We start from the raw sequence: 144,179 nt of genomic DNA, 5'->3' as shown, positions 1-144,179 counted from the left end.
TGGAAGAAGAGCAGGGGAGTTATTCTCAGTGTCCTGGCCAATATTTATCCCTCAATCAAATCACTAAAACAGATTATCTGGTCATTATCATGTTGCTGTTTGTGGGAGCTTGCTGTGCGCAAATTGGCTGCCACGTTTCCTACATTACAACAGTGACTACACTTCAAAAGCACTTCATTGATTCTGAAGCATATTGGGACGTCCTGAGGTTGTGAACGGCGCTATATAAATACAAGTCTTTATTTCTTTCAACCCAAAGTGCCCCCACCCACGTCCCCCATTCACGCAGAGAAAATTCTGGCCTCCATGAAGCCCCTCACTACAGTGATGTCCCTTATGGTTGAGTGGCTTGCCGTTGCACTTCAACCTCAGTAGCTCTGTCCTGCAGTTGGTATTACTCAAGAATAAAGGGAAGGGAAGGATTTCCAGTAAAGCAATTTCGCCTTTCCAGTCTCCCACGAGGTTTTTGAAAGCCTGGGTTTGTATTACAGAATAGTAAAGATGAGGGAGGACATTCTGCTCCTCCTAGCTCATCCCTCCAGAACGACAGCCCCATACTGGCTCCCTCACATCCTCTGACTGACTCTTCGTGTCCCAGGTTGTCACCTCCACCGCCTGCCAGGAGTTCTGGCGTCACCAGTTCATATGTAGAAAATGGCAACTCGTGCGAGGTAATGCGGGGCAGCTGTAGGCGTGGAACCGTAACCCAGCACAGGTAGTGTGGAACTGCAACCTAGCAATGGGCAGCATAGAAGTGTATCCTAGCAACGGGCAGTGCCTTTATTTGGGGGCTGGGGAGAGGGGGTGGGGAGAAAGAGAGAATATTGGTGCAGAAATTAAACAGGACCTCATTATATCAGGAAATTATGCCGAGGGAAATCCTGAGGTCCACACCACTTAAAAAAAAATTAGAAGATCTGAAAAGGGGAGGGACTTACGTGACTTGCCATTTCCAGTGAGAGCAGCCTTCGCACCACATCGCTGGTTCTGCAGAAAAATCACATCACAATCCAGATATACGGGAGATCAGTCCGACACCTTGACATTCTCTCCTGCCTTTGTCTCCCTGCACAACACACCAACGATAGTCAGCACCTGCTCCACAGCTCAAACAATCAATAACATGCACTGGGGATTACCGAGCAGTTCAAGAGACTCAACACACTCCCCATGGGTAACCGCCCTCTCTCTACCCCAACACCCTCCCCATGGGTAACCGCCCTCTCTCTACCCCAACACCCTCCCCATGGGTAACCGCCCTCTCTCTACCCCAACACCCTCCCCATGGGTAACCGCCCTCTCTCTACCCCAACGCCCTCCCCATGTGTAACCGCCCTCTCTCTACCCCAACACCCTCCCCATAGGTAACCACCCTCTCTCTACCCCAACACCCTCCCCATGGGTAACCGCCCTCTCTCTACCCCAACACCCTCTCCATGGGTAACCGCCCTCTCTCTACCCCAACACCCTCCCCATGGGTAACCGCCGTCTCTCTACCCCAACACCCTCCCCATGGGTAACCGCCCTCTCTCTACCCCAACACCCTCCCCATAGGTAACCACCCTCTCTCTACCCCAACACCCTCCCCATGGGTAACCGCCCTCTCTCTACCCCAACATTCTCCCCATGGGTAACCGCCCTCTCTCTACCCCAACACCCTCCCCATGGGTAACCGCCGTCTCTCTACCCCAACACCCTCCCCATGGGTAACCGCCCTCTCTCTACCCCAACACCCTCCCCATGGGTAACCGCCCTCTCTCTACCCCAACACCCTCCCCATGGGTAACTGCCCTCTCTCTACCCCAACACCCTCCCCATGGGTAACCGCCCTCTCTCTACCCCAACACCCTCCCCATGGGTAACCGCCCTCTCTCTACCGAAACACCCTCCCCATGGGTAACCACCCTCTCTCTACCCCAACACCCTCCCCATGGGTAACCGCCCTCTCTCTACCCCAACACCCTCCCCATGGGTAACCGCCCTCTCTCTACCCCAACACCCTCCCCATAGGTAACCACCCTCTCTCTACCCCAACATTCTCCCCATGGGTGACCGCCCTCTCTCTACCCCAACACCCTCCCCATGGGTAACCGCCCTCTCTCTACCCCAACACCCTCCCCATGGGTAACCGCCGTCTCTCTACCCCAACACCCTCCCCATGGGTAACTGCCCTCTCTCTACCCCAACACCCTCCCCATGGGTAACCGCCCTCTCTCTACCCCAACACCCTCCCCATGGGTAACCGCCCTCTCTCTACCCCAACACCCTCCCCATGGGTAACCACCCTCTCTCTACCCCAACACCCTCCCCATGGGTGACCGCCCTCTCTCTACCCCAACACCCTCCCCATGGGTAACCGCCCTCTCTCTACCCCAACACCCTCCCCATGGGTAACCGCCCTCTCTCTACCCCAACACCCTCCCCATGGGTAACCACCCTCTCTCTACCCCAACACCCTCCCCATGGGTAACCACCCTCTCTCTACCCCAACACCCTCCCCATGGGTAACCGCCCTCTCTCTACCCCAACACCCTCCCCATGGGTAACTGCCCTCTCTCTACCCCAACACCCTCCCCATGGGTAACCGCCCTCTCTCTACCCCAACACCCTCCCCATGGGTAACCACCCTCTCTCTACCCCAACACCCTCCCCATGGGTAACCGCCCTCTCTCTACCCCAACACCCTCCCCATGGGTAACCGCCCTCTCTCTACCCCAACACCCTCCCCATGGGTAACTGCCCTCTCTCTACCCCAACACCCTCCCCATGGGTAACCGCCCTCTCTCTACCCCAACACACTCCCCATGGGTAACCGCCCTCTCTCTACCCCAACACCCTCCCCATGGGTAACCGCCCTCTCTCTACCCCAACACCCTCCCCATGGGTGACCGCCCTCTCTCTACCCCAACACCCTCCCCATGGGTAACCACCCTCTCTCTACCCCAACACCCTCCCCATGGGTAACTGCCCTCTCTCTACCCCAACACCCTCCCCATGGGTAACCGCCCTCTCTCTACCCCAACACACTCCCCATGGGTAACCGCCCTCTCTCTACCCCAACACCCTCCCCATGGGTAACCGCCCTCTCCCTACCGAAACACCCTCCCCATGGGTAACCACCCTCTCTCTACCCCAACACCCTCCCCATGGGTAACCGCCCTCTCTCTACCCCAACACCCTCCCCATGGGTAACCACCCTCTCTCTACCCCAACACCCTCCCCATGGGTAACCGCCCTCTCTCTACCCCAACACCCTCCCATGGGTAACCACCCTCTCTCTACCCCAACACCCTCTCCATGGGTAACTGCCCTCTCTCTACCCCAACACCCTCCCCATGGGTAACCGCCCTCTCTCTACCTCAACACCCTCCCCATGGGTAACCGCCCTCTCTCTACCCCAACACCCTCCCCATGGGCAACCGCCCTCTCTCTACCCCAACACCCTCCCCATGGGTAACCGCCCTCTCTCTACCCCAACACCCTCCCCATGTGTAACCGCCCTCTCCCTACCGAAACACCCTCCCCATGGGTAACCGCCCTCTCTCTACCCCAACACCCTCCCCATGTGTAACCGCCCTCTCCCTACCGAAACACCCTCCCCATGGGTAACCGCCCTCTCACTACCCCAACACCCTCCCCATGGGTAACCGCCGTCTCTCTACACCAACACCCTCCCCATGGGTAACCGCCCTCTCTCTACCCCAACACCCTCCCCATGAGTAACCACCTTCTCTCTCAGCCCCAACACCCCTCCCCATGGGTAACCGCCCTCTCTCGACCGCAACAGACTCAACGGCAGCAGCAGCGAGAGCGACACTGGGTGGAGACTGAGCGCGGAGACCGAGGAGTTAAAGAGCGGGGAGAGAGAGTGGCCCAGACTCACCAGCGGCAGCAGCGAGAACAGCCCTGGGTGGAGACTGAGCGCGGAGACCGAGGAATTAAGGTGCGGGAAGAGTGAGAGAGCGGCCCAGACTTACCGGCAGCAGCAGCGAGAGAGGTCATGGGTGGAGACTGAGCGCGGAGGCCGAGGAGTTAAGGAGCGGGGAGTGAGAGCGTGGCCCAGACTCACCGGCGGCAGCAGAGAGAAGTAAAAAGTAATCGAAGTGTGACATCACCAGAAAACAGGTAAGTGATTGGTTGGTGAGTATTTCTCACTTTCTCGCTTTTTTCCAAACTTAATTTTTGTGGTTTATACTTTCTAGGGTCTCTGTTGTATAGCGGGGAGTGTTCGTAAACAAGGGCCCTTGAGTATGTTATTTAATTGTAGCGTAATTAGTGGTATTGATTTGATTTAATTTAATTTAAATTAATTAAACGGTAAATCATGGCAGCACAGCTCGGCCCCGTGGCATGCTCCTCCTGCACTATGTGGCAAATCAGGGACACTTCCTGTGTCCCTGACGACCATGTGTGGGGGAAGTGTATCCAGCTGCAGCTACTGACAGACCGTATTGCGGCGCTGGAGCTGTGAATGGATACATAATGGAGGATGCTGAGGACATCGTGGATAGCACGTTTAGGGAGTTGGTCACGCTGCAGGTAAAGGCTGCGCAGGCAGGAAAGGAATGGGTGACCACTAGGCAGAGTACGCGGCGCAAGCAGGGGGCCCCTGTGGCCAGCCCCCTTTCAAACAGATATACCACTTTGGATATTGTTGAGGGAGATGGCTTATCGGGGGAAGGCAGCAGCAGCCAATGTCCTGGTACCATGGGTGAGCCTGCTGCACAGGATGGGAGGAAAAAGAGCGGGAGAGCTATAGTGATAGGGGATTCTATTGTAAGGGGAATAGGTAGGGGTTTCTGCGGCCGCAAACGAGACTCCAGGATGGTATGTTGCCTCCCTGATGCAAGGGTCAAGGATGTCTTGGGGTGGCTGCAGGGCATTCTGGTGGGGGAGGGTTAACAGCCAGTTGTCGTGGTGCATATAGGTACCAACGATATAGGTAAAAACCGGGATGAGGTCATAAAAGCTGAATATAGGGAGTTAGGAGGTAAATTAAAAATAGGACCTTAAAGGTAGTAATCTCAGGATTGCCATCAGTGCCACGTGCTAGTCAGAGTAGAAATAGACGGATATTTCAGATGAATACGTGGCTAGAGGAATGATGCAAATTCCTGGGACATTGGAACAGGTTCAGGGGAAGGTGGGACCAGTACAAACTGGACAGTTTGCACCTGGGCGGGACCGGAACTGATGCCCTTGGGGGCGTGTTTGCTAGTGCTGTTGGGGAGGGTTTAAACTACAATGGCAGGGGGTTGGGAACCTGTGCAGGGAGACAGAGGAAAGGGAAGCAAGGATAGAAACAAAAGACTGGAAGGAGAAGAGCAAAAGTGGAAGGCAGAGAAATCAGGGTGCAAATCAAACATGGCCACAGAAAATAATAATTCTAAAAGGACTAAGAGTGTTAAAAAATCAAGCCTGAAGGCTTTGGCCTAGAAATTGGGTTTTGGTCTTGCCAGTGCTGTAGCGCCAGAAAGTTTGCGCCAGCGGTAATGCGGCAGCGCGCGACGAAAATTCGGGTGCGCCGGGCCCAGACGGCGGCGGGCGCTAAAACCCTCCTTTAGTGCCTCAAAACGGGCGTGAACTTGGGTTTCCCGGCGCTAATCCCCCGCTGCGGCACCCGATGCGGTGCGGCAGGCGGGGGAACTGCAGGCCTCCTCCTCCTGTTAAGGAGGAGCTGCCTGCAGCCGACAACTGTCCGGCGGATTGACCCGACATCTGAGCCCGGCACCTCGGGGAATGCAGGAGTCCGGGAAGGGAGGTGCGGGCAGGCGGCCGCCGCTCCACCTTTATGCGCCGGCGCACACTGGGGGAAGACTCTGTTGCCAGAGTCTTAGTTGCGCCTGCCACGGGCGAGGCGGGCGCAGCTGAATTTCGGCTTGGGGCCGGGTTACCACGGCAACCGGGACGCTGCGCACACCGATGACGTCATCGGTGCCGGCGCAGCGCTACCGGTGCAACGCCGATTTAGGGCCCCAGGGAATTTCTCAACTGGCCATAACTCCGGCGCTAGGCCCTCTAGCGCCTCAAATGCGGCGCTAAGCCTACCGAATTTCTAGGCCTTTGTGTCTTAATGCAAGGAGCATTCGTAATAAGGTGGATGAATTAGCTGCGCAAATAGACGTAAACTGATGTGATATAATTGGGATTACGGAGACATGGCTCCAGGGTGACCAAGACTAGGAATTCAACATCCAGGGGTATTCAATATTCAGGAAGGACAGGAAAAAAGGAAAAGGAGGTGGGGTAGCATTGCTGGTTAAAGAGATTAACAAAATAGTAAGGAAGGATATTAGCTCTGATGATGTGGAATCTGTATGGGCAGAGCACGTTACTGGGAGTTGTATACAAACCCCCAAACAGTAATGCGGAGGTTGGGGATGGCATTAAACAGGAAATTATAGATGCGTGCAATAAGGGCACAGCAGTTATCATGGGTGACTTTAATCTACATACAGATTGGGCTAACCAAATTAGTAACAATACTATGGAGGAGGCATTCCTAGCGTGTATATGGGATGGTTTCCTGGACCAATATGTCGAGGAACCAACTAGAGATCAGGCCATCTTAGATTGGGTATTATGTAATGAGAAAGGATTAATTAGCAATCTTGTTGTGCGAGGCCCATTGGGGAGGAGCGATCATAACCGTGGCTAACAAGGGAACTTAGGGATAGCATAAGATCCAAGGAGACGACATATAATTTGAACAGACAAAGCAGCAAACCGGAGGATTGGGAGCAGTTTAGGATTCAGCAAAGGAGGACAAAGGGATTTATTAAGAGGGAGAAAATAGATTGAGAGTAAGCTTACAGGGAACATAAAAATTGACTGTAAAAGCTTCTATAGATATGTGAAGAGAAAAAGATTGGTGAAGTCAAGCATAGGTCCCTTGCAGTCAGAATCAGGGGAATTTATAATGGGGAACAAAGAAATGGCAGACCAATTAAATACATACTTTGGTTCTGTCTTCACAAAGGAGGACACAAATAACCTCCCAGAGATGTCGGGGAACATCGGGTCTAATGAGAGGGAGGAATTGAATGAAATCAGTATTTGCAGGGAAATGTGTTAGGGAAATTGACGGGATTGAAGGCTGATAAATCACCAGGGCCTGATAAACTACATCCTAGGGTACTTACGGAGGTGGCCCTCGAAATAGTAGATGCATTGCTGGTCATCTTCCAAAATTCTATAAACTCTGGAACAGTTCCAATGGATTGGAGGATAGCTAATGTAACCCCACTATTCAAAAAAGGTGGTAGAGAAAAAGCGGGGAATTATACACCGGTAAGCCTGACATCGGTAGTGGGGAAAATGCTAGAGTCCATTATAAAAGATGTAATAGCAGAGCACTTGGAAAACAGTGACAGGATCGGACAAAGTCAACATGGATTTACAAAAAGTAAATCATGCTTGACTAATCTACTGGAATTTTTTGAGGATGTAATTGGTAGAATAGATAAGGGAGAACCAGTGGATGTGGTGTATTTGGACTTTCAGAAGGCTTTTGATAAGGTCCCGCAAAGTTAAAGCACATGGGATTGGGGGTAAGGTACTGCCTTGGATAGAGAACTGGTTGGCAGACAAGAAGCAAAGAGTTGGAATAAACGGGTCTTTTTATGAGTGGCAGGCCGTGACTAGTAGGGTACCGCAGCGATCGGTGCTAGGACCCCAGCTATTCACAATATATATAAATGATCTAGACGAGGGAACTAGATGTAATATCTCCAAGTCTGCAGATGACACAAAGCAGAGTGGGCGTGTGTGCTGTGAGGAAGGTGCAGAGAAACTCCAGTAAGATTTGCACAGATTGGGTGATTGGGCAGATGCATGGCAAATGCAGTATAATGTGGATAAATGCGAGGTTATCCACTTTGGTGGCAAAAACAGGAAGACAGATTATTATCTGAATGGCAATAGATAGGGAAAAGGGGAAGTGCAACGAGGCCTGGGTGTCCTTGTGCACCAGTCGCTGAAGTTAAGCATGCAGGTGCAGCAGGCGGTTAAGAAGGCAAATGGTATGTTGGCCTTCATAGCGAGGGGATTCGAGTACAGGAGCAAGGATGTCTTGCTGCAGTTGTACAGGCCTTGGTGAGACCACACCTTGAGTATTGTGTGCGGTTTTGGTCGCCTTATCTGAGGAAGGATGTTCTTGCCATGGAGAGAGTGCAGCGAAGAGTCACCAGACTGATACCTGGAATGGCAGGAATGACGTATGAGGAGAGATTGGGTCGATTGGGCTTATATTCACTAGAGTTTAGAAGAATGAGAGGGGATCTCCACACAGAAACCACAGAAACCCCACAGTGCAGATAGAGGCCATTTCGGCCCATCGATCCTGCACCGACACATATCCCACCCAATCCCCGTAACCCCTACACCAACACATATCCCACCCTATCCCCATAACCCCACGTATTTAATCCCCCTAACACTAAGGGTCAATTTATCATAGCCAATCATCCTAACCCGCACATCTTTGGACTTATTTGGACTCATTGGCCTAGAAATTGAGTTTGCGCTGCGCCAGGGCTTTAGCGCCGGAAGTTAGCGCCGGCGCTAAGTCCCTTTGCGCGCGCCAAAAATTCAGTAGCGCCGCGCCCAAACGGCTGCCGGCGCTACTGAAGGGTTTTAGCGCCTGAAAACTGGCGCAACGCGCCGCATTGCGGCGCTATTCCGGCGCTGCGGCGCCCGCTGCGGTGTGGCAGGCTCGGGAAGTGCAGGCCTCCTCCTTCCGTTAAGGAGGAGCTGCCTGCACCCGGCCGCGGCCCGCGCAAATCTCTTCAAAAATGAGCCCGGCACCTCGGACAAGTGCCGGGCTTGCATCTGTTCCGGCGGGGGGGGGGGGAGAAGTCCGGGGAGGGAGCTGCGGGCAGGCGGCCGGCGGGAAAGCGGCCGGCCGCCGCGCCTCCTTAAAGCGCCGGCGCAGACTCTGGCAACACTCGTTTGCCGGAGTCTTAGTTGCGGCTGCCACTGGCGAGGCGGCCGCAACTGAATTTCGGCTTGGGGCCAGGTTACCACGGCAACCGGGACGCTGCGCACACCGATGACGTCATCGGTGCCGGCGCAGCGCTACCAGTCTACCGCTGTGGAAGGGCCCCAGGCAATTTAGGAACCGGCGCCAATTGCAGCGCTAGGCCCTCTAGCGCCGCAAAATCGGTGCTAAGGGCACTGAATTTCTAGGCCATAAAATTCTAGCAAGACGAGACAGACTAGATGCAGGAAGGATGTTCCCGATGGCAGGGGAGTCCAGAACCAGGGGTCACAGTCTAAGGATAAGGGGTAAGCCATTTAGGACGGAGATGAGGAGGAATTGCTTCACCCAGAGAGTGTTGAACCTGTGGAATTCTTTACCACACAAGGCAGTTGAGGCCAATCCATTAAATATATTCAAGAAGGAGTTAGCTGTAAAGTCCGTGCCTCAATAATACACGGACTTCGGGAGAACAATTAAACAAGTATTTTACTGAACAGAGGGTAACGTCAGACTGAAGTACAGAAGCCTGCTAGGGCCTTTTATACAGGGGTGGTCACTGCCAGTACTGCAGTATAAAATCAGTTCTTCTCTTAAAGGTACATACACAACAATTCCTCCCCTTTTAGATAAACAGTACATAACATTCATTTAACAACTAAATAATAACTAATTACAATTACAATTTTCTCGGTACTATATACATCAACTGAAATAATCATTTATAAGTTCAGTCTTTGAGGAGGCTTCCTAATCCTGACTGGATAGTGCCTTTCTCGAGTATCCTGTTCTTGCAGTGGAGTCGATTCTGGCTCATTGTCATTGGTTGGTTCGTCAGCTTCCAATACCACTGCTTCTGAGGTAGGCGCAATCTGTACATCGGGCTCATTACCAGATGCACATGCTCGTGGTATAGGTTTGGCTTGTTCCTGTGACTCTAGAATCTGGTCAGCATAGCGTCTCACGATGCTCTCGCCAACGTCCACTGTGTACATTAGTGGTCCCTGCTGTGTGCATATCGTTCCTGGCTGCCATTTTTCTGTTCGGTAGTCGCGGGCCAAGACTGGTTGTCCTATCTTGAAGCTCCTGGTTGGCTTCTCGTTGATGTGCTGGAATTGCTTATCCTCAACATCTCGTCTTATGTTTGGTTTGAGCAAATCCAGGCGACATCTTAGCCTTCGGTTGAAGAACATTATGGCTGGAGCTTGGTTGGTGACTGCATGTGTCGCATTCCGGTAAGCAAACAAGAAATTATCTACCTTGTGTTGTAGTGGTATGTCGTCGTTATACATCGCCTTTATTTCCTTTTTAAAGGTCTGAACAAACCTTTCAGCCAATCCATTTGTGGCTGGATGATATGGGGCAGATGTGTAATGTTTCACGCCATTATTCCTCAGAAACCTCTGGAAATCCTCAGACACAAACTGTGGCCCATTGTCGGAGCAAATCTGTTCTGGCAAGCCATTCCTGGCGAAGATGGTCAGTAGGACTGCAATAGTTTTCTCCGTGGTGGTGGAGGACATTTTGATGACCACTGGCCATTTCGAATGGGCATCCACGTCGATTAGAAACATTGGCCTAGAAATTCGGTAGGCTTAGCGCCGCTTTTGAGGCGCTAGAGGGCCTAGCGCCGGAGTTATGGCCAGTTTGGAAATTGAGTGGGTCCCTAAATCGGCGTTAGGCCGTTAGCGCTGCGCCGGCACCGATGACGTCATCGGTGTGCGCAGCGTCCCGGTTGCCATGGTAACCCGCCCGAACTCCGAAATTGACTTGCGGCCGCCTCGCCCGTGGCAGCCGCAAGCAACGTTCTGGCAGAGGTGCCTTACTGGACTTTGCGCCGGCGCATTAAAGGCCCCGCGGCGGCCGGCCGCTTTCCCGCCGGCCGCCTGGCCGCAGCTCCCTCCCCGGACTTCTCCCCCCCCCCCCCCGGGACAGATGCAAGCCCGGCACTTGTCCGAGGTGCCGGGCTCATTTTTACAATGATTTTCGCGGGCCGCGGCCGGGTGCAGGCAGCTCCTCCTTAAGGGAAGGAGGAGGCCTGCACTTCCCGAACCTGCCGCACCGCAGCGGGCGCCGCAGCGCCGGAATAGCGCTGCAATTCAGCGCGTAGCGCCAGTTTTCAGGCGCAAACAGCTTTCAGCAGCGCCGGCAGCCGTTTGGGAGCAGAACTAGTGAATTTTTGGCCCGCCCAGCGCGACTTCCGGAGCTAAAGCCGTCGCTGCGCCAAAACCCAATTTCTAGGCCATTGAGTCCATAAATGGACCAGCAAAATCAATGTGTACCCGTTGCCATGGAGATGAGGGCCACTCCCATGGGGGTAGAGGGGCCTGTGGTGGTGCATTTTGGACTTTCTGGCATCCTGAGCAGCTCTTGGTCAGGTCCTCGATTTGTTTATCGATTCCCGGCCACCACACATAAGCCCTGGCTAGGCTTTTCATTTTTACACCTCCCAGATGACCTTCATGAAGCTCATTGAGCACTCTGTCTCTCAACTTGGGTGGAATTACCACTCGGGATCCACACATCAAGGTCCCCCGGCACACTGACAGCTGTTCTCTCCTTGGCGAGAATGCTGGCAACAGTGAGTCGCCATGTGCTGGCCATCCCTTCACCGTCAAATCATAGACCCGAGAGAGTGTCGGGTCATTTCGGGTTTCCTTCTCTATACTTGAGTTTGTAACAGGCAGACATTCGACTATGGTTGCATGCAATATCTCAACAGAGTCCACTGCAGGTGCTTCCTCTACCGTAGGCAACGGTAGGCACGACAGCCCATCAGCATTTCCATGCTGCTTCGTACCCTTGTATTCTATGTCGTACTGATGTGCCCCTAGAAAAAGTGATCATCTTTGCAGCCGTTGCGCCATCATCACCGGAACGCCCTTCTTTGGGTTAAAAATGGAGACCAGGGGCTGATGATCAGTCAGTAGGGTGAATTTCTGCCCGTGCAGATAGTGATTGAACTTCTTCACCCCCCACACCAGGCTGAGGGCCTCCCTGTCAATCTGGGCGTAATTACGCTCGGCTGAGGTTAACGAGCGCGACGCAAAGGCTATTGGCCTCTCTGAACCGTCAAGGAATTTGTGTGACAGCACCGCTCCAATGCCGTAGGGAGACACATCACATGCCAACCGAATCGGTAGTGTTGGGTTGTAGTGGGCCAATACTTCTTTTGAAGTGATTAGGCATTTACATTTCTGAAAGGCACGCTTACACTCATCACTCCATTTCCATGTTACTCCAGTTTGCAGCAGGGCGTTCAGTGGGTGCAGAATTGTAGATAAATTCGGCAAGAACTTATGGTAGTAGTTCACCAGCCCGAGAAACGACCTCAGTTGCGACACATTTTCCGGTGCTGGAGCCTTGACTACAGCCTCAATCTTGTCTGGCGACTTATGCAACCCTTCCTCATCAATCATGTGGCCACAATACGAGATTTGTCTCCTGAAAAACTCGCATTTGGGGCGGTTGGCTCGTAGCCCATATTCCTGCAATCTAGTGAGCACCTGCTCCAGGTTGGCAAGGTGTTCACTGTCGTTTTTGCCCGTCACCAGGATGTCATCCAAATAACACTGGGTCCCTGGGATCCCTTGCAGGACTTGTTCCATTGCCCTCTGCCAAATAGCCAGGGCTGATGCTACCCCGAATACCAGTCGATTGTACTGGTAAAGGCCTTTGTGAGTGTTTATCGTGAGGTATTTCCTAGATGCTTCTTCCACCTCCATTTGTAGATACGCTTGGGCCAGATCAATCTTCGTAAAGCGTTTCCATCCAGATAGTGAGGCGAAAATATCTTCTATCCGTGGAAGTGGATATTGTACTGTGTGCAGGACTGGGTTCACAGTTACCTTGAAGTCCCCACAGATGCGAACCTTCTTCGGCTCCCCAGGCGTGCTGCTCAATGATTTCTTCATTACAGGAACGATGGGTGTGGCCCACTCGCTCCAATCCACCTTGGACAGCACACCCGAATGCTCCAGACTCTCCAGTTCTGCTTCGACGGCTGGGCGGATCGCGTACGGCACCGGTCTGGCCTTAAAAAATTTTGGGTTTGCGTTATCTTCGATTTTTTATCATTGCCTTTACTCCTTTTAGAGTCCCAAGTCCTTGTTGGAACACCTCTTTCATGTCAGTTAGAATTTGTGACAGGCGTCCAGGTGCGACGTCATCATCCTTTTTGTCAGTCACAGTTAGCGCCTGAATTGAATGCCAATCCAATTGTATTTTTCGGATCCATACACGTCCCAATAATGGTGGTCCTCCATCTTGTAGTATATATAGATACAGTTTCTGTGTTTCCTTGCTGTTATATTTAACTGGCACCCTTATTTTTCCTCTGGGGTAGACTTTTTGCCCCGTGTATGTCTTCAATACAATGGACGTGTCCTTTAAGGGTATGTGTGAGAATAGCCGCTCATAGTCTCGTCGATTCATGACAGTTAGGGCTGATCCTGTATCCAATTCCATCTTTACTTGGGACCCTGCTATCATGAGGGTGACCCAAATGGTTCGGTGATCCTCCTTTACGATCATGTTGTATAACTTTAGACAACTTAATCTCCTGCTCCCGGAGTCATTATCACTCTCCTGATCTTCCGAACTACTGTCTGTCATTTTTTTTACTTTCTTGTACTTTTCCTTAGTAGTTCTTGTAGTGTTGGTTTTCTTTCCCGACCTGCAGACTCTTGCTATATGTCCCATTTTCCCGCATTGCCTGCATACTTTGTCCTTAAACCAGCAGTCCTTCTGATCATGGGTTGTTCTGCCGCAGCAATAGCACTTTTCTGCTCCATACGCCATTTCGTTAGCGCTGTATTCTTGTGGTTTCTGTTGCATTTCCGCAGCTCCCCGTGCTGCTGCTTCATAGGATACTGCCACGCTGAAAGCCTGTTCTAGCGTCAGGTCCTTTTCCAAAAGTAGTCGTTTCTGGGTTCCTTCACTCTGGAGCCTGCAGACAAACTTGTCCCATAAAGTATCTGCTCCGAACTGGCAGTGCTTCGATAACTTGCGTAGTTCCGTAAGATAGTCAGCATTGCTCTCATCTTTGTGCTGGTTTCTTTTATGGAACTTGAATCTTTCTGCTATCAGCAGCACTGTAGGGTTTAGGTGTTCCTGTAAGATATTAGCAATCTCCTCAAAACTTTTCTCCATTGGCTTAGCTGGGGTAATTAAATTCCGCAATAGGCCGTACGTTCTCGCGCCCATCAAATGTAATAATACCGACGCCTTCTTTCCATCGGCCACCTCATTTGCCTTGCAGTACACTTCAATTCTTTCCACATACGTGGTCCAGTCTTCTACCTCGTTGTCGAAAGCAATGATACTGCCACTTTTCGGCATCTCAATGGAATAAAATGGCGCCTCCCGCGCTTTTCCTTCTTCCCCAATGGAATAAAATGGCGCCTCCCACGCTTTTCCTTCTTCCCCTTGCTGCCACGCTGCTCCTAGTGTTCTACAGGGTAATGGCGGCGACCCGCGGCTTCGGTGTGTCTCATTTTTCCTTCCCCTCGTTTATTTTCTCTCCGCTGCCTGGTTCTTGAGCACCGACCGCGCCCTGTGCGCTCCACCCTCTCTCTCTCTCTCTCTCTTTCCTCCCAGCGATGCTGCGCGGCCCCTTTTGCAGAGCCGCTCGATCGAGCGCGAGCCCGCCGCAGTCCGGAAGGACCAGCGCACTACCTGCTACCAGCACGATTTGCTGGAACACCTTGACTGGGGAGCCAAGCTCAGCTCACCACAGCCTCTCCCGCAATTCTCCGAACACCAATGGATCCTTGGGCGGTTGCCCGCGGTCGACGCCTGTTGCTCTGACTTCGACCTCCAAGAAACTTCTTCCCAGGGAAAGGTCCCCGTGAGGTGATGCAGTACGGCAGGTGAGTTCGAACTTGCTCGTCGCCACTGTAAAGTCCGCGCCTCAATAATACATGGACTTCGGGAGAACAATTAAACAGGTATTTTACTGAACAGAGGGTAACGTCAGACTGAAGTACAGAAGGCTGCAAGGGCCTTTTATACAGGGGTGGTCATTGCCGGTACTGCAGTACAAAATCAGTTCTTCTCTTAAAGGTACATACACAACATTAGCCATTCAAACTAAAATGGCTGGGTGTTTGGAATCTGAGCAGGGAGACAGAGGAAAGGGAAACAAGGATAAAAGCAAAAGATAGGAAGGAGAAAAACAAAAGTGGCAGTCAGAGAAATCAACGGTTAAAATCAAACATGGCCACAGTAAATAATAATTCCAATAGGTCTAAGAGCATTATTATTGGGTGTGGGGTTATTATGGGGTGTGGGGTTATTATGGGGTGTGGGGTTATTATGGGGTGTGGGGTTATTATGGGGTGTCTGGTTATTATGGGGTGTCTGGTTATTATGGGGTGTGGGGTTATTTTGGGGTGCAGGGTTATTATGGGGTGCGGGGTTATTATGGGGTGTCTGGTTATTATGGGGTGTGGGGTTATTATGGGGTGTGGGATTATTATGGGGTGTGGGGTTAGTATGGGGTGTGGGGTTATTATGGGGTGTGGGGTTATTATGGGGTGTATGGTTATTATGGGGTGTGGGGATATTATGGGGTGTGGGGTTAACATGGGGTGTGGGGATATTATGGGGTGTGGGGTTATTATGGGGTGTGGGGTTATTATGGGGTGTGGGGTTAATATGGGGTGTGGGTTATTATGGGGTGCGGGGTTATTATGGGGTGCGGGGTTATTATGGGGTGCGGGGTTATTATGGGGTGTGGGGTTATTACGGGGGTGGGGTTGTTACGGGTTGTGGGGTTGTTATGGGGTGTGGGGTTAATATGGGGTGTGGGATTATTATGGGGTGTGGGGTTATTATGGGTTGTGGGTTTATTATGGGGTGTGGGGTTATTAAGGGGTGCGGGGTTATTATGGGGTGCGGGGTTATTATGTCATGTCTGGTTATTATGGGGTGTGGGGTTATTATGTGGTGTGGGGTTATCATGGGGTGTCTGGTTATTATGGGGTGCGGGGTTATTATGGGGTGTGGGCTTATTATGGGGTGTGGGGTTATTATGGGGTGCGGGGTTATTATGGGGTGTGGGGTTATTATGGGGTGCGGGGTTATTATGGGGTGTGGGGTTATTATGGGGTATCTCGTTATGATGGGGTGCGGGGTTATTATGGGGTGTGTGGTTATTATGGGGTGTGGGGTCATTATGGGGTGTGGGGTCATTATGGGGTGTGGGGTTATTATGGGGTGCGGGGTTATTATGGGGTGCGGGGTTATTATGCGGTGCGGGGTTATTATGGGGTGCGGGGTTATTATGGGGTGCGGGGTTATTATGGGGTGCGGGGTTATTATGGGGTGCGGGATTATTATGGGATGCGGGGTTATTATGGGGTGCGGGGTTATTATGGGGTGCCGGGTTATTATGGGGTGCGGGGTTATTATGGGGTGTGGGGTTATTATGGGGTGTGGGGTTATTATGCGGTGTGTGGTTATTATGGGGTGCGGGGTTATTATGGGGTGTGGGGTTATTATGCGGTGTCTGGTTATTATGGGGTGTGGGGTTATTATGGGGTGTGGGGTTATTATGGGGTGCGGGGTTATTATGGGGTGTGGGGTTATTATGGGGTGTGGGGTTATTATGGGGTGCGGGGTTATTATGGGGTGTGTGGTTATTATGGGGTGTGGGGTTATTATGGTGTGTGGGGTTATTATGGGGAGTGGGGTTATTATGGGGTGCGGGGTTATTATGGGGTGTGGGGTTATTATGGGGAGTGGGGTTATTATGGGGTGCGGGGTTATTATGGGGTGTCTGGTTATTATGGGGTGTGAGGTTATTATGGGGTGTGGGGTTATTATGGGGAGTGGGGTTATTATGGGGTGCGGGGTTATTATGGGGTTTCTGGTTATCATGGGTGCGGGGTTATTATGGGGTGCGGGGTTATTATGGGGTGTCTGGTTATTATGGGGTGTGGGGTTATTATGGGGTGCCTGTTTATTTTGGGGTGTGGGGTTATTGTGGGGTGTGGGGTGATTATCGGGTGTGGTGTTATTATGGGGTGCGGGGTTATTATGGGGTTTCTGGTTATCATGGGTGCGGGGTTATTATGGGGTGCGGGGTTATTATGGGGTGTCTGGTTATTATGGGGTGTGGGGTTATTATGGGGTGCCTGTTTATTTTGGGGTGTGGGGTTATTGTGGGGTGTGGGGTGATTATCGGGTGTGGTGTTATTATGGGGTGCAGGGTTATTATGGGGTGCGGGATTATTATGGGGTGCGGGGTTATTATGGGGTGCGGGGTTATTATGAGGTGCGGGGTTATTATGGGGTGCGGGGTAATTATGGGGTGTGGGGTTATTATGGGGTGCGGGGTTATTAAGGGGTGTGGGGTTATTATGGGGTGTGGAGTTATTATGGGGTGCGGGGTTATTATGGGGTGTGGGGTTATTATGGGGTGAGGGGTTATTATGGGGAGCGGGGTTATTATGGGGAGCGGGGTTATTATGGGGTGCGGGGTTATTATGGGGTGCGGGGTTATTATGGGGTGCGGGGTTATTATGGGGTGCGGGGTTATTATGGGGTGCGGGTTATTATGGGGTGCGGTGTTATTATGGGGTGCGGGGTTATTATGGGGTGCGGGGTTATTATGGGGTGTGGGGTTATTATGTGTTGTCTGGTTATTATGGGGTGTGGAGTTATTATGGGGTGCGGGGTTATTATGGGGTGCGGGGTTATTATGGGGTGTGGGGTTATTATGGGGTGCGGAGTTATTATGGGGTGTGGGGTTATTATGGGGTGTCTGGTTATTATGGGATGTGGGGTTATTATGGGGTGTCTGGTTATTATGGGGTGTGGGGTTATTATGGGGTGTCTGGTTATTATGGGGTGCGGGGTTATTATGGGGTGTCCGGTTATTATGGGGTGTGAGGTTATTATGGGGTGTGGGGTTATTATGGGGTGTCTGGTTATTATGGGGTGTGAGGTTATTACGGGGTCTGGGGTTATTATGGGGTGTGGGGTTATTATGGGGTGCGGGGTTATTATGGGGTGCGGGGTTATTATGGGGTGCGGGGTTATTAAGAGGTGTGGGGTTATTATGGGGTGTGAGGTTATTATGGGGTGTGAGGTTTTTATGGGGTGCGGGGTTATTATGGGGTGCGGGGTTATTATGGGGTGCGGGGTTATTATGAGGTGCGGGGTTATTATGGGGTGCGGGGTTATTATGGGGTGCGGGGTTATTAAGGGGTGCGGGGTTATTATGGGGTGCGGGGTTATTATGGGGTGCGGGGTTATTATGGGGTGCGGGGTTATTATGAGGTGCGGGGTTATTATGGGGTGCGGGGTTATTAAGGGGTGCGGGGTTATTTTGGGTTTTGGGGTTATTATGGGGTGTGGGGTTATTATGGGGTGTGGGGTTATTATGGGGTATGGGTTTATTTTGGGGTGCGGGCTTATTATGGGGTGTGGAGTTATTATGGGGTGCGGGGTTATTATGGGGTGTGGGGTTATTATGGGGTGTGGGGTTATTATGGGGTGTGGGGTTATTATGGGGTGTGGGGTTATTATGGGGTGTCTGGTTATTCTGGGGTGTGGGGTTATTATGGGGTGTCTGGTTATTATGGAGTGCGGGGTTATTATGGGGTGTCTGGTTATTATGGGGTGTGAGGTTATTATGGGGTGTGGGGTTATTATGGGGTGTGGGCTTAATATGGGGTGGGAGGTTATTATGGGGTGTGGGGTTATTATGGGGTGTGTGGTTATTATGGGGTGTGGGGTTATTATTGGGTGTGGGGTTATTATGGGGTGTGGGGTTACTATGGGGTGTGGGGTTACTATGGGGTGTGGGGTTATTATGGGGTGTGGGGTTATTATGGGGTGTGGGGTTATTATGGGGTGTGGGGTTATTATGGGGTGTGGGGTTATTATGGGGTGTGGGGTTATTATGGGGTGCAGGGTTATTATGGGGTGTCTGGTTATTATGGGGTGTCTGATTATTATGGGGTGCGGGGTTATTATGGGGTGTCTGGTTATTATGGGATGTGGGGTTATTATGGGGTGTCTGGTTATTATGGGGTGTGGGGTTATTATGGGGTGTCTGGTTATTATGGGGTGCGGGGATATTATGGGGTGTCTGGTTATTATGGGGTGTGAGGTTATTATGGGGTGTGGGGTTATTATGGGGTGTCTGGTTATTATGGGGTGTGAGGTTGTTACGGGGTGTGGGGTTATTATGGGGTGCGGGGTTATTATGGGGTGCGGGGTTATTATGGGGTGCGGGGTTATTATGGGGTGCGGGGTTATTATGGGGTGCGGGGTTATTATGGGGTGCGGGGTTATTATGGGGTGCGGGGTTATTATGGGGTGCGGGGTGATTAAGAGGTGCGGGGTTATTATGGGGTGCGGGGTTATTATGGGGTGTGGGGTTATTATGGGGTGCGGGGTTATTAAGGGGTGCGGGGTTATTATGTGGTGTGGGGTTATTATGGGGTGTGGGGTTATTATGGGGTGTGGGGTTATTATGGGGTGTGGGTTTATTTTGGGGTGCGGGTTTATTATGGGGTGTGGAGTTATTATGGGGTGTGGGGTTATTATGCGGTGTGGGGTTATTATGGGGTGTGGGGTTATTATGGGGTGCGGAGTTATTATGGGGTGCGGGGTTATTATGCGGTGCGGGGTTATTATGGGGTGCGGGGTTATTATGGGGTGTGAGGTTATTATGGGGTGTGAGGTTATTATGGGGTGTGGGGTTATTATGGGGTGTGGGGTTATTATGTGTTGTCTGGTTATTATGGAGTGTGGAGTTATTATGGGGTGCGGGGTTATTATGGGGTGTGGGGTTATTATGGGGTGCGGGGTTATTATGGGGTGTGGGGTTATTATGGGATGTCTGGTTATTATGGGGTGTGGGGTTATTATTGGGTGTCTGGTTATTATGGGGTGCGGGGTTATTGTGGGGTGTCTGGTTATTATGGGGTGTGAGGTTATTATGGGGTGTGGGGTTATTATGGGGTGTGGGATTAATATGGGGTGTGAGGTTATTATGGGGTGTGGGGTTATTATGGGGTGTGTGGTTATTATGGGGTGTGGGGTTATTATTGGGTGTGGGGTTATTATGGGGTGTGGGGTTACTATGGGGTGTGGGGTTACTGTGGGGTGTGGAGTTATTGTGGGGTGTGCGGTTATTATGGGGTGTGGGGTTATTATGGGGTGTGGGGTTATTATGGGGTGTGGGGTTATTATGGGGTGCGGGGTTATTATGGGGTGTCTGGTTATTATGGGGTGTCTGATTATTATGGGGTGTCTGATTATTATGGGGTGCGTGGTTATTATGGGGTGTCTGGTTATTATGGGGTGTGAGGTTATTATGGGGTGTGAGGGTGTTATGGGGTGTGGGGTTATTATGGGATGTGGGGTTATTATGGGGTGTGGGGTTATTATGGGGTGTGAGGTTATTATGGGGTGTGAGGTTATTATGGGGTGTGGGGTTATTATGGGATGTGGGGTTATTATGGGGTGTGGGGTTATTATGAGGTGTGAGGTTATTATGGGGTTATTATGGGGTGTCTGGTTATTATGGGGTGTGGGGTTATTATGGGGTGTGGGGTTATTATGGGGTGTGGGATTATTATGGGTTGTGAGGTTATTTTGGGGTGTGGGTTTATTATGGGGTGTGAGGTTCTTATGGGGTGTGGGGTTATTATGGGGTGTGGGGTTATTATGGGGTGTGGGGTTATTATGGGGTGTGAGGTTATTATGGGGTGTGGGGTTATTATGGGGTGTGAGGTTATTATGGGGTGTCTGGTTATTATGGGGTGTGGGGTTATTATGTTGTGTGAGGTTATGGGGTGTGGGGTTATTATGGGGTGCGGGGTTATTATGTGGTGCGGGGTTATTATGGGGTGTCTGGTTATCATGGGGTGTGGAGTTATTATGGGGTGTGAGATTATTATGGGGTGTGGGGTTATTATGGGGTGTGAGGTTATTATGGGGTGTGAGGATATTATGGGGTGTCTGGTTATTATGGGGTGCAGGGCTATTATGGGGTGTGAGGTTCTATGGGGTGCGGGGTTATTTTGGGGTGCGGGGTTATTATGGGGTGTCTGGTTATTATGGGGTGTGGGGTTATTATGGGGTGTCTGATTATTATGGGGTGCGGGGTTATTATGGGGTGTGTGGTTATTATGGGGTGTGAGGTTATTATGGGGTGTGGGGTTATTATGGGGAGCGGGGTTATTATGGGGTGCGGGGTTATTATGGGGTGTCTGGTTATTATGGGTGCGGGGTTATTATGGGGTGCGGGGTTATTATGGGGTGTGGGGTTATTATGGGATGTGAGGTTATTATGGGGTGTCTGGTTATGAAAGGGTGTGGGGTTATTATGGGATGTCTGGTTATTATGGGGTGCGGGATTATTATGAGGTGCGGGGTTATTATCGGTTGCGGGGTTATTATGGGGTCCGGGGTTATTATGGGGTGTCTGGTTATTATGGGGTGCGGGGTTATTCTGGGGTGCGGGGTTATTATGCGGTGCGGGGTTATTATGGGGTGCGGGATTATTATGGGGTGCGGGGTTATTATGGGGTGCGGGGTAATTATGGGGTGCGGGCTCATTATGGGGTGCGGGGTTATTATGGGGTGCGGGGTTATTATGGGGTGCGGGGTTATTATGGGGTACGGGGCTATTATGGGGTGCGGGGTCATTATGGGGTGCGGGGTTATTTTGGGGTGCGGGGTTATTATGGGGTGCGGGGTTATTATGGGGTGCGGGGTTATTATGGGTTGCGGGGTTATTATGGGGTGCGGGGTTATTATGGGGTGTGTGGTTATTATGGAGTGTGGGGTTATTATAGGGTGCGGGGTTATTATGGGGTGTCTGGTTATTATTGGGTGTCTGGTTATTATGGGGTGTAGGGTTATTATGGAGTGTGGGGTCATTATGGGGTGTGGGGATATTTTGGGGTGTGGGGTTATAATGGGGTGCGGGGTTATTATGGGGTGTGGGGTTATTATGGGGTGTGGGGTTATTATGGGGTGCGGGGTTATTATGGGGTGCGGGCTTATTATGGGGTGCAGGGTTATTATGGGGTGCGGGGTTATTATGGGGTGTGGGGTTATTATGGGGTGTGAGGTTATTATGGGGTGTGCGGTTATTATGGGGTGTCTTGTTATTATGGGGTGTCTGGTTATTATGGGGTGTGGGGTTATTATGGGGTGTCTGGTTATTTTGGGGTGTGGGGTTATAATGGGGTGCGGGGTTATTATGGGGTGTGGGGTTATTATGGGGTGTGGGGTTATTATGGGGTGTGGGGTTATTATGGGGTGCGGGGTTATTATGTGGTGCGGGGTTATTATGGGGTGTCTGGTTATTATGGGGTGTGGGGTTATTATGGGGTGTGAGATTATTATGGGGTGTGGGGTTGTTATGGGGTGTGGGGTTATTAAGGGGTGTGAGGTTATTATGGGGTGCGGGGTTATTATGGGGTGCGGGGTTATTATGGGGTGCGGGGTTATTATGGGGTGCGGGGCTATTATGGGGTGCGGGGTTATTATGGGGTGCGGGGTTATTTTGGGGTGCGGGGTTATTATGGGGTGCGGGGTTATTATGGGGTGCGGGGTTATTATGGGTTGCGGGGTTATTATGGGGTGCGGGGTTATTATGGGGTGTGTGGTTATTATGGAGTGTGGGGTTATTATAGGGTGCGGGGTTATTATGGGGTGTCTGGTTATTATTGGGTGTCTGGTTATTATGGGGTGTGTGGTTATTATGGAGTGTGGGGTCATTATGGGGTGTGGGGATATTTTGGGGTGTGGGGTTATAATGGGGTGCGGGGTTATTATGGGGTGTGGGGTTATTATGGGGTGCGGGGTTATTATGGGGTGCGGGGTTATTATGGGGTGCGGGGTTATTATGGGGTGCGGGGTTATTATGGGGTGCGGGGTTATTATGGGGTGTGGGGTTATTATGGGGTGTGAGGTTATTATGGGGTGTGCGGTTATTATGGGGTGTCTTGTTATTATGGGGTGTCTGGTTATTATGGGGTGTGGGGTTATTATGGGGTGTCTGGTTATTATGGGGTGTGGGGTTATTATGGGGTGTCTGGTTATTATGAAGTGTGGAGTTATTATGGGGTGTCTGGTTATTATGGGGTTTGGGTTTATTATGGGGTGCGGGGTTATTATGGGGTGCGGGGTTATTATGGGGTGTGGCGTTATTATGCGGTGTGGGGTTATTATGGGGTGTGGGGTTATTATGGGGTGTGGGGTTATTATGGGGTGCGGGGTTATTATGGGGTGCGGGGTTATTATAGGGTGTGGGGTTATTATGGGGTGTGGGGTTATTAAAGGGTGTGGGGTTATTATTGGGTGTCTGGTTATTATGGGGTGTGGGGTTATTATGGGATGTCTGGTTATTATGGGGTGCAGGGTTATTATGGGGAGCGGGGTTATTATGGGGTGTGGGGTTATTATGGGGTGCGGGGTTATTATGTGGTGCGGGGTTATTATGGGGTGTCTGGTTATTATGGGGTGTGGGGTTATTATGGGGTGTGAGATTATTATGGGGTGTGGAGTTGTTATGGGGTGTGGGGTTATTAAGGGGTGTGAGGTTATTATGGGGTGCGGGGTTATTATGGGGTGCGGGGTTATTATGGGGTGCGGGGTTATTATGGGTTGCGGGGTTATTATGGGGTGCGGGGTTATTATGGGGTGTGTGGTTATGATGGAGTGTGGGGTTATTATAGGGTGCGGGGTTATTATGGGGTGTCTGGTTATTATTGGGTGTCTGGTTATTATGGGGTGTGTGGTTATTATTGAGTGTGGGGTCATTATGGCGTGTGGGGATATTTTGGGGTGTGGGGTTATAATGGGGTGCGGGGTTATTATGGGGTGTGAGGTTATTAAGGGGTGTGGGGTTATTATGGGGTGTGGGGTTATTATGGGGTGCGGGGTTATTATGGGGTGTGAGGTTATTATGGGGTGTGGGGTTATTATGGGGTGTCTTGTTATTATGGGGTGTCTGGTTATTATGGGGTGTGGGGTTATTATGGGGTGTCTGGTTATTATGGGGTGTGGGGTTATTATGGGGTGTCTGGTTATTATGAAGTGTGGAGTTATTATGGGGTGTCTGGTTATTATGGGGTTTGGGTTTATTATGGGGTGCGGGGTTATTATGGGGTGCGGGGTTATTATGGGGTGTGGCGTTATTATGCGGCGTGGGGTTATTATGCGGTGTGGGGTTATTATGGGGTGTGGGGTTATTATGGGGTGTGGGGTTATTATAGGGTGTGGGGTTATTATTGGGTGTCTGGTTATTCTGGGGTGTGGGGTTATTATGGGATGTCTGGTTATTATGGGGTGCAGGGTTATTATGGGGTGCGGGGTTATTATGGGGTGTGGGGTTATTATGGGGTGTCTGGTTATTATGGGGTGTGGGGTTATTATGGGGTGTGTTATTATTATGGGCTGTGGGGTTGTTATGGGGTGTGGGGTTATTAAGGGGTGTGAGGTTATTATGGGGTGTGGGTATATTATGGGGTGTCTGGTTATTATGGGGTGCGGGGCTATTATGGGATGTGAGGTTATTATGTGGGGCGGGGTTATTATGGGGTGCGGGGTTATTATGGGGTGTCTGGTTATTATGGGGTGTGGGGTTATTATGGGGTGTCTGATTATAATGGGGTGCGGGGTTATTATGGGGTGTGAGGTTATCCTGGGGTGTGGGGTTATTATGGGGTGCGGGGTTATTATGGGGTGTGAGGTTATTATGGGCTGTGGGGTTATTATGGGGAGCGGGGTTATTATGGGGTGTGGGGTTATTATGGGGTGTCTGGTTATTATGGGGTTCGGGGTTATTATGGGGAGTGGGGTTATTATGGGATGTGAGGTTATTATGGGGTGTCTGGTTATTAAGGGGTGTGGGGTTATTATGGGATGCGGGGTTATTATGGGGTGGGGGTTATTATGGTGTGCGGAGTTATTATGGGGTGTCTGGTTATTATGGGTTGTGGGGTTTTTATGGGGTGCGGGGTTTTTATGGGGTGCAGGGTTATTATGGGGCGCGGGTTTATTATGGGGTGTGGCGTTATTATGGGGTGTGGGGTTATTATGGGGTGCGGGGTTATTATGGGGTGTCTGGTTATTATGGGGTGCGGGGTTATTATGGGGTGCGGGGTTATTATGGGGTGTCTGGTTATTATGGGGTGCGGGGTTATTATGGGGTGCGTGGTTATTATGGGGTGCGGGGTTATTATGGGGTGCGGGGTTATTATGGGGTGCGGGTTTATTATGGGGTGTGGGGTTATTATGGGGTGCGGGGTTATTATGGAGTGCGGGTTTATTATAGGGTGTGGGGTTATTATGGGGTGTCTGGTTATTATGGGGTGTGAGGTTATTATGGGGTGTGGGGTTATTATGGGGTGCGGGGTTATTATAGGGTGCGAGGTTATTATGGGGTATGGGGTTATTAAGGGGTGTGGGGTTATTATTTGGAGCGGGGTTATTATGGGGTGCGGGGTTATTATGGGGTGCGGGGTTATTATGGGGTGTGGGGTTATTATGGGATGTGAGGTTATTATGGGGTGTCTGGTTATTATAGGGTGTGGGGTTATTGTGGGATGTCTGGTTATTATGGGGTGCGGGATTATTATGGGGTGCGGGGTTATTATGGGTTGCGGGGTTATTGTGGGGTGCGGGGTTATTATGGGATGCGGGGTTATTATGGGTGTGGGGTTATTATGCGGTGTGGGGTTATTATGGTGTGTGCGGTTATTATGGGGTGTCTGATTATTATGGGGTATGGGGTTATTATGGGGTGCGGGGTTTTTATGGGGTGCGGGGTTATTATGGGGCGCGGATTTATTATGGGGTGTGGCGTTATTATGGGGTGTGGGGTTATTATGGGGTGCGGGGTTATTATGGGGTGTCTGTTTATTATGGGGTGCGGGGTTATTATGGGGTGCGGGGTTATTATGGGGTGTCTGGTTATTATGGGGTGCGGGGTTATTCTGGGGTGCGGGGTTATTATGGGGTGCGGGGTTATTATGGGGTGCGGGGTTATTATGGGGTGCGGGGTTATTATGGGGTGCGGGGTTATTATGGGGTGCGGGCTCATTATGGGGTGCGGGGGCATTATGGGGTGCGGGGGCATTATGGGGTGCGGGGGTATTATGGGGTGCGGGGTTATTATGGGGTGCGGGGTTATTTTGGGGTGCGGGTTTATTATGGGGTGCGGGGCTATTATGGGGTGCGGGGTTATTTTGGGGTGCGGGGTTATTACGGGGTGCGGGGTTATTATGGGGTGCGGGGTTATTATGTTGTGCGGGGTTATTATGGGGTGCGGGGTTATTATGGGTTGCGGGGTTATTATGGGGTGCGGGGTTATTATGGGGTGTGTGGTTATTATGGAGTGTGGGGTTATTATAGGGTGCGGGGCTATTATGGGGTGTCTGGTTATTATTGGGTGTCTGGTTATTATGGGGTGTGTGGTTATTATGGAGTGTGGGGTCATTATGGGGTGTGGGGATATTTTGGGGTGTGGGGTTATAATGGGGTGCGGGGTTATTATGTGGTGTGGGGTTATTATGGGGTGTGGGGTTATTATGGGGTGTGGGGTTATTATGGGGTGTGGGGTTATTATGGGGTGCGGGGTGATTATGGGGTGTGGGGTTATTATGGGGTGTGAGGTTATTATGGGGTGTGGGGTTATTATGGGGTGTCTTGTTATTATGGGGTGTCTGGTTATTATGGGGTGTGGGGTTATTATGCGGTGTCTGGTTATTATGGGGTGTGGGGTTATTATGGGGTGTCTGGTTATTATGAAGTGTGGAGTTATTATGGGGTGTCTGGTTATTATGGGGTTTGGGTTTATTATGGGGTGCGGGGTTATTATGGGGTGCGGGGTTATTATGGGGTGTGGCGTTATTATGCGGTGTGGGGTTATTATGCGGTGTGGGGTTATTATGGGGTGTGGGGTTATTATGGGGTGCGGGGTTATTATGGGGTGCGGGGTTATTATAGGGTGTGGGGTTATTATGGGGTGTGGGGTTATGATAGGGTGTGGGGTTATTATTGGGTGTCTGGTTATTATGGGGTGTGGGGTTATTATGGGATGTCTGGTTATTATGGGGTGCAGGGTTATTATGGGGTGCGGGGTTATTATGGGGTGTGGGGTTATTATGGGGTGCTGGGTTATTATGTGGTGCGGGGTTATTATGGGGTGTCTGGTTATTATGGGGTGTGGGGTTATTATGGGGTGTGAGATTATTATGGGGTGTGGGGTTGTTATGGGGTGTGGGCTATTAAGGGGTGTGAGGTTTATTATGGGATGCGGGGTTATTATGGGGTGGGGGTTATTATGGTGTGCGGGGTTATTATGGGGTGTCTGGATATTATGGGTTGTGGGGTTTTTATGGGGTGCGGGGTTATTATGGGGTGCGGGGTTATTATGGGTTGCGGGGTTATTATGGGGTGCGGGGTTATTATGGGGTGTCTGGTTATTATGGGGTGCGGGGTTATTATGGGGAGCGGGGTTAATATGGGGTGTCTGGTTATTATGGGGTGCGGGGTTATTATGGGGTGCGTGGTTATTATGGGGTGCGGGGTTATTATGGGGTGCGGGGTTATTATGGGGTGCGGGTTTATTATGGGGTGTGGGGTTATTATGGGGTGCGGGGTTATTATGGGGTGCGGGTTTTTTATAGGGTGTGGGGTTATTATGGGGTGTCTGGTTATTATGGGGTGTGGGGTTATTATGGGATGTCTGGTTATTATGGAGTGCAGGATTATTATGGGGTGCGGGATTATTATGGGGTGTGGGGTTATTATGGGGTGCGGGGTTATTATGGGGTGTCTGTTTATTATGGGGTGTGGGGTTATTATGGGGTGCGGGCCTATTCTGGGGTGCGGGGTTATTATGGGGTGCGGGGTTGTTATGGGGTACGGGGTTATTATGGGATGTCTGGTTATTATGGGGTGCAGGATTATTATGGGGTGCGGGATTATTATGGGGTGCGGGGTTATTATGGGGTGTGGGGTTATTATGGGCTGTCTGGTTATTATGGGGTGTGGGGTTATTATGGGGTGCGGGGTTTTTATGGGGTGCGGGGTTATTATGGGGCATGGATTTATTATGGGGTGTGAGGTTATTATGGGGTGTGGGGTTATTATGGGGTGTCTGTTTATGATGGGGTGCGGGGTTATTATGGGGTGCGGGGTTATTCTGGGGTGCGGGGTTATTCTGGGGTGCGGGGTTATTATGCGGTGCGGGGTTATTATGGGGTGCGGGGTTATTATGGGGTGCGGGGTTATTATGGGGTGCGGGGTTATTATGGGGTGCGGGGTTATTATGGGTGCGGGGTTATTATGGGGTGCGGGGTTATTATGGGCTGCGGGGTTATTATGGGGTGCCGGGTTATTATGGGGTGCGGGGGTATTATGGTGTGCGGGGTTATTATGGGGTGCGGGGTTATTATGGGGTGCGGGGTTATTATGGGGTGCGGGTTTATTATGGGGTGCGGGGTTATTATGGGGTGCGGGGTTATTATGGGGTGTCTGGTTATTATGGGGTGTTGGGTTATTATGGGGTGTCTGGTTATCATGGGGTGTCTGGTTATTATGGGGTGTGGGGTTATTATGGGGTGTGGGGCTATTATGGGGTGTGGGGTTATTATGGGGTGTGGGGTTATTATGGGGTGTGGGCTTATTATGGGGTGTGGGGTTATTATAGGGTGTGGGGTTATTATGGGGTGTGGGGTTATTATGGGGTGTGGGGCTATTATGGGGTGTGGGGTTATTATGGGGTGTTGGGTTATCATGGGGTGTGATGTTATTATGGGGTGTGGGGTTATTATGGGGTGTCTGGTTATTATGGGGTGTGGGGTTAGTATGTCGTGTGGGGTTATTATGGCGTGTGGGGTTATTATGGGGTGTGGGGTTATTTTGGGGTGTGGGCTTATTATGGGTTGCGGGGTTATTATGGGGTGCCGCGTTATTATGGGGTGCGGGGGTATTATGGGGTGCGGGGTTATTATGGGGTGCGGGGTTATTATGGGGTGCGGGGTTATTATGGGGTGCAGGGCTATTATGGGGTGCGGGGTTATTATGGGGTGCGCGGTTATTATGGGGTGCGGGGTTATTATGGGGTGTCTGGTTATTATGGGGTGTGGGGTTATTATGGGGTGTCTGGTTATCATGGGGTGTCTGGTTATTATGGGGTGCCGGGTTATTATGGGGTGCGGGGGTATTATGGGGTGTGGGGTTATTATGGGGTGCGGGGTTATTTTGGGGTGCGGGGTTATTACGGGGTGCAGGGTTATTATGGGGTGCGGGGTTATTATGGGGTGCGGGGTTATTATGGGGTGCGGGGTTATTATTGGGGGTGGGGTTATTACGGGGTGTGGGGTTATTATGGGGTGTGGGGTTATTATGGGGTGTGGGGTTATTATGGGGTGTCTGGTTATTATGGGGTGTCTGGTTATTATGGGGTGTGTGTTTATTATGGGGTGTGGGGTTATTATGGGGTTGGCGGTTATTATGGCGTGTGCGGTTATTATGGGGTGTGGGGTTTTTATGGGGTGTGGGGTTTTTATGGGGTGTGGGGTTATTATGGGGTGTGAGGTGATTATGGGGTGTGGGGTTATTATGGGGTGTCTGGTTATTATGGGGTGTCTGGTTATTATGGGGTGTGGGGCTATTATGGGTTGTCTGGTTATTATGGGGTGCGGGGTTATTATGGGGTGCGGGGGTATTATGGGGTGCGGGGTTATTATGGGGTGCGGGGTTATTATGGGGTGCGGGGTTATTATGGGGTGCGGGGTTATTATGGGGTGTGGGGTTATTATGGGGTGTCTGGTTATCATGGGGTGTCTGGTTATTATGGGGTGTGGGGTTATTATGGGGTGTGGGGCTATTATGGGGTGTGGGGTTATTATGGGGTGTGGGGTTATTATGGGGTGTGGGGTTATTATGGGGTGTGGGGTTATTTTGGGGTGTGGGGTTATTATGGGGTGTGGGGCTATTATGGGGTGTGGGGTTATTATGGGGTGTTGGGTTATTATGGGGTGTGGGGTTATTATGGGGTGTGGGGTTATTATGGGGTGTCTGGTTATTATTGGGTATCGGGTTATTATGGGGTGTGGGGTTATTATGGGGTGTGGGGTTATTATGGGGTGTCTGGTTATTATGGGGTGTGGGGTTATTATGTCGTGTGGGGTTATTATGGCGTGTGGGGTTATTATGGGGTGTGGGGTTATTATGGGGTGTGGGCTTATTATGGGGTGTGTGGTTATTATGGGGTGCGGGGTTACTATGGGGTGCGGGGTTATTAGGGGCGTGCGGGGTTATTATGGGGTGCGGGGTTATTATGGGGTGTGGGGTTATTATGGGGTGTGGGGTTATTATGGGGTGTGGGGTTATTATGGGTTGTATGGTTGTTATGGGGTGTGGCGCTATTATGGGGTGTGGGGTTATTATGGGGTGTCTGGTTATTATGGGGTGTCTGGTTATTATGGGGTGTGGGGTTATCATGGAGTGTGGCGTTATTATGGGGTGTCTGGTTATTATGGGGTGTGGGGTTATTATGGGGTGTAGGGTTATTGTGGGGTGTCTGTTTATTATCGGGTGTGGGGTTATTACGGGGTGTGGGGTTATTATGGGGTGTGGGTTTATTATGGGGTGTGGGGTTATAATGGGGTGTCTGGTTAATATGGTGTGTGAGGTTATTATGGGGTGTGGGGTTATTTTGGTGTGCGGGGTCATTATGGGGTGTGGGGTTATTATGGGGTGTGGGGTTATTATCGGGTGTCTGGTTATTATGTGGTGTGGCGTTATTATGGGTTGTGGGGTTATTATGGGGTGTCTGGTTATTATGGGGTGTGGCGTTATTATGGGGTGTGGGGTTATTATGGGGTGTGGGGTTATTGTGGGGTGAGGGGTTATTATGGGGTGAGGGGTTATTATGGGGTGTGGGGTTATTATGGGGTGAGGGGTTATTATTGGGTGTTGGGTTATTATGGGGTGTCTGGTTGTTATTGGGGGTGGGGTTGTTACGGGGTGTGGGGTTATTATGGGGTGTGGTGTTATTATGGGGTGTGGGGTTATTATGCGGTGTCTGGTTATTATTGGGGGTGGGGTTATTATGGGGTGTGGGGTTATTATGGGGTGTGGGGTTATTATGGGGTGTCTGGTTATTATGGGGTGTTTGGTTATTATGGGGTGTGGGGTTATTATGGGGTGTGGGGTTATTATGGGGTTGGCGGTTATTATGGGGTGTGCGGTTATTATGGGGTGTGGGGGTTTTATGGGGTGTGGGGTTTTTATGGGGTGTGGGCTTTTTATGGGGTGTGGGGTTATTATGGGGTGTGGGGTTATTATGGGGTGTGGGGTTATTATGGGGTGTCTGGTTATTATGGGTTTTCTGGTTATTATGGCGTGTGGGGTTATTATGGGGTGTGGGGTTATTATGGAGTGTGGGGTTATTATGGGGTGTCTGGTTATTATGGGGTCTGGGGTTATTATGGGGTGCGTGGTTATTATGGGGTGCGGGGTTATTATGGGGTGTGGGGTTATTATGGGGTGTCTGGTTATTATGGGGTGTGGGGTTATTATGGGGTGTCTGGTTATTATGGGGTGTGGGGTTATTATGGGGTGTCTGGTTATTATGGGGTGTCTGGTTATTATGGGGTGTGGGGCTATTATGGGTTGTCTGGTTATTATCGGGTGTGGAGTTATTATGGGGTGTCTGGGTATTATAGGGTGCGGGGTTATTATGGGGAGTGGGTTTATTATAGGGTGTGGGGTTATTATGGTGTGTGGGGGTATTATGGGGTGTGGGGTTATTATGGGCTGTGGGGTGATTATGGGGTGTCTGGTTATTATGGGGTGTCTGGTTATTATGGAGTGTGGGGTTATTTTGGGGTGTGGGGTTATTATGGGGTGTCCAGTTATTATGGGGTGTTGGTTTATTATGGGGTGTCTGCTTATTATGGGGTGTGGGGTTATTATGGGGTGTGCGTTTATTATGGGGTAAGGGGTTATTATGGTGTGCGGGGTTATTATGGGGTGTGGGGTTATTATGGGGTGTCTGGTTATTATGGGGTGTGGGGTTATTATGGGGTGTCTGGTTATTATGGGGTGCGGGGTTATTATGGGGTGTCTGGTTATTATGGGGTGTGAGGTTATTATGGGGTGTGGGGTTATTATGGGGTGCGAGGTTGTTATGGGGTGCGGGGTTATTATGGGGTGCGAGGTTATTATGGGGTGTGGGGTTATTATGGGGTGTGGGGTTATTATGGGGTGTGGGGTTATTATGTGGTGTGGGGTTATTATGGGGTGCAGGGTTATTATGGGGTTATTATGGGGTGTCTGGTTATTATGGGGTGCGGGGTTATTATGGGGTGCGTGGTTATTATGGGGTGCGGGGTTATTATGGGGTGCGGGGTTATTATGGGGTGCGGGTTTATTATGGGGTGTGGGGTTATTATGGGGTGCGGGGTTATTATGGGGTGCGGGTTTTTTATAGGGTGTGGGGTTATTATGGGGTGTCTGGTTATTATGGGGTATGGGGTTATTATGGGATGTCTGGTTATTATGGAGTGCAGGATTATTATGGGGTGCGGGATTATTATGGGGTGTGGGGTTATTATGGGGTGCGGGGTTATTATGGGGTGTCTGTTTCTTTTGGGGTGCGGGGTTATTATGGGGTGCGGGGCTATTCTGGGGTGCGGAGTTATTATGGGGTGTGGGGTTATTATGGGGTGTGAGGTTATTATGGGGTGTGGGGTTATTATGGGGTGCGAGGTTGTTATGGGGTGTGGGGTTATTATGGGGTGTGGGGTTATTATGGGGTGTAGGGTTATTGTGGGGTGTCTGTTTATTATCGGGTGTGGGGTTATTACGGGGTGTGGGGTTATTATGGGGTGTGGGTTTATTATGGGGTGTGGGGTTATAATGGGGTGTCTGGTTAATATGGTGTGTGAGGTTATTATGGGGTGTGGGGTTATTTTGGTGTGCGGGGTCATTATGGGGTGTGGGGTTATTATGGGGTGTGGGGTTATTATCGGGTGTCTGGTTATTATGTGGTGTGGCGTTATTATGGGTTGTGGGGTTATTATGGGGTGTCTGGTTATTATGGGGTGTGGCGTTATTATGGGGTGTGGGGTTATTATGGGGTGTGGGGTTATTGTGGGGTGAGGGGTTATTATGGGGTGAGGGGTTATTATGGGGTGTGGGGTTATTATGGGGTGAGGGGTTATTATTGGGTGTTGGGTTATTATGGGGTGTCTGGTTGTTATTGGGGGTGGGGTTGTTACGGGGTGTGGGGTTATTATGGGGTGTGGTGTTATTATGGGGTGTGGGGTTATTATGCGGTGTCTGGTTATTATTGGGGGTGGGGTTATTATGGGGTGTGGGGTTATTATGGGGTGTGGGGTTATTATGGGGTGTCTGGTTATTATGGGGTGTTTGGTTATTATGGGGTGTGGGGTTATTATGGGGTGTGGGGTTATTATGGGGTTGGCGGTTATTATGGGGTGTGCGGTTATTATGGGGTGTGGGGGTTTTATGGGGTGTGGGGTTTTTATGGGGTGTGGGCTTTTTATGGGGTGTGGGGTTATTATGGGGTGTGGGGTTATTATGGGGTGTGGGGTTATTATGGGGTGTCTGGTTATTATGGGTTTTCTGGTTATTATGGCGTGTGGGGTTATTATGGGGTGTGGGGTTATTATGGAGTGTGGGGTTATTATGGGGTGTCTGGTTATTATGGGGTCTGGGGTTATTATGGGGTGCGTGGTTATTATGGGGTGCGGGGTTATTATGGGGTGTGGGGTTATTATGGGGTGTCTGGTTATTATGGGGTGTGGGGTTATTATGGGGTGTCTGGTTATTATGGGGTGTGGGGTTATTATGGGGTGTCTGGTTATTATGGGGTGTCTGGTTATTATGGGGTGTGGGGCTATTATGGGTTGTCTGGTTATTATCGGGTGTGGAGTTATTATGGGGTGTCTGGGTATTATAGGGTGCGGGGTTATTATGGGGAGTGGGTTTATTATAGGGTGTGGGGTTATTATGGGGTGTGGGGGTATTATGGGGTGTGGGGTTATTATGGGCTGTGGGGTGATTATGGGGTGTCTGGTTATTATGGGGTGTCTGGTTATTATGGAGTGTGGGGTTATTTTGGGGTGTGGGGTTATTATGGGGTGTCCAGTTATTATGGGGTGTTGGTTTATTATGGGGTGTCTGCTTATTATGGGGTGTGGGGTTATTATGGGGTGTGCGTTTATTATGGGGTAAGGGGTTATTATGGTGTGCGGGGTTATTATGGGGTGTGGGGTTATTATGGGGTGTCTGGTTATTATGGGGTGTGGGGTTATTATGGGGTGTCTGGTTATTATGGGGTGCGGGGTTATTATGGGGTGTCTGGTTATTATGGGGTGTGAGGTTATTATGGGGTGTGGGGTTATTATGGGGTGCGAGGTTGTTATGGGGTGCGGGGTTATTATGGGGTGCGAGGTTATTATGGGGTGTGGGGTTATTATGGGGTGTGGGGTTATTATGGGGTGTGGGGTTATTATGTGGTGTGGGGTTATTATGGGGTGCAGGGTTATTATGGGGTTATTATGGGGTGTCTGGTTATTATGGGGTGCGGGGTTATTATGGGGTGCGTGGTTATTATGGGGTGCGGGGTTATTATGGGGTGCGGGGTTATTATGGGGTGCGGGTTTATTATGGGGTGTGGGGTTATTATGGGGTGCGGGGTTATTATGGGGTGCGGGTTTTTTATAGGGTGTGGGGTTATTATGGGGTGTCTGGTTATTATGGGGTATGGGGTTATTATGGGATGTCTGGTTATTATGGAGTGCAGGATTATTATGGGGTGCGGGATTATTATGGGGTGTGGGGTTATTATGGGGTGCGGGGTTATTATGGGGTGTCTGTTTCTTTTGGGGTGCGGGGTTATTATGGGGTGCGGGGCTATTCTCGGGTGCGGAGTTATTATGGGGTGCGGGTTATTATGGGATGCCTGGTTATTATGGGGTGCAGGATTATTATGGGGTGCGGGATTATTATGGGGTGCGGGGTTATTATGGGGTGTGGGGTTATTATGGGGTGTCTGGTTATTATGGGGTGTGGGGTTATTATGGGGTGCGGGGTTTTTATGGGGTGCTGGGTTATTATGGGGCACGGATTTATTATGGGGTGTGAGGTTATTATGGGGTGTGGGGTTATTATGGGGTGTCTGTTTATGATGGGGTGCGGGGTTATTATGGGGTGCGGGGTTATTCTGGGGTGCGGGGTTATTCTGGGGTGCGGGGTTATTATGGGGTGCGGGGTTATTATGGGGTGCGGGGTTATTATGGGGTGCGGGGTTATTATGGGGTGCGGGGTTATTATGGGGTGCGGGGTTATTATGGGGTGCGGGGTCATTATGGGGTGTCTGTTTATGATGGGGTGCGGGGTTATTCTGGGGTGCGGGGTTATTCTGGGGTGCGGGGTTATTATGCGGTGCGGGGTTATTATGGGGTGCGGGGTTATTATGGGGTGCGGGGTTATTATGGGGTGCGGGGTTATTATGGGGTGCGGGGTTATTATGGGGTGCGGGGTTATTATGGGTGCGGGGTTATTATGGGGTGCGGGGTTATTATGGGGTGCGGGGTTATTATGGGGTGCCGGGTTATTATGGGGTGCGGGGGTATTATGGGGTGCGGGGTTATTATGGGGTGCGGGGTTATTATGGGGTGCGGGGTTATTATGGGGTGCGGGGTTATTATGGGGTGCGGGGTTATTATGGGGTGCGGGGTTATTTTGGGGTGTCTGGTTATTATGGGGTGTTGGGTTATTATGGGGTGTCTGGTTATCATGGGGTGTCTGGTTATTATGGGGTGTGGGGTTATTATGGGGTGTGGGGCTATTATGGGGTGTGGGGTTATTATGGGGTGTGGGCTTATTATGGGGTGTGGGCTTATTATAGGGTGTGGGGTTATTATGGGGTGTGGGGTTATTATGGGGTGTGGGGCTATTATGGGATGTGGGACTATTATGGGGTGTTGGGTTATCATGGGGTGTGATGTTATTATGGGGTGTGGGGTTATTATGGGGTGTCTGGTTATTATTGGGTATGGGGTTATTATGGGGTGTGGGGTTATTATGGGGTGTGGGGTTATTATGGGGTGTCTGGTTATTATGGGGTGTGGGGTTAGTATGTCGTGTGGGTTTATTATGGCATGTGGGGTTATTATGGGGTGTGGGGTTATTATGGGGTGTGGGCTTATTATGGGTTGCGGGGTTATTATGGGGTGCCGGGTTATTATGGGGTGCGGGGGTATTATGGGGTGCGGGGTTATTATGGGGTGCGGGGTTATTATGGGGTGCGGGGTTATTATGGGGTGCAGGGCTATTATGGGGTGCGGGGTTATTATGGGGTGCGCGGTTATTATGGGGTGCGGGGTTATTATGGGGTGTCTGGTTGTTATGGGGTGTGGGGTTATTATGGGGTGTCTGGTTATCATGGGGTGTCTGGTTATTATGGGGTGCCGGGTTATTATGGGGTGCGGGGGTATTATGGGGTGTGGGGTTATTATGGGGTGCGGGGTTATTATGGGGTGCGGGGTTATTATGGGGTGCGGGGTTATTATGGGGTGCGGGGTTATTATGGGGTGCGGGGTCATTATTGGGGGTGGGGTTATTACGGGGTGTGGGGTTATTATGGGGTGTGGGGTTATTATGGGGTGTGGGGTTATTATGGGGTGTCTGGTTATTATGGGGTGTCTGGTTATTATGGGGTGTGGGGTTATTATGGGGTGTGGGGTTATTATGGGGTTGGCGGTTATTATGGGGTGTGCGGTTATTATGGGGTGTGGGGTTTTTATGGGGTGTGGGGTTTTTATGGAGTGTGGGGTTATTATGGGGTGTGGGGTGATTATGGGGTGTGGGGTTATTATGGGGTGTCTGGTTATTATGGGGTGTCTGGTTATTATGGGGTGTGGGGCTATTATGGGTTGTCTGGTTATTATGGGGTGCGGGGTTATTATGGGGTGCGGGGGTATTATGGGGTGCGGAGTTATTATGGGGTGCGGGGTTATTATGGGGTGCGGGGTTATTATGGGGTGCGGGGTTATTATGGGGTGCGGGGTTATTATGGGGTGCGGGGTTATTATGGGGTGTCTGGTTCTTATGGGGTGTGGGGTTATTATGGGGTGTCTGGTTATCATGGGGTGTCTGGTTATTATGGGGTGTGGGGTTATTATGGGGTGTGGGGCTATTATGGGGTGTGGGGTTATTATGGGGTGTGGGGTTATTATGGGGTGTGGGGTTATTATGGGGTGTGGAGTTATTATGGGGTGTGGGGCTATTATGGGGTGTGGGATTATTATGGGGTGTTGGGTTATTATGGGGTGTGGGGTTATTATGGGGTGTGGGGTTATTATGGGGTGTCTGGTTATTATTGGGTATCGGGTTATTATGGGGTGTGGGGTTATTATGGGGTGTGGGGTTATTATGGGGTGTCTGGTTATTATGGGGTGTGGGGTTATTATGTCGTGTGGGGTTATTATGGCGTGTGGGGTTATTATGGGGTGTGGGGTTATTATGGGGTGTGGGCTTATTATGGGGTGTGTGGTTATTATGGGGTGCGGGGTTACTATGGGGTGCGGGGTTATTAGGGGCGTGCGGGGTTATTATGGGGTGCGGGGTTATTATGGGGTGTGGGGTTATTATGGGGTGTGGGGTTATTATGGGGTGTGGGGTTATTATGGGTTGTATGGTTGTTATGGGGTGTGGCGCTATTATGGGGTGTGGGGTTATTATGGGGTGTCTGGTTATTATGGGGTGTCTGGTTATTATGGGGTGTGGGGTTATCATGGGGTGTGGCGTTATTATGGGGTGTCTGGTTATTATGGGGTGTGGGGTTATTATGGGGTGTAGGGATATTGTGGGGTGTCTGTTTATTATCGGGTGTGGGGTTATTACGGGGTGTGGGGTTATTATGGGGTGTGGGTTTATTATAAGGTGTGGGGTTATAATGGGGTGTCTGGTTAATATGGTGTGTGAGGTTATTATGGGGTGTGGGGTTATTATGGTGTGTGGGGTCATTATGGGGTGTGGGGTTATTATGGGGTGTGGGGTTATTATCGGGTGTCTGGTTATTATGTGGTGTGGCGTTATTATGGGTTGTGGGGTTATTATGGGGTGTCTGGTTATTATGGGGTGTGGCGTTATTATGGGGTGTGGGGTTATTATGGAGTGTGGGGTTACTGTGGGGTGAGGTGTTATTATGGGGTGAGGGGTTATTATGGGGTGTGGGGTTATTATGGGGTGAGGGGTTATTATTGGGTGTTGGGTTATTATGGGGTGTCTGGTTGTTATTGGGGGTGGGGTTATTACGGGGTGTGGTGTTATTATGGGGTGTGGTGTTATTATGGGGTGTGGGGTTATTATGCGGTGTCTGGTTATTATTGGGGGTGGGGTTATTATGGGGTGTGGGGTTATTATGGGTTGTGGGGTTATTATGGGGTGTCTGGTTATTATGGGGTGTTTGGTTATTATGGGGTGTGGGGTTATTATGGGGTGTGGGGTTATTATGGGGTTGGCGGTTATTATGGGGTGTGCGGTTATTATGGGGTGTGTGGGTTTTATGGGTGTGGGGTTTTTATGGGGTGTGGGGTTTTTATGGGGTGTGGGGTTATTATGGGGTGTGGGGTTATTATGGGGTGTCTGGTTATTATGGCGTGTGGGGTTATTATGGGGTGTGGGGTTATTATGGAGTGTGGGGTTATTATGGGGTGTCTGGTTATTATGGGGTCTGGGGTTATTTTGGGGTGCGTGGTTATTATGGGGTGCGGGGTTATTATGGGGTGTGGGGTTATTATGGGGTGCGGGGTTATTATGGGGTGTCTGGTTATTATGGGGTGTGGGGTTATTATGGGGTGTCTGGTTATTATGGGGTGTGGGGTTATTATGGGGTGTCTGGTTATTATGGGGTGTGGGGTTATTATGGGGTGTCTGGTTATTATGGGTTGTCTGGTTATTATGGGGTGTGGGGCTATTATGGGTTGTCTGGTTATTATCGGGTGTGGAGTTATTATGGGGTGTCTGGTTATTATAGGGTGCGGGGTTATTATGGGGAGTGGGTTTATTATAGGGTGTGGGGTTATTATGGGGTGCGGGGTTATTATGGGGTGTGGGGTTATTATGGGGTGTCTGGTTATTATGGGGTGTGGGGTTATTATGGGGTGTCTGGTTATTATGGGGTGCGGGGTTATTATGGGGTGTCTGGTTATTATGGGGTGTGAGGTTATTATGGGGTGTGGGGTTATTATGGGGTGCGAGGTTGTTATGGGGTGCGGGGTTATTATGGGGTGCGAGGTTATTATGGGGTGTGGGGTTATTATGGGGTGCGAGGTTGTTATGGGGTGCGGGGTTATTATGGGGTGCGAGGTTATTATGGGGTGTGGGGTTATTATGGGGTGTGGGGTTATTATGGGGTGTGGGGTTATTATGTGGTGTGGGGTTATTATGGGGTGCAGGGTTATTATGGGGTTATTATGGGGTGTCTGGTTATTATGGGGTGCGGGGTTATTATGGGGTGTCTGATTATTATGGGGTGTGAGGTTATTATGGGGTGTGAGATTATTATGGGGTGTGGGGTTATTATGCGGTGCGGGGTTATTATGGGGTGTCTTGTTATTATGGGGTGTGGGGTTATTATGGGGTGTGGGGTTATTATGGGGTGTGGGGTTATTATGAGGTAAGGGGTTATTATTTCGCGTGCGGATTTATTATGGGGTGTGGTGTTATTTTGGGGTGTTGGGTTATTATGGGGTGTGAGGTTATTATGGGGTGTGGGGTTATTATGGGGTGTGGGGTTATTATGGGGTGCGGGGTTATTATGGGGTGTCTGGTTATTATGGGGTGTGAGGTTATTATGGGGTGTGAGGTTATTATGGGGTGTGGGTTTATTATGGGGTGCAGGGTTATTATGGGTGTGGGGTTATTATGGTGTGTGGGGTTGTTATGGTGTGTGGGGTTATTATGGGGTGTCTGGTTATTATGGGGTGTGGGGTTATTATGGGGTGTCTGGTTATCATGGGGTGTCTGGTTATTATGGGGTGTGGGGTTATTTTGGGGTGCGGGGTTATTATGGGGAGTGGTGTTATTATGGTGTGTGGGGTTATTATGGGGTGTGGGGCTTTTATGGGGTGTGGGGTTATTATGGGGTGTGGGGTTATTATGGGGTGTGAGGTTATTATGGCGTGTGGGGTTATTATGGGGTGTCTGGTTATTATGTGGTGTGGGGTTATTATGGGGTGTGGGGTTATTATCGGGAGTGGGGTTATTATGGGGTGTGGGGTTCTTATGGGGTGTGAGTTTCTTATGGGGTGTGGGGTTATTATGGGGTCTGGGGTTATTATGAGGTGTGGGTTTATTATGGGGTGTGAGGTTATTATGGTGTGTGGGGTTATTATGGGGTGTGGGGTTATTATGGGGTGTGGGGTTATTATGGGGTGTGGGGTTATTATGGGGTGTGAGGTTATTATGGGGTGTGGGGTTATTATGGGGTGCGGGGTTATTATGTGGTGCGGGGTTATTATGGGGTGTCTGGTTATTATGGGGTGTGGGGTTATTATGGTTTGTGAGGTTATTATGGGGTGTGGGGTTATTATGGGGTGTGGGGTTATTATGGGGTGTAAGTTTATTATGGGGTGTGGTGTTATTATGGGGTGACTGGTCATTATGGGGTGCGGGGCTATTATGGGGTGTCTGGTTATTCTGGGGTGTCTGATTATTATGGGGTGCGGGGTTATTATGGGGTGTCTGGTTATTATGGGGTGTGAGGTTGTTATGGGGAGTGGGATTATTATGGGGTGCCGGGTTATTATGGGGTGTCTGGTTATTATGGCTGCGGGGTTATTATGGGGTGCGGGGTTATTATGGGGTGTGGGTTATTATGGGATGTGAGGTTATTGTGGGGTGTGGGGTTATTATTGGGTGTGGGGTTATCATGGGGTGCGGGGTTATTATGGGGTGCGGGGTTATTATGGGGTGTCTTGTTATTATGGGGTGTGGGGTTATTATGGGGTGTGGGGTTATTATGGGGTGTGTGGTTATTATGGGGTGCGGGGTTATTATGGGGAGCGGGGTTATTATGGGGTGCGGGGTTATTATGGGGTGCGGGTTTATTATGGGGTGTGGGGTTATTATGGGGTGCGGGGTTATTATGGGGTGCGGGTTTTTTATAGGGTGTGGGGTTATTATGGGGTGTCTGGTTATTATGGGGTGTGGGGTTATTATGGGATGTCTGGTTATTATGGAGTGCAGGATTATTATGGGGTGCGGGATTATTATGGGGTGTGGGGTTATTATGGGGTGCGGGGTTATTATGGGGTGCGGGTTTATTATGGGGTGTGGGGTTATTATGGGGTGCGGGGTTATTATGGGGTGCGTGTTTTTTATAGGGTGTGGGGTTATTATGGGGTGTCTGGTTATTATGGGGTGTGGGGTTATTATGGGATGTCTGGTTATTATGGAGTGCAGGATTATTATGGGGTGCGGGATTATTATGGGGTGTGGGGTTATTATGGGGTGCGGGGTTATTATGGGGTGCGGGGCTTTTCTGGGGTGCGGGGTTATTATGGGGTGCGGGGTTGTTATGGGGTGCGGGGTTATTATGGGATGTCTGGTTATTATGGGGTGCAGGATTATTATGGGGTGCGGGATTATTATGGGGTGCGGGGTTATTATGGGGTGTGGGGTTATTATGGGGTGTCTGGTTATTATGGGGTGTGGGGTTATTATGGGGTGCGGGGTTTTTATGGGGTGCGGGGTTATTATGGGGCACGGATTTATTATGGGGTGTGAGGTTATTATGGGGTGTCTGTTTATGATGGGGTGCGGGGTTATTCTGGGGTGCGGGGTTATTCTGGGGTGCGGGGTTATTATGCGGTGCGGGGTTATTATGGGGTGCGAGGTTATTATGGGTGCGGGGTTATTATGGGGTGCGGGGTTATTATGGGGTGCGGGGTTATTATGGGGTGCCGGGTTATTATGGGGTGCGGGGGTATTATGGGGTGCGGGGTTATTATGGGGTGCGGGGTTATTATGGGGTGTCTGGTTATTATGGGGTGTGGGGTTATTATGGGGTGTCTGGTTATTATGGGGTGTGGGGTTATCATGGGTGTGTCTGGTTATTATGGGGTGTGGGGTTATTATGGGGTGTGGGGTTATTATAGGGTCTGGGGTTATTATGGGGTGTGGGGTTATTATGGGGTGTGGGGCTATTATGGGGTGTGGGGTTTTTATGGGGTGTCTGGTTATTATTGGGTATGGGGTTATTATGGGGTGTGGGGTTATCATGGGGTGTGATGTTATTATGGGGTGTGGGGTTATTATGGGGTGTCTGGTTATTATTGGGTATGGGGTTATTATGGGGTGTGGGGTTATTATGGGGTGTGGGGTTATTATGGGGTGTCTGGTTATTATGGGTTGTGGGGTTAGTATGTCGTGTGGGGTTATTATGGCGTGTGGGGTTATTATGGGGTGTGGGGTTATTATGGGGTGTGGGCTTATTATGGGTTGCGGGGTTATTATGGGGTGCCGGGTTATTATGGGGTGCGGGGGTATTATGGGGTGCGGGGTTATTATGGGGTGCGGGGTTATTATGGGGTGCGGGGTTATTATGGGGTGCAGGGCTATTATGGGGTGCGGGGTTATTATGGGGTGCGCGGTTATTATGGGGTGCGGGGTTATTATGGGGTGTCTGGTTATTATGGGGTGTGGGGTTATTATGGGGTGTCTGGTTATCATGGGGTGTCTGGTTATTATGGGGTGCCGGGTTATTATGGGGTGCGGGGGTATTATGGGGTGCGGGGTTATTATGGGGTGCGGGGTTATTATGGGGTGCGGGGTTATTATGGGGTGCGGGGTTATTATGGGGTGCAGGGTTATTATGGGGTGCGGGGTTATTATGGGGTGCGGGGTTATTATGGGGTGCGGGGTCATTATTGGGGGTGGGGTTATTACGGGGTGTGGGGTTATTATGGGGTGTGCGGTTATTATGGGGTGTGGGGTTATTATGGGGTGTCTGGTTATTATGGGGTGTCTGGTTATTATGGGGTGTGGGGTTATTATGGGGTGTGGGGTTATTATGGGGTTGGCGGTTATTATGGGGTGTGCGGTTATTATGGGGTGTGGGGTTTTTATGGGGTGTGGGGTTTTTATGGGGTGTGGGGTTATTATGGGGTGTGGGGTGATTATGGGGTGTGGGGTTATTATGGGGTGTCTGGTTATTATGGGGTGTCTGGTTATTATGGGGTGTGGGGCTATTATGGGTTGTCTGGTTATTATGGGGTGCGGGGTTATTATGGGGTGCGGGGGTATTATGGGGTGCGGGGTTATTATGGGGTGCGGGGTTATTATGGGGTGCGGGGTTATTATGGGGTGCGGGGTTATTATGGGGTGTCTGGTTATTATGGGGTGTGGGGTTATTATGGGGTGTCTGGTTATCATGGGTTGTCTGGTTATTATGGGGTGTGGGGTTATTATGGGGTGTGGGGCTATTATGGGGTGTGGGGTTATTATGGGGTGTGGGGATATTATGGGGTGTGGGGTTATTATGGGGTGTGGGGTTATTATGTGGTGTGGGGTTATTATGGGGTGTGGGGCTATTATGGGGTGTGGGATTATTATGGGGTGTTGGGTTATTGTGGGGTGTGGGGTTATTATGGGGTGTGGGGTTATTATGGGGTGTCTGGTTATTTTTGGGTATCGGGTTATTATGGGGTGTGGGGTTATTATGGGGTGTGGGGTTATTATGGGGTATCTGGTTATTATGGGGTGTGGGGTTATTATGTCGTGTGGGGTTATTATGGCGTGTGGGGTTATTATGGGGAGTGGGGTTATTATGGGGTGTGGGCTTATTATGGGGTGTGTGGTTATTATGGGGTGCGGGGTTACTATGGGGTGCGGGGTTATTAGGGGCGTGCGGGGTTATTATGGGGTGCGGGGTTATTATGGGGTGTGGGGTTATTATGGGGTGTGGGGTTATTATGGGGTGTGGGGTTATTATGGGTTGTATGGTTGTTATGGGGTGTGGCGCTATTATGGGGTGTGGGGTTATTATGGGGTGTCTGGTTATTATGGGGTGTCTGGTTATTATGGGGTGTGGGGTTATCATGGGTTGTGGCGTTATTATGGGGTGTCTGGTTATTATGGGGTGTGTGGTTATTATGGGGTGTAGGGTTATTGTGGGGTGTCTGTTTATTATCGGGTGTGGGGTTATTACGGGGTGTGGGGTTATTATGGGGTGTGGGTTTATTATGGGGTGTGGGGTTATAATGGGGTGTCTGGTTAATATGGTGTGTGAGGTTATTATGGGGTGTGGGGTTATTATGGTGTGTGGGGTCATTATGGGGTGTGGGGTTATTATGGGGTGTGGGGTTATTATCGGGTGTCTGGTTATTATGTGGTGTGGCGTTATTATGGGGTTATTATGGGGTGTCTGGTTATTATGGGGTGCGGGGTTATTATGGGGTGTCTGATTATTATGGGGTGTGAGGTTATTATGGGGTGTGAGATTATTATGGGGTGTGGGGTTATTATGCGGTGCGGGGTTATTATGGGGTGTCTTGTTATTATGGGGTGTGGGGTTATTATGGGGTGTGGGGTTATTATGGGGTGTCTGGTTATTATGGGGTGTGGCGTTATTATGGGGTGTGGGGTTATTATGGGGTGTGGGGTTATTATGGGGTGTGGGGTTATTATGTGGTGTGGGGTTATTATGGGGTGCAGGGTTATTATGGGGTTATTATGGGGTGTCTGGTTATTATGGGGTGCGGGGTTATTATGGGGTGTGAGATTATTATGGGGTGTGGGGTTATTATGCGGTGCGGGGTTATTATGGGGTGTCTTGTTATTATGGGGTGTGGGGTTATTATGGGGTGTGGGGTTATTATGGGGTGTGGGGTTATTATGAGGTAAGGGGTTATTATTTCGCGTGCGGATTTATTATGGGGTGTGGTGTTATTTTGGGGTGCAGGGTTATTATGGGGTGTGAGGTTATTATGGGGTGTGGGGTTATTATGGGGTGTGGGGTTATTATGGGGTGCGGGGTTATTATGGGGTGTCTGGTTATTATGGGGTGTGAGGTTATTATGGGGTGTGAGGTTATTATGGGGTGTGGGTTTATTATGGGGTGCAGGGTTATTATGGGTGTGGGGTTATTATGGTGTGTGGGGTTGTTATGGTGTGTGGGGTTATTATGGGGTGTCTGGTTATTATGGGGTGTGGGGTTATTATGGGGTGTCTGGTTATCATGGGGTGTCTGGTTATTATGGGGTGTGGGGTTATTTTGGGGTGCGGGGTTATTATGGGGAGTGGTGTTATTATGGTGTGTGGGGTTATTATGGGGTGTGGGGCTTTTATGGGGTGTGGGGTTATTTTGGGGTGTGGGGTTATTATGGGGTGTGAGGTTATTATGGCGTGTGGGGTTATTATGGGGTGTCTGGTTATTATGGGGTGTGGGGTTATTATGGGGTGTGGGGTTATTATCGGGAGTGGGGTTATTATGGGGTGTGGGGTTATTATGGGGTCTGGGGTTATTATGAGGTGTGGGTTTATTATGGGGTGTGAGGTTATTATGGGGTGTGGGGTTATTATGGGGTGTGGGGTTATTATGGGGTGTGAGGTTATTATGGGGTGTGGGGTTATTATGGGGTGCGGGGTTATTATGTGGTGCGGGGTTATTATGGGGTGTCTGGTTATTATGGGGTGTGGGGTTATTATGGTTTGTGAGTTTATTATGGGGTGTGGGGTTATTATGGGGTGTGGGGTTATTATGGGGTGTAAGGTTATTATGGGGTGTGGGGTTATTATGGGGTGACTGGTCATTATGGGGTGCGGAGCTATTATGGGGTGTCTGGTTATTCTGGGGTGTCTGATTATTATGGGGTGCGGGGTTATTATGGGGTGTCTGGTTATTATGTGGTGTGAGGTTATTATGGGGAGTGGGATTATTATGGGGTGCCGGGTTATTATGGGGTGTCTGGTTATTATGGCTGCGGGGTTATTATGGGGTGCGGGGTTATTATGGGGTGTGGGTTATTATGGGATGTGAGGTTATTGTGGGGTGTGGGGTTATTATTGGGTGTGGGGTTATTATGGGGTGCGGGGTTATTATGGGGTGCGGGGTTATTATGGGGTGTCTTGTTATTATGGGGTGTGGGTTTATTATGGGGTGTGGGGTTATTATGGGGTGTCTGGTTATTATGGGGTGCGGGGTTATTATGGGGAGCGGGGTTAATATGGGGTGTCTGGTTATTATGGGGTGCGGGGTTATTATGGGGTGCGTGGTTATTATGGGGTGCGGGTTATTATGGGGTGCGGGGTTATTATGGGGTGCGGGTTTATTATGGGGTGTGGGGTTATTATGGGGTGCGGGGTTATTATGGGGTGCGGGTTTTTTATAGGGTGTGGGGTTATTATGGGGTGTCTGGTTATTATGGGGTGTGGGGTTATTATGGGATGTCTGGTTATTATGGAGTGCAGGATTATTATGGGGTGCGGGATTATTATGGGGTGTGGGGTTATTATGGGGTGCGGGGTTATTATGGGGTGTCTGTTTATTATGGGGTGCGGGGTTATTATGGGGTGCGGGGCTATTCTGGGGTGCGGGGTTATTATGGGGTGCGGGGTTGTTATGGGGTGCAGGGTTATTATGGGATGTCTGGTTATTATGGGGTGCAGGATTATTATGGGGTGCGGGATTATTATGGGGTGCGGGGTTATTATGGGGTGTGGGGTTATTATGGGGTGTCTGGTTATTATGGGGTGTGGGGTTATTATGGGGTGCGGGGTGTTTATGGGGTGCGGGGTTATTATGGGGCACGGATTTATTATGGGGTGCGGGGTTATTATGGGGTGCGGGGTTATTCTGGGGTGCGGGGTTATTCTGGGGTGCGGGGTTATTATGCGGTGCGGGGTGATTATGGGGTGCGGGGTTATTATGGGGTGCGGGGTTATTATGGGGTGCGGGGTTATTATGGGTTGCGGGGTCATTATGGGGTGTCTGTTTATGATGGGGTGCGGGGTTATTCTGGGGTGCGGGGTTATTCTGGGGTGCGGGGTTATTATGGGGTGCGGGGTTATTATGGGGTGCGGGGTTATTATGGGGTGCGGGGTTATTATGGGGTGCGGGGTTCTTATGGGTGCGGGGTTATTATGGGGTGCGGGGTTATTATGGGGTGTGGGGTTATTATGCGGTGCCGGGTTATTATGGGGTGCGGGGGTATTATGGGGTGCGGGGTTATTATGGGGTGCGGGGTTATTATGGGGTGCGGGGTTATTATGGGGTGCGGGGTTATTATGGGGTTCGGGGTTATTATGGGGTGTCTGGTTATTATGGGGTGTTGGGTTATTATGGGGTGCGGGGTTATTATGGGGTGCGGGGTTATTATGGGGTGCGGGGTTATTATGGGTGCGGGGTTATTATGGGGTGCGGGGTTATTATGGGGTGCGGGGTTATTATAGGGTGTGGGGTTATTACGGGGTGTGGGCTTATTATGGGGTGTGGGCTTATTATAGGGTGTGGGGTTATTACGGGGTGTGGGGTAATTATGGGGTGTGGGGCTATTATGGGGTGTGGGGTTATTATGGGGTGTTGGGTTATCATGGGGTGTGATGTTATTATGAGGTGTGGGGTTATTATGGGGTGTCTGGTTATTATTGGGTATGGGGTTATTATGGGGTGTGGGGTTATTATGGGGTGTGGGGTTATTATGGGGTGTGGGGTTATTATGGGGTGTGGGGTTAGTATGTCGTGTGGGGTTATTATGGCGTGTGGGGTTATTATGGGGTGTGGGGTTATTATGGGGTGTGGGCTTATTATGGGTTGCGGGGTTATTATGGGGTGCCGGGTTATTATGGGGTGCGGGGGTATTATGGGGTGCGGGGTTATTATGGGGTGCGGGGTTATTATGGGGTGCGGGGTTATTATGGGGTGCAGGGCTATTATGGGGTGCGGGGTTATTATGGGGTGCGCGGTTATTATGGGGTGCGGGGTTATTATGGGTTGTCTAGTTATTATGGGGTGTGGGGTTATTATGGGGTGTCTGGTTATCATGGGGTGTCTGGTTATTATGGGGTGCCGGGTTATTATGGGGTGCGGGGGTATTATGGGGTGTGGGGTTATTATGGGGTGCGGGGTTATTATGGGGTGTTGGGTTATTATGGGGTGTGGGGTTATTATGGGGTGTGGGGTTATTATGGGGTGTCTGGTTATTATTGGGTATCGGGTTATTATGGGGTGTGGGGTTATTATGGGGTGTGGGGTTATTATGGGGTGTCTGGTTATTATGAGGTGTGGGGTTATTATGTCGTGTGGGGTTATTATGTCGTGTGGGGTTATTATGGGGTGTGGGGTTATTATGGGGTGTGGGCTTATTATGGGGTGTGTGGTTATTATGGGGTGCGGGGTTACTATGGGGTGCGGGGTTATTAGGGGCGTGCGGGGTTATTATGGGGTGCGGGGTTATTATGGGGTGTGGGGTTATTATGGGGTGTGGGGTTATTATGGGTTGTATGGTTGTTATGGGGTGTGGCGCTATTATGGGGTGTGGGGTTATTATGGGTTGTCTGGTTATTATGGGGTGTCTGGTTATTATGGGGTGTGGGGTTATCATGGGGTGTGGCGTTATTATGGGGTGTCTGGTTATTATGGGGTGTGGGGTTATTATGGGGTGTAGGGTTATTGTGGGGTGTCTGTTTATTATCGGGTGTGGGGTTATTACGGGGTGTGGGGTTATTATGGGGTGTGGGTTTATTATGGGGTGTGGGGTTATAATGGGGTGTCTGGTTAATATGGTGTGTGAGGTTATTATGGGGTGTGGGGTTATTATGGTGTGTGGGGTCATTATGGGGTGTGGGGTTATTATGGGGTGTGGGGTTATTATCGGGTGTCTGGTTATTATGTGGTGTGGCGTTATTATGGGGTTATTATGGGGTGTCTGGTTATTATGGGGTGCGGGGTTATTATGGGGTGTCTGATTATTATGGGGTGTGAGGTTATTATGGGGTGTGAGATTATTATGGGGTGTGGGGTTATTATGCGGTGCGGGGTTATTATGGGGTGTCTTGTTATTATGGGGTGTGGGGTTATTATGGGGTGTGGGGTTATTATGGGGTGTCTGGTTATTATGGGGTGTGGCGTTATTATGGGGTGTGGGGTTATTATGTGGTGTGGGGTTATTATGGGGTGCAGGGTTATTATGGGGTTATTATGGGGTGTCTGGTTATTATGGGGTGCGGGGTTATTATGGGGTGTGAGATTATTATGGGGTGTGGGGTTATTATGCGGTGCGGGGTTATTATGGGGTGTCTTGTTATTATGGGGTGTGGGGTTATTATGGGGTGTGGGGTTATTATGGGGTGTGGGGTTATTATGAGGTAAGGGGTTATTATTTCGCGTGCGGATTTATTATGGGGTGTGGTGTTATTTTGGGGTGCAGGGTTATTATGGGGTGTGAGGTTATTATGGGGTGTGGGGTTATTATGGGGTGTGGGGTTATTATGGGGTGCGGGGTTATTATGGGGTGTCTGGTTATTATGGGGTGTGAGGTTATTATGGGGTGTGAGGTTATTATGGGGTGTGGGTTTATTATGGGGTGCAGGGTTATTATGGGTGTGGGGTTATTATGGTGTGTGGGGTTGTTATGGTGTGTGGGGTTATTATGGGGTGTCTGGTTATTATGGGGTGTGGGGTTATTATGGGGTGTCTGGTTATCATGGGGTGTCTGGTTATTATGGGGTGTGGGGTTATTTTGGGGTGCGGGGTTATTATGGGGAGTGGTGTTATTATGGTGTGTGGGGTTATTATGGGGTGTGGGGCTTTTATGGGGTGTGGGGTTATTTTGGGGTGTGGGGTTATTATGGGGTGTGAGGTTATTATGGCGTGTGGGGTTATTATGGGGTGTCTGGTTATTATGGGGTGTGGGGTTATTATGGGGTGTGGGGTTATTATCGGGAGTGGGGTTATTATGGGGTGTGGGGTTCTTATGGGGTGTGAGTTTCTTATGGGGTGTGGGGTTATTATGGGGTCTGGGGTTATTATGAGGTGTGGGTTTATTATGGGGTGTGAGGTTATTATGGGGTGTGGGGTTATTATGGGGTGTGGGGTTATTATGGGGTGTGAGGTTATTATGGGGTGTGGGGTTATTATGGGGTGCGTGGTTATTATGTGGTGCGGGGTTATTATGGGGTGTCTGGTTATTATGGGGTGTGGGGTTATTATGGTTTGTGAGTTTATTATGGGGTGTGGGGTTATTATGGGGTGTGGGGTTATTATGGGGTGTAAGGTTATTATGGGGTGTGGGGTTATTATGGGGTGACTGGTCATTATGGGGTGCGGGGCTATTATGGGGTGTCTGGTTATTCTGGGGTGTCTGATTATTATGGGGTGCGGGGTTATTATGGGGTGTCTGGTTATTATGTGGTGTGAGGTTATTATGCGGAGTGGGATTATTATGGGGTGCCGGGTTATTATGGGGTGTCTGGTTATTATGGCTGCGGGGTTATTATGGGGTGCGGGGTTATTATGGGGTGTGGGTTATTATGGGATGTGAGGTTATTGTGGGGTGTGGGGTTATTATTGGGTGTGGGGTTATTATGGGGTGCGGGGTTATTATGGGGTGCGGGGTTATTATGGGGTGTCTTGTTATTATGGGGTGTGGGTTTATTATGGGGTGTGGGGTTATTATGGGGTGTCTGGTTATTATGGGGTGCGGGGTTATTATGGGGAGCGGGGTTAATATGGGGTGTCTGGTTATTATGGGGTGCGGGGTTATTATGGGGTGCGTGGTTATTATGGGGTGCGGGTTATTATGGGGTGCGGGGTTATTATGGGGTGCGGGTTTATTATGGGGTGTGGGGTTATTATGGGGTGCGGGGTTATTATGGGGTGCGGGTTTTTTATAGGGTGTGGGGTTATTATGGGGTGTCTGGTTATTATGGGGTGTGGGGTTATTATGGGATGTCTGGTTATTATGGAGTGCAGGATTATTATGGGGTGCGGGATTATTATGGGGTGTGGGGTTATTATGGGGTGCGGGGTTATTATGGGGTGTCTGTTTATTATGGGGTGCGGGGTTATTATGGGGTGCGGGGCTATTCTGGGGTGCGGGGTTATTATGGGGTGCGGGGTTGTTATGGGGTGCAGGGTTATTATGGGATGTCTGGTTATTATGGGGTGCAGGATTATTATGGGGTGCGGGATTATTATGGGGTGCGGGGTTATTATGGGGTGTGGGGTTATTATGGGGTGTCTGGTTATTATGGGGTGTGGGGTTATTATGGGGTGCGGGGTGTTTATGGGGTGCGGGGTTATTATGGGGCACGGATTTATTATGGGGTGCGGGGTTATTATGGGGTGCGGGGTTATTCTGGGGTGCGGGGTTATTCTGGGGTGCGGGGTTATTATGCGGTGCGGGGTGATTATGGGGTGCGGGGTTATTATGGGGTGCGGGGTTATTATGGGGTGTGGGGTTATTATGGGTTGCGGGGTCATTATGGGGTGTCTGTTTATGATGGGGTGCGGGGTTATTCTGGGGTGCGGGGTTATTCTGGGGTGCGGGGTTATTATGGGGTGCGGGGTTATTATGGGGTGCGGGGTTATTATGGGGTGCGGGGTTATTATGGGGTGCGGGGTTCTTATGGGTGCGGGGTTATTATGGGGTGCGGGGTTATTATGGGGTGTGGGGTTATTATGCGGTGCCGGGTTATTATGGGGTGCGGGGGTATTATGGGGTGCGGGGTTATTATGGGGTGCGGGGTTATTATGGGGTGCGGGGTTATTATGGGGTGCGGGGTTATTATGGGGTGCGGGGTTATTATGGGGTGCGGGGTTATTATGGGGTGTCTGGTTATTATGGGGTGTTGGGTTATTATGGGGTGCGGGGTTATTATGGGGTGCGGGGTTATTATGGGGTGCGGGGTTATTATGGGTGCGGGGTTATTATGGGGTGCGGGGTTATTATGGGGTGTGGGGTTATTATGGGGTGCGGGGTTATGATGGGGTGCGGGGTTATTATGGGGTGCGGGGTTATTATGGTGTGTCTGGTTATTATGGGGTGTTGGGTTATTATGGGGTGTCTGGTTATCATGGGGTGTCTGGTTATTATGGGGTGTGGGGTTATTATGGGGTGTGGGGCTATTATGGGGTGTGGGGTTATTATGGGGTGTGGGGTTATTATGGGGTGTGGGCTTATTATGGGGTGTGGGCTTATTATAGGGTGTGGGGTTATTACGGGGTGTGGGGTAATTATGGGGTGTGGGGCTATTATGGGGTGTGGGGTTATTATGGGGTGTTGGGTTATCATGGGGTGTGATGTTATTATGAGGTGTGGGGTTATTATGGGGTGTCTGGTTATTATTGGGTATGGGGTTATTATGGGGTGTGGGGTTATTATGGGGTGTGGGGTTATTATGGGGTGTGGGGTTATTATGGGGTGTGGGGTTAGTATGTCGTGTGGGGTTATTATGGCGTGTGGGGTTATTATGGGGTGTGGGGTTATTATGGGGTGTGGGCTTATTATGGGTTGCGGGGTTATTATGGGGTGCCGGGTTATTATGGGGTGCGGGGGTATTATGGGGTGCGGGGTTATTATGGGGTGCGGGGTTATTATGGGGTGCGGGGTTATTATGGGGTGCAGGGCTATTATGGGGTGCGGGGTTATTATGGGGTGCGCGGTTATTATGGGGTGCGGGGTTATTATGGGTTGTCTAGTTATTATGGGGTGTGGGGTTATTATGGGGTGTCTGGTTATCATGGGGTGTCTGGTTATTATGGGGTGCCGGGTTATTATGGGGTGCGGGGGTCTTATGGGGTGTGGGGTTATTATGGGGTGCGGGGTTATTATGGGGTGTTGGGTTATTATGGGGTGTGGGGTTATTATGGGGTGTGGGGTTATTATGGGGTGTCTGGTTATTATTGGGTATCGGGTTATTATGGGGTGTGGGGTTATTATGGGGTGTGGGGTTATTATGGGGTGTCTGGTTATTATGGGGTGTGGGGTTATTATGTCGTGTGGGGTTATTATGTCGTGTGGGGTTATTATGGGGTGTGGGGTTATTATGGGGTGTGGGCTTATTATGGGGTGTGTGGTTATTATGGGGTGCGGGGTTACTATGGGGTGCGGGGTTATTAGGGGCGTGCGGGGTTATTATGGGGTGCGGGGTTATTATGGGGTGTGGGGTTATTATGGGGTGTGGGGTTATTATGGGTTGTATGGTTGTTATGGGGTGTGGCGCTATTATGGGGTGTGGGGTTATTATGGGTTGTCTGGTTATTATGGGGTGTCTGGTTATTATGGGGTGTGGGGTTATCATGGGGTGTGGCGTTATTATGGGGTGTCTGGTTATTATGGGGTGTGGGGTTATTATGGGGTGTAGGGTTATTGTGGGGTGTCTGTTTATTATCGGGTGTGGGGTTATTACGGGGTGTGGGGTTATTATGGGGTGTGGGTTTATTATGGGGTGTGGGGTTATAATGGGGTGTCTGGTTAATATGGTGTGTGAGGTTTTTATGGGGTGTGGGGTTATTATGGTGTGTGGGGTCATTATGGGGTGTGGGGTTATTATGGGGTGTGGGGTTATTATCGGGTGTCTGGTTATTATGTGGTGTGGCGTTATTATGGGTTGTGGGGTTATTATGGGGTGTCTGGTTATTATGGGGTGTGGCGTTATTATGGGGTGTGGGGTTATTATGGGGTGTGGGGTTACTGTGGGGTGAGGGGTTATTATGGGGTGAGGGGTTATTATGGGGTGTGGGGTTATTATGGGGTGAGGGGTTATTATTGGGTGTTGGGTTATTATGGGGTGTCTGGTTGTTATTGGGGGTGGGGTTATTACGGGGTGTGGGGTTATTATGGGGTATGGTGTTATTATGGGGTGTGGGGTTATTATGGGGTGTCTGGTTATTATGGGGTGTTTGGTTATTATGGGGTGTGGGGTTATTATGGGGTGTGGGGTTATTATGGGGTTGGCGGTTATTATGGGGTGTGCGGTTATTATGGGGTGTGGGGGTTTTATGGGGTGTGGGGTTTTTATGGGGTGTGGGGTTTTTATGGGGTGTGGGGTTATTATGGGGTGTGGGGTTATTATGGGGTGTGGGGTTATTATGGGGTGTCTGGTTATTATGGGTTGTCTGGTTATTATGGCGTGTGGGGTTATTATGGGGTGTGGGGTTATTATGGGGTGCGTGGTTATTATGGGGTGCGGGGTTATTATGGGGTGTGGGGTTATTATGGGGTGTCTGGTTATTATGGGGTGTGGGGTTATTATGGGGTGTCTGGTTATTATGGGGTGTGGGGTTATTATGGGGTGTCTGGTTATTATTGGGTGTCTGGTTATTATGGGGTGTGGGGCTATTATGGGTTGTCTGGTTATTATCGGGTGTGGAGTTATTATGGGGTGTCTGGTTATTATAGGGAGTGGGTTTATTATAGGGTGTGGGGTTATTATGGGGTGCGGGGTTATTATGGGGTGTGGGGTTATTATGGGGTGTCTGGTTATTATGGGGTGTGGGGTTATTATGGGGTGTCTGGTTATTATGGGGTGCGGGGTTATTATGGGGTGTCTGGTTATTATGGGGTGTGAGGTTATTATGGGGTGTGGGGTTATTATGGGGTGCGAGGTTGTTATGGGGTGCGGGGTTATTATGGGGTGCGAGGTTATTATGGGGTGTGGGGTTATTATGGGGTGTGGGGTTATTATGGGGTGTGGGGTTATTATGTGGTGTGGGGTTATTATGGGGTGCAGGGTTATTATGGGGTTATTATGGGGTGCGAGGTTGTTATGGGGTGCGGGGTTATTATGGGGTGCGAGGTTATTATGGGGTGTGGGGTTATTATGGGGTGTGGGGTTATTATGGGGTGTGGGGTTATTATGGGGTGTGGGGTTATTATGGGGTGTGGGGTTATTATGGGGTGTCTGGTTATTATGGGGTGCGGGGTTATTATGGGGTGTCTGGTTATTATGGGGTGTGAGGTTATTATGGGGTTATTATGGGGTGCGAGGTTGTTATGGGGTGCGGGGTTATTATGGGGTGCGAGGTTATTATGGGGTGTGGGGTTATTATGGGGTGTGGGGTTATTATGGGGTGTCTGGTTATTATGGGGTGCGGGGTTATTATGGGGTGTCTGATTATTATGGGGTGTGAGGTTATTATGGGGTGTGAGATTATTATGGGGTGTGGGGTTATTATGCGGTGCGGGGTTATTATGGGGTGTCTTGTTATTATGGGGTGTGGGGTTATTATGGGGTGTGGGGTTATTATGGGGTGTGCGGTTATTATGAGGTAAGGGGTTATTATTTCGCGTGCGGATTTATTATGGGGTGTGGTGTTATTTTGGGGTGTTGGGTTATTATGGGGTGTGAGGTTATTATGGGGTGTGGGGTTATTATGGGGTGTGGTGTTATTATGGGCTGCGGGGTTATTATGGGGTGTCTGGTTATTATGGGGTGTGAGGTTATTATGGGGTGTGAGGTTATTATGGGGTGTGGGTTTATTATGGGGTGCAGGGTTATTATGGGTGTGGGGTTATTATGGTGTGTGGGGTTGTTATGGTGTGTGGGGTTGTTATGGTGTGTGGGGTTATTATGGGGTGTCTGGTTATTATGGGGTGTGGGGTTATTATGGGGTGTCTGGTTATCATGGGGTGTCTGGTTATTATGGGGTGTGGGGTTATTTTGGGGTGCGGGGTTATTATGGGGAGTGGTGTTATTATGGTGTGTGGGGTTATTATGGGGTGTGGGGCTTTTATGGGGTGTGGGGTTATTATGGGGTGTGGGGTTATTATGGGGTGTGAGGTTATTATGGCGTGTGGGGTTATTATGGGGTGTCTGGTTATTATGGGGTGTGGGGTTATTATGGGGTGTGGGGTTATTATCGGGAGTGGGGTTATTATGGGGTGTGGGGTTATTATGGGGTGTGAGGTTATTATGGGGTGTGGGGTTATTATGGGGTGCGGGGTTATTATGTGGTGCGGGGTTATTATGGGGTATCTGGTTATTATGGGGTGTGGGGTTATTATGGTTTGTGAGGTTATTATGGGGTGTGGGGTTATTATGGTTTGTGAGGTTATTATGGGGTGTGGGGTTATTATGGGGTGTGGGGTTATTATGGGGTGTAAGGTTATTATGGGGTGTGGGGTTATTATGGGGTGACTGGTCATTATGGGGTGCGGGGCTATTATGGGGTGTCTGGTTATTCTGGGGTGTCTGATTATTATGGGGTGCGGGGTTATTATGGGGTGTCTGGTTATTATGGGGTGTGAGGTTATTATGGGGAGTGGGATTATTATGGGGTGCCGGGTTATTATGGGGTGTCTGGTTATTATGGCTGCGGGGTTATTATTGGGTGCGGGGTTATTATGGGGTGTGGGTTATTATGGGATGTGAGGTTATTGTGGGGTGTGGGGTTATTATTGGGTGTGGGGTTATTATGGGGTGCGGGGTTATTATGGGGTGCGGGGTTATTATGGGGTGTCTTGTTATTATGGGGTGTGGGGTTATTATGGGGTGTGGGGTTATTATGGGGTGTGGAGTTATTATGGGGTGCGGGGTTATTATGGGGTGCGGGGTTATTATGGGGTGCGGGGTTATTATGGGGTGTGGGGTTATTATGGGGTGCGGGATTATTTTGGTTTGCGGGGTTTTTAAGGGGTGCGGGGTTATTATGGGGTGCGGCGTTATTATGGGGTGTGGGGTTATTATGGTGTGCGGGGTTATTATGGGGTGTCTGGTTATTATGGGGTGTGAGGTTATTATGGGGTGTCTGGTTATTATGGGGTGTGGGGTTATTATGGGGTGTCTGGTTATTCTGGGGTGCGGGGTTATTATGGGGTGTCTGGTTATTATGGGGTGTCTGGTTATTATGGGGTGTGGGGTTATTATGGGGTGTCTGGTTATTCTGGGGTGCGGGGTTATTATGGGGTGTGGTGTTATTATGGGGTGTGGGGTTATTATGGGGTGTGGTGTTATTATGGGGTGTGGGGTTATTATGGGGTGCGGGGTTATTATGGGGTGTGGTGTTATTATGGGGTGTGGGGTTATTATGGGGTGGCGGGTTATTATGGGGTGTCTGGTTATTATGGGGTGTGGGGCTATTATGGGGTGTCTGGTTATTATGGGGTGTGGGGTTATTATGGGGTGTCTGGTTATTATGGGGTGTGGGGTTATTATGGGGTGTCTGGTTATTATGGGGTGTGGGGTTATTATGGGGTGCGGGGTTATTATGTGGTGCGGGGTTATTATGGGGTGTCTTGTTATTATGGGGTGTGGGGTTATTATGGGGTGTCTGGTTATTATGTGGTGTGGGGTTATTATAGGGTGTGGATTATTATGGGGTGTGGGGTTATTATGGGGTGTGGGGTTATAGGGTTATTATGGGGTTCGGGGTTATTATGGGGTGCGGGGTTATTATGGGGTGTCTGGTTATTATGGGGTGCGGGGTTATTATGGGGTGTCTGGTTATTATGGGGTGTCTGGGTATTATGGGGTGTGAGGTTATTATGGGGTCTCTGGTTATTATGGGGTGTGGGGTTATTATGGAGTGTGGGGTTATTATGGGGTGTCTGGTTATTATGGGGTGTGGGGTTATTATGGGGTGTCTGGTTATTCTGGGGTGCGGGGTTATTATGGGATGTCTGGTTATTATGGGGTGTCTGGTTATTATGGGGTGTGGGGTTATTATGGGGTGACTGGTTATTCTGGGGTGCGGGGTTATTATGGGGTGTGGTGTTATTATAGGGTGTGGGGTTATTATGGGGTGCGGGGTTATTATGGGGTGCAGGGTTATTATGGGGTGCGGGGTTATTATGGGGTGTCTGGTTATTATGGGGTGCGGGGTTATTATGGGGTGTCTGATTATTATGGGGTGTGAGGTTATTATGGGGTGTGAGATTATTATGGGGTGTGGGGTTATTATGGGGTGTGGGGTTATTATGGGGTGTCTGGTTATTATGGGGTGTGGGGTTATTATGGGATGTGGGGTTATTATGGGGTGTGGGGTTATTTTGGAGTGTTGGGTTATTATGGGGTGTGAGGTTATTATGGGGTGTGAGGTTATTATGGGGTGTGAGATTATTATGGGGTGTGGGGTTATTATGGGGTGTGGGGTTATTATGGGGTGTCTGGTTATTATGGGGTGTGAGGTTATTATGGGGTGTCTGGTTATTATGGGGTGTGGGGTTATTATGGGGTGTCTGGTTATTCTGGGGTGCGGGGTTATTATGGGGTGTCTGGTTATTATGGGGTGTCTGGTTATTATGGGGTGTGGGGTTATTATGGGGTGTCTGGTTATTCTGGGGTGCGGGGTTATTATGGGGTGTGGTGTTATTATGGGGTGTGGGGTTATTATGGGGTGTGGGGTTATTATGGGGTTGCTGGTTATTATGGGGTGTGTGGTTATTATGGGGTGTCAGGTTATTATGGGGTGTCTGGTTATTATGGGGTGGCGGGTTATTATGGGGTGTCTGGTTATTATGGGGTGTGGGGCTATTATGGGGTGTCTGGTTATTATGGGGTGTGGGGTTATTATGGGGTGTCTGGTTATTATGGGGTGTGGGGTTATTATGGGGTGTCTGGTTATTATGTGGTGCGGGGTTATTATGGGGTGTCTTGTTATTATGGGGTGTGGGGTTATTATGGGGTGTCTGGTTATTATGTGGTGTGGGGTTATTATAGGGTGTGGATTATTATGGGGTGTGGGGTTATTATGGGGTGTGGGGTTATGGGGTTATTATGGGGTTCGGGGTTATTATGGGGTGCGGGGTTATTATGGGGTGTCTGGTTATTATGGGGTGCGGGGTTATTATGGGGTGTCTGGTTATTATGGGGTGTCTGGGTATTATGGGGTGTGAGGTTATTATGGGGTCTCTGGTTATTATGGGGTGTGGGGTTATTATGGAGTGTGGGGTTATTATGGGGTGTCTGGTTATTATGGGGTGTGGGTTATTATGGGGTGTCTGGTTATTCTGGGGTGCGGGGTTATTATGGGATGTCTGGTTATTATGGGGTGTCTGGTTATTATGGGGTGTGGGGTTATTATGGGGTGACTGGTTATTCTGGGGTGCGGGGTTATTATGGGGTGTGGTGTTATTATGGGGTGTGGGGTTATTATGGGGTGCGGGGTTATTATGGGGTGTCTGGTTATTATGGGGTGCGGGGTTATTATGGGGTGTCTGATTATTATGGGGTGTGAGGTTATTATGGGGTGTGAGATTATTATGGGGTGTGGGGTTATTATGGGGTGTGGGGTTATTATGGGGTGTCTGGTTATTATGGGGTGTGGGGTTATTATGGGATGTGGGGTTATTATGGGGTGTGGGGTTATTATGGGGTAAGGGGTTATTATTTCGCGTGCGGGTTTATTATGTGGTGTGGTGTTATTTTGGGGTGTTGGGTTATTATGGGGTGTGAGGTTATTATGGGGTGCGGGGTTATTTTGGGGTGTCTGGTTATTATGGGGTGTGAGATTATTATGGGGTGTGAGGTTATTATGGGGTGTGGGGTTATTATGGGGTGCAGGGTTATTATGGGTGTGGGGTTATTATGGTGTGTGGGGTTGTTATGGTGTGTGGGGTTATTATGGGGTGTCTGGTTATTATGGGGTGTGGGGTTATTATGGGGTGTCTGGTTATCATGGGGTGTCTGGTTATTATGTGGTATGGGGTTATTATGGGGTGTGGGGTTGTAATGGGGTGTGGGGTTATTTTGGGGTGCGGGGTTATTATGGGGAGTGGTGTTATTATGGTGTGTGGGGTTATTATGGGGTGTGGAGCTATTATGGGGTGTGGGGTTATTATGGGGTGTGGGGTTATTATGGGGTTTGAGGTTATTATGGCGTGTGGGGTTATTATGGGGTGTCTGGTTATTATGGGGGTGTGGGGTTATTATCGGGAGTGGGGTTATTATGGGGTGTGAGCTTATTATGGGGTGTGGGATTCTTATGGGGTGTGAGGTTCTTATGGGGTGTGGGGTTATTATGGGGTCTGGGGTTATTATGAGTTGTGGGTTTATTATGGGGTGTGAGGTTATTATAGGGTGTGGGGTTATTATGGGGTGTGGGGTTATTATGGGGTGTGGGGTTATTATGGGGTGCCGGGTTATTATGGGGTGTGAGGTTATTATGGGGTGTGGGGTTATTATGGGGTGCGGGGTTATTATGTGGTGCGGGGTTATTATGGGGTGTCTGGTTATTATGGGGTGTGGGGTTATTATGGTTTGTGAGGTTATTATGGGGTGTGGGGTTATTATGGGGTGTGGGGTTATTATGGGGCGTAAGGTTATTATGGGGTGTGGGGTTATTATGGGGTGACTGGTCATTATGGGGTGCGGGGCTATTATGGGGTGTCTGGTTATTATGGGGTGTCTGATTATTATGGGGTGCGGGGTTATTATGGGGTGTCTGGTTATTATGGGGTGTGAGGTTATTATGGGAGTGGGATTATTATGGGGTGCCGGATTATTATGGGGTGTCTGGTTATTATGGCTGCGGGGTTATTATGGGGTGCGGGGTTATTATGGGGTGTGGGTTATTATGGGATGTGAGGTTATTGAGGGGTGTGGGGTTATTATGGGGTGTGGGGTTATTATGGGGTGCGGGGTTATTATTGGGTGCGGGGTTATTATGGGGTGTCTTGTTATTATGGGGTGTGGGGTTATTATGGGGTGTGAGGTTATTATGGGGTGTGGGGTTATTATGGGGTGTGGGGTTATTATGGGGTGTGGGGTTATTATGGGGTGCGGGGTTATTATGGGGTGGCTGGTTTTTATGGGTGCGGGGTTATTATGGGGTGTGGGGTTATTATGGGGTGTGGGGTTATTATGGGGTGCGGGATTATTATGGGTTGCGGGGTTTTTAAGGGGTGCGGGGTTATTATGGGGTGCGCCGTTATTATGGGGTGTGGGGTTATTATGGGGTGCGGGGTTATTATGGGGTGTCTGGTTATTATGGCGTGCGGGGTTTTTATGGGGTGTCTGGTTATTATGGGGTGTGGGGTTATTATGGGGTGTCTGGTTATTATGGGGTGTGAGGTTATTATGGGGTGTCTGGTTATTATGGGGTGTCTCGTTATTATGGGGTGTGGCGTTATTATGGGGTGTCTGGTTATTCTGGGGTGCGGGGTTATTATGGGGTGTCTGGTTATTCTGGGGTGCGGGGTTATTATGGGGTGTGGTGTTATTATGGGGTGTGGGGTTTTTATGGGGTGTGGGGTTATTATGGGGTTTCTGGTTATTATGGGGTGTGGGGTTATTATGGGGTGTCTGGTTATTATGGGGTGTCTGGTTATTATGGGGTGGCGGGTTATTATGGGGTGTCTGGTTATTATGGGGTGTGGGGTTATTATGGGGTGTCTGGTTATTATGGGGTGTGGGGTTATTATGGGGTGTCTGGTTATTATGGGGTGTGGGGTTATTATGGGGTGTCTGGTTATTATGGGGTGTCTGGTTATTATGGGGTGTGGGGTTATTATGGGGTGTCTGGTTATTTTGTGGTGCGGGGTTATAATGGGTTGTCTTGTTATTATGAGGTGTGGGGTTATTATGGGGTGTCTGGTTATTATGTGGTGTGGGGTTATTATAGGGTGTGGATTATTATGGGGTGTGGGGTTATTATGGGGTGTGGGGTTATGGGGTTATTATGGGGTGCGGGGTTATTATGGGGTGTCTGGTTGGGGTTATTATGGGGTGTGGGGTTATTATGGAGTGTCTGGTTATTTTGTGGTGCGGGGTTATAATGGGTTGTCTTGTTATTATGAGGTGTGGGGTTATTATGGGGTGTGGGGTTATTATAGGGTGTGGATTATTATGGGGTGTGGGGTTATTATGGGGTGTGGGGTTATGGGGTTATTATGGGGTGCGGGGTTATTATGGGGTGTCTGGTTGGGGTTATTCTGGGGTGCGGGGTTATTATGGGATGTCTGGTTATTATGGGGTGTCTGGTTATTATGGGGTGTGGGGTTATTATGGGGTGACTGGTTATTCTGGGGTGCGGGGTTATTATGGGGTGTGGTGTTATTATGTGGTGTGGGGTTATTATGGGGTGTCTGGTTATTATGGGGTGTCTGGTTATTATGGGGTGGCGGGTTATTATGGGGTGTCTGGTTATTATGGGGTGTGGGGTTATTATGGGGTGTCTGGTTATTATGGGGTGTGGGGTTATTATGGGGTGTCTGATTATTATGGGGTGTCTGGTTATTATGGGGTGGCGGGTTATTATGGGGTGTGGGGTTATTATGGGGTGTCTGGTTATTATGGGGTGTCTGGTTATTATGGGGTGTGGGGTTATTATGGGGTGTCTGGTTATTATGTGGTGTGGGGTTATTATGGGGTGTGGGGTTATTATGGGGTGTCTGGTTATTGTGGGGTTATGGGGTTTATTATGGGGTGTGGGGTTATGGGGTTATTATGGGGTGTGGGGTTATTATGGGGTGTCTGGTTATTGTGGGGTTATGGGGTTTATTATGGGGTGTGGGGTTATTATGGGGTGTGGGGTTATTATGGGGTGTCTGGTTATTATGGGTTATGGGGTTATTATGGGGTGTGGGGCTATGGGGTTATTATGGGGTGTGGGGTAATGGGGTTATTATGGGGTGTGGGGTTATGGGTTTATTATGGGGTGTGGGGTTATTGTGGGTTATGGGGTTATTATGGGGTGTGGGGTTATGGGGTTATTATGGGGTGTGGGGTTATTATGGGGTGTCTGGTTATTGTGGGTTATGGGGTTATTATGGGGTGTGGGGTTATGGGGTTATTATGGGGTGTGGGGTTATGGGGTTATTATGGGGTGTGGGGTTTTGGGGTTATTATGGGGTGTGGGGTTATTATGGGGTGTCTGGTTATTGTGGGTTATGGGGTTATTATGGGGTGTGGGGTTATGGGGTTATTATGGGGTGTGGGGTTATTATGGGGTGTCTGGTTATTGTGGGTTATGGGGTTATTATGGGGTGTGGGGTTATGGGGTTATTATGGGGTGTGGGGTTATGGGGTTATTATGGGGTGTGGGGTTTTGGGGTTATTATGGGGTGTGGGGTTATTATGGGGTGTCTGGTTATTGTGGGATTTATTATGGGGTGTGGGGTTATTGGGTTATTATGGGGTGCGGGGTTATTATGGGGTTTTATGGGGTGTGGGGTTATTATGCGGTGTGGGGTTATGGGGTTATTATGGGGTGCGGGGTTATGATGGGGTGTGGGTTATTATGGGGTGTCTGGTTATTATGGTGTTACGGGGTTTATTATGGGGTGTGGAGTTATTATGGGATGCGCCTATCGCGGTGCGGTTGCCATGCTGACGGTCGCCAGGTGGTGACGTGCTCCGGGCTGCACTCGGTGCCCAGTGATGTTGCGGAGGGCGGTGTGCGCGTTGCTGGGGTCCGGGGATCGCGGCCTGTTCCTCTCCGCGAGCCGGGCCGCTCGCTACCTGCACTGCCGGGCGGCAGGAGCAGCCGGAACCCGGGCTGGGCCGCGGCCTGGTGAGTGAGAGGGGTGGTGGGGAGGGCGGTACCCGGGCCCGGGGACCCGGAGCCGGCCTGGGGCCTCGGGGACACAGTGACCCGGCCCCCGGGGTTGCTAGGGAGGGTTACCTGTCCCTGAGGGTCTGTCCGGGCCGGGGGTGGTGGGTGGCCTTCCCGCAGGTTGCTGGGTGCGGGGCGGGCGGGGTGTTGAGCCGGGCTGGGCCTCGCTGACTCTTGGCTGTCTTTTCCCCTCAGGCTCGGGTTTGGTGCAGAGCGCGGCCGGTTACGCCAGTGTGTCCAGGAAAGCTGCAGGTGGGTGGAGAATGTGTCGCTAACATAGAAACATAGAAGATAGGAGCAGGAGTAGGCCATTCGGCCCCTCGAGCCTGCTCCGCCATTCAATGAGATCATGGCTGATCATCCAAATTCAGTACCCTGTCCCTGCCTTCTCCCCATATCCCTTGATCCCTTTTGACTTAAGAAATATATCCAACTCCGTCTTAATATATTTAATGAACTGGCCTCCACCGCCTTCTGTGGTAGAGAATTCCACAGGTTCACCACTCTCTGGGTGAAGAAATTCCTCCTCATCTCTGTCCTAAAAGGCTTACCCCTTATCCTTAGACTGTGACCCCTGGTTCTGGACTCCCCGATCATCGGGAACATCCTTCCTGCATCTATTCTGTCTAGTCCTGTTAGAATTTTATAAGTTTCAATGAGATCCCCTCTCATTCTTCTAAACTCCAGCGAGCATAAGCCTAATCGACCCAATCTCTCATAGGTCATTCCTGCCATCCCAGGTATCAGTCTGGTGAATCTTGGCTGAACTCCCTCCATGGCAAGAACATCCTTCCTCAGATAAGGCGACCAAAACTGCACACAATACTCAAGATGTGGTCTCACCAAGGCCCTGTACAACTGCAGCAAGACATCCTTGTTCCTGTACTCAAACCCTCTTGCACAGACCCCGGCTGTCTGGGGGATGAAGCTGGGCGCCTGGAGCCGGCCGGCGGGCAGCCTCCCCCGCCCCGGGCCCAGGCCCTGGCCGCTCACACACCTTTCATTGGACTCGGCTCAGCGGGGGCGATGGTCCCGGTCCCGGCCCCGGCCCCAGCTCCCCATCACTGCCCAGTGAGGAGCGCAGGTGAGACCTGGGAGGGGCCTGGTCTTCGCTCCCTCCCACAGGCAGTGGACGTGTCCCCGCACGGCCAGTGAGTGCAGCTGAGCCCCAGCAAGAGGCAGTGCTGCAGGAAGCACAGAACATCAGAAATAAGAGCAGGAGGAGGTCATTCTGCCCCTCGAGCCTGCTCCGCCATTCAATAAGATCATGGCTGACCTGATCTTGGCCTCAACTCCACTTCCCTGCCCGCTCCCCATAACCCTTGACTCCCTGTAGCTCAAAAATCTGTCTATCTCCGCCTTGAATACATTCACTGACCCAGCCTCCACAGCTCTCTGGGGTAGAGAATTCCAAAGATTCACAACCCTCTGAGAGAAGAAATTCCTCCTCATCTCAGTTTTAAATGAGCGACCCCTTATTCTGAAACTGTGTCCCCGAGTTCTAGATTCCCCCACGAGGGGAAACATCCTCCCTGCATCGACCCTGTCAATCTCCCTCAGAATCTTATATGTTTCAATAAGATCCCTCTCATTCTTCTAAACTCCAGTGAGTGTAGGCCTAACCTGCTCAACCTTTCTTCATAAGACAACCCCTTAATAGAAACATAGAAGATAGGAGCAGGAGTAGGCCATTCGGCCCCTCGAGCCTGCTCCGCCATTTAATGAGATCATGGCTGATCATCCAAATTCAGTACCCTGTCCCTGCCTTCTCTCCATACCCCTTGATCCCTTTAGCCTTAAGAAATATATCTAACTCCTTCTTGAATATATTTAATGAATTGGCCTCAATTGCCTTCTGTGGTAGAGAATTCCACAGGTTCACCACACTCTGGGTGAAGAAATTCCTCCTCATCTCTGTCCTAAATGGCTTACCCCTTATCCTTAGACTGTGACCCCTGGTTCTGGACTCCCCGATCATCGGGAACATCCTTCCTGCATCTATTCTGTCTAGTCCTGTTAGAATTTTATAAGTTTCAATGAGATCCCCTCTCATTCTTCTAAACTCCAGCGAGTATAAGCCTAATCGACCCAATCTCTCATAGGTCATTCCTGCCATCCCAGGTATCAGCCTGGTGAATCTTGGCTGAACTCCCTCCATGGCAAGAACATCCTTCCTCAGATAAGGCGACCAAAACTGCACACAATACTCAAGATGTGGTCTCACCAAGGCCCTGTACAACTGCAGCAAGACATCCTTGTTCCTGTACTCAAACCCTCTCGCTATGAAGGCCAACATACCATTTGCCTTCTTAACCGCCTGCTGCACCTGCATGCTTACCTTCAGTGACTGGTGCACAAGGACACCCAGGTCTCGTTGCACTTCCCCTTCTCCCAGTCTATTGCCGTTCAGATAATCTGTCTTCCTGTTTTTGCCACCAAAGTGGATAACCTCGCATTTATCCACATTATACTGCATCTGCCCAATCACCCAACCTGTCCAAATCATACTGGAGTTTCTCGGCATCCTCCTCACAGCACACACGCCCACCCAGCTTTGTGTCGTCTGCAGACTTGGAGATATTATATCTAGTTCCCTCATCTAGATCATTAATATATATTGGGAATAGCTGGGTTTCTAGCACCGATCCCTGCAGGTCCCCACTAGTCACTGCCTGCTACTCGGAGAAAGACCCGTTCATTCCAACTCTTTGCTTCCTGTCTGCCAACCAGTTCTTTATCCAAGTCAGTACCTTGCCCCCAATCCCATGTGCCTTAACTTTACATGCTAATCTCTTATGCGGGACCTTATCGAAAGCCTTCTGAAAGTCCAAATACACCACATCCACTGGTTCTCCCTTATCTATACCAGTTACATCCTCAAAAAATTCCAGTAGATTAGTCAAGCTCGATTTACCTTTTGTAAATCCATGTTGACTTTGTCCGATCCTGTCACTGTTTTCCAAGTGCTCTGCTATTACATCTTTTATAATGGACTCCAGCATTTTCCCCACTGCCGATGTCCGGCTTACCGGTCTATAATTCCCCGTTTTCTCTCTACCACCTTTTTTGAATAGTGGGGTTACATTAGCTACCCTCCAATCCATGGGAACTGTTCCAGAGCCTATAGAATTTTGGAACATGACCAGCAATGCATCTACTATTTCTAGGGCCACTTCCTTAAGTACCCTAGGATGTAGATTATCAGGCCCTGGGGATTTATTGGCCTTCAATCCCGTCAATTTCCCTAACACCATTTCCCTACAAATACTGATTTCTTTCAGTTCCTCCCTCAAATTAGACCCTATGTTGCCCGACATCTCTGGGAGGTTATTTGTGTCCTCCTTTGTGAAGACAGAACCAAAGTATGTATTTAATTAGTCTGCCATTTCTTTGTTCCCCATTATAAATTCCCCTGATTCTGACTGCAAGGGACCTACGCTTGACTTCACCAATCTTTTTCTCTTCACATATCTATAAAAGCTTTTACAGTCAGTTTTTATGTTCCCTGCAAGCATACTCTCATACTCTATTTTCCCCCTCTCAATTAATCCCTTTGTCCTCCTTTGCTGAATCCTAAACTGTTCCCAATCCTCAGGTTTGCTGCTTTTTCTGGCCAATTTATATGTCCTCTCCTTGGATCTGATGCTATCCCTAATTTCCCTTGTTAGCCACGGTTGAGTCTTAAGGCTAAAGGGATATGGGGAGAAGGCAGGGACAGGGTACTGAGTTTGGATGATCAGCCATGATCTCATTGACTGGCGGAGTAGGCTCGAGGGGCCGAATGGCCTACTCCTGCTCCTCCTATGTTTCTGAGTCACCTTTTTTGTTTTATTTTTATGCCAAACAGGGATGAACAAATTCTGTAGTTCATCCATGCGATCTTTAAATGTTTGCTATTGCCTATCCACCGTCAACCCTTTAAGTAACGTTCCCCAATCCATCCTAGCCAACTCACACCTCATACCAACGTAGTTTCCTTTATTTAAATTCAGGACCCTAGTCTCTGAGTCAAATACTTCACTCTCCATCTTAATGAAGAATTCAATCATATGATCGCTCTGCCCCAAGTGGCCTCGCACAACAAGATTGCTAATTAATCCTTTCTCATTACATAATACCCAGTCTAAGATGGCCTGATCTCTAGTTGGTTCCTCGACATATTGGTCCAGGAAACCATCCCGTATACACTCTAGGAATTCCTCCTCCACAGTATTGATACTAATTTGGTTATCCCAATCTATATGTAGATTAAAGTCACCCATGATAACTGCTGTGCCCTTATTGCACGCGTCTCTAATTTCCCGTTTAATGCCATCCCCAAACTCGGCATTACTGTTTGGGGGTCTGTATATAACTCCCACTAACGTTTTCTGCCCCTTGGTATTTCTGAACTTTACCCATACAGATTCCACATCATCAGAGCTAATATCCTTCCTTACTATTGTGTTAATCTCCTCTTTAACCAGCAATGCTACCCCACCTCTTTTTCCTTTTTGCCTGTCTTTCCTGAATATTGAATACCCCTGGATGTTGAATTCCCAGCCTTGGTCACCCTGGAGCCATGGCTCTGTAATCCCAATTATATCATAATCCGTTTACATCTATTTACGCAGCTAATTCATCTCAGGAATTAACCTAGTGAACATTATCTGATCTGCCTCCAATGCAAGTATATCCTTAACTAAGGAAACCAAAACTGCACGCAGTACTCTGGCGTGGTCTCACCAGTGCCCTATACAGTTGTAGCAAGACTTCCCAACTGTTATGCTCCATCCCCCTTGCGATAAAGGCCAACATTCCATTTGCCTTCCTAATTACTTGCTGTACCTGCATGCTAACTTTTTGAGTTTCATGTACGAGGACCCCCAGCTCCCTCTGTACCGCAGCATTGGGCCAGAAATTCCAGGCCAGAAGCGTGAGTACGGTCGGCTTACTCACGCTTCTGGCCGTTGGAAATGCTGGCGTTCAGCATGAACAGCGCATGCGGGGAACGCCGGCATTTCCAGACCTCGAGCGCGTGCGACTGCACAGGCAGCGCTTGCGCAGTGAACTTCGTGGATTTCATTCATGAAATCCGTGAGGGTAAGTCCTTAGAAGTTACACGTGAAAAAATCAAGTGTAAAGTTGTTCATTGGCTGCGGAGGAAGATATATTTTATCGTGGAGCTTTTGAAATGCAATATTTTTGTTTGGGAAAGGGAGGGAAGTTATTTTAAGAAATTTTAAGTAAGTTTTAAAGTTTAAATTTTTTTTTTAAAAGGGTTTTCAGAACGGTAGGTAGAAGGAGCAATTGTGGCTGTGTGAATGGAATGTGAGAATGAGTTATGTATGTATGTCCACATATATTCCTTTACGTATATGTATGTATGTTTTATATTCCTTTACTAATGTGTATGAATATATGTTTTTAATTATGATTTTCCAATAAGTTACTTTCTCTGAAAGTCATAATTAAATAATACATTCATACACGTAAATAAAGGAATATATACATAACACGCAAAGGAATATATACAGACATACATACTTTCAGAAGCTCCACGATAAGAAATATCTTCCTCCGCAGCCTGTGGAGCAACTGTACCCATGCTTTTTTCATGTGTAAGTTGTAATGACTGGACCTCACTGAAAGCATTAATGAAAGCGGCGAATTATACTGCGCACGCGCTGCCTGTGCAGTCGCACGCGTTCTGCCTCTCAACCCCTTCGTTCAGAGGACAGGAAATGCCGGTTTTCCCCACATGCACTGTGAATGCTGAAAACCGGCATTTCATCCGGCCAGATGCGTAAGTACCCCGACCGTACTAGCGCATTTGGAAGGGAATTACTGGGCCAACATTTTACATGTCAATAAAATAAAAAATTTAACAATTGCACGACTTGCCCCCTCGCATCTGCGACTGAGGGCCCAAGGAGGTGCATTGCGCAAGAGGTCATCATCGTACGTATCCTCACACTGTTCCCTTTGGGGAACTGTATGAAGTGGTGGAAGGATTTATGGCCGTGATTAACGCTCATTCCGTGACCGTAACCATCTTTGAACCAGCCATTAGGGCGGTTAGTCCTATGGCGGGAGGGTTTTACGGGCTCCCACAACCCATCTGAGGGGGGGGGGGCCACCAACACCCACGGACGCAAGTATCCCGCTGGATGTCCACCCAGAATTTAAAGTTGGAGCTCCGACTCCACTTGCCGGGACTGTCTGGAGTGGGGTTCAAAACCCTACTCCTTCTGGCCCAGCGGCGGGGATGCTTACTGCTACGCAAAAGGCCCACTCCGCACAAAAGGTGACACCCATACGTTTCCTGCGCCTTTTCCCTCCCCGTGACTGGAGCCCTATGCTGCCATTTCACGTTGCTAATTGGATTGGGCCCTTGTCATAGCGGTAGGATCCCCGCCGCTGGGCCAGATCAGGGTAGGGTTTCGAACCCCGCTCCAGACAGTCCCGGCAAGTGGAGTCGGAGCTCCGGCTCTAAATTCTGGGTTGACATCCAGTGGGATATTTGCGTCTGTGGGTGTGGGTGGCCCCCCTCCTTGTATAGCTTGTGGGAGCCCGTAAAACCCTCCCGCCATAGGACTAACCGCCCTAATGGCTGGTTCAAAGATGGTTACGGTCACGGAATGAGCGTTAATCATGGCCATAAATCCTTCCACCACTTCATACAGTTCCCCAAAGGGAACAGTGTGAAGACACGTATGACGACGACATTGCTAAATAAATAAATGGAATTTAAAAAATTCTTTTAGGGCTTTTAAAAGTCTTTAAATTGCTTTAATTCTCTTTAAAACTACTTCAGATTACTCAAAATAATGTAAACATTTTAAAAAGTTTATAAAAGTTACCAAAATCTTCAAAAAACTTCCAAAAACCTATTTAAACTGCTGCTTTGCATGTAAAAATCCTTAGCAGCTTGACAGAAACATTGGGGGCGTGTCCAGTGAAACTGAGACCTCAAGGGGCATGTCTCACTTACACTGCACGCTCCTGGCTTCGCGCTGGCTGCACTCCTGGGCGGCGTGACGTCATACGCTGCCCGGGAATGTGCTTTCTGTTTCTGCAAGTTCTGGCGTCCCAGAATCTGATCGGCACGAGCGCGGGGTAAGTGCAAATACGGGGCTTGCACGCGCTGCAAGCCCCGTTCTGGAATTTCTGGGCCAATATGTAGTCTCCATTTAAAAAATAATTTGCTTTTTTATTTTTCCTACCAAAGTGGATAACCTCACATTTTCCCACATTATACTCCATCTGCCAAATTTTCGCCCACTCACTTAACCTACCTATATTCCTTTGCAGACTCTTTGGCCTAGAAATTGGGTTGAGGTGCCAAACTGGCGCCAAGTTCGCCTGGGCACTGGTTTTTGTGCAGCGTTCGGAGCTGTAGCGATCGTCAGAAATTCAGTTGAAGTGCCCCTAGAGGGAGACGGGGCGAGGCTCGAGGTGCTGAAACTGAATATCGCAGCGCAACGTGCCGCAGCGGTACTGCAGGCCTTCCTCCCTCTGTTAAGGGGGAGGGACCTGCAACAGCGCGAACCCCGATCGCGAGTGCCGGCAAAAGAGCCCGGCACCAAGGAGAAGTGCTGGGCCCTCGGGAAACAGCCGGCAATGCCGCGGGGGGGGGGTCAGGAGGCCGGGGACGGAGGTGCTGGCAGGCGTCCGACGAAAAAAGCGGCCGCCCCGCACCTCCACCTTAACTTGCGCCTCTGCCGGCGCAGCAAGGCCCCGTGAACCGGGCGCGGGTAGCGAACGGCACTATAGCGGCGTTCGCTACCAAATATCGTGAACGGGGCGCGATTGGGGCGCTGCGCACACCGATGACGTCATCGGTGGTGGCGCAGCGCAACAGGCTAGCGCCACCATTAGCGCCCCTGCTGAATATCGCGGGAGGCGCAGCCAGTGGCGCTACAGCCACTGACTGCCTCTTTAGGCGCCATCAGGTGGCGCTACTCACCCAATTTCTCCCCCTTTGTGTCCTCCTCACAACTTGCTTTCCCACCTATCTTTGTATCAGCAGCAAACTTGGCTGCAATACACTCGGTCCCTTCATCCAAGTCATTAATATAGATTGTAAATAGTTGAGGCCCCAGCACTGATCCCTGCGGCACTCCACTAGTTATAGTTTGCCAACCGGAAAATGACCCATTTATCCCGACTCTGTTTTCTGTTAGTTAGCCAATCCTCTATCTATGCTAATAGATTACCCCCAATCCCGTGAGCTCTAATCTTGTGCAGTAACCTTTTATGTCGCACCTTATCGAATGCCTTCTGGAAATCCAAATACACTACATCTACTGGTTCCCCTTGATCCACCCTGCTCATTACACCCTCAAAGAACTCTAGTAAATTTGTCAAACACAATTTCCCTTTCATGAAACCATGTTGACTCTGCTTGATTGTATTGGAGGGGATGTCAATTGGAAAAAACTGAATGCGCTGCCTGAAAGGGTGGTGGGAGCAGATTCAATAGTAACTTTCAAAAGGGAATTGGATAAATACTTAAATAAAAAATTTGCAGGGCTGTGGGGAAAGAGTAGGAGTGGGACGAATTGGAGAGCTCTTTCACAGAGCCGGCACAGACACGATGAGCCAAATGGCCTCCCTCTGTGCTGCATGATTCTATGAAGTCCCAAATTCATTACATTTAAATGTTTTTTTCCTGATTGCAGAATTTCCCAGCCAGCTGGATGACCTGCCACCGACCATGCTGAAGAAGGATTACAGGGACTTGGAGATAGTGAACAAGTACGTACCCAGAGTTTCCTGACTGCTGCTGCCCAGTGTTCAAATGCTGTCGCTCCATTAATCCCCTACTTGCCACTTTTCCTACTTGCAATTTCTCCACTGAGCTCCTGCTCTAGAAGGGGTAACAAATACAAGTTGGGGAGTCGGTGCGCTCCAGTAATCTGTCACTGAGCCCTCTGGAGGGGAGTCAGCCTCGCGCACTGACCTCTTTCCTCACGTGAAGGCTTGGATTAAGCCATTGGTGATGAAGACACCTAGTTTGAGGTTGGATGTCTAGAATATCCAATTGGCCCTCCAGCATGCTGACGGCAGATGGCTGTCATGTAAAAGCTCTGAGACTTGGTGACAGCTGCTAGATATCGGGTTTGACAGCGCACACTTGTATATCCAGGGTTGCTGCCTACTGTGGTCGAGAGCCAAGCAACTTCTGCTGAAGCTCCGCACCTCCAACTGCTGGCTTGTGTATAGAAGATTAAGGGGTGATGATCGAGGTGTTTCAACTGATCGGCTAGATAGAGAGAAACGCTTTCCTCTGGTAGAAGAGTCCAAAACAAGAGGGCCCAATCTTAAAATTAGAGCTAGGCTATTCAGGAATGAAATCGGGAAGCACTTTTTCCACACGCAGGGTAGTGGGAATCTGGAACTCACTCCCCAAAAGGCTATGGCTGCTGGGGGTCAATTGGAGCTTTCAAGACTGAGGTTGATAGATTTTTGTTATGCAAGGATATCAAGGGATATGCATTAAAGGCGGGTAAATGGAGTTGAGGTACAGATCAGCCATGATCTAATAGAACAGGCTCTAGAGGCTGAATGGCCTGCTCCTGTTCCTATGCTGCTGATGAGATTGTGATACCTACTGCCTGCCTACTGAAGCCTCAAACCCACTCTTTGCCAGTTGTCTAATGACTGACTTGCGATGATCCTCTTGGTAGGAAAGGGAACGGGTCTTTGATTGAGGGGGCTCCCAGATGAAGTTTGGAACCAAATGAACACTGTCTGGCAGACTCGATATTTCAACCAGGCAAGTCTGCAGTACTCCAGGGCACTTAATGGTTGCTTCTGGTACTTGACGAGTAACCGAGAGTTTTGGCCTACACGTGACTCTAGTCTCCTACTATGTGGTTGACCCTTGATGACCTCGGCAATAAATGTTGTCTTGCCAGTGTCGCCCACGTCCCAAGAACAAGTAAAAGAACATAATTTATTAAACAGCAGTTGACAAGGGATTCAGAAGGGAAGTAGTGTATATGGACTTTAGCAAGGCTTTTGATAAGGTTCCACATGGCAGACTGGTCACGAAGTTAAAAGCACATGGGATCCAGGGCAAAGTGTCAAGTTGGATTCAAAACTGGCTCGGAGACGGGAAACAGGGTAATAGTTGATGGGTGTTTTTGTGACTGGAAGGCTGTTTCCAGTGGGGTTCCGCAGGGCTCAGTACTAGGTCCCTTGCTTTTTGTGGTATATATCAATGATCTAGACTTGAATATAGGGGGTATGATTAAGAAGTTTGCAGATGATACTAAAATTGGCTGCGTGGTTGATACTGAAGAAGGAAGCTGTAGACTGCAGGAAGATATCAATAAATTGGTCAGGTGGGCAGAACAGTGGCAAATAGAATTCAATCCGGAGAAGTGTGAGGTAATGCATTTGGGGAGGGCTAACAAGGAAAGGGAATACACATTAAATGGTAGGACATTGAGTAGTGTAGAGGAACAAAGGGACCTTGGAGAGCATGTCCACAGATCCCTGAAGGTAGCAGGCTAAGTAGATAAGGTGGTTAAGAAGGCACACGGAATGCTTGCCTTTATTAGCCATGGCATAGAATACAAGAGCAGGGGGTTATGCTTCAACTGTATAAAACACTAGTTAGGCCTCAGCTAGAGTACGGCGTGCAGTTCTGGTCACCACATTACAGGAAAGATGTGATTGCACTAGAGAGGGTACAGAGGAGATTTACAAGGATGTTGCCGGGAGCAGAGAATCTTAGCTATGAGGAAAGACTGGATAGGCTGGGTCTGTTTTCCTTGGAACAGAGGAGGCTGAGGGGAGACCTTATTGAGGTGTATAAAATTATGATGGGCATAGATAAAGTGGATAGAAAGGACCTATTTCCCTTAGCAGAGGGGTCAAAAAGTAATTGGTGGAAGGTTTAGAGGGGATTTGAGGGGAAATTTCTTCACCCAGAGGGTTGTGGGGGTCTGGAACTCACTGCCTGAAAGGGTGGTAGAGGCAGGAATCCTAACCACTTGGGATGCTGTAACCTGCAGGGCTACGGACCAAGAGCTGGGAAGTGGGATTAGGCTGGATAGCTCTTTGTTGGCCGGCGCGGACACAATGGGCCGAAATGGCCTCCTTCCCTGCTGTAACTTTCTATGATTCTGTCCTGACTGACCAACCTCCTTGACATCTTAGAAGTGACTATGCTGGTCCTTCCAGAGAGATTTGACAATGTTTCACATAAAAGGCTGTTAGTAAAGCTCAAAGCTGTGAGGATTCAGGGTAAATCTTGGGAATGGATAAGAAATTGGCTGAAGGAAAGAAAAGGGCAGATACATATTAGAGGCAGCTCAGAAATGATAGAATGTGTTGGATAGAATATGTGACTGGGCCGAACAGTGGCAAATTAAATTAATGTGGGCAACGGTGAATTACTGCACACAAGAAGGAAAATGCATAAAAAGAAAGATTGGCTTGCAATTATATAGCACTTTTCACAACCTCTGGACGTCCCAAAACACTTTACAGCCAACTAAGTGCCATTTAAAGAAGTGTAGTCACAGTTGTAACGTAGTAGATAATTTTGTACAGCAAGTTCTCAAATATAGACAGACTGGTGAAATGGGCAGACACATGGCAGATAAAATTCAACGAAGAGAAGTGTGAGGTGAAACATTTTGGTAGGAAGAATGAGGAGAGACCATTCACACTAACTGGTACAATTTTTAAAGGGGGTGCAAGAACAGAGTGGGCCAAAAATTGTGGTCGGAGGCGTACCCCCGGAATGCACCTCCGACCCGCGAAAGAATTATGAGCCTTCCTGCTGGCGGCGCATCTGAGGATGCGAGGCGGAGGGCAGCGGAACGGGCCACGGATCCCAGGGACGCAGACGGTGCGGAAGCGTACCTGGGATCACGTGGGCCTGGTTCTCCAATCAGAAAGCAGAATTCCATTTTAATCATTTCTGAAGGGAATCCTGTAATGAGATGTAATGGAATCCCGAAATCTAACCTAATTACAATTTACAGAATTTGAATTTTATTCGTAATTACCTTCATTCCGCCAACCTCACTAAAAATACAATTTTTTGATCATTTTAGGCAGCATTAAAACTGTAATCCAAGCCAATATTTGCAGAAATTCATTTGATTCAGTGTATGTGTATAATTTGCGATCTGAAAATGTTTAATTAATGCCTTTGATATCTCCTTACACTGATGCAAACAGGCCCTGTACGAATGGGAAAGATGCAAAGAATAGCAAAGGGTCACAAAACAAATAGAACTACAAAAAGGGAGTCTGAAAAGAAACTTGCAAGGGATATCAAAATCATCACAAACATTTTTTACAATTATATTAGGGAAAAGAGGGTAGTCAGGAGCAATGTTGGCCCCTTAAAAACCGATATTGGTGATACTGTCAATGATAAGGAAATGACGGACATGTTGAATAATTACTTTCCGTCAGTATTTACAGTAGAGGAAGAGGATAGCATACCAGAAATCCCAAGGAAACTAATATTGAATCAGGGACAGGGACTCAATAAAATTAATGTAAGTAAAATAACAGTAATGAAAAAAATAATGTTACTAAAGAGCGACAAATCCCCAGGACCAGATGGTTTCCATCCCAGGGTTTTAAAGGAAGTGGGTGAGCACATTGTAGATGCCCGAACTATAATCCTCCAAAATTCTCTCAATTCAGGAACCGTTCCTTTAGATTGGAAAATTATGCATGTCACTCCGTTATTCAAGAATGGCGAGAGAGGGAAACCAGGGAATTATAGACCAGTTAGTCTAATATCTGTTGTCGGGAAAATTGCTAGAGTCTATAATTAAGGATAGGGTGACTGAACACCTCAAATTTTCAGTTGATCAGAGAGAGCCAGCATGGATTGTGAAAGATAGGACAAGCCTGACAAACCTGATTGAATTTTTTGAGGAGGTGACTAAAGTAGTGGACAGGGGAATGTCTATGGATGTTTATATGGACTTCCAGAAGGCATTTGATAAAGTCCCTCATAAGAGACTGTTAACTAAAGTTGAAACCCATGGAATTGAAGGCAAATTATTGACCTGGTTAGGAAACCTGAGGATTGGGAGCAGTTTAGGGTTCAACAAAGGAGGACAAAGGGATTAATTAAGAGGGGGAAAATAGAGTATGAGAGTAAGCTTGCAGGGAACATAAAAACTGACTGTAAAAGCTTCCATAGATATGTGAAAAGAAAAAGATTGGTGAAGTCAAGCGTAGGTCCCTTGCAGTCAGAATCAGGGGACTTTATAATGGGGAAGAAAGAACTGGCAGACCAATTAAATACATACAGGAAACTTTGTGGTATCCAGCACCGACGGGACTGAGCTGCTGCCGTTCCCTCAAAACTGCCGGACACTCCAGAGTTAATGTTGAAAAATACGGAGATTCTTATCTCCGTATCTGACAACAAACACTGTTGCTTAGCAACAGCTTCTAAACAGTTGGGCGCAGCTGCAAGCGTCTGTAGCTAAAGCTGTTGCTATAGCTACAGACCTTGCAGTGCTTGACTGGGGGAAAAAAAGCAAAGAAAACAAACGAAAATAATAAAAAACGGCTCCTGATTTTTGCCGGTGGCTCCAGCTTGGCGGATGGTTCGCCTCCGGATAACTCAAAGTTTCCTGTACTTTGGTTCTGTCTTCACAAAGGAGGACACAAATAATCTCCCAGAGATGTCGGGGAACATAGGGTCTAATTTGAGGGAGGAACTGAAAGAAATCAGTATTTGTAGGGAAATGGTGTTAGGGAAATTGACGGGATTGAAGGCTGATAAATCCCCAGGGCCTGATAATCTACATCCTAGGGTACTCAAGGAAGTGGCCCTAGAAATAGTAGATGCCTTGCTGGTCATGTTCCAAAATTCTATAGACTCTGAAACAGTTCCCATGGATTGGAGGGTAGATAATGTAACCCCACTATTCAAAAAAGGTGGTAGAGAGAAAACGGGGAATTACAGCCTGAAATTGGTAGTGAGGAAGATGCTAGAGTCCATTTATAAAAGATGTAATAGCAGAGCACTTGGAAAACAGTGACAGGATCGGACAAAGTCAACATGGATTTACAAAAGGTAATCGTGCTTGACTAATCTACTGCAATTTTTTGAGGATGTAACTGGTAAAATTGATAAGGGAGAACCAGTGGATGTGGTGTATTTGGACTTTCAGAAGGCTTTCGATAAGGTCCCGCATAAGAGATTAGCGTTTAAAGTTAAGGCACATGGGATTGGGGGCAAGGTATTGACTTGGATAGAGAACTGGTTGGCAGACAGAAAGCAAAGAGTTGGAATAAATGGGTCTTTTTCCAAGTGGCAGGCAGTGACTAGTGGGGTACCGCCGGGATCGGTCCTTGGACCCCAGCTATTAACAATATATATTAATGATCCAGACGAGGGAACTAGATGTAATATCTCCAAGTTTGCAGATGACACAAAGCTGGGTGGGCGTGTGTGCTGTGAGGAGGATGCCGAGAAACTCCAGGATGATTTGGACAGGTTGGGTGATTGGGCAGATGCATAGCAGATGCAGTATAATGTGGATAAATGCGAGGTTATCCACTTTGGTGTCATAAACAGGAAGGCAGATTATTATCTGAATGGCAATAGATTGGGAGAAGCGGAAGTGCAACGAGACCTGGGTGTCCTTGTGCACCAGTCGCTGAAGGTAAGCATGCAGGTGCAGCAGGCGGTTAAGAAGGCAAATGGTATGTTGGCCTTCGTAGCGAGAGGGTTTGAGTACAGGAACAAGGATGTCTTGCTGCAGTTGTGCAGGGCCTTGGTGAGACCACATCTTGAGTATTGTGTGCAATTTTGGTCGCCTTATCTGAGGAAGGATGTTCTTGCCATGGAGGGTGTGCAGCGAAGATTCACCAGGCTGATACCTGGGATGGCAGGAATGACGCATGAGGAGAGATTGGGTCGATTGGGCTTATACTCGCTGGAGTTTAGAAGAATGAGAGGGGATCTCATTGAAACTTATAAAATTCTGACAGGACTGGACAGACTAGATGCAGGAAGGATGTTCCCGATGGTCGGGGAGTCCAGAACCAGGGGACACAGTCTAAGGATAAGGGGTAAGCCATTTAGGACAGAAATGAGGTGGAATTTCTTCACCCAGAGAGTGGTGAACCTGTGGAATTCTCTACCACAGAAGGCAGTCGAGGCCAATTCATTAAATATATTCAAGAAGGAGTTGGATATATTTCTTAAGGCTAAATGGATCAAGGGATATGGGGAGAAGGCAGGGACAGGGTACTGAATTTGGATGATCAGCCATGATCTCATTGAATGGTGGAGCAGGCTCGAGGGGCCGAATGGCCTACTCCTGCTCCTATCTTCTATGTTTCTATGAAATTGGCTGAGCGGCAGGAGACAGGGAGTCGGGATAATGGACAGGTATTCTAATTGACAGGATGTGACTAGTGGTGTCCCGCAGGGATCTGTGTTGGGGCCTCAACTATTCACAGTATTTATTAACGACTTTGATGATGGCATAGAAAGTCACGTATCCAAATTTGCCGATGAGACAAAGATAGGCGGCATTGTAGGTGGAAGCATAAAATTACAAAGTGATACCAACAGATTAAGTAAATGGGGAAAAACTGTGGCAAATGGATTTCAATGTCGGCAAATGTGAGGTCGTCCACTTTGGATCTAAAAAGGAGAGAACAGGGTACTTTCTAAATTGTGAAAAGCTAAAAACAGTGGCGGTCCAAAGAGACTTGTGGTGAGGGGGTGGGGTGGGGGTTCCAGTCCAGGTCAGGTCATGAACAGGTATAGAATATAATCAAAAAGGCTAATGGAATGCTGGCTAAAGGACTAAAATACAAGGGGATAGAGGTTATGCTGCAGCTGTACAAAACCCTGGTTAGACCACACCTGGAGCACTGGGAGCAGTTCTGGGCACCACACCTTAGGAAGGATATATTGGCCTTGGAGGGAGTGCAGCGTATTACCAGAATGATACCCAGACTCAAAGGGTTAAATTACCTGGAGATTACATGAATTAGGGTTGTATTCCCTATTATTTAGAAGGTTAAGAGGTGATTTGATCGAAGTTTTCAGGATATTAAGGGGAACACATAGAGAGAAACTACTTCCGCTGGTTGGGGAGTCTAGGACTAGGGGGCATAGTCTAAAAATTAGAGCCAGACCTTTCAGGAGTGGAATTAGGAAACACTTCTACACACACAGGGTGGTAGAAGTTTGGAACTCTCTTCCGCAAACAGCAATTGATCACAGATCAATTGTTAATTTTAAATCTGAGATTGATGGATTTTTATTAACCAAAGGTATTAAGGGATATTAAAGGTGGGTAGATGGAGTTAGGTCGCAGGTCAGCCATGATCTCATTGAATGGTGGAACAGGCTCGAGGGGCCGAATGGCCTTCCTTGTTCCCTGTGCTGTACTATTCTATGAAACAGCAATGTGATGAAGAGATAATCTTTTTTTAATGATACTGGTTGAAGGATAAATATTGGCAGGACACCGGGGAGGCAGTGCAGAGGTGCAAGAAAACTGGCATTGGGACGCTAATAAACCTCGAGTATTGATCACAGGGCACCAAGCAAATCTTTAACTCCTTCAGTTTAATTCTTCATCAAAGAACTTCACCATTCCTCATCTAGGAAAATAACAAATGCCTAAATGTGGCTTGTCTAACCAGTTTGCATTATATTAACATTTACACTACCAGCCCAATTAGAATATGTATAAACCACTGAATGAATTAATCTCTTCTTGCCAGTTCATCAAAGAGGAAGTTAGACCGTGAAACCAAAAACATCATAAAGAATAGTCAGCATGGATTTCAAAAGGGAAAGTCTTGCTTGACCAACCTCATTGAATTCTTTGAAGAGGTAACAGAGAGAGTAGACAAGGGTCATACAGTAAATGTTTTATATATCTAGACTAATGAATAATTCAGAGCATGCAGAGTCGGGGGCCAATTAGCAGAATGGATAGCTAGCTGGCTGCAAGACAGAAAGCAGAGAGTAGGGGTAAAGGGTAACTATTCAGAGTGGCAAAAGATGGAAAGTGGGGTCCCGCAAGGATCAGTGCTCGGATCACTTGCTCACAATTTGTGTTAACAATTTATGTTTATTTCTAGAGGGATAGAATTGAAAAGTAGTGAAGTTATGCTATACGTGTATCGAACCTTGGATAGACCCCACACTTGAAGTACTGTGTACAGTTCTGGTCGCCATATTATAAAAAGGATATAGAGGCACTGGAGAGAGTGCAGATAAGATTTACAAGGATGATACCAGAAATGTGAGGGTATACATATCAGGAAAGGATGAACAGGCTGGGTCTCTTTTCTCTTGAAAAGACAAGGCTGAGGGGTGACCTAATAGAGGTCTTGAAAATCATGAAAGGTTTTGATAGAGTAGATACAGAGAGTTTCCACTTGTGGGGAAGAGCAAAACTAGAGGCCATCAGTTGATATTAAGTAAATGTGTGAGACTAATGTAATTTAGTGAGGTTAATTTCTGGTTAGACTCCTTATACACCTGAGCAATTAGCAGCAGAAAACAGCCCGTCCACTTGCTGTATTAAAAGTCGAATTTCTTCAGCTGATTACAGATACGCTCATAGATTTAGAACTGATTCCAGGAACTTGTCCAACCTCATCCATCTTGGTTGCCATGATGGGGTCAGCGTGATGTCCCTCTGTCTGTAGATGTGATATCCACTCCCTGGGGTCAGTGTGATGTCCCTCTGTCTGTAGATGTGATATCCACTCCCTGGGGTCAGCGTGATGTCCCTCTGTAGATGTGATATCCACTCCCTGGGGTCAGTGTGATGACTCTCTGTCTGTAGATGTGATATCCACTCCCTGGGGTCAGAGTGATGTCCCTCTGTCTGTAGATGTGATACCCACTCCCTGGGGTCAGCGTGATGTCCCTCTGTAGATGTGATATCCACTCCCTGGGGTCAGTGTGATGACTCTCTGTCTGTAGATGTGATATCCACTCCCTGGGGTCAGAGTGATGTCCCTCTGTCTGTAGATGTGATATCCACTCCCTGGGGTCAGTGTGATGTCCCTCTGTCTGTAGATGTGATATCCACTCCCTGGGGTCAGTGTGATGTCCCTCTGTCTGTAGATGTGATATCCACTCCCTGGGGTCAGAGTGATGTCCCTCTGTCTGTAGATGTGATATCCACTCCCTGGGGTCAGAGTGATGTCCCTCTGTCTGTAGATGTGATATCCACTCCCTGGGGTCAGCGTGATGTCCCTCTGTAGATGTGATATCCACTCCCTGGGGTCAGTGTGATGACTCTCTGTCTGTAGATGTGATATCCACTCCCTGGGGTCAGTGTGATGTCCCTCTGTCTGTAGATGTGATATCCACTCCCTGGGGTCAGTGTGATGTCCCTCTGTCTGTAGATGTGATATCCACTCCCTGGGGTCAGTGTGATGTCCCTCTGTCTGTAGATGTGATATCCACTCCCTGGGGTCAGTGTGATGTCCCTCTGTCTGTAGATGTGATATCTGCTTCCTGGGGTCAGTGTGATTACTCTCTGTCTGTAGATGTGATATCCACTCCCTGGGGTCAGTGTGATGTCCCTCTGTCTGTAGATGTGATATCCGCTTCCTGGGGTCAGTGTGATGTCCCTCTGTCTGTAGATGTGATATCCACTCCCTGGGGTCAGTGTGATGTCCCTCTGTCTGTAGATGTGATATCCACTCCCTGGGGTCAGCGTGATGTCCCTCTGTCTGTAGATGTGATATCCACTCCCTGGGGTCAGTGTGATGTCCCTCCGTCTGTAGATGTGATATCCACTCCCTGGGGTCAGTGTGATGTCCCTCTGTAGATGTGATATCCACTCCCTGGGGTCAGTGTGATGACTCTCTGTCTGTAGATGTGATATCCACTCCCTGGGGTCAGTGTGATGACTCTCTGTCTGTAGATGTGATATCCACTCCCTGGGGTCAGCGTGATGTCCCTCTGTCTGTAGATGTGATATCCACTCCCTGGGGTCAGTGTGATGACTCTCTGTCTGTAGATGTGATATCCACTCCCTGGGGTCAGTGTGATGTCCCTCTGTCTGTAGATGTGATATCCACTCCCTGGGGTCAGAGTGATGTCCCTCTGTAGATGTGATATCCACTCCCTGGGGTCAGTGTGATGACTCTCTGTCTGTAGATGTGATATCCACTCCCTGGGGTCAGAGTGATGTCCCTCTGTCTGTAGATGTGATATCCACTCCCTGGGGTCAGTGTGATGACTCTCTGTCTGTAGATGTGATATCCACTCCCTGGGGTCAGTGTGATGTCCCTCTGTCTGTAGATGTGATATCCACTCCCTGGGGTCAGAGTGATGTCCCTCTGTCTGTAGATGTGATATCCACTCCCTGGGGTCAGTGTGATGTCCCTCTGTCTGTAGATGTGATATCCACTCCCTGGGGTCAGCGTGATGTCCCTCTGTCTGTAGATGTGATATCCACTCCCTGGGGTCAGAGTGATGTCCCTCTGTCTGTAGATGTGATATCCACTCCCTGGGGTCAGTGTGATGTCCCTCTGTCTGTAGATGTGATATCCACTCCCTGGGGTCAGTGTGATGTCCCTCTGTCTGTAGATGTGATATCCACTCCCTGGGGTCAGTGTGATGTCCCTCTGTCTGTAGATGTGATATCCACTCCCTGGGGTCAGCGTGATGTCCCTCTGTCTGTAGATGTGATATCCACTCCCTGGGGTCAGTGTGATGTCCCTCTGTCTGTAGATGTGATATCCACTCCCTGGGGTCAGTGTGATGTCCCTCTGTCTGTAGATGTGATATCCACTCCCTGGGGTCAGTGTGATGTCCCTCTGTCTGTAGATGTGATATCCACTCCCTGGGGTCAGTGTGATGTCCCTCTGTCTGTAGATGTGATATCCACTCCCTGGGGTCAGAGTGATGTCCCTCTGTCTGTAGATGTGATATCCACTCCCTGGGGTCAGTGTGATGTCCCTCTGTCTGTAGATGTGATATCCACTCCCTGGGGTCAGTGTGATGTCCCTCTGTCTGTAGATGTGATATCCACTCCCTGGGGTCAGTGTGATGACTCTCTGTCTGTAGATGTGATATCCACTCCCTGGGGTCAGAGTGATGTCCCTCTGTCTGTAGATGTGATATCCACTCCCTGGGGTCAGTGTGATGTCCCTCTGTCTGTCTGTAGATGTGATATCCACTCCCTGGGGTCAGTGTGATGTCCCTCTGTCTGTAGATGTGATATCCACTCCCTGGGGTCAGTGTGATGTCCCTCTGTCTGTAGATGTGATATCCACTCCCTGGGGTCAGTGTGATGTCCCTCTGTCTGTAGATGTGATATCCACTCCCTGGGGTCAGTGTGATGTCCCTCTGTCTGTAGATGTGATATCCACTCCCTGGGGTCAGAGTGATGTCCCTCTGTCTGTAGATGTGATATCCACTCCCTGGGGTCAGTGTGATGTCCCTCTGTCTGTAGATGTGATATCCACTCCCTGGGGTCAGTGTGATGTCCCTCTGTCTGTAGATGTGATATCCACTCCCTGGGGTCAGAGTGATGTCCCTCTGTCTGTAGATGTGATATCCACTCCCTGGGGTCAGTGTGATGTCCCTCTGTCTGTAGATGTGATATCCACTCCCTGGGGTCAGCGTGATGTCCCTCTGTCTGTAGATGTGATATCCACTCCCTGGGGTCAGTGTGATGACTCTCTGTCTGTAGATGTGATATCCACTCCCTGGGGTCAGTGTGATGACTCTCTGTCTGTAGATGTGATATCCACTCCCTGGGGTCAGCGTGATGTCCCTCTGTCTGTAGATGTGATATCCACTCCCTGGGGTCAGTGTGATGTCCCTCTGTCTGTAGATGTGATATCCACTCCCTGGGGTCAGAGTGATGTCCCTCTGTCTGTAGATGTGATATCCACTCCCTGGGGTCAGAGTGATGACCCTCTGTCTGTAGATGTGATAGCCACTCCCTGGGGTCAGTGTGATGTCCCTCTGTCTGTAGATGTGATAGCCACTCCCTGGGGTCAGTGTGATGTCTCTCTGTCTGTAGATGTGATATCCGCTGTCTGTAGATGTGATGTCTACTGGATCTTCTTCCCCCCTGAGTAGATGGCCCTTGCTGCTTTGGCTCAAATCTCAGGGAATTTTCCAGTATCTCCAGGTGGCACTTAACGTCTATCTGAATCATCTTGTGTAGCCTGTAAGTCTTCAAACTTCTGGAAATCGCCCCCTCCCATCCTTTTTGGATTGCCTTGAGATGTTCGCAGACACACAAATCTTTTCTGCTCTTGTTCCCGAAAAAAACCTCAATTGATCATTAGCCAGCCTGAAGTGACACCGGTATTACAAGACTGCACCCTTTAGAGGTCAATCAACTCAAACAGTCATGCTGGGCAATGGTAATGATCTCGGGTTCACTATGAAAGAACCATTAGTCACATCAAGTGGCAGTTGTGCTCCCTTAAGCTCTTGGTTCTCTGTAGCAAAGAAGCTATACAGTTCCCACTCCTGAGTAGCCAAGTTTTCATTTTCCTGACGCAATATATCTAAGTGTGTCCTTGCCAGCTGCAGCCTCTTGAAGAGTTTCTCCCATCTATAATGTTAGTTTTACTTCCGTCTGTTCCCCAGAGTTCAGCCTGATTGCTGAAAACTCTACTTTGAGGACAAGTTTATGGCAATTTCACCACGGAGAAGGACCACATGGCTGGTCCCCAGTGTCGGTCTAGTTATGAGGGGAGACCTGGGCTTTTCAGTCCGGAAATGAGGCATCTGAGAGATGATCTTGTTTTGAGATTTCTAGGATTGTAAATGGTACAGAAAAGATAAACCTGGAAAAATAAGTTGAGAGTAGGACCAAGGAGCAGAGGTTCAAACTCGTTGGTAAATTTGGGACAGCACTGTACTTGCACCCTCTTGCCAGTAGTGGCGCTTCAGTGCCTCTACTGGGGGAAGTGCGTAACTACAGTGTGACAAGTTTACATAGACAGTTCCCATTATAAATGCGGACGCAGAAATTTATAATGAGGAGAGTTGACAGGAAGTGCGGGCAGACATTCTGTTGATAAAAACTGGTATCCGTGAAAGTGGCCGTGAAGCTGTTGGATTGTCGTTAAAAACGGAATGGTTCACGGATGTCCTTTAGGGAAAGGAAACCTGCTGTCTTTCCTGATCTGGTCTATGTGTGACTCCAGCCCCACACCAATACGGTTAACTCTTAATAAATGTCAGCGGTGCCCACATCCTATGAATTAATTTTTTTTTTTAAATGAGATCTCTAATATTTAGATGTCTCAAAATTATCAAAAAGCAACACATAACTCAGTTTACTAAGATGCCTTTTTCCCCCAGGGTTGCCTGGCCAAGGCTTCTTTAGGTAAATATCGATCATTCATTTTCCCTATAGGACCAACAACAGTCTCCTCATCTCACCTCACTTCTTTAGTTACAACTATATCTTAAATTCTACTCTTACATTTGGTTTTGAACATTTAGAATTTCTCCTAACTTTAATTGTAGACTCATTCAGCACAACAGGAGGCCGTTTGGCCCATCGTGCCTGTGCCGGCTCTTTGAAAGAGTTGTCAAATTAGTCCCACTCCCCTGCTCTTTCCATGTTACCCTGCAATATTTTTCTCTTCAAATTATTCATTCAATTCCCTTTTGAAAATTACTATTGAAGCTGCTACCACCACCTTTTCAGGCAGTGCATTCCAGATAATCATAACTCGCTGCGTAAAAAAATATTCTCCTCATTTCCCCTCTGCATCTTATGCCAATTTCCTTAAATCTGTGTCCTCTGGTTACTGACCCTTCTGGCAGCGGAAACAGTTTTTCCTCATTTACTCTCATAATTTTGAACACCTCTATTAAATCTCCCTTTAACCTTCTCTGCTCTAAAGAAAACAACCCAGCTTCTCCAGTCTCTCCAGATACCAAGTCTCTAATCTCTGGAACCATTCCAGTAAATCTCCTCTGCATCTTCTCCAAGGCCTTGACATCCCTCCTCTAAAGTGTGGTGTCCAGAATTGGATCCAATACTCCAGCTGAGGCCTAACTAGTGATTTATGAAGGTTTAGCATAACTTCCTTGTTTTTGCATTCTATGATTCTATTTATAAAGCCCAGGATCTCGTGTGCTTTTTTTACAGCCTTATCAACTTGTCCTGCTACCTCTGGAGATTTGTGTACATACAATCCCCTTTTAAAATGACAACATTTAGTTTATTTTGGCTCTGACCCAGCCCCTGTTTAATTTGAACAAGATGACATTGATAAAATATTGAACAAAGAAAACTCATGCAAACTCATTAACCTGTTACTGATATTCTTCGGTACAATGTCCAGGAATGTAGGAAATCCTTATACTGTATATGCAGTCTGAATATCAAATTGCGAAATGCTTTACATTTTTAACTGGTGTAGAATTCTTTTGAATGGGTGACTTGGTCTTTTCAAGACCCGAGTGCCCTGTTGTTTTAAGGGATGGTGGCACCTCACTAGTTGCTGAGTGGGTGAATTCCTGCAGTGGCCAGGTCTAAGTGTGTCAGTAACTTCAGGAAAGCCCTGCCGAAAGGCAAAGAGTGATCCCACGGGGAGTGTGAACGGGGGAGGAGTGTTGGGGATGCAGAGGGCGGTTACCCATGGGGAGGGAGTTGGGGCTGAGAGGGTGGTTACCCATGGGGAGGGTGTTTCGGTAGAGAGAGGGCGGTTACCCATGGGGAGGGTGTGGGGTAGAGAGAGGGCGGTTACCCATGGGGAGGGTGTTGGGGTAGAGAGAGGGCGGTTACCCATGGGGAGGGTGTTGGGGTAGAGAGAGGGCGGTTACCCATGGGGAGGGTGTTGGGGTAGAGAGAGGGCGGTTACCCATGGGGAGGGTGTTGGGGCTGAGGGGGCGGTTACCCATGGGGAGGGTGTTGGGGCTGAGAGAGGGCGGTCACCCATGGGGAGGGTGTTGGGGTAGAGAGAGGGCGGTTACCCATGGGGAGGGTGTTGGGGCTGAGAGAGGGCGGTTACCCATGGGGAGGGTGTTGGGGTAGAGAGAGGGTGGTTACCCATGGGGAGGGTGTTGGGGTAGAGAGAGGGCGGTTACCCATGGGGAGGGTGTTGGGGTAGAGAGAGGGCGGTTACCCATGGGGAGGGTGTTGGGGTAGAGAGAGGGCGGTTACCCATGGGGAGGGTGTTGGGGTAGAGAGAGGGCGGTTACCCATGGGGGAGGGTGTTGGGGCTGAGAGAGGGCGGTCACCCATGGGGAGGGTGTTGGGGTAGAGAGAGGGCGGTTACCCATGGGGAGGGTGTTGGGGCTGAGAGAGGGCGGTTACCCATGGGGAGGGTGTTGGGGTAGAGAGAGGGCGGTTACCCATGGAGAGGGTGTTGGGGTAGAGAGAGGGCGGTTACCCATGGGGAGGGTGTTGGGGTAGAGAGAGGGCGGTCACCCATGGGGAGGGTGTTGGGGTAGAGAGAGGGCGGTTACCCATGGGGAGGGTGTTGCGGCTGAGAGAGGGCGGTTACCCATGGGGAGGGTGTTGGGGTAGAGAGAGGGTGGTTACCCATGGGGAGGGTGTTGGGGTAGAGAGAGGGCGGTTACCCATGGAGAGGGTGTTGGGGTAGAGAGAGGGCGGTTACCCATGGGGAGGGTGTTGGGGTAGAGAGAGGGCGGTCACCCATGGGGAGGGTGTTGGGGTAGAGAGAGGGCGGTTACCCATGGGGAGGGTGTTGGGGTAGAGAGAGGGCGGTTACCCATGGGGAGGGTGTTGGGGTAGAGAGAGGGCGGTTACCCATGGAGAGGGTGTTGGGGTAGAGAGAGGGCGGTTACCCATGGGGAGGGTGTTGCGGCTGAGAGAGGGCGGTTACCCATGGGGAGGGTGTTGGGGTAGGGAGAGGGCGGTTACCCATGGAGAGGGTGTTGGGGTAGAGAGAGGGCGGTTACCCATGGGGAGGGTGTTGGGGTAGAGAGAGGGCGGTTACCCATGGAGAGGGTGTTGCGGTAAAGTCCAAATACACCACATTCACTGGTTCTCCCTTATCCTACCAGTTACATCCTCAAAAAATTCCAGTAGATTAGTCAAGCACGATTTACCTTTTGTAAATCCAGGTTCACTTTGTCCGATCCTGTCACTGTTTTCCAAGTGCTCTGCTATTACACCTTTTATAATGGACGCTAGCATTTTCCCCATTACCAATGTCAGGCTTACCGACCTATAATTCCTCGTTTTCTCTCCACCACCTTTTTTGAATCGTGGAGTTACATTAGCTACCCTCCAATCCATGGGAACTGTTCCAGAGTCTATAGAACTTTGGAAGATGACCAGCAATGCATCTACTATTTCTAGGGCCACTTCCTTAAGTACCCTAGGATGTAGATTATCAGGCCATGGGGATTTATCGGCCTTCAATCCTGTCAATTTCCCTAACACCATTTCCCTACAAATACTGATTTCATTCAGTTCCTCCCTCTCATTAGACCCTATGTTTCCCGACATCTCTGGGAGGTTATTGGTGTCCTCCTTTGTGAAGACAGAACCAAAGTATGTATTTAATTGGTCTTCCATTTCTTTGTTCCCCATTATAAATTCCCCTGATTCTGACTGCAAGGGACCTACACTTGACTTCACCAATCTTATTCTCTTCACATACCTATAGAAGCTTTTACAGTCAGTTTTTATGTTCCCTGCAAGCTTACACTCACACTCTATTTTCCCCCTCTCAATTAATCCCTTTGTCCTCCTTTGCTGAATCCTAAACTGCTCCCAATCCTCAGGTTTGTTGCTTTTTCTGGTCAATTTATATGTCCTCTCCTTGGATCTTATGCTATCCCTAATTTCCCTTGTTAGCCACGGTTGAGTCATCTTTTTTGTTTTATTTTTATGCCAAACAGGGATGAACAAATTCTGTAGTTCATCCATGTGATCTTTAAATGTTTGCCATTGCCTATCCACCGTCAACCTTTTAAGTAACGTTCCCCAATCCATCCTAGCCAACTCGCGCCTTATACCATCGTAGTTTCCTTTATTTAAATTCAGGACCCTACTCTCTGAGTCAAATACTTCACTCTCCATCTTAATGAAGAATTCTATCATTATGATCGCTCTGCCCCAAGGAGCCTCGCACAACAAGATTGCTAATTAATCCTTTCTCATTACATAATACCCAGTCTAAGATGGCCTGATCTCTAGTTGGTTCCTCGACATATTGGTCCAGGAAACCATCCCGTATACACTCCAGGAATTCCTCCTCCACAATATTGTTACTAATTTGGTTAGCCCAATCTATATGTAGATTAAAGTCACCCATGATAACTGCTGTGCCCTTATTGCACTTGTCTCTAATTTCCCGTTTAATGCCATCCCCAACCTCAGCATTACTCTTTGGGGGTCTGTATACAACTCCCACTAACGTTTTCTGCCCCTTGGTATTTCTCAGCTCTACCCATACAGATTCCACATCATCAGAGCTAATATCCTTCCTTACTATTGTGTTAATCTCCTCTTTAACCAGCAATGCTACCCCGCCTCCTTTTCCTTTTTGCCTGCTTTCCTGAATATTGAATACCCCTGGTTGTTGAATTCCCAGCCTTGGTCACCCTGGAGCCATGTCTCCGTAATCGCAATTATATCATTTCTGTTTACATCTATTTGCGCATTAAGACACAAAGCCTTCAAGCTTGTTTTTTTAACACTCTTAGACCTTTTAGAATTATTATTTACTGTGGCCATGTTTGATTTGCACCCTTGATTTCTCTGACTGCCACTTTTGCTTTTCTCCTCCCTGTCTTTTGCTTCTATCCTTGCTTCCCTTTCCTCTGTCTCCCTGCACAGGTTCCCAACCCCCTGCCATTTTAGTTTAAACCCTCCCCAACAGCACTTGGAAACACTCCCCCTAGGACATCGGTCCCAGTCCTGCCCAGGTGCAAACCGTCCCACCTCCCCCAGAACTGGTTCCAATGTCCCAGGAATTTGAATTCCTCCCCCTTGCACCATTGCTCTAGCCACGTATTCGTCTGAAATATCCTTCTATTTCTACTCTGACTAGCACGTGGCACTGGTAGCAATCCTGAGATTACTATCTTTGAGGTCCTATTTCTACATTTACCTCCTAATTCCCTATATTCAGCTTTTAGGACCTCATCCTGTTTTTTACCTATATCGTTGGTACCTATATGCACCACGACAACTGGCTGTTCACCCTCCCCCTCCAGAATGCCCTGCAACCACTCCGAGACATCCTTGACACTTGCACCAGGGAGGCAACATACCATCCTGGAGTCTCGTTTGCGGCCGCAGAAATGCCTATCTATTCCCCTTACAATAGAATCCCCTATCACTATAGTTCTCCCGCTCTTTTTCCTCTCGTCCTGTGCAGCAGAACCACCCACGGTGCCAGGAAATTGGCTGCTGCTGCCTTCTCCCTCTTTCTACCCACCTCCCATGGGGAGGGGTGTTGGGGTAGAGAGAGGGCGGTTACCCATGGGGAGGGTGTTGGGGTAGAGAAAGGGTGGTTACCCATGGGGAGGGTGTTAAAGAAACATAGAAGATAGGAGCAGGAGTAGGCCATTCGGCCCCTCAAGCCTGCTCCACCATTTAATGAGATCATGGCTGATCATCCAAATTCAGTGCCCTGTCCCTGCTTTCTCCCCATATCCCTTGATCCCTTTAGCCTTAAGAAATATATCTACCTCCTTCTTGAATATATTTAATGAATTGGCCTCAACTGCCGTGTGTGGTAGAGAATTCCACAGGTTCACCACTCTCTGGGTGAAGAAATTCCTCCTCATCTCAGTCCTAAATGGCTTACCCCTTATCCTTAGACTGTGACCTCTGGTTCTGGACTCCCCTGCCATCGGGAACATCCTTCCTGCATCTAGTCTGTCTAGTCCTGTTAGAATTTTATAAGTTTCAATGAGATCCCCTCTCATTCTTCTAAACTCGAGCGAATATAAGCCCAATCGACCCAACCTCTCCTCATACGTCATTCATGCCATCCCAGGTATCAGTCTGGTGAATCTTCGCTGCACTTTATGGCAAGAACATCCTTCCTCAGATAAGGCGACCAAAACTGCACACAATACTCAAGGTGTGGTCTCTACAAGGCCTGTACAACTGCAGCAAGACATCCTTGCTCCTGTACTCGAATCCTCTCGCTATGAAGGCCAACATACCATTTGCCGCCTTAACCGCCTGCTGCACCTGCATGCTTAACTTCAGCGACTGGTGCACAAGGACACCCAGGCCTCGTTCCACGTCCCCTTTTCCCAATCTATTGCCGTTCAGATAATCTGTCTTCCTGTTTTTGCCACCAAATTGGATAACCTCGCATTTATCCACATTGGGCAGATGCATGGCAAATGCAGTATAATCACCCAACCTGTCCGAATCATACTGGAGTTTCTCTGCATCTTCCTCAGAGCACACACGCTCACCCAGCTTTGTGTCATCTGCAGACTTGGAGATATTACATCTAGTTCCCTCGTCTAGATCATTTATATATATATTGTGAATAGCTGGGGTCCTAGCACCGATCCCTGCGGTACCCCACTAGTCACTGCCTGCCACTCATAAAAAGACCCGTTTATTCCAACTCTTTGCTTCCTGTCTGCCAACCAGTTCTCTATCCAAGACAGTACCTTACCCCCAATCCCATGTGCTTTAACTTTGCACGCTAATCTCTTATGCGGGACCTTATCGAAAGCCTTCTGAAAGTCCAAATACAGCACATCCACTGGTTCTCCCTTATCTATTCTACCAGTTACATCCTCAAAAAATTCCAGTAGATTAGTCAAGCATGATTTACTTTTTGTAAATCCATGTTGACTTTGTATGATCCTGTCACTGTTTTCCAAGTGCTCTGCTATTACATCTTTTATAATGCACTCTAGCATTTTCCCCACTACCGATGTCCGGCTTACCGGTCTATAATTCCCCGTTTTCTCTCTACCACCTTTTTTAAATAGTGGGGTCACATTAGCTATCCTCCAATCCATTGGAACTGTTCCAGAGTTTATAGAATTTTGGAAGATGACCAGCAATGCATCTACTATTTCTAGGGCCACTTCCTTAAGTACCCTAGGATGTAGATTATCAGGCCCTGGGGATTTATCGGCCTTCAATCCCGTCAATTTCCCTAACACCATTTCCCTACAAATACTGATTTCATTCAATTCCTCCCTCTCATTAGACCCTATGTTCCCCGACATCTCTGGGAGGTTATTTGTGTCCTCCTTTGTGACGACAGAACCAAAGTATGTATTTAATTGGTCTTCCATTTCTTTGTTCCCCATTATAAATTCCCCTGATTCTGACTGCAAGGGACCTACTCCTGACTTCACCAATCTTTTTCTCTTCACATATCTATAGAAGCTTTTACAGTCAATTTATATGTTCCCTGTAAGCTTACTCTCATAATCTATTTTCTCCCTCTTAATTAATCCCTTTGTCCTCTTTGCTGAATTCTCTCCTTGGATCTTATGCTATCCCTAATTTCTCTTGTTAGCCACGGTTGAGTCACCTTTTTTATTTTATTTTTATGCCGAACAAATTCTGTAGTTCATCCATGCGATCTTTAAATGTTTGCCATTGCCTATCCACCGTCAACCCTTTAAGTAACGTTCCCCAATCCACCCTAACCAACTCATGCCTCATACCATCATAGTTTCCTTTATTTAAATTCAGGACCCTACTCTCTGAGTCAACTACTTCACTCTCCATCTTAATGAAGAATTCTATCATTATGATCGCTCCTCCCCAAGGGGCCTCGCACAACAAGATTGCTAATTAATCCTTTCTCATTACATAATACCCAGTCTAAGATGGCCTGATCTCTAGTTGATTCCTCGATATATTGGTCCAGGAAACCATCCCGTATACACTCTAGGAATTCCTCCTCCACAGTATTGTTACTAATTTGGTTAGCCCAATCTATATGTAGATTAAGGTCACCCATGATAACTGCTGTGCCCTTATTGCACGCGTCTCTAATTTCCCATTTAATGCCATCCCCAACCTCAGCATTACTGTTTGGGGGGTCTGTATACAACTCCCACTAATGTGCTCTGCCCATACAGATTCCACATCATCAGAGCTAATAACCTTCCTTACTATTTTGTTAATCTCTTTAACCAGCAATTCTACTCCACCTCCTTTTCCTTTTTTCCTGTCCTTCCTGAATATTGAATACCCCTGGATGTTGAATTCCTAGTCTTGGTCACCCTGGAGCCATGTCTCCGTAACCCCAATTCTATCACATCAGTTTACATCTATTTGCGCAGCTAATTCATCCACCTTATTACGAATGCTCCTTGCATTAAGACACAAAGCCTTCAGGCTTGATTTTTTAAAACTCTTAGTCCTTTTAGAATTATTATTTTCTGTGGCCCTGTTTGATTTACACCCTTGATTTCTCTGCCTTCCACTTTTGCTTTTCTCCTTTGTGTCTTTTGTTTCTATCCTTGCTTCCCTTTCCTCTAGCCACGTATTCATCTGAATTATCCGTCTATTTCTACTCTGACTAGCACGTGGCACTGGTGGCAATCCTGAGATTACTACCTTTGGGGTCCTATTTTTAATTTACCTCCTAACTCCCTATATTCAGCTTTTAGGACCTCATCCCGTTTTTTACCGATATCGTTAGTACCTATATGCACCACGACAACTGGCTGTTAACCCTCCCCCTTCAGAATGCCCTGCAGCCGCCCCAAGACATCCTTGACCCTTGCACCAGGGAGGCAACATAGCATCCTGAAGTCCCGTTTGTGGCCGCAGAAAAGCCTATCTATTCCCCTTACAATAGAATCCCCTATCACTATAGCTCTCCTGCTCTTTTTCCTCCCGTCCTGTGCAGCAGGATCACCCATGGTGCCAGGAAGTTGGCTGCTGCTGCCTTCCCCCGATAAGCCATCTCCCTCAACAATATCCAAAGTGGTATATCTGTTTGAAAGGGGGATGGCCACAGGGGACCCCTGCCTGCGCCGCGTACTCTGCGTAGTGGTCACCCATTCCTTTCCTGCCTGCGCAGCCTTTACCTGTGGTGTGACCAACTCCCTAAACGTGCTATCCACGATGTCCTCAGCATCGCGAATGCTCCAGTATGTATCCATTCGCAGCTCCAGTGCCGCAATGCGGTCTGTCAGTAGCTGCAGCTGGATACACTTCCCGCACACATGGTTGTCAGGGACACAGGAAGTGACCCTGATTTCCCACATAGTGCAGGAGGAGCATGCCACGGGGCCGAGCTGTGCTGCCATGACTTACCGTTTAATTAATTTAAATTAAATTAAATCAAATCAATACCACTAATTACGCTACAATTAAATAATATACTCAAGGGCCCTTGTTTACGAGCACTCCCTGCTATACAACAGAGACCCTAGAAACTATAAACCACAAAAATTAAGTTTGGAAAAAAGCGAGAAAGTGAGAAATACTCACCAACCAATCACTTACCTGCTTTCTGGTGATGTCACCCTTCGATTACTTTTTACTTTTCTCTGCTGCCGCTGGTGAGTCTGGGCCGCGCTCTCACTCCCCGCTCCTTAACTCCTTGGTCTCCGCGCTCAGTCTCCACCCAGGGCCACACTCGCTGCTGCCGCCGGTGAGTCTGGGCCGCGCTCTCACTCCCCGCTCCTTAACTCCTTGGTCTCCGCGCTCAGTCTCCACCCAGGGCCGCTCTCGCTGCTGCCGCCGGTGAGTCTGGGCCGCGCTCTCACTCCCCGCTCCTTAACTGCTTGGTCTCCGTGCTCAGTCTCCACCCAGGGTTCCTCTCGCTGCTGCTGCCGGTGAGTCTGTTGCGGTCGAGAGAGTGCGCTTACCCGTGGGGAGGGGTGTTGGGGTTGAGGGAGAGGGCGGTTACCCACGGGGAGTGTGTTGGGGTAGAGAGAGGGCGGTTACCCATGGGGAGGGTGTTGGGGTAGAGAGAGGGTGGTTACCCATGGAGAGGGTGTTGGGGTAGAGCGAGGGTGGTTACCCATGGGGAGGGTGTTGGGGTAGAGAGAGTGCGGTTACTCATGGGGAGGGTGTTGGGGTAGAGAGAGGGCGGTTACCCATGGGGAGGATGTTGGGGTAGAGAGAGGGCAGTTACCCATGGGGAGGGTGTTGGGGTAGAGAGAGGGCGGTTACCCATGGGGAGGATGTTGGGGTAGGGAGAGGGCGGTTACCCATGGGGAGGGTGTTGGGGTAGAGAGAGGGCGGTTACCCATGGGGAGGATGTTGGGGTAGAGAGAGGGCGGTTACCCATGGGGAGGATGTTGGGGTAGAGAGAGGGCGGTTACCCATGGGGAGGGTGTTGGGGCTGAGAGAGGGCGGTTACCCATGGGGAGGGTGTTGGGGTAGGGAGAGGGCGGTCACCCATGGGGAGGGTGTTGGGGTAGAGAGAGGGCGGTTACCCATGGGGAGGGTGTTGGGGTAGAGAGAGGGCGGTTACCCATGGGGAGGGTGTTGGGGTAGAGAGAGGGCGGTTACCCATGGGGAGGGTGTTGGGGTAGAGAGAGGGTGGTTACCCATGGGGAGGGTGTTGGGGTAGAGAGAGGGCGGTTACCCATGGGGAGGGTGTTGGGGTAGAGAGAGGGCGGTTACCCATGGGGAGGGTGTTGGGGTAGAGAGAGGGTGGTTACCCATGGGGAGGGTGTTGGGGTAGAGAGAGGGCGGTTACCCATGGGGAGGGTGTTGGGGTAGAGAGAGGGCGGTTACCCATGGGGAGGGTGTTGGGGTAGAGAGAGGGCGGTTACCCATGGGGAGGGTGTTGGGGTAGAGAGAGGGCGGTTACCCATGGGGAGGGTGTTGGGGTAGAGAGAGGGCGGTTACCCATGGGGAGGGTGTTGCGGTAGAGAGAGGGCAGTTACCCATGGGGAGGGTGTTGGGGTAGAGAGAGGGCGGTTACCCATGGGGAGGGTGTTGGGGTAGAGAGAGGGCGGTTACCCATGGGGAGGGTGTTGGGGTAGAGAGAGGGCGGTCACCCATGGGGAGGGTGTTGGGGTAGAGAGAGGGCGGTCACCCATGGGGAGGGTGTTGGGGTAGAGAGAGGGCGGTTACCCATGGGGAGTGTGTTGAGTCTCTTGAACTGCTCGGTAATCCCCAGTGCGTGTTATTGATTGTTTGAGCTGTGGAGCAGGTGCTGACTATCGTTGGTGTGTTGTGCAGGGAGACAAAGGCAGGAGAGAATGTCAAGGTGTCGGACTGATCTCCCGTATATCTGGATTGTGATGTGATTTTTCTGCAGAACCAGCGATGTGGTGCGAAGGCTGCTCTCACTGGAAATGGCAAGTCACGTAAGTCCCTCCCCTTTTCAGATCTTCTAATTTTTTTTTAAGTGGTGTGGACCTCAGGATTTCCCTCGGCATAATTTCCTGATATAATGAGGTCCTGTTTAATTTCTGCACCAATATTCTCTCTTTCTCCCCAGCCCCCAAATAAAGGCACTGCCCGTTGCTAGGATACGCTTCTATGCTGCCCATTGCTAGGTTGCAGTTCCACACTACCTGTGCTGGGTTACGGTTCCACGCCTACAGCTGCCCCGCATTACCTCGCACGAGTTGCCATTTTCTACATATGAACTGGTGACGCCAGAACTCCTGGCAGGCGGTGGAGGTGACAATCTGGGACACGAAGAGTCAGTCAGAGGATGTGAGGGAGCCAGTATGGGGCTGTCGTTCTGGAGGGATGAGCTAGGAGGAGCAGAATGTCCTCCCTCATCTTTACTATTCTGTAATACAAACCCAGGCTTTCAAAAACCTCGTGGGAGACTGGAAAGGCGAAATTGCTTTACTGGAAATCCTTCCCTTCCCTTTATTCTTGAGTAATACCAACTGCAGGACAGAGCTACTGAGGTTGAAGTGCAACGGCAAGCCACTCAACCATAAGGGACATCACTGTAGTGAGGGGCTTCATGGAGGCCAGAATTTTCTCTGCGTGAATGGGGGACGTGGGTGGGGGCACTTTGGGTTGAAAGAAATAAAGACTTGTATTTATATAGCGCCTTTCACAACCTCAGGATGTCCCAATATGCTTCACAATCAATGAAGTGCTTTTGAAGTGTAGTCACTGTTGTAATGTAGGAAACGTGGCAGCCAATTTGCGCACAGCAAGCTCCCACAAACAGCAACATGATAATGACCAGATAATCTGTTTTAGTGATTTGATTGAGGGATAAATATTGGCCAGGACACTGAGAATAACTCCCCTGCTCTTCTTCCAAATAGTACCTTGGGTTGGGATCTTTTACATCCACCTGAGAGAGCAGACGGGGCCTCGGTTTAACATCTCATCTGAAAGACGGCTCCTCTGACAGTGCAGCACTCCCTCAGCATTGCACTGGAGTGTCGGCCTAGATTTTTGTGCTCCAGCCTCTGGAGTGGAACTTGAACTCACAACCTTCTGACTCTGAGGCGAGAGTGCGACCCACTGAATGAAGACTTTGGCTGAAATTAATGAGACTTCAGCACAGCAAATGATGGCGTAACCAGAAGAGCTCTGGGAAGGAGCAAGTGGGAAGTCGGACTGGAGATTGAAGTCGCTGAATGCCCAGTTTAGTAAGGCTATGTAAAGGGATGTGGAAACAGTGGAGGAAAGAGAGAGACAGAGACATAAGACCCAGACCACAGCGGCTTCATGAGGAGGTCAAAGGTAACTGGTCAATTGAAATATTTTAAAAGGTAGAAGAAAATGGTAAGTTCAGGAAGGCTGGCGGGACTGAGCTGGTACCCAGCATGTTCAGGAAGGATGGGGAACATTGTGTTGAATTTGAGTATTTTTATTACCCAAATATCATCGGATATCCTCGGACGCAGATGGGGTGAAATTTCTGTCGGTGTAAGCAGCTGGCTGTTGGCACTCTCGACCCTCGTGTGAAGACTGGTGCCTCGGGTGAGGTGTTGGACCAGTCTCTCCCTCGTGTGAAGACTGGTGCCTCGGGTGAGGTGTTGGACCAGTCTCTCCCTCGTGTGAAGACTGGTGCCTCGGGTGGGGTGTTGGACCACTCTCGACCCTCGTGTGTGAAGACTGGTGCCTCGGGTGAGGTGTTGGACCGCTCTCGACCCTCGTGTGAAGACTGGTGCCTCGGGTGAGGTGTTGGACCGCTCTCGACCCTCGTGTGTAGACTGGTGCCTCGGGTGAGGTGTTGGACCACTCTCGACCCTCGTGTGAAGACTGGTGTCTCGGGTGAGGTGTTGGACTGCTCTCGACCCTCGTGTGAAGACTGGTGCCTCGGGTGAGGTGTTGGACCACTCTCGACCCTCGTGTGTAGACTGGTGCCCCGGGTGAGGTGTTGGACCGCTCTCGACCCTCGTGTGCAGACTGGTGCCTCGAGTGAGGTGTTGGACAAGTCAATGAAACTCGCTTCCTGCTGAGCAGCAAACAGCTGATCAGTGACCAAAGACAGCAGCTGTCTGCAGGAGTCCGACCATTGACCTGAGTTTAAATGTACTTATTTTTTAAGAGAATGTGGGGCCCATCTTATCCGAGTTCCCTGTAATGTTCCTTGTAAACGCCTCAAGCTGTAGCGACGTTTCAGTGTTGGGGGTTGGGTGGGGGGGGCCCTCACCTGGGTCTGGTTCCTCTTCGTGCTGCTGATTTTAGATTGACTATCCTGCAATGTTGATACTGAACTAATTCTGTGAATGACTCGCTTTCAGAAAGAGAAGCTGAAACTGAAAACTAGCCAGCTAGTGGAGAAGGTGCGGAGGAGTCCCAATGACATTGGCTCCACAGAAGTGCAGAGTAAGTTTGCTTTTCCATCGCACACTCCCGTTCACAGTGTTATGTTTGGTTACAACGACTCAATTCCCTATAATCCTGTATGTACAGGGATAAGATCTGATGTTCTACAACATGGGGCAGTGTTGCCGCATACGAACATACAAAGTTGACGGCCAGGAAAAGACCAGCTGGTCCGTCAAGCCTGCCCCATGATAGCCGGATCATCATAACTAAACACTTCTTCCATTCCCTCACCCCCGCAGCCATGAATCTCCTGGGAGAGGCAATGGAAACCAGTCCAGGAGATCACACTGACCCAGTGTTATCTATAAAGACACTGACCTTCTCTATGATGCAATCTCTGCCCCAGTCAGGAACAGGAACTGGTCCCGCTCCTTCTGGAAGGCAGAGAGTCAGCACCCACCGCACCAGCTGGCAACACATTCCAGAGGCTCTCTGGGAAATGAAGAACTGCCGAACATCCAGTCCATTCCTACTCTTACATAGTTTCAACTCGTGTCCCCTGGTCTTCCTCAATCTATTAAACTGGAATAATCTATCAACAGAGACACTATCCAGCCCTTTAATTATTCTATAGACCTCAATCAGGTTGTTTCTAAGTCTATGCTGCTGTAAGGTAAATAGACCAAGTAGCTGGGGTTCTTTAAGCTGGGGTACATTCTTGTCGCTCTCCTCTGGACCTTTTCCAAGGCAGCTATATAACCCACCATGTTGGGGGGACCAAAACTGGGCACAACACTCCAGATGCAGTCCGACCAGCGACCCGTACAGTGTCAAAATGGTGTCCTTTGACTTCTAGCTCCTCTACCAAGTCTGAGGTGATGCTGACAATTCCCTTACTTGTTGAATTACACTGGCTGTGGGGTCCCGGATTGCTTGCAGCTGTTCCCCGAATTCTTGCTGCTGCACTGATGAAACAAACGCTTTAGATATAATGTACTGCAGCAACTCGCCAAGGCTTCTTCAACAGCACTTCCCAAACCCCTGACCACCTCCACCTCGAAGGACTAGGGCAGCAGGTGCATGGAACACTATCGCCTCCAAGTTCCCCTCTAACTCACACAATCCTGACTTGGAAATATATCACCGGTCTTCATCATAGAGTTCATAGAGTTTTACAGCGCAGAAAGAGGCCCTTCGGCCCATCGTGTCTGCGCCGTCCATCAATCCCTGTCCAGTCTAATCCCATTTTCCAGCATTTGGTCCATAGCCTTGTATGCAATGGCATTTCAAGTGCCCATCCAAATGCTTCTTGAATGTTGTGAGGGTTCCTGCCTCTACCACCCTTTCAGGCAGTGAGTTCCAGATTCCAACCACCCTCTGGGTGAAAAAGTTCCTCCTCAAATCCCCCCTAAATCTCCTGCCCCTTACCCTGAATCTATGCCCCCTTGTTATTGACCCCCCTACTAAGGGGAAAAGTTCCTCTTTATCTACCCTATCTATGCCCCTCATCATTTTGTACACCTCAATCAGGTCCCCCCTCAGCCTCCTTTGCTCCAAGGAAAACAACCCCAGCCTGTTGAGCCTTTCTTCATAGCTGAGGCGCTCCATCCCAGGTAACATCCTGGTGAACCTTCTCTGCACCCTCTCCAAAGCAATCACATCCTTCCTATAGTGAGGCGACCAGAACTGCACACAGTACTCCAGCTGTGGCCTCACCAGCGTTTTGTACAGCTCCATCATAACCTCCCTGCTCTTATATTCTATGCCTCTGCTAATGAAGGCAAGTATCCCATATGCCTTTTTAACCACCTTATCTACCTGTTCCGCTGCCTTCAGGGATCTATGTACATGTACACCAAGGTCCCTCTGACCCTCTGTACTTCCTAGGGTCCTACCACTCATTGTGTATTCCCTTGCCTTATTTGTCCGTCCAAAATGCATCACCTCGCACTTTTCCGGGTTAAATTCCATTTGCCACTTTTCCGCCCATCTGACCAACCCGTTAATATCGTCCTGTAGCCTGAGGCTTTCCTCCTCGCAATTTACCACCCCACCAATTTTCGTGTCATCCGCGAACTTACTAATCATACCCTTTACATTCTCATCCAAATCATTAATGTAGATCACAAACAGCAAGGGACCCAGCACCGATCCCTGAGGTACCCCACTGGACACAGGCTTCCAGTCACAAAAGCAACCTTCGACCATCACCCTCTGCCTCCTGCCACTCAGCCAGTTTAGGATCCAACGCGCCAAGGCCCCCTGGATCCCATGGGCTGTTACCTTCTTGACCAGTCTCCTATGCGGGACTTTGTCAAAAGCTTTACTGAAGTCCATGTAAACCACATCCACAGCATTTCCCTCATCCACACACCTAGTCACCCCCTCGAAAAATTCAATCAGATTGGTCAGACATGATTTACCCTTGACAAAGCCATGCTGACTATCCCCGATTAATCCTTGCCTCTCCAAGTGGAGACTAATTTTGTCCCTCAGAATTTTTTCCAATAATTTCCCTACCACGGATGTTAGGCTCACTGGCCTGTAATTCCCTGGTTTATCCCTGCTACCCTTCTTGAATAATGGTACTACGTTAGCTGTTCTCCAGTCCTCTGGTACATCCCCTGTGGCCAGAGAGGTTCTGAAAATTTGTGTCAGAGCCCCTGCAATCTCCTCCTTTGCCTCACACAACAGCCTGGGATACATCTCGTCCGGGCCTGGGGATTTATCCACATTTTGGCCTGCTAAAACCGCTAGTACCTCCTCCCTCTCGATGCTAATATGTTCAAGTATGTCACAGTCCCCTTGCCCGACTTCTATGTCTACATCGTCTTTCTCCATAGTGAACACAGAAGCAAAAAATTCATTTAAAACCCCACCTACTTCATCTGGCTCTACACACAGCTTGCCACTTTGGTCCCTAATGGGCCCTACCCTTTCCCTGGTTATCCTCTTGCCCTTAATATACTTATAAAACATCTTAGGATTTTCCTTTATTTTGCTCGCCAGTGTTATTTCATGGCCCCTCCTCGCCCTCCTAATTTCCTTTTTAAGTATGCCCCTGCACCTTTTATACTCCTCTAGGGCTTCCTCCGTCTTTTGTCCCCTTTGCTTGTTGGTCCCACCCTTGACCTTTACAGGAACATGTTGGTGTTGTACTCTCTCTATTTCCCTTCTGAAAGCCTCCCACTGTTTTGATGTGGATTTTCCTATAAGTAGCTGCTCCCAGTCCACTTTGGCCAGATCCTGTCTTAGCTTATTAAAATCGGCCTTCCCCCAATTTAGAACCCTTATTTCCGGGCCGTCTTTGTCTTTTTCCATGACCACCTTAAATCTCACCGAATTATGGTCACTATCGCCAAAATGCTCTCCTACAGACACTTCCACCACCTGCCCGGCTACATTCCCTAGAATTAGGTCCAGTACCGCCCCCTCTCTTGTAGGACTTTCTACATGTTGGCTCAAAAAGCTCTCCTGGATGCACTTTAAGAATTCTGCACCCTCTAAGCCTTTCACACTCTGACTATCCCAATTTATATTGGGGAAGTTGAAATCCCCCACTATTATTACCCTATTATTTTCACACTTCTCTGAGATCTGCCTACATATCTGTTCCTCTATCTCCCCCTGACTGTTTGGGGGCCTATAGTACACTCCCAGCAAAGTGCTTGACCCCTTTTTGTTTTTAAGTTCTACCCATATGGCCTCATTAGAGGAACCCGCTAATATATCATCCCTCCTTACAGCAGTAATAGACTCCTTAATTAATATTGCAACACCCCCTCCCCTTTTACACCCCCCTCTGTCTCGCCTGAAGATTCTATACCCCGGAATATTCAGCTGCCAGTCCTGACCCTCCCTCAACCATGTCTCCGTGATAGCAACAATATCGTACTCCCATGTGTTCAACAACAACTTCAGTTCATCCACCTTATTTGGAAGACTCCTTGCATTAAAATAAATGCCTTCCAGCCCTGCCATATTCCCTTTTGCCTTCACATCTTTGCTCTGCCTTCCCTGCTGACTTGTTTTTTTCTCCGTATTTGGCTGTACATCACCCCCTACTATAGCTCCACTCTGTATCCCATCCCCCTGCCGAGTTAGTTTAAACCCCCCCCAGCAGTGCTAGCAAACCTCCCCGCAAGGATATTGGTTCCCCTCTGGTTCAGGTGTAAACCGTCCGACTTGTACAAGTCCCACCTGTCCCAGAAGCAGACCCAGTGATCCAGGAAACCAAAGCCCTCCCTCCTGCACCATCCCTTTAGCCACGCATTCATCTGTCCTATCCTCCCATTCCTATACTCACTAGCACGTGGCACCGGGAGTAATCCAGAGATTACAACCTTTGAGGTCCTGCTCCTTAATCTTGCCCCTAGCTCCCTAAATTCTTGCTGCAGGACTGGGTCAGAATCCTGGAGCTCTCTACCTCACACCCATTTCCCGGGTGTAGCCGTTGTCTCTCTGCGCCTAGATGGAAGGTGCACAGACATACTCAGCGTGTGGTGAGCTGGTTCTTCAGGGAGGTAGTGGAAGAGCACTGAGTAGAAAAGCCTCAGGGTGAATTGGATAGATTATCCTTGTGTTCAAAGCCCTCCAGGGCCTCGCTTCCCCCCTCCGCTATCTCTGTTACCTCCTCCAGCCCTACAAACCTCTGAGATCTCTGCGCTCTTCCAATTCTGGCTTCTTGCGCATCCCGATTTCCTTTGCCCCATCATAGGCAGCCTTGCCTTCAGCCGCCTATGCCCAAAGCTCTGGCATTCCCTCCCTAAACCTCTCCGACTCTCTGCCTCTCTCCTCTTTAAAGACACTCCTTAAAACCTACCTTTTTTACCAAATTTCTGCTCACCTGTCCTAATATCTCCTTATGTGACTCGGTGTCACATTTTGTTTGCTAATATGCCTGTGGAGATTATTTTGTATCGGTAATGAAGTGTGAAGTCTGGGGTGCACTAGACTTACCAGGTGTGGAGTGTAATGGAAAGCATCTATGTCACGTTAGCAGTGCCACGGGAGTCCAGACCCCAGGCTCCCCTTGGGCAGTGCCACGGGAGTCCAGACCCCAGGCTCCCCTTGGGCAGTGCCACGGGAGTCCAGACCCCAGGCTCCCCTTGGGCAGTGCCACGGGAGTCCAGACCCCAGGCTCCCCTTGGGCAGTGCCACGGGAGTCCAGACCCCAGGCTCCCCTTGAGCAGTGCCACGGGAGTCCAGACCCCAGGCTCCCCTTGAGCAGTGCCACGGGAGTCCAGACCCCAGGCTCCCCTTGAGCAGTGCCACGGGAGTCCAGATTCTTTCTTTCTTTGTGTGAGGCTACTAGGATGTACTGGAAGCCCTCTGATGCCTGAAATGGTTCTGCATGACCGTAATGTTAAATAATAGGGAGTCTAACTGTCTCTCTCTTCTCACAGTTGCCATCTTAACAGCAAAAATTCGGAATTACCAAGAGCACCTGCAGATACACAGGAAGGTGAGTGGCAGAGTGCGAGAGCGGTTCGCACAATGAATGGGGTTCTAACACTGCAGCGGGACAGCATAAAGCTGACACAGACCTCAGTGTGAGGTCTCTCCCTGTGTCGTAATCCCAGCCCCAGCTGCGTTCCAGGCTCTCTGTGCCCCCTCGCACAGCTGGGCAAATTGCCATCTCGCACCCCCAATTGAAGACCGAGTGGGAAGAGAGGTGCTGGGGCGGCGGGGGGGGGATTTATTAGGGGGAGGCAGTGCTAAGCTGCACCCTGTCATCGCTTTCAGTCCAGAGAGTTTTCAGTGCTGCTGGACCTGTGTCTAGTGAGGGAAGCAGCCCTTGGTCAGTGGGTAGATGTGCTGCTTGTTATCAGACCGAGTCACAACCGGCGAGGGAGGACCGGCTTCAATTCCTCTGCTGGTCGCCCTCTCAACCTAGTAAAGTTATAATAATGAGCCAGGGTCCCCCAGTGCTAATCCCTGTATGGGTCCGGGGCTGGGGAACTGTACCCCGGAGGAGCCTGGGGCTGGGGAACTGCCCCCCACTCCCGTCCGAGCCAGTCCCCGGGGAGACCCCCCACCCCCCCCGAGGCAATCCCCGGGGAGTGCCCCCCCCCCCCCCCCCGAGCCAATCCCCGGGGAGTGCCCCCCACCCCCCAACCATGTCCAAGGCAGTCCCCGGGGAGCCCCCCCCTGTCCGAGCCAGTCCCCGGGCAGCCCCCCACCCCTGTCCGAGGCAGTCTCCGGGGAGCTGCCCCCCTGTCCGAGGCAGTCCCCGGGGAGCTGCCCCCCTGTCCGAGCCTAGGGCTGGGGCACTATCTCTCAGCGCAACACTGGAGCGTCAGCTAGATTATGTGCTGGAATCCGGATGTGGGGCTCAAACCCATGACTTTCTGACTTGGGGGTCGGGGGTTGCGGGGAAGTGAACTCTCAATGAGCCACAGCTGACACCAATAGCCTTTTAAACTGCTGTTAGTCCATTCTCAGTTCCTCTTTTTTACCTCATTACAGTTTGCAATTTTCATCCTTTTACTGACTGATACAGATCTCGATTCATAGGATATACAGCACAGAAACAGGACGTATGGTGACATCGGCCTCTCATTAAATTCATCTAATCCATTCGCTTCAATCACTCCATGTGGTAGCGAGTTCCACATTCTCACCACTCTCTGGTTTCTTCTGGATGAACTGTTTCCTGTAGGCTTGCTTCACCACCATGGCTTGTGACAGTATATTGTGAAAGGTGATGTTGTAATGAGCCTGATTGATGTCTCAATTTACACACACACCTTTTAAAGAAGTCCTTTTCTACCAAGTTCCCTCCACTTTCCAAGGTGAGACATTGATTCCTTGTTGACGTATGATTCCGCCGGTGGCAGTGGCACTCGTGATCCTCAGCCAGGTGTCTGCTCTTCATGTGTGAAGGTGGACATCGAGTGTTAGCTGGATATTTGACTGGCAGGGATCCTGACCGAGCCTGACTTCACTCGTTAGCTACACGTGCCCCTCCGGCAGGGATCACCAGGCCACCATAGTATTACATAGAATTTTACAGCACAGAAACAGGCCCAACTGGTCAATGCTGGTGTTTATGCTCCACACAAGCCTCCTCCCACCCTCCTTCGACCCACCCTATTAGCCTATCCTTCTATTCCTCACTCCCTCCTGCACTTATCTAGTTTCCCCTTAAATGCATCTATGGTATTTGCCTCAACCACTCCCTGTGGTCGCGAGTTCCACATTCTCACCACTCTCTGGGTAAAGAAGGTTCTCCCGAATTCCCGATTGGATTTATTAGTGACGATCTTATATTTACGACCTCTAATTTTGGACTCCCCACAAGTGGAAACATCTTCTCCACATCGAACCTGTTCATAATTTTAAAAAACTTTTTTTTTAGAGAAAAGATCCCCATCCTGTTCAACCTTTCCTGATAGTTATAACTTCTCGGCTCTGGTATCCTCCTTGTGAATTGTTTTGCACCTTCTCCAGTGCCTCTATATCCTTTTTATAATATGGAGACCAGAACTGCACGCACGACTCCAAGTGTGGTCTAACCAAGGTCCTATAAAAATTTAACATAACTTCTCTGCTTTTCAATTCTATCCCTCTAGAAATGAGCCCCAATGTACTTTCTGCAGAAAACCTGGCTGATATTTCCCCTCTTGATAACCAATGTTCATGCTAAATTTTTTTGGGTGCGCGGCCCATTCAAATTATCGCGCATGCGCGGTTTATGCTGGCGAGTGGCCAGCGTGGGACCTCCAGAGACATTGTTGATAACGTCCAGATCTGGCACAGTCAACAGCAATGCGAATACGAAGCCCACCCATTCCGCTCAGGACAGCAGGGGTTTACTGTATCCCAATCTGTCCCTGAAACTCCGAAGCGTGTTTGCGTTGGCTCGTGGAATCGCACAAGCTTGCATGACACGTTGGGTTCTCCACGTGTTTCCTGTCCGATCCTGTACCTTCAGTCTGCACCAAGCCCATGTGAGGCAACGGGGAGGTGCAGCAGGCTGGGGTCCATTTTCAGAATTGGTCCACAGGAAAGTAGAGGCAAAGGGTGATGTGACTGAGGCACACAGCTGTGTAAAATCTAGTATAAATTTCAAGCATCTGAGCCCCAACCACCTACTCCAATCCCACTCTCCCCCTCACTCCCCATACCCTTTAATATCCCACCCAGTCCAATCCCACTCTCCCCCTCACTCTCCATACCCATTAATATCCCACCTAGTCTAATCCCTCACTCCCCATACCCATTAATATCCCACCCAGTCTAATCCTACTCTCCTGCTCACTCTCCATACCCATTAATATCCCACCTAGTCTAATCCCTCACTCCCCGTACCCATTAATATCCCACCCAGTCTAATCCCACTCTCCTGCTCACTCTCCATACCCATTAATATCCCACCCAGTCTAATCCCTCACTCCCCGTACCCATTAATATCCCACCCTGTCTAATCCCACTCTCCTGCTCACTCCCCACACCCTTTAATATCCCACCCAGTCTAATCCTACTCTCCTGCTCACTCCCCATACCCATTAATATCCCACCCAGCCTAATCCCAGTCCCCCCCTCACTCCCCATACCCTTTAATATCCCACCCAGTCTGGACCTGCGACAGGTGGTGAGAGAACCAACACGAGGGAAAAACCTACATGACCTCGTCCTCGCCGGCCTACCTGTCACAGATGCATCTGTCCATGACAGTATTGGTAACAGTGACCACTGCACAGTCATTGTGGAGATGAAGTCCCGTCTTCACACTGAGGACACCCTCCATCGTGTTGTGTGGCACCACCACTGTGCTAAATGGGATAGATTCAGAACAGATCTAGCAGCCCAAAACTGGGCATTCATGAGGTGCTGTGGGCTATCAGCAGCAGCAGAATTGTATTTCTCCACAATCTGTAACCTCATGGCCCGGCATATCCCTCCCTCTACCATTACCATCAAGCAGGGGACCAACCCTGGTTCAATAAGGAGTAGAAGAGCATGCTGGGAGCAGCACCAGGCGTACCTAAAAATGAGGTGTCAACCTGGGGAAGCTGCAGCACAGGACTACATGCATGCTAAACAGTGGAAGCAGCATCTATAGACAGGGCTAAGCGATCCCACAATCAATGGATCAGATCAAAGCTCTGCAATCCTGCCACAACCAGTCGTGAATGGCGATGGACCATTAAACAACTAACGGGGGGAGGAGGCTCCATGAATATCTCCATCCTCAATGATGGTGGAGCCCAGCACATGAGTGCAAAAGACAAGGCTGAAGCATTTGCAACCATCTTCAGCCAGAAGTGCCGAGTGGATGATCCATATCGGCCTCCTCCTGAGGTCCCCACCATCACAGAAGCCAATCTTCAGCCAATTTGATTCACTCCACGTGATATCAAGAAACGGCTGAGTGCACTGGATACAGCAAAGGCTGTGGGCCCTGACAACATCTCGGCTGTCGTGCTGAAGACTTCTGTTCCAGTACAGCTACAACACTGGCATCTATCCGACAATGTGGAAAACTGCCCAGGTATGTCCTGTCCACAAAAAGCAGGACAAATCCAATCCAGCCAATTACCGCCCCATCAGTCTACTCTCAATCATTAGCAAAGTGATGGAAGGTGTCATCAAGCGGCACTTACTCACCAATAACCTTTTCACTGATGCCCAGTTTGGTTTCCGCCGAGACCACTCGGCTCCCGACCTCATTACAGCCTTGGTCCAAACATGGACAAAGAAGCTGAATTCCAGAGGTGAGGTGAGTGTGACTGCCCTTGACATCAAGGCAGCATTTGACCGAGTGTGGCATGAAGGAGTCTTAGTAAAACTGAAATCAATGGGAATCGGGGGGGTGAACTCTCCACTGGCTGGAGTCATACCTAGCACAAAGGAAGATGGTTGTGGGATCACAGCCCCAGGACATGGGTGCAGGAGTTCCTCAGGGCAGTGTCCTAGGCCCAACCATCTTCAGCTGCTTCATCAATGATCTTCCCTCCAACATAAGGTCAGAAATGGGGATGTTCACTGATGACTGCAAAGTGCTCAGTGCCATTCACCACAACTCAGGTAATGAAGCAGTCCATGCCTGTATGCAACAAGACTTAGACGACGTTCAGGCTTGGGCCGCTAAGTGGCAGGTAATGTTTGTGCCACAGAAGTGCCAGGCAATGACTATCTCTAACAAGCGAGAGTCTAACCACCGTCCCTTGCATTCAATGGCATTACCATCACTGAATCCCCCACTATCCACATCCTGGGGGTCACCATTAACCAGAAACTTAACTGGACCAGCCACATGAATACTGTGGCTACAAGAGCAGGTCAGAGGCTAGGTATTCTGCGACGAGTGTCTCACCTCCTGACTCCCCAAAGCCTTTCCACCATCTATAAGGCACAAGTAAGGAATGTGATGGAATACTCTCCACTTGCCTGGGTGAGGGCAGCTCCAACAACACTCAAGAAGCTCGACACCATCCAGGACAAAGCATCCCACTTGATTGGCACCCCATCTACCACCTTAAACATTCACTCCCTCCACCACCGGCATACCGTGGCTGCAGTGTGTACCATCTACAAGATGCACTGCAGCAAGTCGCCAAGGCTTCTTCGGCAGCACCTCCCAAACCCGCGACCTCTTCCACCTAGAAGGACAAGGGCAGTAGGCGCATGGGAACACCACCACCTCCAAGTTCCACTCCAAGTCACACACTATCCTGACTTAGAAGTATATCACCGATCCTTCATCGTCGCTGGGTCAAAATCCTGGAACAGCACTTTGGGAGTACCTTCACCACACGGACTGCAGCAGTTCAAGAAGGCGGCTCACCACCACCTTCTCGAGGGCAATTAGGGATGGGCAATAAATGCTGGCCTTGCCAGCAAAGCCCACATCCCATAAACGAATTAAAAAATACCCTGTTCTGTACCTGCCCTGGGAGAGTTTGATGGGACAGTGTAGAGGGAGCTTTACTCTGTATCTAACCCGTGCTGTACCTACCCTGGGAGTGTTTGATGGGACACTGTAGAGGGAGCTTTACTCTATCTAACCCGTGCTGTACCTGCCCTGGGGTGTTTGATGGGACAGTGTAGAGGGAGCTTTACTCTGTATCTAACCCGTGCTGTACCTGCCCTGGGAGTGTTTGATGGGACAGTGTAGAGGGAGCTTTACTCTATCTAACCCGTGCTGTACCTACCCTGGCAGTGTTTGATGGGACAGTGTAGAAGCAGCTTTACTTTTAACCTACATAAAATGTATACAAGAGTTTTAAAGATTGTGCCAACTCAGAAGCCTAAGGACAGGAGGAGGCCATCTGGCCTGTGTTATACTTCACAAAGGAATTCTCTACTCTAGTCCCATTTCCCTGCTCTTTCCTCATGTCCTTTTTAATATTTTACTTTGTATTTATCTAAATGTTACGATCGATTGGGTTTTACTGGCCCCTTGTAATGGATTCTGTATTTTAACAAACCTTTGCATAAAAAGGCTGTATATTAACATCCTGTCTCACACTGGTTAAAATGGAGGGGGCACAATACTGTTCTTGGTGACACTTGAGTGGAAGTGAAAATCTAAACCAATCACATGACCTTTGACTTCCCCCCAAACACAAACTTGTAGCAGACTGCGGTGTTGCTGGGTATGATGTAGTTTATTGGGTCATGTGGTAACTACATAATCCAGTACCCCTTTCCAAGGTGCTCAGATGTGTCTTTTGTTGACCAGGATAAGACCAACAAACGTTACATGCTGCTGGCGATCGACAGGCGGAAGAAGCTGCTGAAGTATCTCCGGCGAACGCGCTACGAGGTGTTCGAGAACGTGTGCACCCAGCTGGGCATTCAGTATACCTTCCCTCCCGAGTATTACAGGAGGGTGACGCAGCGATGGGCTGCTAAGAAAGCTTTGTGCATAAGGGTAAGGATCTGAACCGGGTTTGGCGAAACTGATTATCGGGGCTGGGGGGAGGGCTAAATCTTAAATCTAATCTGGGAGCTGCAGTAAGCCCCGGCTCCCTGATAAGGATGGGAAACTGGTCACCGAGCTCCTCTTCTGATCACCATTTCTTGGCGTACCGTGTGAATGTCAGGTGAGGGCTGGATCAGGCCGTGTTGGGAGGAGCTCCATGATGGAATGGCTCGTCGGTGATCACTGGCTGGACTAACGCACTGAGACTGATCCTATGGCCAAGGTACTGGAGGATGGCCATTGCCCATAAGACAATATGCCAGCATCAATTGGCACTGCGGTGAGAAAACTGAACAGATGTCAATAGACGTGCAGCGTTGGTGCTTGACACAGTGAGCCCATTTTACAATATAATGACCTCCAAGGCCCTTACCCCACCCTCCCAGTGTGGAGGGTGCCACCTCATTACTGTCTTCCTGCTGTAGAACTAGGCCTTAATCTCTGGAATTCCTGCCTCTCCACCTCTCTTTCCTCCTTTAAGACACTCCTTAAAACCTACCTCTTGACCCTCACCTGTCCTAATATCTCCTTGTCTGGATCGGTGTCAAGTTTTGCTTGTTAATCGCTCCTGTGACGTGCCTTGGGAAGTTTTACTACATTAAAGACGCTATATAAATGCAAGTTGTTGTTGAACTGCAAGTATGTTAGGAAGTTGATTTGAGAAAAGGCTGTAGAGAGGCTAGGAGGTTCGGGTAACAGAACAGCTGTAGCTGGGAGGGGCCACTTGGCCCATCCTAGGCGTTCCATCCAGAAAGAAGCTGCAGTCACCCCCCCCCCCCCCCCCCCTTACTGATTCTAGAAAGTACAAGTCTTGATATCTAGTGCAGATGGTATCAGGCTCAGCTGGGATGCCCCACGGTTGAGTAGCCTGCCGACAGACATTGTCCAGACGCATGCATGAAGAATGGTCACTTGGGTGAGGTTTGGTGGCTGCCTGGTGCCAGTGGAACTACAGCCCAGCAAGAGATGATGCCCTGAGAAGGAAGGGGTGAAACTCTTGATTATGGGCACACGGAAAGGAAGAAGGACGAGCCCAGTATGAGTAATTAGCCAGCTCCCCGTGTAACCAAACGTTCCGATAAAGGAAGTAGAATTAGTGGAAGTCTTGTAGTGTAGGAATCTACGGATTCCTATCTAAATCACTGAGGTCGAGTCAGTTCAGTAAATTCACCGAATTTAATTAAACTGATGAAGAAAACAAAATATGCAGGAGAAATCACAAACCGGTCTGTACAGTAGCTAGTTCCACGAGGACTGAAATTAGAACCGCCCACCTCCTGACGTCTTGACGTCGTCAAGTTTCCCGCCACTCAGGGCACCACGTGACCAACGTGATGACATCATCGCGTTATTTCAGGGTTTTTACAGAAAGCTTGTTTACTCTCAGCAAACGGACCTAGGTGCTGTAACATTGCTTTAAAGGCAGTTATTCACTTGTACAGGAGTTCCTTGGTGGTTTTACCACAGTAGTAATGTTTGCTACAAAAGTTTTGGATGAAAAGACATCACAAAATGCTGGAAATATACAGCAGGTCTGAAGGGGTTTAGTCTTTAGGGTGGAGACCTTTCATTAGAACTGGTTTGGGCAATGAGGAAGATCTGTCGGGACCGACAGAAACGAAGAGGGGAGCAGAGAGTAGCCGGGCCCAGTCGAGATGCAAATGGAGGGAACCAGTGAGGTTAAAAGCTGTGTGGATTATAAGAGACGGGAAAGGCTGGACTCTCGCACTCACTCACACACAGGCACTCGTGCTCACTCGCAGGCACTCGCACACTCACGAGTGTTTTGCTTTGTTTCAGGTATTCCAGGAGGTGCAGAAACTGCGTGCCGCCAAACGGCAGAAGCAGAAGGCAGCAGCTGCAGAGAAAGCGCAGTCTGCCAGCAAGGAAGGTACACCGGTGTGATCAGGAGGGCGTGTGGAGCCCACACTGCTGGGGCGGGTATGTCTGTCATACACAGCAACTGTACTTCAATAGAAGACAACGGACCTCCAGTGTCAGATTAATAAATATTTATCTTTCAAACTCCTTTGCACTCTGTTTTAAAACAACACTTTTGAAGAAAACCTATTGGTCACCATGAGAGGAGTATGGTGAAGCCTACTGATGTCAATAAATGGAGCTGGTTCTTGTAATGCCCATGCTTCCCAGATCGATGAAGTGAGTTGGATAACTGCCACCTCTTCCTGACCCCCTCCGACCTGCTGCCGCCTCTCACTGGACCTCGAGCTGTTGCTGCCACCAGTCCTGGCTCATCCTCTGATTCCCATGCAAATACAACATCACAGACCACCACAGAGATCAGATCAGAGCAGCGGTTTGCCTCAGTGCCTATGTTGAAGTCCAGGGAGGGTCAGCCCAGAGGCAGCTGCAGAAACCCAGTGCAATAACATTTCCAGCAACAGTCAGGGAATGAATTCAAGTACTGAATGTTGTCAAACAGAATCCACTGTGCTAGTCAGAGCAATAACAATAAAGGTGTAACGTGAGGGCAGAATGGGGAGTGCACTGGATGTCTAACGTCCCTGGCTAGGGTTTGACCCATTAGTTAACGATGGTTCCACGGTAAAGACAGCTGAGCCATACACACTTGTGAGGTCCGAGGTTCAATTCCAGGCCTGTCATGGGTTAGCTGGTCTAGCAGGACCAATCGTGAGTTGGGGGGCAGCAAAGTTGCACCTCGTTGTGGAAACCCTCTGGTCAGTTCAAGCACAGCCAGTTTGAGGGGGCTGTGTTCGTGCATCACTTGGGCTGAATGGGATAGTGCACAGCCTCGCTCTTCTGCTTAACCCCAAGCTCTCCTCACTGGCCTCCTAGGTTGCACCCTACAATAAACCCCACCACGTGCAAAACTCCAGCATCTGCACCCTCTTGTTCCCATATTACCCCTTCCCTTGCCAATCTCCAGTGGCTCCTCTGCATTGCGTTCAGAGTCAGTGTGCTGCTTTACATCTCTGCAGCCTTGCCCACTGTGACTCTACAACCACCTCACACTCCACACATGTCCTGTGTATCCTCCCCTTCACTTTATCTTTGGTGCTAGAGCTTTCAGCTGTCATGACCCCATATTATGGAACTCTCCTTAAACCTCAGCGACCATCTCTTTGATCACCTCTAGTGCTACTAGTGTTGTGTCCATTTTTCCTTCTGCCATTCTTTGGGATGTTTCCTACTCTGATGGTGCGATACAGATGAAAGTAGTTGTGTTCTATGCTATCGACTGAGGTTCCACCAACCCCCCAGGTGAGCACGTATCAGAACGATTAAGAGGTCATTCACAGACAGCACCAGTAAAAGGAAATACCCCTGCCGCGTGTTTCTGGAGTGCAGGAAGTTGACTTGCGCCATCTCATTCATAGCCGTGTCAGCCTTGGCTCAGATGGCAGCACCCTTGCCTCTGAGTCAGAAGGTTGTGGGTTCAAGTCCCACTCCAGGGACTTGAGCACAAAAATCTAGGCTGACACTCCAGTGCAGTGCTGAGGGAGTGCTGCACTGTCCTTCAGATGAGATGTTAAACCAAGATGTCTGCTCTCAGTAGTAGGGGAAATGCTGGAATCCATTGTTAAGGAAGTGGTATCAGGGCGCTTAGAAAATCATAACAGCCCAGAAATTCGGGTCGGGGGCTTCCCGTGGGTGCAAGCCCCAACCTGCACTTACCTACTGCGCCGGCCGTTGAGCTGTGGGCCCACGTGGGATTCCGATCCTGGGCTTCCTTCAACTGCCGGCGCGTAGTGCTTGCGTATCCCAGGGGCGCAGTTAGTTCGATGCGTCCCCTGAGATTACGTAGGCCATGCTTCATTCATAAGTTTGACAGGAAGAGCTGTCAAACCTATAAATACTATAAGCCCCAAAACATCACTAAAACTTCAAATAAATTTTTTTAAAATCACATTTTTAAAATAATTATAAATTACATGAAATAACTTTTAAACAATACAAATTTTTGAAAAAATTAATTACATTTTCTAACAGGGCTAAAAATAAACTTACCTTTCTCTTTCCACCTGTCCGTTCCCCCGGGGGTTTTAATTTTAATTAATTCACCACTTACCTTGTTAAAAGCTGGGCTTGCGCCTGCTTTTTAAAAGTGTAACTGCTGGAGACTTACCCTCCCGGGAAAACCTGCAAAGAAAACGTAAGTTCAATGCGCACGCGCTGCCTCTACGGCGCACGCGTTCGACCACGGAACCTTCTTTCAGGGGAACGGAAGTGTCGGTTTCCCGCGCATGCACAAAACCGGCACTTTCGTTGGGCCTATGCGTGAGTACCCCGTGCGTACTCACACGTTGGGACCCGAATTTCTGGGCCAACATGATTAGGCAGAATTAACATGGTTTTATGAAAGGTAAATCGTGTTTGACAAATTTATTAGAGTTTTTTGAGAATGGAACTTGGATAGATGATGGGGAACCAGTGGATGATGTATATTTGGATTTCCAAAAGGCATTCGATAAGGTGCCACATAAAAGGTTATTACACAAGATAAGGGCTCGTGGGGCTGAGGGTAATATGGATAGAGGACTGGTTAACGGACAGAAAACAGAGAGTAGGGATAAACGGGTCTTTTTCAGGTTGGCAGGCTGTAACTAGTGGTGTGCCGCACAGATCAGTGCTGGGTCTCAATGATTTACAATCTATATTAATGACCTAGATGAAGGGACCAAGTGTAATGTATCCAAGCTTGCTGACGATACAAAGCGAGGTGGGACAGTAAGCTGTGAGGAGAACACAGAGTCTGCAAAGGGATATAGATAGACTGAGTGAGTGGGCAGTAAGGTGGCAGATAGAGTATAATGTAGGGAAATGTGAGGTTATTCACTTGGTCAGAAGAATAGAAAAGCAATATTTTTTAAATGGTGAGAAACTTTTAAATATTGGTGTTCAGAAAGCTAGCATGCAGGAACAGCAAGCAATAAGGAAGGCAAATGGCATGGTGGCCTTTATTGCAAGGGGGTTGGAGTATAAGAGTAAGGAAGTCTTGCTACAATTGTACAGGGCCTTGGTGAGACCACACCTGGAGTATTGTGTACAGTTTTGGTCTCCTTACCAAGGATATACTTGCCTTGGAGGCGGTGCAACAAAGGTTCACTCAATTGATTCCTGGGATGAGGGGGCTGTCCTATGATGAGAGATTGTGTAGAATAGGCCTACACTCTCCTGAGTTTAGAAGAATGAGAGGTGATCTCATTGAAACATACAAGATTCTGAAGGGGATTGACAGGGTAGATGCTGAGAGGTTGTTTCCCTTGGCTGGAGTGTCTAGAACTAGGGGACACAGTCTCAGGATAAGGGGTCGGCCATTTAAGACTGAGATGAGGAAGAATTTCTTCACTCGGAGGGTTGTGAATCTTTGGAATTCTCTGCCCCAGAGGGCTGTGGATGCGGAGTCTTTGAGTATATTCAAGGCTGAGATCGATAGATTTTTGGACTTTAGGGGAATCGAGGGATATGGGGATCGGGCAGGAAAGTGGAGTTGAGGTGGATGATCAGCCATGATCTTATTGAATGGCGGAGCACGCTCGAGGAGCCGTATGGCCGACTCCTGCTCCTATTTCTTTGGTACAACAGTGACTACACTTCAAAAAGTACTTTGTTGGCTGTAAAGCGCTTTAGGACAGCCGGTGATTGTGAAAGGCTCTATAGAAATGCAAGTCTTTCTTTCATAGTGACTGAGGGTCTGGACTAGTGTTGAGGTGGGGTATCCATTCACTGAAGACCTCAGTGACTCTCATCTGCTTCACGACTCTGTGTAGAAAACTCCATCCCACTCAGTAAAAAGACTTCATTTGCAGTGAGAACCTGGAAGAAACCATTCCCTGCGCTGTGCTTAATGGGTTACAGCGAGCAGATGGCGAATATTGCCTAAGGAGGGAACTTTGTGATCAAATTATTCAAGCATAAAGCCAGAACTTCTTGCCAAAATTGTTTGGAGAGTAGCGGGCACATTGAATTGAATCCGTATTGTTTTTAAAGACTGAGTAAATTGAAGCTTCTCCATACCTATAGAATATAGACCCTGAAGCGGTGACAACGATTTGCATCCTCAACACATGCCAGGGATGGCTGCACAGGAGTTTTCACCCTTGTGTTTCAAACAGAACATACGTACAGCAGAGTGCCGAATGCAGCCCAAAGAAAGAACTTGCATTTATAAGAACATAAGAAATAGGAGCAGGAGTCGGCCATTTGGCCCTTCGAGCCTGTTCCACCATTCAATAAGATCATGGCTGATCTTCTACCTCAACTCCACTTTCCTGCACTATCCCCGTATCCCTTGAGTCCCTTAATCAAAAATCTATCGATCCCTGTCTTGAATATACTCTTCGACTGAGCCTCCACAGCCCTCTGGGGTAGAGAATTCCAAAGAGTCACCGCCCTCTGAATGAAGAAATTTCTCCTCATCTCAGTCCTAAATGGCCGACCCCTTATTCTGAGACTGTGACCCCTGGTTCTAGACTCCCCAGCCAGGGGAAACATCCTCCCTGCATCTACCCTGTCAAGCCCTGTAAGAATTTTGTATGTTTCAATGAGATCACCTCTCATTCTTCTAAACTCTAGAGAATATAGGCCTAGTCTACTCAATCTCTCCTCATAGGACAATCCCCCCCATCCCAGGAACCAGTCTGGTGAACCTCCGTTGCACTCAATCTATGGAAAGTATATCCTTCCTTAGCTAAGGAGACCAAAACTGGACACAATACTCCAGGTGTGGTCTCACCAGGGCCCTATATAATTGCAGTAAGACATCTTTACTCCTATATAGGGCCCTGGTGAGATTACACCTGGAGTATTGTGTACAGTTTTGCTTTCCAATTTCTTGCTGTATCTGCATGTTAACTTTCAGTGATTCGTGTACAAGGACACCCAGGTCCCTCTGAACACCAACATTTCCCAATCTCTCACCATTTAAAAAATACTCTGCTTTTCTATTTTTCCTACCAAAGTGGATAACTTCACATTTCTCCACATTATATTCCATTTGCCATGTTCTTGCCCACTCACTTATCCTGTCTCTATCCCCTTGAAGCCTTCTTGCATCCTCCTCACAACTTACATTCCCACCCAGCTTTGTATCACCAGCAAACTTGGATATATTATATTTGGTCCCCTCATCCAAATCATTGATGTAGATTGTGAATAGCTGAGGCCCAAGCACTGATCCTTGCGGTACCCCACTAGTTACAGCCTGCCAACCTGAAAATGACCCGTTTATTCCTACTCTCTGTTCTGTCTGTTGACCAATCCTCAATGCATGCCAGTATATTGCCCACAATCCCATGAGCCCTAATTTTGTTTAATAACCTCTTGTGTGGCACCTTATCAAATGCCTTCTGAAAATCCAAATACACAACATCATCTGCTAGTTACAACCTCAAAAAATTCTAACAGGTTTGTCAAACACGATTTCCTTTTCATAAATCCGTGTGGACTCTGCCCAATCCTATTATTATTTTTCTAAGTGCCCTGTTACCACGTCCTTAATAATAGATTCTAACATTTTCCCTACTACTGATGTCAGGCTAACTGGTCTGTAGTTCCCCGTTTTCCCTCTCCTTTCGTAAATAGTGGGGTTGCATTTGCTACCTTCCAAGCTACGGGAAGTGTTCCAGAATCTATGGAACTTTGGAAAATGACAACCAATGCATCCACTATCTCGATAGCCACCTCTTTCAAAACCCTAGGATGTAGACCATCAGGTCCAGGGGATTTATCGGTTTTCAGTCCTATTAATTTCTCCAGTACTATATTTTTACTAATACTAATTTCTCTCAGTTCCTCATTCTCGCTAGAGCCTGGGTTCTCCACTATTTCCAGGAAGTGTTTTGCGTCTTCTTCCGTGAAGACAGACACAAAGTATTTGTTTAATTTCTCTGCCATTTCTTTATTCCCCATTATAACTTCAGACTAAGGGAATGACTAATCTTTTCCTTTTTACATACCAAGAGAAGCTTTTACAGTCTGTTTTTATATCTCTCGCTAGTTTACTCTCTGATGCGCTATCAATCACTCAAAAGACTGAGGTTAAGCGAGTAACTAACAGGCTTTTATTAACAAGAGAATGAAGGTGTGCCTCGAGTGGTCGACCAGTCCAGAATACAGAGGGACTGTGGAGCAGTCACCTTTATACCTGGACTCGTGGGAGGAGTCAGCCGAGGCATGTACAGACATGTACACAGTGGAATACAAACACTCATACAGGCAGGTATAACAGTGGTTTACCACATTCACCCCTCGTTTAAAAATGAGTCCAGCGGGGTGCAGTGTATTAAAAGTTTGTGTATTGGAGTCTCTCCGGAGGTCTTGTCTGCCGCTGTGATCGACGTGGCGACGGCAGGGGTAGTGAAGCTTCCGGCGTCGAGTCCCGCATAGGCTGGGGCACTGGTGTGTAGTCCTCGTGGGTGTCGAGCGGGTCGCGGGGCCCAGGCGTGCCGTCTGTTGGGGTTGGATATTGGATCGTGGGGGGGGGGTGGTAGTGGGTAGTGGGTTACTGGGGCCCCCGAGGGTGCGAGGTCTCGTATGGAGACTGTGTCCTCCCGCCCGTCCGGGTACGCAATGTAAGCATACTGGGGGTTGGCGTGGAGGAGGTCGACCCTCTCGACCAGGGGGTCCATTTTATGGGTCCTCACGTGTCTTCTCAGTAGGACCGGCCCTGGGGACGTCAGCCATGGCGGTAGCGATGTCCCCGATGTGGACTTCCTTGGGAAGACAAACATTTTCTCATGAGGGGTGGCGTTAGTGGCAGTGCAGAGCAGTGACCGGATAGAGTGGAGCACATCAGGGAGCACATCCTGCCAGCGGGAGGTCGGAAGGCCCCTAGACTTTAAGGCTAGCAGGGCGGCCTTCCAAACTGTCGCATTCTCTCTTTCCACCTGTCCGTTCCCCCGGGGGTTGTAACTGGTGGTCCTACTTGTGGCAATACCCCTAGCGAGCAGGTACTGGTGGAGTTCGTCGCTCATAAACGATGAGCCCCGGTCGCTATGGATATAGCTGGGGAAACCGAACAGGATGAAGAGGTCGTTCAGACATTTAATGACCGTGGCACTGGTCATGTCCGGGCAGGGGTTGGCGAACGGGAAACGGGAGTACTCATCAATAATGTTGAGGAAGTACACATTGCAGTCGGAGGAGGGGAGAGGCCCTTTAAAATCAATGCTCAGGCGCTCGAAGGGGCGAGTGGCTTTTATCAGGTGAGCCCTGTCTGGTCTATAAAAGTGCGGTTTGCACTCAGCGCAGACTTGGCAGTTCCTGGTCATGGTCCTGACCTCCTCAATGGAGTAAGGCAGGTTGCGGGCCTTGATGAAGTGGAAGAACCTGGTGACCCCCGGGTGGCAGAGGTCATTGTGGAGGGCCCGCAGTCTATCGATCTGCGCGCTGGCGCAGGTGCCACACGATAGAGCATCCGGGGGTTCATTGAGCTTCCCGGGCCGGTACAAGATCTCGTAATTGTAGGTGGAAAGTTCGATTCTCCACCTCAAGATCTTGTCGTTTTTGATTTTGCCCCTCTGCTTGTTAAACATAAAAGCAACTGAACGCTGGTCAGTGAGCAGGGTAAATCGTTTTCCGGCCAGGTAGTGCCTCCAATGACGCACAGCCTCCACAATAGCCTGGGCCTCCTTCTCAACAGCGGAGTGTCTGGTCTCCGGGCCCTGGAGGGTTCATGAAAAGGAGGCCACGGGTCTCCCCGCCTGATTGAGGGTAGCGGCCAGGGCAAAGTCGGACGCGTCGCTTTCCACCTGGAAGGGGATGGATTCGTCCACTGCGTGCATGGTGGCTTTGGCAATGTCTTCTTTGATACGGTGGAAGGCTAAGCTGGCCTCTGCTGTCAAGGGAAAAGAGGTGGACTTGATCAGCGGGCGGGCCTTGTCCGCATAGTAGGGGACCCACTGGGCGTGATAGGAGAAAAACCCTAGGCACCTCTTCAGGGCCTTGAGGCAGTGGGGCAGTGGGAGTTCCATAAGGGGACGCATCCGGTCGGGGTCGGGACCGATGACTCCGTGTTCCACAACACAGCCAAGGATGGCGAGGCGGGTTGTGTGGAATATGCACTTCTCCTTGTTATACGTCAGGTTCAGGAGTTGGGCGGTGCAGAGGAATTTTTCGAGGTTTGCGTCATGGTCCTGCAAGTCATGGCCGCAGATGGTCACATTGTCCAGATATGGGAAAGTGGCCTGCAACGCATTTTGATCGACCATCCGGTCCATCTCCCTTTGGAAGACGGAGACCCCGTTGGTGACGCCAAAGGGAACCCTAAGGAAGTGATAGAGGCGGCCGTTTGCCTCGAAGGCAGTATACTGGCGGTCCTCAGGGCGGATAGGGAGCTGGTGGTACGCTGATTTCAGGTCAATGGTCGAGAAGACGCGGTACTGCGCGATCTGGTTGACCATATCAGCTATGCGGGGGAGTGGGTAAGCGTCCAGCAGGGTGTAGCGATTTATTGTCTGGCTGTAGTCGATGACCAGGCGCTGCTTCTCGCCGGTCTTAACGACCACAACCTGGGCTCGCCAGGGGCTGGTGCTGCCCTCAATAATCCCCTCCTTCAGGAGCCGCTCCACTTCGGTTTTAATGAAAACCCTGTCCCCGGCACTGTATCACCTGCTCTTTGTGGCGATGGGCTTACAGTCGGGGGTGAGGTTAGCAAACAGTGGGGTGGGGGTGACTCTGAGTGTGGAGAGGTTGCACCTGGTGCGCGGCGGGCAATTTTGAAGCTGCTGGCTGCGGACTGTGAGTGGGGGGAGGGGTCCACCATACGCCATTGTAACACTTTTAAGGTGGCACTGAAAATCTAACCCCAGTAGGACGGCAGCGCAGAGGTGGGGCAGGACCAGAAGTTTAAAATTATCGTACACAGTCCCGTCTACTAAGAGTGTCACCACGCAGTAGCCGCCAATGTCCGCCGACTGGGACTCGGAGGCCATAGAAATCCGCTGGTGCGCAGGCAGGACTGGGAGAGAGCAGCGCCGCACCGTGTCGGGGTGGATGAAGCTCTCCGTGCTCCCAGAGTCAAAAAGGCAGATTGTTTCGTGACCATTTACCTTAATGTCCATTGTGGACCGGGCCAGTTGGTGCGGTCTCGCTTGGTCCAGCGTAACGGAGGCCAGCGTAGGGGTCGGTGTGTCGTTGCGGGTATCAGATGAGGCGGTGTTGGGGGCCAAGATGGCGGCTGGCATCCAAGATGGCGGCGTCTGTTAAGTCTGTGTGTTCTAGTTGTAATTACTAACACAGACTACAAGATTAAAGTTCAACAGGTCTTTACTGGTTGGAGGTCAGGACTAAAACTAAATACATAGGCCTAGAAATTCAGTTGGGCGCGTCAGCCGTTAGCGCCTTAGGGGGGAGTAGATCTCGAGCGCTAGGCGCTTATCGCTCGGGTGCAGCGCGATCTGCGCCTCTCCCCAACTTCAGGACACATTTAGCGCCGGCGCAAAGTCTTAGCGCGCGCCCTGCTGCGCACGCAGATCATGACGTCATTTAATAGTGCAACGCCCTTTGTGCGCCCCAAACCGGAACTTCACTCGCGCCGGCCCATTGTACGCCGGGCGGCCCGAGCGACTGTGAAGTGGAACGGTACACAGGCCAGCCGGGCCGGGGGGAGCGCTAATTAAAGGGCACTTACCCAGCAGTATAAAGGCCAGCCATTTTGCAGCATTCACTCTTGTGCAACGGTTTTTTGGACAGAGACCAAGGAGGAGAGTTTACTGGTTTGGACCAACACTTGGACAGGTATTTTTGGCTCAGGCCAGAGCTTACCAATTATCTTTGCCTTCATTCAGAGCTCAGTGTTTGCCAGCATATAATGGGGGCTGCATTGGGTGGCAACGCTGAATTTCAGCCTTATGCCAGAAGGGCTTACAGACGCCGTGAGAGAGTGGCAGCCCTGGCTAGACGCAGAGGGGGCAACAGGCGTCGCCAACTGAGGCCTTACCCACGCAGGGTATACCGCCAGCAGACCTCCTATCTGACCATGTCTGCCGCGATGTGTGTTAGGAGGCTGCGATTCCGAAGGGAGGTGGTTGCAGACATCTGCCGGCTGCTTCAGAGAGATCTGCAGCCACAGCTGATGCGCAGGACGTCTCTGTCGGTGGCAGTGAAGGTGACGGTGGCTCTCAACTTCTATGCCTCCGGCTCCTTCCAATCCGCTACTGGGGACATCGCTAACATCTCCCAGTTCACCGTGCATTGCTGCATCCGCCAGGTGACCGAAGCCCTTTTCAGAAGGAGACATCAATTCATCTCCTTCCCCATGACCCTGGACAAGCAGCAGCAGCGTGCAGTGGGGTTTGCAAGAATAGCGGGCTTCCCCATGGTGCAGGGCGCCATTGACTGCACGCATGTGGCTTTGCGGGCACCTCTTGAGCATGCCGAGGAGTATCGCAACCGGACGGGCTACCATTCCCTCAATGTACAGCTGGTGTGTGACCACAGGCAGCGCATCCTAGCTGTCAATGCCCGCTTTCCAGGCAGCAGCCACGATGCCTTTATCCTGCGACAGACAACTGTGGCTGACATGTTCCAGGCACAGCCTCCCCCAAGAGGATGGCTTATCGGGGACAAAGGCTATCCTTTGTGTACCTGGCTCATGGCCCCGCTCCGCGCGCCCACGACCCCTGCTGAAGAGGCATACAACGAGAGCCATCAAGCGACGAGGAACCTCATAGAACAAACAATCGGCGTGCTCAAGCAACGGTTCCGCTGTCTCGACCACTCCGGGGGAGCCCTCCAGTATTCGCAGGATCGAGTCTCCCAATTCGTCGTCGTTTGCTGCATGCTGCACAACCTGGCTATCCGCAGGACTCAGGCACTGCCACCTCACGTTGGACCACCACCTCAGGAGGAGGAGCAGGAGGAGCATGAGGACGACGAGGACGAGGAGTACCAGCCCAGGAGGGACGCACAAGGTCCAAGGGCCGCCCGTCGTCGGCTTATTGAACGTCACTTCTAGGCCCCCTGTCAGGGAATGGCTTGTGCCAATGATAGAACATGATTGCAGCCGCTCCGCAAGCCCTCAGCCGGTTAAGGCAACAAACACTTCAAAGATCAAACATGGACAATGTGAATAAATAAAATGCTTTATTGTACAAACTCTGGGCCCTTCCCACATGAAAACCAAAAACAGATGAAACCCCCAAAAAACACTCAAACACATTACTCGCTCCCACAACCTGGGGAGGATTAACAAAATAGGGCAACTAAAATGGCCGTCATTCTCGGCCTTCGTCCAAAACAAACATCACATCATCGGCCTTCAAAAAACAAACATCCAATTCTCGGCCTCAAGAAACAAACACAAATGGCCACACATTCGACTATTTGGCCCGCTAGGGCGATGCCTTGGCCACCTTTGGGTGGCCCCTGCCCGCCCTGCTGCTCCGCCTCAAAGTAAGGCCATTGGCTGCTGCAAGGCTGGGGGCAGGCTCCTGAGGGGCACATGTCGTGACGGCAGATGCCCTTGGGGGTCGGCCTAGACGAGGTCTGGCCGTCGAGGGGCTGGCTGGTGAATGCTGCAGCTGTGGCTGGCCAGCATCAGTCGCTGCAGCAGCTCCTGGCAGCTCCACTGGGGGAGTGGCAGTGGCGGCTGGAGGAATGGCGGCAAGCTGGCGGATGGCAGGCGCTCGCTGGTCGCCTGAGACACTGGCACTCGCCTGGGCCAGCACTGCAGCATGCGCACCAATCTGCCGAGGGACAGACCGATGTGCTGCTGCAGCGCGCCGGGTGCCCTGGCGATGCCTGGCTGACACAGCGAGTGTGGCAGCAGTGAGTGCCCGTGTTGACCTGTTCACTGACCGCAGCAGAGCAGCCAGTGACTGGACGGCACCACTAATCACCTGGCCAGTCGCTGACAGATCTGCCCGGAATTCCGCCCGACTGGTGGCCTCTAAGGGCCCGAACTCGGCCACACTCCGAGAGAGGGAATCGATGGACTCAGGCAACCGTGCCACTGCCGCCATGAGCACCGTGTGCCGGCGCTCCGAGTCCGCGGACAAGTCTTCGAGGCCTTCCATCTCCTCAGCGAAGAGCATCTCCTGACTGGAGGCCGGACTCTCCCTCTGGGGAGAAGGCCGCCGAGCTGGCCGACCCTTCCTGCGTTGCTGGAGGCCGCTGGGCCCAGCAATTGGACTCCCCTCCGACGCATCCCCCCTCTGGGGAGAAGGCCGCCGAGCTTCCACCCCCCTCCCGCCTTTCTGCAGCACGCAGGTCCCAGGAGGTCCCCTCCCCTTCGACACTTCCGCCACGCTGCCCTCCAGGGAAGACGTGTCCCCTACGTTGGCCTGGGTGGCCGCGGCTGAGGGTTCCCCTGATGGGCCGCCTTCCTCTTGCTCCTCCTCCTGCTCCTCCTCGGAGGGTCTGTCACTGGCAAGTTGAGGGACCTCCTCTTGACCATCTGAAAGCAGGAAGGCACAAGAGTAGCTTTAGAGTGAGGAGAGGGCGTCAGTGCAGGATGCATGAGTGGTGGCATTCAGCGCATTGGTCGGACAGTGGCAAAGGATGTAGATCTGATGCGCAAGTGGGACGAGAGAGGTGCAAAAGGTGATGTCCTTACCATTGCTGCCCAGAACAGGGTCGGCATCTCCACATGCAACGGGCCCAATCACCCGGCCACCCATGAGGCGCTCCACGCGATGTTGCAGGTTGGTGAGTGGCTGGATATGGGGTCGTCCTCCCCCGGTCGCAGTCCGGCTCTTGCGATTATTCGCCAGCTTGGCCTGCAAGAGAAAGGACGGCCTCTAAGTACAGTGTGTCACCGTGATCTTGTGTGCACTGCCTCCCATGGTGGAATAGCCTGGCCAGTGTGTCGCCATGATCTGGTGTGCACTGCCTCCCATGGTGGAATAGCCTGGCCAGTGTGTCGCCATGATCTGGTGTGCACTGCCTCCCATGGTGGAATAGCCTGGCCAGTGTGTCGCCATGATCTGGTGTGCACTGCCTCCCATGGTGGAATAGCCTGGCCAGTGTGTCGCCATGATCTGGTGTGCACTGCCTCCCATGGTGGAATAGCCTGGCCAGTGTGTTCAGTGCAGAATGTGCAATTGATGCTCATGCCTGTGCCATAGCTGCTGGATGAAGGCTGGCCATTAGAGCTTTCAGGTCCCTTTGCCCATAGTGTGAGGTGCAGATGCAAGGATGAGGAGGTCATTGGAAAGGGTAGTCACCCTGACAATGCGTGTGAGGTCATTTAACTTTTTGCGGCATTGGGCACCGGTCCTGGGGACGTCGCTGTTGGCTGACAGCTTGCTGGCGACATGCCTCCAGGCTCTCCTGTAGACACGGACCGTTGCCTTCTTGCCATTGTCCGGGTACAAAACATAGCGCCTCTTCTCCACAGCAGCAAGCAACACACTCAGATCACGCTCTGAGAAGCGCTGTGCACGTTCACGGGCCTTCTCCATGTCTTCAGGCGCTATTTGGGTCCAGCAGCAGTATTCAGGCCTAGCTGGAGGGCTCCACTATCCAGGGCGTGGCAGCAGACACAGTCGACCCTTCCCCCTTAAGAGCTGGCCGGCGCCAGGGTGTCTGCTGTCAATCACGAGATGGCCGCACCTGCGCTGCGCCAGGCCTCGGCGCTATCGATCACCACCTCCGGCTTAGCGCCCAAAGAGAGGCGTCCAGCAGCAGTTTTAGCGCTCGCCCGAACTAGTAGGGCGAAGCTAATGAATATCGGAGAAGTGACCTAGATTTGGCGGCGGCCGCAAACTTTAGCGGACGCCCCAGTTTAGCGCCCCAAAAGTGGCGTCAATGAATTTCTAGGCCAATATTACTACACAGTGCTTATATACCGGTGGTCACCACCGGTATTACGTATACAGCAGCCAGAGAAAGTAGTACATCTCTTAAGGTGGAACAGGCTTAAGTTCTCTTAAGGTGGAACAGGTTACATACACCACAATCCTCCCTTTTTAGCTTAACAGTCATATCCCCATTTAACACAACATAATAACATATATAACTTCAGGTATAAACAGTTCAAAGGTTCAGTCTCTCAGGAGGCCTTCTGATTCGGTTTGGATAACGCCTTTCAGTGGTCTCTGATTCCTGTTGCTGAGGTGACTCCTCTAGTTGGTCTCCCATGCATTGGGTGTTATCATCATCAGGTACATTCCCTGCCGAGGTAGATGCTTCAGGTTCATTAACGTCTTCCACAGTTGTCTCTGTCGCAACCATGGGTTCGACCCTTGCTCTCGATTCTACCAGTTGATCCGCATGACGCCTTATCACATTGTTACCAATATCTACTGTGTACATCAGAGGTCCTTGTCTGGCCCGAATTGTTCCGGACTGCCATTTTTCGTTTCCATAGCCCCTTGCCAACACTGGTTGTCCTACGTCGAAACTTCGAGTAGTCTTGTTATTAATATGCCGGAACTGTTTGTTTTCCACTTCCTTCCGCACATTTGGTTTTAACAAGTCCAACCTGGACCGCAACCTCCTGTTATAAAACATCATGGCAAGACTTTGGTTAGTCACTGCATGAGCGGCGTTTCGGTATGCCATTAGGAAATTGTCCACCTTGTGCTGTAGCGGAATCTGATCATCGTTCATGGTCTTTATTGCCTTTTTGAATGTTTGGACAAATCTCTCGGCCAACCCGTTTGTCGCCGGATGATATGGGGCAGAGGTATAATGTTTCACCCCATTCTTCTTTAAGAATTTTTGGAATTCTTCCGACACGAACTGTGGTCCGTTGTCCGAACAGATCTGTTCTGGCAATCCGTTCCTTGCGAATATTGTTCTTAATACCGCAATTGTCTTTTCTGAAGTAGTGGTATTCATCTTGATCACTTCTGGCCATTTGGAATGTGCGTCCACCGCAATTAGGAACATGGAGTCCATGAATGGACCAGCAAAGTCAATATGTACGCGTTGCCATGGGGCTGAAGGCCATCCCCATGGGTGTAGTGGTGCGATCGGAGGTGCATTTTGCACTTTTTGGCACCCAGCGCAGCTTTTCGTCAACTCCTCTATCTGTTGGTCAATACCCGGCCACCATACATAAGCCCTAGCAAGACTTTTCATCTTAACTCCCCCCAGATGACCTTCATGCAGTTCTTTTAGAACTCTTTCCCTTAACTTGGAAGGAATAATCACTCTTGTCCCGTACATCAAAGTACCATGGCAGACGGACAGCTGGTCTCGCCTTGCCGAGAATGCCGGTAACAGAGGATCACCACGTGTTGGCCATCCTTTCACTGTCACCTCGTAGACTCTGGACAGTGTCGGGTCGTTCCTGGTTTCTCTTTCAATACTTGCATTGGTGACTGGTAAACACTTGATGATGGTCGAATGAAATAACTCAACAGGGTCAACTTTCGTCGTTTCTTCTTCTTCAGGTAGTGGCAGGCGCGTCAGCCCATCAGCATTGCCATGCTGCTTCGTACCTTTGAATTCTATTTGATATTGATGTGCCCCTAGGAAAAGGGACCATCTCTGGAGACGCTGTGCTGTCATCACTGAAACACCCTTCTTAGGGTTAAAAATGGATACCAACGGCTGATGGTCTGTCAGAAGTGTGAATTTTTGGCCCTGCAGGTAATGATTAAACTTCTTCACTCTCCATACAAGGCTGAGAGCCTCCCTATCGATCTGCGCATAGTTGCGCTCAGCGGAGGTCAATGATCTGGATGCAAACGCGACTGGCCTTTCCGTGCCATTTGGCAACTTGTGTGAGAGTACTGCCCCAATACCATATGGAGAAGCATCACAAGCCAACCGAATAGGCAGTGTCGGGTTGAAGTGAGCCAACACTTCCTCTGAGGTGATCAATTCTTTGCTTTTGCGAAATGCCTTCTTACAGTTTTCGCTCCATTCCCATGGTACCCCCTTCTGTAAAAGAGCGTTTAGCGGGTGCAGTACCGTGGATAGATTTGGTAGAAATTTATGGTAATAGTTAATCAATCCTAGAAACGACCTCAACTGAGAGACATTATCCGGAGCGGGAGCCTTTACAACTGCCTCTATCTTGTCAGGAGACTATGAAGCCCCTCCCGGTCAATGACATGACCACAGTACGAGATCCGCTTCTGGAAGAACTCACATTTCTGCCGATTAACTCTAAGTCCATACTCTTTCAGTCTGTTGAGCACCAGTTCCAAGTTTGCGAGGTGTTCTTCATCACTATCACCTGTAATCAGAATATCGTCCAGGTAACATTGTGTGCCTGGAATTCCCTGTAATACCTGCTCCATGGCCCTCTGCCAAATTGCTGGAGCCGATGCCACTCCAAAAACCAGCCTATTGTACCGGTACAAACCTCGATGCGTGTTGATCGTGAGGTACTGGCGTGACTCTTCTTCAACCTCCATCTGCAAGTACGCCTGCGCCAGGTCTATCTTGGTGAAGTGTTTCCCGCCAGACAACGAAGCAAAAATATCCTCAATCCGCGGAAGCGGACACTGCACCGTGTGAAGCACCGGATTAACGGTGATTTTGAAATCTCCACAGATGCGAACCTTCCCTGGTTCTCCTGGCTTGTTGCTCGAAGGACGTTTCATAACGGGAACAATGGGCGTAGCCCACTCACTCCAATCTACCTTAGACAGTACACCTGAATGTTCTAGCGCTTCCAGTTTCGCTTCTACAGTAGGTTGTATTGCATAAGGTACCGGTCTGGCTTTAAAAAATTTTGGGTGTGCATGTTCATCAATCTTGATGTTTGCCGTAATTCCTCTCAGTGTTCCCAGTCCCTGCTGAAACACCTCTTTAGCATCATCCAATATTTTGGACAATCGTTTAGGTTTGACATCTGTTTCCCCGGAATCTACCGTTAGTGCCTTCAAGGAGTGCCAGTCCATATTCATTTTCCTAATCCACTCCCGTCCCAGTAGTGGTGGACCTCCTTCAGGTAGCACATATAAGTCCATTACTTGGCTTTCTTCGCCCTTGTGGACCACTTTTACCTCTATCTTTCCGATGGGGTACACTCTTTGCCCCGTGTATGTTTTCAATATAATCTCCGTATCCCGTAGGGGAATATGTTGGAATAACCTTTTGTAATCTTTCTTATTCATGACCGTCAATGCCGATCCAGTGTCCAATTCCATCTTTACTTGGACTCCTGCTATCTGAAGGGTGACCCAAATTGTCTGGAGATCTGCATCCTTACCAACGTTGTGTACTCTTAAGCTACCCAGTTCATTACTGCTAGCGTCTGAATCTGACTTCTGTTCGGTCGAACTGTTCTTTGTCACCTTGTGTACCTTTATGTATTTTCCTTGCGGTGACTTTTTGTTGCTGGTCTTCTTTCCTGACCGGCATACTTTAGCTATGTGGCCAAGCCTGCTACACATTCTGCATTCTTGGTTTTTAAACCAACACTGGTTCTGATCGTGCGTTGTCTTTCCACAACGATAACATTTTACAGTACTCAAACCCAATTTATTTGTACTGAGTTCCGGTGACCGTAGCTGCATTACTGCCGTGCCTCTCGCTGCGGCTTCGTGTGCTGCTGCCATAGTGACCGCTTTCTCAAGCGTCAGCTCATTCTCCTCGAGCAGTCGCTTTTGTGTATCTTCTTTTAATAAACCACACACAAATTTATCTCGTAGCGCCTCTGTCAGTCTCGTTCCAAACTGACAGTACTTTGCTAGCTTACACAATTCCATTAAATATTCAGCATTGCTTTCATCCTTCAGCTGCCTTCTGCTGTAAAATTTAAATCGTTCCGCTAGCATCAGCGGCGTGGGGTTTAGATGATTTTTCAGGGCAGTAACAATCTCCTCGAACGTCTTATCCGCCGGTTCATCTGGTGATAAAAGGTGTTTCAATTGCCCGTATGTCTTCGCACCCATTAAGTTTAATAATGTTAGTGCTTTCTCTTCATCTGGGATTTTATTTGCTTTACAATAATTTTGTATGCGTTCTACATACATGGCCCAATCTTCGATGTCGCTATCAAAGGTATTAATGTTCCCATGTTTAGGCATCATTGCAATTTCATTTATTTTAATTTTTATCCAAGATGGCGGCTTCCCGCTCTTGTCTTCGTCCTCCGCCTACAAAATGGCGGTTTTCCCGCGCTTGGCGGTCTTCACCCGTCCCCCGACGCTGTCTCCGCTTCACCGCGGCTCTCGCGCCTTCAGTTGCCCCAGACGCTGCGCCTTTTTAGCCCGAATGCGGCCCGGCCCTTATCACCAGCCGCGATCGATGTCCCCGCGCTGCGCCTTTCGGCCCAAATGCGGCCCGGCTCTTATCTCCGGTCGCGATCGATCTCACTGCCCTTATTCCTCCGTCTTCCCTCCCCGTCTGTACAGCCAACACGGCCGACTTTCTGGTCACGTCGCTGCCCGGCTTACCCACCACCGAGGTAGAAAGAAGATAGCTGACAGCCGCTGATGGAGGCTTCGAGTTCAGGATGTCTTCTGCACTCTGGTTTCTCGATGTCTGCCGCGCGACGTGTCTTCCAGCAGGGTGATGAGGGTGGAAGCCTCTCTTCGATGTCCGTTCTGTGGACGAAGCCGCCGTGGATATAAACTGCCGCAGGGTAAGAATCGGACTCGTCGCCACTGTTAAGTCTGTGTGTTCTAGTTGTAATTACTAACACAGACTACAAGATTAAAGTTCAACAGGTCTTTACTGGTTGGAGGTCAGGACTAAAACTAAATACAATATTACTACACAGTGCTTATATACCGGTGGTCACCACCGGTATTACGTATACAGCAGCCAGATAAAGTAGTACATCTCTTAAGGTGGAACAGGCTTAAGTTCTCTTAAGGTGGAACAGGTTACATACACCACAGCGTCCATGATCCCCATGTGGCTGGAGGCGTCCAAAATGGCTGCTGTTCCGGTGTTTCGCACATGGCTGGGGATGCCCAAGATGGCGGCCCGCACGGCCCACACGCGGCGCTGCTGGGGTTCGGGGTGGCTTTGGCCCTGCAGACGCTGGCGTAGCGTCCCTTCTTCCCGCAGCCTGAGCAGATCGCATTTTTCGCCGGGCAGCGTGCTCTGGGGTGTTTGGCCTGGCCACAGAAGTAGCATTTCTGGCCTTGGGACACTGCTGCGGTAGTTGGGCCGTTGCTGGGATGTGGCTGGGGTGGCACGGCGCTATGAGACGGTCCTACCGTGTCCCAGGCTGTCGTTCCCCGCGGCGTCCACGGTGCAGAGGAGTAGGCATCCATGCCCCGGTAGGCTGCGTCCAATGATAGTGCGAGTTCAGAGGCCTTGTTGAGGTCGAGGTCACTCTGCTCCAACAGTCGCTGTCGGGTGTAATTGGACCTGTGGCCCGCCACAAAAGCGTCCCGGATAAGTTCCTCTGTGTACACGGCGGCCTTTACATCCTTATAACCACAGGCCCGGCCAAGCACAGACAGTGCCTGAAGGTATTCCTCGGTCGATTCCCCAGGTTGTTGTTTACGACTCCCCAGGAGGTGCCTGGCGTACACCTCATTCACTGGGCGCGTGTATTGGTCCTTGAGGAGCTTGAGAGCAGCCGTGTACGAGGTCGCGTCCTGGATGACCGAGTACGCTCGGTGGTTCACTTTGGAGATCAGGACATCCAGTTTGTCCTCATCCGATTTGACCGTTGCAGCGGAGGCGATCAGGAATTTTTCAAAGCACTTAAGCCAGTGAGCAAACTTGGTGGATGCGTCCGCCTCCCGATGGTCTAAGTCCAGGCATGCTGGTGTGAGGATCTTCTCCATTATAAAAAAATCTTGTTAATAAAATTGATGCGCTATCAATCACTCAAAAGACTGAGGTTAAGCGAGTAACTAACAGGCTTTTATTAACAAGAGAATGAAGGCGTGCCTCGAGTGGTCGACCAGTCCAGAATACAGAGGGACTGTGGAGCAGTCACCTTTATACCTGGACTCGTGGGAGGAGTCAGCCGAGGCATGTACAGACATGTACACAGCGGAATACAAACACTCATACAGGCAGGTATAACAGTGGTTTACCACACTCTCATTCTATTTTCCCTTTCTTTATCAATTTCTTGGTCCTCCTTTGCTGAATTCTAAAATTCTCCCAATCCTCAGGCTTACTATTTTTAGCAAAATGATAAGCCTCTTCCTTTGATCTAATACTATCTTTAACTTCTCTTGTTAGCCACGGTTGGACCACTTTTCCTGTGGGGTTTTTGTGCCTTAAAGGAATGTATATTTGTTGTAAATTATGTATTAATTCTTTAAATGCTAGCCATTGCTTGTCTACTGTCATACCTTTTAATGTAGTTTCCCAATGTACCGTAGCCAACTCGCCCCTCATACCTATGTAGTTTGCTTTGTTTAGATTAAACCCTAGTTTCGGATTTAACTAAATCACTTTCAAACTGAATATAAAATTCTATCATATTGTAGTCACTCTTCCCTAATGGCACCTTTACTACAGGGTTATTAATTAACCCTTTCTCATTGCACAATGCTAGATCTAAAATAGCCTGTTCCCTAGTTGGTTCCTCAACATATTGATCTGGAAAACTATCTTGCATACATTCCATGAATTCGTCCCCCACACTATTACTGCAAATTTGGTTTGCCCAGTCTATATGTAGATTAAAGTCCCCCATGATCACTGTATTACCCTTGTTACATGTGCCTCTAATTTCCTGATTTATACTCTGCCCTACATTACAACTACTGTTTGGGGGCCTATAAACAACTCCCACCAATGTTTTCTGCCCCTTGCTGTTTCTTAGCTCCACCCAAACTGATTCTACTTCTTGATTTTCGGAGCTAAGATCCTTTCTCTCTACTGTCTTTATCCCATCCTTTATTATCAGGGCCACCCCTCCTCCTTTTCCGTTTTGCCTATCTCTTGTAAAAGTTAAGTATCCTGGAATATTTCGTTCCCAACCTTGGTCACTCTGCAACCACATCTCCGCAATGGCTATTAGATCAAACCTTTTAATTTCTATCTGCGCTATTAATTCATCTGTTTTGTTGTGAATGCTTCGTGCATTCAGATATAATGGGCCAGAAATTCTGGTCCCCACGGGTGAGTATGCGCTGTGTACTCACCCGTAAGGCCAACAGAAGTGTCGGTATTGTGCATGCACTGCACATGCGCTGGAAACTGGAACTTCCGTTCCCTTGAAGGAAGGGGTTCGGAGGTCAAACGCGTGCGCCGGAGAGGCAGCGTGTACACCTGGAACTTCCGATTATTTACAGGTTTCTCCGTGCGGGTAAGTCCCTAGCAGCTGCACGTGGAAAAAGCAGGCACAAGGCTTGCTTTTAACAAGGTAAGAGGTTAACTAAGTAAAATTAAAACATTTTTTCCCACAGGTTTATCATTTTAATATACTTTAAAGAAAGGTAAGTTTATTTTTAGCCCCGTTAAAAATATTAATTAATTTTTTCAAAAATTAAAATTTTTGATTAAAATAGTTAATTTATGTAATTTATAGTTATTTTAAAAATGTGATGTTTTTAAAAAATTTATTTGAAGTTTTACTTAGGTTTTGGGGCCGATCTCTGTTCATAGATTTGACAGGTCTTCCTGTCCAATCTATGAATGGAGATTCCCTGCTCCGACTGGCTCTCCATGGCCCACGTGATCCCAGGGGGCGCTGCAAACTAACTGCGCCCCTGGGATATGCGAGCACTGCACACCGGCAGCTGGAGGAGGCCCAGGATCGGAATCCCACGCGGGCCCACAGCACAACAGCAGGCGCGCTATGTAATTGCAGGTCGGGGGCTTACGCCCGCAGGAAACCTCCAACCCGAATTTCTGGCCCAATGCCTTTAGCTTTGACTTAGTTCTATTTTTCCCTGATGTCACCTTAGTCACTGATGCCTTATTATCTTTGTTACTCTCTCTGTCCCTTCCTGACACACTCTGCTTATTTTTACTCTACTCTGCTCTTGAGCCTTAACATTTCTCTTGCTGCTTTTAAATTTACTCTTTCCCGAATCCTCCCACCCCTCCTTCATTAGTTTAAAGCCCTGTCTACTGCCCTAGTTATTCGGTTCACCAGGACACTGGACCCAGCCCGGTTTAAGTGGAGCCCATCCCAATGGAACAGCTCCCTCGTTCCCCAGTACTGGTGCCAATGCCCCATGAACTGAGACCCCTTCCGCCACATTTAAACCTCTAATCTGTTTGTCCCTATGCCAATTTGCACGTGGCTCAGTAATGATTATTACCTTTGAGGTTCTGCTTTTTAATTTGGACCCCAGCTCCTCAAACTCCCTCAGCAGAACCTCATTTCTAGTTCTACCTACGTCGTTGATTCCTATGTAGACCACAGCAACTGGATTCTCCCCTTCCCATTCCAAGTTCTTCTCCAGCCGTGAGGAGATGTCTTTAACCCTGGCACTGGGCAGGCAACACAACCTTCAGAACTCTCGGTCGCGGCTGCAGAGAACAGTATCTATCCCCCTGACTATACTGTCCCCTACCACAACTACATTCCCTTTCACTCCCCCGACTTGAATGGCCTCATGCACCAAGGTGCCTTGGTCAGCTTGCTCATCCATCCTGCAGGCTTTTCCTTGATCCACACAGGCAGCAAGATCATCATACCTGTAGGACAAGGGCAAAGGCAGAGGCTCCTCCAGCACTGCACCTGGGTTCCCTTACCTGCCTGAGTTGCAGTCACACCCTCCTGTCCCTGACCACTAACCAGACCTGGTACCACTACCTAACCTAAGGAGCGTGACTGCCTCCTGGATCAAAGTGTCCAGGTAACTCCTCCCCATCCCCGATGCCCCGCAATATCTGCACCTCAGACTCCAGCTCAGAAACTGAGCTGAAGTTCCTCAAGATGCAGGCACTTACTGCAAACGTGGTTGTCCAGGATCACAATGCCCTCCACAAACTCCCACATGCTGCAGTTGCAGCACACCACCTGCACTGCCATCCCTTTATGACCTTGTTTTATTTAATTAAATTTGTAATTAGGTAACTTAGTCTACAGTGTAGTTTCTTGACTACTTAGTTGATCTAGATTAAGATAAGGGTACTGAAATTAAATATCTACCTATAACACAAAGCACTGCAAGTAGTGGAGGCAAAAAGCAGCAACTCCTTCCCCCTCTTCTCCAAATTCCCACTCTTTCCAAATAAAACACTCTGTTCAAGTCCACTCTGTGCTCTGCAGAAATGTTTACTTTTATACTCTAGGAGCCTCACCCAATTTACAAGTGCTGACTCCACTCCCCTGCTCTTGGTGATTTGCGCCTATTCAAGACAAACACTTACAGCTGACTGACAGTTAACTGCCACTGGCAGGCAGCTTCTGTTGACTACAATTTTTAAAGTTCTAGGTTAAAATCAAAATCTTAAACTAAATTTCACTTTTTACAGCTTCCACTTACCCAATACTGACCAGAAATTCCCATTCTTTCCAAATTCCCAAATAAAACACTGTTCAAGTCCACTCCGTTTAATCCTGCTCATGAGCTCAGGACGACCAAAGGTCTTTACAGTCAATGAAGTACTTTTTGAAATGTACTCATTGTTGTAATATAGAAAACACAACACTCAATGTTTGTGCAGCAAGATCCCACAAACAGCAATGAGATAAATGGCCAGATAATCTATTCTAGATGTTGGTTGAGTAAGTATTGGCCAGGACACCGGGGAGAACTCTCATTGCTCTTCAAAATAGGTCCATGGAGGGCAGATGGAGCCTCAGTTTAACGTTTCATCCGAAAGACGGCACCTCCGCCAGTGCAGCACCTCCTCAGTACTGCACTGGGGTGTCAGCCTAGATTGTGTGCTCAAGTCTCTGGAGTGGGACTTGAACCCAGAACCTTCTCATACCACTGAGCCATGGCAAACACTTACAACAGTGATCCCACGTACACGGGTTGAAGAGAAAGATTGTAGTCTAGAGTGAGAGAGGTTAAAGGGGGTACCGTCATTGAGGTGTATAAAGTGTTAAATAATGTAGATGAAGTGAACCCAGCTTGTCACTTCAAAGTAAGTTAGGCCAGTAAGGTCACAGAACAGAAGCCACAGAAGTTCCACAGGATTATTCTGATCTCCTGCTGTAACATTGCTGATAGACCGGCAGAAATGGTGGAAATTTTACTCCAATTATTTGGAATAATTTGCCGGGCATGGTAACATATAAATAAACTGGATTTGTTTATATATAGCATTAAATAATTTTACAACCACTTGCATTTATATAGTGTCTGTAGTGCAAACTACCCAAGTGCTTCAGAGAGGAGAAATTGGAGACCGAGTGCTGATGGAAGAGCTCGGGGAGGTGGCAAACAGCCTGATGGAAGAGACAGGTTTTCAGAAGGCTTTTCAAGATGGGGAGGGTGGTAGCAAGGTGGAAGGTTTAGGGAGGGAGTCCACAGAGGACCAACTGAAGGCTGTGCTGCCAATAATGGAGCAGATACAGAGGGGAGTCCACAGAGGACCAACTGAAGGCTGTGCTGCCAATGAATGAGCAGATACAGAGGGGGGTCCACAGTGGACCAACTGAAGGCTGTGCTGCCAATAATGGAGCAGATACAGAGGGAGTCCACAGAGGACCAACTGAAGGCTGTGCTGCCAATAATGGAGCAGATACAGAGGGGAGTCCACAGAGGACCAACTGAAGGCTGTGCTGCCAATAATGGAGCAGATACAGAGGGGGGTCCACAGAGGACCAACTGAAGGCTGTGCTGCCAATAATGGAGCAGATACAGAGGGGGGTCCACAGAGGACCAACTGAAGGCTGTGCTGCCAATAATGGAGCAGATACAGAGGGGGGTCCACAGAGGACCAACTGAAGGCTGTGCTGCCAATAATGGAGCAGATACAGAGGGGGGTCCACAAGACTCCAATGTCAGAAGACTGAAGGTCATGTCGGGCCAGAGGAAGTTGCAGGCGTGGATTGGGGTGGGACCATGGGGGATTTTGAATTCAATGGTTGTGGAGAAAGGGAGCCAGTGGAAGTCAGTGAGGACAGGGGTGATGGGTGAGACAGGTGTTTGATCATTGGAGTTTTGGATGAGTTGAAATGTCTCAGGGGCTGAGGAGTGAGGCAAGGTTAGAAAAAATATGGACTCTTGAACCTTGAAAGGAGATGAATGAGAGGAGCCTTTATAGACAAAGGGAGGCTACTAAATGGGATAGAAAAGATTAATCCTGGGCACTACTTAATGTCAAACCATAACTGCAGAGTAAGGGGACTCGGGAACAAACCGGCAGCAGGCTAATTCAGGACTGATGTCAGGAAGCACTCCTTCGCACAGAGTGAGTGAGACCTGGAATGGGCTCTGTGGTGTATGTGCCTTTAAGTCAGAACTACTTTTACAGCTCCTGTATACTGTAGTACCGGCAGTGACCACACCGGTATATAAGCTTTGCGCATGCCTCTGTACCCCCAGTCTAGAGACTACCCTCCTCCAGTAAAGACCTGTTATTTGTTGATGTACAGCATCCGTGTGATTATTTAATAATAGCATATCCACTGAACCACGGATCCAACAGTGGCAACGAGTGTCGATTCGAATCTACCTGCAACATTAAAAAAAAAATAGTCGAGGCCAGGAACACGGGCGTCGACCACGAGCAACCACCCAGCAGTCAGGCAGAGATCCAACTTCACAGGGGAGGCTGTGGAGAGCCGGGCTTGGTTCCCCAGTCACAACAAGCAGTAAGAGACCGACGAGAGGTCCAGCGCAGACCCTTCCCAAGCAGCAGCAGCTGGAGCCGACCGACGGCGGAGAGAAAGCCGAGCAGCATCGACGGGGTAAGACAGAGGGTGAAGAGCGCAGGGCACAGCCGGGGGTTGAACACCGAGCGGCGTCGAGAAAAATAAAACAAACCGGAGAGAGAGAGGGTAAAAAACAGCCGGGTTCTAGACTGAGCGGCGTCGAAAAATATAAAAAGAAGAACGCGCAGAGCACAGCCAGGGCTCACGGGCTGAACAGGGTCCGCGGGGCGAAGAAAGGGGAGACGCCAGTGAGCCGCGGAGAAGAAGGAAGCGCGTGGGAGGTGCCATTGAGCCGCGGAGAAGAAGGGAGAGCGCGGGAGACGCCATTGAGCCGCGGAGAAGAACGAAGAGCGCGGGAGGCGCCATTTTTAGAAACCGCAGCGGAGAAGAAGGGCGAGCGCGGGAAGGAAGGAAAGCGCGGGAGACGCCATTTTGTGCCAGCGGAGAAGAAGGGGAAGCGCGGGAGGCGCCATTTGTGATAGTTAACGCACACCCAAGGATGCCGAAGAGTGGCAGTATCTCTACGTTCGGCAATGAAGTCGAAGATTGGGCGACATATGTGGAACGTATTGAGGTGTACTGCAGGGCGAATGAAGTGCCAGATGCTAATAAAGCACTGGTTCTGTTAAATTCCATGGGTGCAAAAACTTATGGGTTACTGCGAAATCTAATAACCCCAGAGAAGCCGGTAAACAAGAATTTTGAAAGCATAGTAGAAATCCTACAGGACCACTTAAACCCCACACCGCTGCTGATAGCAGAATGATTTAAGTTCCATAAAAGGAACCAACACAAAGACGAAAGCAATGCTGAGTACCTAACGGAACTGCACAAGCTATCGAAACACTGCCAGTTTGGAGCGGGACTAGCAGACACGTTAAGGGACAAGTTTGTGTGTGGGCTACAAAGTGAAGGAACCCAGAAATGGCTTCTATCAGAAAAGGACCTTACGCTGGACAAAGCTTTCAGTATGGCAGCATCACACGAAGCAGCCGCAAGGGGCGCTGCAGAGATACAACGGAGACCGCAAGAATATGGCACCAATGAAATGTCCTATGGCACAGTGAAGTGCTATCGCTGCGACAGAACAACACATGACCAGAAAGATTGTTGGTTCAAGGACCAAGTGTGCAGACAGTGTGGGAAAGCAGGACACATAGCAAGAGTCTGCAGGTCTGGGAAGAAAACCAACAGTAAGAAATCTCCACAGGAGAAGTACAAAAAGGTACACCAGGTTATAGACAGTGGTTCAGACGAACAGAAAAGTGACACAGACTCCGGAAGCAAGGAGCTGGGTTGTCTGAAATGACATAAGGTAACCGAAATGGAGGATCACCAGACTATCTGGGTTACACTCAAGATAGACGGAGTCCAAGTGGAAATGGAATTGGACACAGGGTCAGCTCTAACAGTCATAAATCAAAGAGACTACAAGCGGCTATTTTCACACATATCCTTGAAAGCTACAGAGATTGTCTTGAAGACGTATACGGGGCAAAAAGTCTACCCCAAAGGAAAAATAAGGGTGAAAGTGACATATAAAGGCCAGGAAATACCTAAAATAGATATATATGTATTGCCAAATGGAGGACCACCACTGCTAGGACGTGAATGGATCCGGAAGATACAATTAGATTGGCATTCCATACAGGCACTGAAGGTTGAGGCCAAAAATGATGACGAAATCACACCTGGACGACTGTCAAAAATGCTAACTGACGCAAAAGAAGTGTTCCAGGAGGGACTAGGAACACTAAAAGGAATAACAGCAATGATTAAAATAGAGGAAAATGCAAGCCCAAAGTTTCTGAAGGCCAGACCAGTGCCTTATGCGATCAGACCAGCTGTTGAAGCAGAGCTGGAAGGGTTGGAACGTTCAGGAGTACTGTCCAAAGTGGACTGGAGCGAGTGGGCTACACCCATCGTTCCTGTAATGAAGAGGTCGTTGAGTAATACGCCCGGGGAACCAAAGAAGGTCTGCATCTGTGGGGATTTTAAGGTGACAGTGAACCCAGTCCTTCACACAGTGCAATAACCGCTTCCACGAATTGAGGATATTTTCGCCTCGCTATCTGGAGGTAAATGCTTCACCAAAATTGATCTAGCCCAGGTGTACCTGCAAATGGAGGTAGAAGAAGCTTCGAAACATTACCTTACGATCAACACTCATAAAGGTCTCTATCAATACAACCGGCTGGTGCTTGGAGTAGCCTCGGCTCTGGCTATCTGGCAAAGAGCGATGGATCAGGTCCTGCAAGGGATTCCAGGGACCCAGTGTTATTTGGACGACACCTTGGTCACGTGCGAAAATGACGGTGATCACCTCACCAACTTGGAGAAGGTGCTCACCAGATTAAAGGAGTATGGGCTACGAGCTAATCGCCACAAGTGCGAGTTTTTCCAGAAACAGATCTCGTATTGTGGCCACGTCATCGATGAAGAGGGGTTACATAAGTCCCCTGACAAGATTGAGGCAGTAGTCAAGACTCCAGCACCGGAAAATGTGTCACAACTGAGGTCGTTCCTCGGGCTGGTAAACTACTACCACAAGTTCTTACCAAATTTGTCTACGGTATTACACCCGCTGACCACCCTACTGCAAACAGGGGTACCATGGAAGTGGGATGACGAACGTAGATGAGCTTTCCAGAAGTGTAAAGAATTGATCACATCAAAAGAGCTGTTGGCCCATTTCAACCCAGCACTACCAATTCGGTTGGCATGTGATGCATCACCCTACGGTATTGGAGCGGTGCTGTCGCACAAATTCCCAGACGGGTTGGAAAGGCCAGTAGCCTTTGCGTCTCGGTCACTAACCTCAGCCGAGCGCAACTACGCCCAGATTGACAGGGAGGCCCTCAGCCTAGTATGGGGAGTAAAAAAATTCAACCACTATCTGCACGGGCAGAAGTTCACCTTGCTGACTGACCACCAACCACTTGTCTCCATCTTTAATCCTAAGAAGGGCGTTCCAGTGATGACTGCACAGCGGTTACAAAGATGGTCCCTGTTTCTAGGGGCGAATCAATATGAAATAGAATATAAAGGCACGAAACAGCATGGGAACGCTGATGGGCTATTGCGCCTGCCACTGCCTACTGTGGAGGAAGCACCAGCAGTGGACCCTATCGAGATATTTTATTCGTCAATAATTGAACGATTGCCAGTAACAAATGCGGATATAGAGAAGGAGACCCGCAATGATCCGACACTGTCACGGGTATATGAATTGATGGTGAGGGGATGGCCAACACATGGCGACTCACTGTTGCCAGCATTCTCATCCAGAAGAGAACAGCTGTCAGTATGCCAGGGGACAGTGATGTGTGGATCCAGTGTGGTGATTCCACCCAAGTTAAGGGAGAGAGTGCTAAATGAGCTACATGAAGGTCATCTGGGGGGAGTGAAAATGAAAAGCCTTGCTAGGGCTTATGTGTGGTGGCCGGGAATCGATCAACAAATCGAAGACCTAACTAAGAGCTGCTTAGGATGCCAGAAGGTCCAAAATGCACCACCACATGCCCCTCTACACCCATGGGAGTGGCCCTCCTCTCCATGGCAACGGGTGCATATTGATTTCACTGGTCCATTCATGGACTCAATGTTCTTAATAGCAGTGGATGCTCATTCAAAGTGGCCTGAGGTGATAAAAGTGTCTTCAACCACTACAGAGAAAACGATTGCAGTCCGATGGACCATATTTGCCAGAAACGGTTTGCCAGAGCAGATTTGCTCTGATAATGGACCACAGTTTGTGTCCGACGAGTTCCAAAAATTCATGAAAAGGAATGGGGTAAGGCATTACACATCCGCCTCATATCATCCAGCCACAAATGGATTGGCTGAGAGGTTCGTACAAACCTTTAAGAAGGCGAAAAAGGCCATGTTCGACGATGTAATTCCACTACAGCATAAGATGGACAATTTCTTATTAGCCTACCGAAACGCAACACATGCAGTTACCAGACCCCGGCCATGATGTTCTTTAACCGAAGGTTGAGATCTCGTCTGGACTTGCTCAGACCAAATGTGCGAAGAAATGTTGAGGACAAACAATTCCAGCACATCAATGAGAAGCCGACAAGGAGCTTCAATGTAGGGCAACCAGTCTTGGCCCGTGATTATCGAACAGAGAAGTGGCAACCCGGAACGATATGTACAAGGCAGGGGCCATTAATGTACACAGTGGATGTCGGGGAGAACATTGTGAGGCGCCACGTCGATCAGATCTTAGCGTCACAGGAACGCGTCAACCCCATGTCTCGAGTACCTGGGGATGAACCCGACATACCGGTAGCATCTACTTCAGACCCAGTAGCAGTGGAACCCGATGAACTACCCGATGAAAAGGGGTCAGAATCGCCTCTGCACCAAGAACAAGAACCTCTGGAAAGGCGCATCCCGAAAGGGTCAGGAAGCCGCCCCAAAGACTGAATCTATAAATGGACTTTTGTTGTTTAATGTACATGTTGAAATGTTAATTGTTATTTGAATATTAGAAATATTACTAATCTAAAAGGGGAAGAATTGTAGTGTATGTGCCTTTAAGTCAGAACTACTTTTACAGCTCCTGTATACTGTAGTACCGGCAGTGACCACACCGGTATATAAGCTTTGCGCATGCCTCTGTACCCCCAGTCTAGAGACTACCCTCCTCCAGTAAAGACCTGTTATTTGTTGATGTACAGCATCCGTGTGATTATTTAATAACAGCATATCCACTGAACCACGGATCCAACAGGCTCGGGTAGGGTCCTTGGGAAATACTCTTCGGTGATATCTGGTATAAAGCAAGCTTAAATTTCAAATCAAATTTTGAGGAGCAAGTGGGTGGGGAGCAGGATTCTACAACCTGACCTATTCCCCCCGATCGTCAGACCCATACCGAGAGAGGCTCTGCCAGTGAACGGAGCTCGGTATAAATTCACAGTAACAATTCATTCAGAGGAGACAAATCTGAAAAGTGATTGTGGAGAACTGGCTTTCAGGGTGAGGTTGAGCAATCTGTCACACATTTCTTCCTTTCCCTTTATGAGCTGAGATCATAAACCGCCTTCATCACAGGGTGAAATGAGGAATCCTGGCAACTGAACGATTGCTAATAAGGGTAATATTCTGGCGTGGGTGGAGAATTGGCTCTCTAACAGAAAGCAGAGAGTTGGGATAAATGGTTCATTCTCAGACTGGCAATCAGTAGCTAGTGGTGTTCCGCAGGGGTCAGTGCTGTGTCCCCAACTCTTTACAATCTATATTAACGATTTGGAGGAGGGGACCGAGTGTGACATATCAAAGTTTGCAGATGATACAAAGATGGGAGGGAAAGTAGTGAGTGAGGAGGACATAAAAAACCTGCAAAGTGACATAGACAGACTAAGTAAGTGGGCAGAGATTTGGCAGATGGAATACAATACTGGAAAGTGTGAGGTTATGCACTTTGGCACGAAAAATCATAGAGCAAGTTATTATCTTAATGGCAAGAAACTGGAAAGTACTGTAGTACAAAGGGATCTGGGGGTCCTGGTGCACGAAACTCAAAAAGTTAGTATGCAGGTGCAGCA

At 49.4% G+C, this 144,179-nt stretch overlaps 2 protein-coding genes across 3 annotated transcripts in view; one reads left to right on the top strand and one right to left on the bottom strand.

The window, feature by feature from the left end:
* LOC147103044 (small ribosomal subunit protein uS15m-like) overlaps nt 1–3,110 on the bottom strand; it is a 43,058-nt gene extending 39,948 nt beyond the window's left edge. Inside the window, exons 1-2 of the mRNA XM_085963168.1 lie at nt 3,094–3,110; nt 939–987 (exon numbers count right to left, since the gene is read on the bottom strand). Coding sequence (XP_085819294.1) covers nt 939–987; nt 3,094–3,110 — 66 coding nt within the window. The remainder of the gene's footprint in view (nt 1–938; nt 988–3,093) is intronic.
* A 60,151-nt stretch (nt 3,111–63,261) lies between these two features.
* Nucleotides 63,262–113,054, top strand: LOC147103043 (small ribosomal subunit protein uS15m-like). 2 transcript variants are annotated; one of them, XM_085962316.1, is made up of 8 exons: nt 63,264–63,455; nt 63,693–63,749; nt 72,161–72,236; nt 96,660–96,708; nt 99,070–99,154; nt 104,503–104,561; nt 110,787–110,978; nt 112,830–113,054. In XM_085962316.1, the coding sequence occupies exons 1-8, from the start codon at nt 63,323–63,325 to the stop codon at nt 112,932–112,934; spliced, it is 756 nt and encodes a 251-aa protein (XP_085818442.1). In that variant the 5' UTR covers nt 63,264–63,322; the 3' UTR covers nt 112,935–113,054. The 2 variants fall into 2 exon arrangements, with proteins under 2 accessions (XP_085818443.1, XP_085818442.1); XM_085962317.1 differs by lacking the exon at nt 63,693–63,749 and having other exon boundaries at nt 63,262–63,455.
* The last annotated feature ends 31,125 nt before the right edge of the window (nt 113,055–144,179 follow it).

The sequence above is a fragment of the Somniosus microcephalus genome, chromosome 20, assembly GCF_052327205.1.
Source record: "Somniosus microcephalus isolate GS21.2 chromosome 20, FLI_Smic_1.0, whole genome shotgun sequence".
Classification (NCBI taxonomy): Eukaryota; Metazoa; Chordata; class Chondrichthyes; order Squaliformes; family Somniosidae; genus Somniosus; species Somniosus microcephalus.
This window is presented reverse-complemented; position numbering and strand designations above follow the sequence as displayed.

Coding starts and splice junctions, on each gene's coding strand:
- LOC147103043 (XM_085962316.1), top strand. CDS start 63,323: ATGTTGCGGAGGGCGGTGTGCGCGTTGCTGGGGTCCGGGGATCGCGGC. Junction 99,155..104,502: donor TGGCTCCACAGAAGTGCAGA/GTAAGTTTGCTT, acceptor CTCTTCTCACAG/TTGCCATCTTAACAGCAAAA. Junction 110,979..112,829: donor AGAAAGCTTTGTGCATAAGG/GTAAGGATCTGA, acceptor GCTTTGTTTCAG/GTATTCCAGGAGGTGCAGAA.